This window comes from Misgurnus anguillicaudatus, chromosome 7, assembly GCF_027580225.2.
Source record: "Misgurnus anguillicaudatus chromosome 7, ASM2758022v2, whole genome shotgun sequence".
NCBI lineage: Eukaryota > Metazoa > Chordata > Actinopteri > Cypriniformes > Cobitidae > Misgurnus > Misgurnus anguillicaudatus.
Window position 1 is genome coordinate 35,356,180 of NC_073343.2, and position 144,179 is coordinate 35,500,358.

Genomic DNA, 144,179 nt, shown 5'->3' on the forward strand with positions numbered 1-144,179 from the left:
TATGTAACTTATGGCTTAAATCCAAAAAATAGATGTTGCATCGGTCTTTTTCACGAGTTCCTCTGTTTCGCTAACACTTTCATCCATGTTTATTCGGCTGCAGCTCGTGGCTCTAAAGTTCGCGGGTAAATTGTGTCATCAACACGCATTATCGCGATAGTGCAATAGACTTAAAATCTCTATCGTATGCCAATTTTCTATCGTTTATATTGCATATCGTTTATATTGCCCATCCCTACACTGACAAACATCAATAAACATTGACAAGCATCAATAAACACTGACAAACATCAACAAACACTGACAAACATCAATAAACACTGACAAACACTGACAAACATCAATAAACATTGACAAACATCAATAAACATTGACAAACATCAATAAACACTGACAAACATCAACAAACACTGACAAACATCAAGAAACACTGACAACCATCAATAAACACTGACAAACACTGACAACCATCAATAAACACTGACAAACATCAATAAACACTGACAAACACTGACAAACATCAATAAACACTGACAAACATCAATAAACACTGACAAACATCAATAAACACTGACAAACACTGACAACCATCAATAAACACTGACAATCATCAATAAACACTGACAAACATCAACAAACACTGACAAACATCAATAAACACTGACAAACACTGACAACCATCAATAAACACTGACAAACATCAATAAACACTGACAAACACTGATAAACATCAATAAACACTGACAAACACTGACAAACATCAATAAACAATGACAAACATCAATAAACACTGACAAACACTGACAAACATCAATAAACACTGTCAAACATCAATAAACATTGACAAACATCAATAAACACTGACAAACACCGACAAACATCAACAAACACTGACAAACATCAATAAACACTGACAAACACTGACAAACATCAACAAACATTGACAAACATCAATAAACATTGACAAACATCAATAAACACTGACAAACATCAACAAACACTGACAAACATTGACAAACATCAATAAACACTGACAAACATCAATAAACACTGACAAACATCAATAAACACTGACAAACATTGACAACCATCAATAAACACTGACAAACATCAATAAACACTGACAAACACTGACACACATCAATAAACACTGACAAACATCAATAAACACTGACAAACATCAATAAACACTGACAAACATCAATAAACACTGACAAACACTGACACACATCAAAAACACTGACAAACATCAATAAACACTGACAAACACTGACAACCATCAATAAACACTGATAAACACACACACAAATAAACTGTCCTTGCCAAATGATAACAAACTTGTCATATTTTTAATGTGTGTTTGGAAGGACATGAGCATACAGCTTTTCACCAAGGGGTGCTGGCCGACTTCATATTATTGAAGGCAGGATGAATGTAGAAATGTACCGGAACATTCTGGATAAAAATCTGCTGCCATCTACCAGGAAGCTGAAAATTAAAAGAGGGTGGACAAACACAAGGCCAAGGAAACAATGAAGTGGTTTCAAAGAAAGAAAATCAAGTTGCTTGAATGGCTCAGTCAATCACCTGACCTAAATCTCATAGAAAATCTATAAAGAGAACTGAAAATCAAAGTTCATAAAAGAGGCCCAAGGAACCTTCAAGATTTAAAGGACATTTTTGTGAAAGAATGGGCCAGAATCACTCCTGAGCAATGCAGACGACTGGTCTCTCCATACAAGAGGCGTCTAGAAGCTGTATTCACCAACAAAGGCTTTTCTACAAAGTATTAAATAAATTGTGTTCAATACTTATTCCCTGTGTCATTTCACTTTATTTATTATGAATCAACTTGTATACTTAAATGTTCTGATTTCTTGATGGCTACATCTGGTGGAAATTTAGTGTCAATAGCCCACTTCCTGATCCCCTTACTGATAAAAATGCTGATGTGTCAAATACTTATTTTCCCTGCTGTAAGTGAATCATGACAAATGTGCATTTTTGGTTGAACTATTATAGTTAAGAGAATATTATTCTATTTGAACCCTCAAAAATCATTAAGAGTCTCTACTGCTGACCTGAAACATGAATATTTTATTATTAATGAAAAGCACACACAATGCAAGATATATCGGTAAAATCCTTTTACATGCAGTATTGTATTTTCTTCTTTTCTGAAATAAATCTTTTCATATTTTACAGCTTAATGATGCAAATGCACACCTGTTTAACATAAATTAAACTAACTCTTCATGAGATACTCAACAGAGGAACTGTAACAGACAAATCCACATTAAAATACCAATCATAAATGTTTCTTCATTTCAGAACCATGAACTAAACTTAAAACACCACACATTGGTGGTATAAAAAGCAAACATACCCAATTAAAATAAACTTAACAAACAAACAAACAAACAAACATTATTCAGTAAGCTTATTATATTGACAACAGTACATAAACACTATTGATCTCTCTGCTCACTGTACTTTAGATGACAATGAAAACTCCACACCTGTCTTTGCTAAAATATAAAATATGACATTTCTAGAAGCAAACTCCTCTACTGTGAACTTCACACATACTGTTAAAAACATCACTACTACATCTACAGAGCTTTTGTCAGAACTCAGAAGAAGTGCTCTTTACATTGTTGTGTCAAAATATTCTGTTCGCAATAATTTTGTATTTGCTGTATGTCCCTTTGTTTGGATATAAGGACTATATAGAAAATATGACAAACAGTTAATGCCCTTTAATTCAAATGAATAATCATAAGAACTGTATTAAGGGAAACTGTTGACAAGAATCATTATTGTGTAGTCAGTCTCAACATATGCAAATGCTTTCTGAATCAAAACACTTTTTAAAATGAAAAGAAATGATTCTTAAATTAAAATGAAATTGTCTCTCTCTGTCTACATGTATGAAGGAGACTTGAAATCCTCAGGAACATCACTGTCTAGTTTACAGATGACTTTGTAGATGGCTTTTTTCCATGAAGGATCGGAGTCTTTGGACAGAGAAATGGCACTGTAAAACTCCTGAAGTGTGATTTCAGCAACCTCCAAAAATCTGTCTGGAACCTGGTGGACAAACAATTCAAAATCATTACAAACAATCCCTAAAGTGATTCAAGTGATGTTTACAAGTGAAGAGTTTCGTTGCAAAACGATATAAATCCATTTTTTAACATTTTTGTCAAAACATGTTTATTATTATGTTATCATGTTATTATTTTGTTTTATGGTGCTACTTAGCTGGATTTTTTAAGTTATGAAGGTTTATATCAAAACAAACCAACTGCAGTTGAATTGATATTAATTGGAATGCACAAACAAAAAATGAGATTTCTGAACAATTGAAAAAACGGTGGTTATCTCGTTTTGCAACAAAACTCTTTAAGTGCATCTGAATCAACACTAAACTCATCCTGCAAGTCTATGCATTAAAGCTATGTGCTCACTGTTGCAATAAACCAAATTCAGTGTCAGAATCATTAGGTGACTGACATAGACGGACGCTTTCATTTCTTTTACGGTTCGTTGCTCAAAATCCAGCAATGAAGTTCGTTGCTCGGTTCTCATGGCAGGAATTCAGCCACGGCTTCACATCACTTTGAAGGACTTGTGGGAAGAAAGTGGATCTAGAGCAGCAGCAGCTATACTCACTGGTGTCTGTTTTTATTCTCGTGCATCTCTAGACACAAAAGCTTGTCCTGGGAAAGGAATGTCTTGGTCCTGAGGTAAAGACAACTGTCTCTGTTCGTTCCCAATCGCTCTCGGGATTTCTGGCTTCTTTCGCATCAGTAGCAATCCAAACAGCGCTCAGGCGTGTTCAGGACATAATCTCAAGTTGTTTTAGTAGATTCTGTGGCTTCCTCTTCCCACAGTTTGATGCGGCGCGGTGTTGACCGCTGGGAGACGGGCAGGTGCACACCACCCTCACCATAACGCTGATGCGTATGCCGGAAAAATTAAAACTCACTTTCTGATTTGAGGTAAACCAGCTAGTAATAATTGATAACCTACAGAACGACAGCAGCTAATTCCTCAGTCTTATTATAAATCTAACATTACTTGTATTTTTCTCTTGTTTTCAGTAAAAATATCTAAACATTCTTACACTAAGATGCTTTTTCTTGATGAGCAAAACGACCCAAAGAAATAAGTCTAGTTTTTAGACAAAAAATATCAAATTTAGGTGATTTTGTGCATAAAACAAGCAAACAAATCTGCCAATGGGGAAAGCAAAAAAATCTTGAACATTTTTCTTAAACACTAAATTCAAGAAAATTTCAAGACAAATTAGCTTACCCTATTGGCAGATTTTTTTGCTTGTTTTATGCACAAAATCACTTAAATTTGATATTTTTAGGCTAAAAACTAGCATCTTAATTTAAGAATTTTTTGATATTTTTACTGAAAACAAGACAAAAATACTAAGAATTGTTTTCTTGAAAATCATTTTTTCAAGTGTGGACTTTTAGTTTTTTACTTTGTATTTTTGTCTTGTTTTCAATACAAATATCTAAAAAGTCTTAAATAAAGATACATTTTCTTGATGAGCAAAATGACCTAAAAAAAGAAGTCAATTTTTTAAACATAAACATAAAATATAAGTAAATTTATACTTAAAACAAGCAAAAAAAATCTGCCAATGGGTTAAGATTTTTTTTCTTAAACACTTAATTCAAGAAACATGTTCTTACCCCATTGGCAGATATTTTGCCTGTTTTAAGCACAAATTCACTTAATTTGTGTTTGATTTTGTCTAAAAACTAGACTTATTTTCTAGGTCATTTTGCTCATCAAGAAAATACATCTTAATTTAAGAATTTTTTGATATTTCTACTGAAAACAATTTTTTTTGAGATTAGTGATAGGTCTTTTAGGCATTAAATACACACATCCATCAACCATCATCCGTATATCATGTGCTATAGGACATTCAGCATCGACCATATATAATAATAATAATAATAATAATTAATTGTATTTATAGGCGCCTTTAATGACACTTACAGATAATCTTAAAACATTACAAATACAGTAAACATCTAAAATGTATACTAAGATATAATAACAATAAAACATCAATTAACACATGTGCTATCATAAATATGCCTTCCAAAATAATTACGTTTTGACTCGAGATTTAAAAACATGAAGACTGATGATATTTCAGATGTTTTGGGGAGATCATTCCACAGGAAAAGGGCGTATAGCTAAAAGCCCTTGATCCCATACTGATCAAATAAACACGTGGTTGAACTAACAAAGAAGAAGAAGATCTGAGGGTACATGAAGGAATGTAATGTTGTAGAAGGTCAGACAGGTAAGATGGGGATAAATTATTAAGAGCCTATTGGTGAAAAGCAAAATTTTGAAATGGATTCGGTATTTAACAGGAAGCCAATGAAGATGGTAGAAAACAGGAGTGATGTGCTCCATTGAAGGAGATCTGGAAATGATTGGTCCAATTTATGGTTTTGATTTTGGAAGGAAGACTAAACACAATTATTTCAACTCATTTCTACAGATCCTCAATAACAGCACACTGAAAGAAACTAGTAGACATGTCCTCCATGATATCAGCTGAGATAGAATATACGTGAACTTGTAGATGAACGTGTACATACCTGGAAGTCATTGGCTTTATTGTAGTGCATGTTGAGGGCACGGAAGAGTTCAGATTCTCTGTTGACGGTTATATCCTTCACATCATTAACACCATCAGTGATGGCCTGACGCGCAAACTTCTCCATCTGGATGTAGTAAAACTCCCGAAAGTTACTGAACCACTTGATCAGCTGAGATGTGATGCAGCGGTTAAACTACAAACAAAACACACAACATTTCCATTTTATAGCCATTAAAACAACAAATCCATAACTCCATAAGCAGCATTCTGCACAGTTTACTGACATGAAAAATCTCTTTAGATTTACCCTGAAGGAGGAGATGGAGACTTATCCTCACTAGAGCATCATAAACACTCGAGGATGAAAACTTTTGACTTGGGTAAGCAAGCACAACTAATTTCACAGCACCCATCTGTCCATTCTGGGTTGTCACGGAAAACAGCAAGCCTTAGTCAGGTTTTACAACACTTCTGATCTTATAACTAAAAATACCCAGAGGGTGAAACTTCATCAAAGACGCTCACTTCTCTCAGCTCTGTGTTCAAACTACAGTGCTCGTGGTGTCAGAAGGAAAGTTTTCCTCTTGGATAAGTTCAGTGAGTGTTGACAGGGATGGAATCAGACACTGGGATTAACTCCGGCATTGTCTGCTGTGTCTTCCCACAGAAGTGTTGATCAGGAACAGATGAGAGTCCTCAGTCACACACTTACACTTCACTTTAACCGCTCCTGGTCACCCGCATCACCTTTCATTGATTTTTGTTTACTTTTCTTTCATGTCTGTAAGTTTCTTATACAGTACAGAAATAACACTGATCTGAAATCAAATGAAAGTGATGTAATGTGACTCAAATTGTCTTTTAAGTGTGAATGCAAAAGATTTATTTAAAATAAAACAAAAAAAGCTTGAATATGAAATGTTTTTTAGTTTATTCTATCTAGTTACTATTCTACATTACTTTCTTAATGTTGTTTAATCTTATGTTGGTCTTTGAATGCTGATGAGTCTCTAATGGTCTCTATTTTAAGGTTTTTATTAACGTCACAAGAGTGTTGTGAAACAGTTCATTTCCACTGTCTGTGTATGGTTTAAACCACCTGCTAAATCTGTTTCTAGTCCGATGAAGTTAGTCAGGCCATCGAGAACACAACTATTTAATGAACCATCTTTATTATTACATCACTTTGTCTCCTGCCTGCTGTTTTCTCATTCATCTCTCACATCAGAGTAATTTTTCCCTTACATGAGAGAGATGTAGTGAGCTGGATCTAAAGTTGGATCTGTGGTATCTAATCATTTTAGACGTATAGCCATAGTTGGATCTATCAGGCCACTACTAGATTTCAGAATTCAGATTTACTCAATCTTATGTTGTTACAAACGTTTTTTTTTTGTTTTTTTTTTTAAACCCCATTGACTTCCATAGTATTTTTTCCTACTATAAAAGTCAATAGGGTTCAAAAATGGTTTGGTTACAAACATTTCTCAAAATATTTTTCTTTGTGGTCAGCAGAAGAAATAAATTCATACAGGTTTGTAAGAACACGAGAGTGAGAAAATGATGACAGAATTTTCATTTTTTGATGAACTATCCCTTTAAAAGTTTATAAGGAATTACAAAAGTTGATCAAATAATGCAGATATTTACAACTTATGTGTTTGGTAAACAATGAAACATTTTAACTGTACTGGGGTTCATACAGAACTCTTTTTAAAGATAAATGTCATCATGAATTACGATTTATTACCAGCTCTATTCAAAAATCTGTATTGTATGGCTAGTAAAAATCATTTCCTAAGTTTAATGGGATTGGATCTGTTCTAGCATTAAACTGTGTGTGTGTGTGTGTGTATATATGTTAGTCTGTTAATAGTCTGACAGGAGCTGCAGTGAAATCTTTCTTCAGTTTTTGTGTTGACTCATCACAACACTCTGCTCATCTATTGTTAACTCATGAAAGCTGGTGAGCCGAAGGGTTAAAGTTGAATAGAAGAGCTTGTTTTTCTCTTCGTCAAGCCTTTTGTCTTCTTTTGCTGACTTGAGAAACTTTGTCAAAGTTAAACCAGCAATTCAGGATTCACTTCCCCAACATTCAGGAACATGTGCTCATCGCTCAAGCATCTCATTTTGTGTTGATTTTTCTAAAGCAACTGTAAGCACTTCTTTTATATGATTTAAAGTGCAGTGAATTCTAGAATTAAACTAGTTAGGTGCAATGAGATCACTCCAATCATTTATTCATTCATTTCTTTAGTTGAACACAAATTTTCTCCAATTGATGAAAGAGTAAATGTGTGTACCTTGACATCAGGGAAGAAGTTCTTGAGTAAGTTTGAGCTTGGATAGCGCGTGTAGAAGAACATGAGTTTGGCTTTCTTCAGGTGATTTGGGGTCAGACCCTCCTGAATGTATAGAAAGTTAAGGCTTGAAAATCAACAACGATAATTTCACTCTCAATTATCTTATAGACAAAAACTCATATGCAGTTCTTTAGGAACAAACGCAGCATTAATTCCTCTCCAAAAGTACACTGACATCTGCTTTTCATTCTTTCAAACGAATGACATCGGACAGCTCTGTATTGACCAGAGAGTCGATTAAGACACGACAACATGTGTTAACTAGAAAAAGAGCCACACAAATTAGATTTAGGACTCGAATTAGAGACCTTCAGTCTGAGCCGCTCGCCTCCTATCTGCCAATGGTAATTGCTTTGTTGTGAAACACTGAGTGTTAATATAATAAAGAAATGAAATTTTCTCCAGGAGGATGCTGGTATCACTTTACCTCCTTTAACATTTAAGCAGCACTTAAAATGTGAAAAACGTCAAATTCGGTTTGCTTTCTAAAAGAAATTGTGTTTTACGTGACCCAGTCACAAAGAATATCAGAAAGCTTTTCTTGAATCTGACCAATCTGTTTCTATTTATTCAAAGTCAAAAACCATTGATTCCAATGAGAGAGTCATACACAGAAAGGACATAAATAATCTCACTTTTAAAAGTGCATTATAGAAATCGAATGATGTTAAAAGCAAAGCATTCTGTAAACTGAAATACGACATTGATGATGGCGTATAATGATAGCTGAGAGTCTGCTTTTTACAAACAGGCAAAAGTGACCTCTCTCTCATCCACTCCAATCACATTGAGAGTGCAGGAACACATTCTGCACCTTTTCAAGTCAAAATCAGAGAATTTCCAGAAGAGAAACTGTTGCTTTTTCTGCCTTTGAAAATTGGCTTTTGTTCCTAACAATTCTTATCAAAGCCGTGTATTCCTTTTTATTTGTCTTTTCCTGGACTTAAAGTCATTACTGAGCCCAGATTAAAGAAGATGCTACAATTTTCTTTGGGGTTACCGAGATCAAAGCAGAAATTCTCCTTGAAGTCTGCGTGAGCACAACTGCACACGGCTGCACTCAATTCAACGATTGTTCGTCGAGTCTGAGAGCCGGTAGTTTGTTCAGCAATATCTCCATGTTAACTATTATTCAATAAAAACAGTCAACATAACAAAGAAGACTACAGCTAAACAAAGAGCTGAATCTATAGAAGTCCACCGTCTATCACTCGTAAAAACAGTTTGCCATTGAAGAATTGATGTTTTAAACACACTTGTGTTTTAGGCTAAATAAAAATACATTTCACACATAAGGAAGATCTTTCTTTTAACTTCCTGACAGCATTGGGGTTAAAATGAGAGTAATCTACACCCAGCAAGCGATCTTGCGTTGAAAAAAACCTCTAACACCATAGCCCAAAAATAAATAAAAGCAAACACCTGATGATAATCACTCTTCACTGCTCACATGATGGGACATCTCAAGTTATTTTGGCAAAAACCACATGTAACCAAATTCAAGTTTATTTTGGCTAAACGTGGGTTACTCAAAGCCTAGGTTAGATCCGGTCTGTAGTTAACCTAGACAGTGAAATGACGGCTATTGCTTGCTGGGCAATGTCATCCTTACTGTGCAGTTTCAGAATCTCAGTAAGATCTCAAAAGATTTAGGTGTTATAAAATGATATTATATATGCTATGTACTCTTTTTTACATGCTATATAAAATGTATAATGATTTTAGGAGATTATAAAGGATATATTGAGTGAGATGAAAGAGCTTCTCTCCGCCATACTCTGAAGATCGCCACACTCCATTTTAACATGCGGCAGGCAAAGCGTATCTACCGCCACAAGTCCAGGAGGTCCGGGCCGATGGTGCGAAGTCAAATGACCAGAGGTTACCTTAGATCTCATGGTGACGCTTTCCCAGGTATGATCCATGGTGTCTGGTGATGACCTTTCCAATGATGGAGGCAGACAGGGGAGTGTAGAGAAGGTCGAATGAGGTCCATATTTCAAAAGGTGCTCCAGGATCTGGCTGTCATGAAAAGGAGCATTGTAGCCAAACTGGAAAGGAGTCTGGTGGAGCGGGTAGGGTCTCTTTATACCCTGGCTGACTGAGTTGAACTGATTCAGGGAAGGTTTGCGAACCACTAGGGACAGAGCTTCGGTTTGGTGTTCGGGGCTGTTGACAGGTGTGCTTTCGAAGCGCTCTGCGGTCATTTCGTCAGAGTCTGAGATCTCCGGAGGCGAATCTCCATGAGTTTGCTTCTCCGTTTCCGAGTGCGCTGGACTCTGGCATGGCTGTGATGACTGTGTTAGTAAGGCCATCGAGTGTTTTCTGAAGACCATGTCGATGGTTTCACTTACAGTCCTGGTCAGCTCACATTTCAGAGTCTCCTGAAGGTTCTTTACCTCCCTGTCTGATGTAAAACCGCTATCGTGCACGTTCAGTTTGTCTCTGTCGCTACCTGCGATGGTGCCGAGACTTTTGTTGAGTTTTCCTATGACGCTCAAACTCAGAGATTCCCGGATGTCACGTTCATCTTCCCTTTCCTCATTCCTGCAGTAATTCTGGTCATAGACGTGAGAGATCTTCTCCTGAAGCTGATGAAGGAGACGCTGCATGCTCTGGAGCTGCTCCTTCAGTTTGTGACACTCCTCGTCTTTGCTCGTCTTAGCACCGTTGTTTTTGATGCTTGGTTGCCCATTGATCTGACTGGGTTCCTGGTGTTGGGGAAGTCTCTGTTTGCGCTTGTTTTCCTTCAGAGCTTCTCGTCTACAGCGCATGGCTTCGCATTCATCTCCTTCTTCGTGTGACCTGGAATTGGGTGAGCCAGCCATGCCTCGTATAATGTTCTCCACCCGTGCACGCTTCGCTTGGAGGTGCTCGGTCAACGGGCACTCGACGTCTGTACCCAAGTTCTGACTTCCACAGGACAGGTCATCATTTCTGTCTTTGAAGGACATGCAACTCTGAGTGTCTTGAGAAAAATCTGTCACGCTGGATTCAGAATCGACCATGCTGGTACCAGAAACGTTAGCCGTCGGCAAGTAAAGGAGGTTGCTGTCGAGGGCTGTCAGTTTATTGTGAATAGTTTTACGCAGTAGGTGAGATATAATGGAGCCGTTGTGGTAAGACGTGAGGGTTTCATCATATGGGTTTCTACGAAAACAGGGGGCTAGTAGATCGGCTTTATTGACTTCCGTGCAGTCCTCGCTCGGTTTGTGCATGCTTTGTTCAGATGGACTCAGATTCATGTCTCTTGGTTGCGGCGGCTGCTGTATGCAGTCATAAGCTGTAAAACTGTGGGAGAAAAAATCATTAAATGCATAAAGGAAATATCTAAATTACATTATGCACTGATATGCCAAAAACAGCTTGAATTGGGTTTTTTTAGGACTTTGATGAACCAAACATTATAACATCTGCTGAAGCTAAGTTCCATTCCAAATAGTTCATATTTAATGCAATTCATCATATTGTAAATGTCTATGATATATTAAAATAACAGTTTAGAACCTTTTGAGCGTTACACCTGTTATTGCTCATCTACAAACAAATAAAAAAAATATTCCAAGACCAAATAATAACTATATTTAGTGTGCATTTCATTTTAGACACATTTCTTTTCTATTGAACCTTTCAGTTATTCATCCACAGATTTTTTTGTTCATTTTTTTTATTCTCCATAAATCTATATACACATTTCTACAAAGATTACACATTATTGGAAAGTAAAATGTATATAAGAGGAAAACACTTAAAGCTTTGTTGTAAATGTTCAATGTAAACACTAAAACACATTTTTGAGTTAAAAATTATTAGTAATTAGTTATTTTTACTATTATATAACTATTTAAAAAGATTTGCGTTGTTTAAATCATAAAGTTGAACAGAAAGTAGAGCTGATAAAAAAAGCATCTAATGTTAAGCACATGATGAGAGGAGAGGCGCGCGCTTACCTGTTGCTCTGGAGACGCTTGACTGACAGCAGTGTCTGCTGCGCTCGCGCTCTACTCTCGCTCCAGTCATGTGGGTGTGGCCAAACCCGGCCTTTAATCAACACAAAAGCCAATCAGAAACAGTGTAGAATCTAATGCAGTATGTGAATATCAGTAAAAATAATAAAACGTCTTTACTGGTATTTTCATCTTCAGAGAAGTACTTGTTTTGAAGTCATTTCAAATTTTCATCAAATTAAAGTCAATTTGGCAAAACCATGTTACATTTATCATTTATTTTGTTTATTCAGTTATACACAATATTTCCATTAAGTCGACTATTTTACATGCTAGATTAGCCAATTAAAATTCTAATAGGTGACAATTTTTGCACATGAGTATGTGTGCTGTATTTTCTTTTAGTTTGATATGTTTTATTTATTTTCTTTCTTTTTTATTATTTTATTGTAAAGCACATTGGTCAACTTGTGTTGTTTTAATTGTGCGATATAAATAAAGTTGCTATTACCAAAGTTGCCATTGCAATAAACATTTTATCTTCTTTATGTACAAGTGACAAGAAATGGTTCCGTCCACTCCTCCCTCAGCTGACGTTGGTTCGTCCCGCGCTGCTTCCGCTCTGTGACGGTGCTTCCGGCGGAGCTGTGAGAGCTGCAGTGCGCGAGGTTCACACCGACGATATGTTGTCTCGTTCCCGCTGTCTCACCCGGAGCCTCGGGCGCTCCATTAACGCCATTCGACAGGTACGTGTGTTCCGAACCCGTCCCGCGTTTCTCCGTGCGATGTGAGCGCGCTTAAACTCGACATATTAACGAGAGTAGGGTGGAGGACAGCGGCAGGCCGCGCGCAGGCCCAAGGACAGCAGGACAAATACAATCACAAATCAATAAAACATCACACGAGCGCGTGTTTACATCGCTGTCATCATATTAAAACATGCGCTTTGTGTTAATGTGTTAACGTAAACATACACAAGGATCAAATAAACACCAGAGATGAGTGAGGTCATCATTTGCTGTCACAGTCCAGGCGCGCATGTGTCAGGGTGTTTGATATTGTTTTGAAGATTGTTAGAGATTTCACATAATCTGTGAGTTTATTTATTCCATCATCTGTATATTCACTTAATGTTTTCATCATAATGATCAATGACAGTGCACGTGCAGAAGAGAAGTGTCCTCTAATCTACTGAACTGTGTCTTCATGTGCTGTGTTATGTTCTTGACTTTGATTTAATTCTTTTCTTAACTACCTTAATGAAGCTTATATTCTGTTAACTAAACGTTATTTTATTATATTGTTAAAAATGATTGATTACGTCTGGTTGGCTGGAATGTTATGGCCATTTTGAACATTATTTACATGCTGTGGCTTGGCACTTTAGTTTAACAAAAATGTTGTTTTCAAATTTTAATTTATTTAATAATTGTATTATTTCCTCAGTCATCCTCTGTGTATCATTTCATGATGTTTGTTTAGTCATTCTGGGCACTTTAGTCATTCTATAGTTCTTGTTGACCGTATAGATTCAGTAAATCACATGGCTGACATCTGTGCCTGACTGTCACTACACACTTCACACACTGCTGCTGATGTCTCTTTAGTTTTATAATCACAGATGTCAATCACACAATGTTTGTTGTACCGAAGCTAGACGTGTTTAAAACAAAGCTTTGGGGCTATCCACTAGGGATGTGCATTTATGTCATTTTTTCATTTCGATTAATCCATAAATCAGAAGAACGAGTACTCGATTAATTGGGGCGGGGCAATCAAAAGGGGCGGGGCGTACACGTCATGGTGAAAATGATTTTTTTTTTATTAAAAACTTTTTTATTAATTTTTTTTATCAATTTTGAAGAAACTATGAACGAACAATAAACACATAGCCTACTAGATTATTAATGAATTAAATGTTTTTAACAAAAACCTTTTACAGGAATGGCTGAGTGATGAAGTGAAACTAAAGGGTTAAACGCAAACCGAATCGCTTTCTATATGACGCACTCTACGTAATATTAAGCCTTTATACACCATAAATGTACAACGTTACATTAACTCGACATTAACTCGACACAACGTCAAACACGCATCTCCAGACCCAGTCTTTACTACCACATGCGCGTGTAATGCTAACCAGACATCCAAATGCCGCCATAACCACAATAAATAAATAAACCCACATGATCATCGTTTTCGTCATTGATCATCGATGCCACGTTCGAGTACTTGAGCAATCGAGTACTCGTGCCCGTCCCTACTATCCACACACATTTCTTCATTTTCAACACGTGAATTGCTTTGGGATAGACTCTGTAATTGACTTGTATGCATTCGTGTTTTTGTTGTGTAATGGCAGCATGTCATTGTGTTTGTGTTTATGTACAGAATCTCTATGTTCTTCTCTGTCATAAGTCAGAATCATGATGTCAAATAACTCTTTGGTGCCCCCAGAGTACATATGTGAAGTTTTAGCTCAAAATACCCCACAGATCATTTATTATAAGATGTCAAAATTGACACTTTGTAGGTGTAAGCAAAAATGTGCAGTTTTGGGGTGTGTCCTTTAAAATGCAAATGAGCTGATCTCTGCACTTAATGTCAGTGCCGTGGTTGGATAGTACAGAGGGTGGTATTATTATAATAAGATCCCCTTCTGACATCACAAGGGGAGACACATTTTTAATGACTTATTTTTTCACATGCGTGCCGAGAATGGTTTACCAAAATTAAGTTACTAATTGGTTTGATCTTTTTCACATTTTCTAGGCTGATAGAAGCACTGGGGACCCAATTATAGCACTTAAACATGGAAAAATTCAGATTTGCATAATACGTCCCCTTTAAGTGAGGAAGTTGTTCTTTTTTGGTGTGCTGATGTTTGTCTCTTGTCTTTTAGGGTAATAGTGTTCTCGCTAGACGGGCCACATCAGGTGAGTTACGGCTCTGTTGGGCTGATTGTATTAAAGTATAAAGTCTAATATAGCTTTTTATTGGCACTGTCTGAAATAAGAAAGCAAACATAAATGTGTGTGTTTTTCCTACAGGTATATCAGCTAGTCAGTGTGTCACCTTTAGGAACAGTCTGTAAGTATAAGAGACACTTCATTTGTCTTATTGGACAGAATAATTTGGGAAAGCATTTGATGGTGTTCCTTACAGCCTCACAGTTCAATGTGTCGTATTGAGATGATTTTTGTTGTTACTTTTCTCAGGACATGTGAGACCAGGTCAAGTGTCTATCAGATTAGATACTTCAACACAACTCCAGCTAACAGTATGTATTCAATTCACAACACAATATTAGGGGTGCACCGAAATTTCGGTCGCCGAAAATTTCGGCCGAAAATGGCATTATCGGTTTCGGGCTGAAATAAAAAATCCAGCCGAAAATGTAAACCGAAAATGAATGTCAACCGCGCCCCTTTCATCTGTGCGCTAGCGCTTCACTCAGCCTCACGGTGATCAGTCGTCTCCCACCCCTCCCCTTCGTGCTCAAGCAGGTTTCACTCAGGGTCCAGCTGTTTGCACGCGTCTGCAAAGATTGAGAATGTCTTGATGTGTAAACTTTAGAGAGAGTCGCGCTATGTGTCTCTTACTGTAATCCATTAACGTACATTTGGCGAATAAAGCAATGAAACACAACGTAACGTTTTTATGTGGAGCGACTGTTGCGCTGTTTGGGATTCACCATCAGTCTCTGTATATGCATGCGTTTAAGTGCCCTTAAAGCCGAAAGTATACTAGGGACGTCCGCGTATGCGCGCCATCATTTTCGTCATCAGGAGGGTCCGCGGCCGGCCGCGCGGACCGTCCGCGTGCAGCCCAAAATTTGAGACCGCACGGACAGTGCGCGTACGGTCCGCGTACAACATCGCATGCGCGTGAAAATATTTAGACAGGACACTCCACTACAAACAATTATACAAACGAAATAGACAGCATTTGCACACATACTATCGTTTTTCTTCTTTAATTTTATTTCATCCATAAACAGAAAGCTGTGGAGCATGTTTGTTACCATATTGTTTGATTCCTGTTCTTTGTTGTCTTCTTGTTTTTTCTAAACTGTGTTTGCAATGGTGGATCGGTTTCTTTTCTTCACCTATCCTAATGTTTTAATGTACTGTAAATGTCTCCAAATCAGTGCTGCACTAGAGTAATAATTTGAATAGAGACGCGTTTAAAAAAAAACAAGCAAACATAAAATCTCTCTGTTATTGACAGGGCACATATAAACAAAATTCTCTCCACAGTATTCTTTTTCTAATAAAAACATTTGTTTATGTCTGTATAGATTACAGTCAGATTAACCTACTGAAGTCTGTGTCCTTAATGTTGATCAAACAATCCATGACAAAGAGACAAATAGCTCTAAAAAATAATAATATATATAATTTATTGTGTTATGATTGATTTAATTTGATTTCTGTACCTAATGCTAATTTCAGACCTTATTAATGTACAACGTTGTTCTCTTTTATAAATGTTTGCAATTTCTTTATTGTTTATTAGATTTTTCCCACCTGCTTTTTGCTGATCCGAAAAATAATCTGATCTGTGCCTCAAAAACTGTAATGTGATCGGAACTGTGAGTTTTTTTATCCGTCACACACCCCTAGTAAAGTTAGCACACAGTGATAGCCATAAATGCAATTGTACTAATAATTGGCATAATAATTTATTTCGGTGTTTCGGTTTCGGTTTTTCGGCCTTGGTTTCCTTTTTTCGGTTTTCGGTTTCGGCCAAGAATTTTCATTTCGGTGCATCACTACACAATATACTTTCAGTGTGTGTAGTCAGTTTTCTAGCATGTGTAATATTGCTAAGTGCTTACATATAAACAAATAAATATATTAAAAACAAACAATTAAAAGAAAACAACATTTATTTTTTGAATTATGATTACATTCACAGTTTATATTAAATCCATCACTTATCTTGTGTGGCTGACTGTGCAAGACTAAAATGCAATGTTGAAATGTCTTCTGATTGAATTACAGGAATGAAGTAATAACGGTAAAAACTCCAGCGTTTGCCGAGTCTGTCACAGAGGGAGATGTGAGGTGGGAGAAGGGTAAGACGTCAGTTCTAGATTTGTGTTTAAGCACATCTCATCTGTTTCTGTCACATTCACTAAACTTTCATCTCTTTCTAGCTGTTGGAGACACAGTCTCTGAGGATGAGGTCGTCTGTGAAATTGAAACTGATAAGGTAAGTGCCAAAAAAATGTAGTTTCTATCTATTTAGCAGTAAAATAAATACTTGTTTTGAATGTGATTCTGTGATGTCACATTTATTAAGACTGTGTTACTTTACCATTTGTGTAATTTGATAAGACCTTGAATTTGGTTTGAGAACTAAAACTAAATTTGAGATGATCAGCACTGACAGATAACTGTTTATATCCAAGTTTCAAATTAGAAACCCTTTCTCTCATTACATCCTATAAATGCACCAAGATTAAAATACTTGACAAGATAATGCAGATAAGAAGATCCAGGTTATTCATTGCATTGGTGGCATCTTTCTTCTGTAACTAAAATTAAACTTGAATTGTTTCATGTGCACACTGCTGCATCTCATAATTGCCCCATTTTCTCTAAAAACTAAAAAATAATGTTTTATCCCATTTTCGTGTGTGTGCGTATGTATGTGCATTAGGCTTTGAGAAGCTGTTTTCAGTAAAGCACAAGTGTTGTGTTTTAGTGAATGTGTCAGTACACAGATAACAGGATTGTCCTTCATTATTACACAGACATCGGTTCAGGTTCCCTCTCCTGCCGCAGGAGTCATCGAGGAGTTACTGGTTCCTGATGGGGGTAAAGTGGAAGGAGGGACTCCTCTATTCAGACTGAAGAAAGGAGGTGAGTCACATGATCCCTGTGAATACATTTTACCATTTCTTGTTTCTAATATATTACTAGCTGTAATGATTAGGGCTGTCACTTTTGTGAAAAAATCATTTTCGATTTTTAATATATAAGTGTTCATTGAATCGATTGTACAATCGATTTTCCATGTCTAAAAAAGACGTTTCCATTTAACGCCAAATAACAGACAAATGCAAAGAGAGCGCCTGAAACGCACAAGTCAGCAATATTTCTTATTCATTGTCATTAAGTTTCGTGCAGAATAAAAAACAGCAACAGTAGTGCAACATTCTCTAAAAAAATATGCAGAGTGGACTGCTGCCATAAATGAAAAACGTTACTGCAGGTTCAACCGGCTGCTTTTATGATTTAGGCAATTCAAAAATTATTTTAAATAATGATTCGATCCATTTCAAACAACTGTTCAAAAATGAAACTTTAAATAGACTTACTTGAAGTTGAGGACATGCTGTGGATTTTTTTATTAAACGTACCCGACACTTAGGCGGCACTAGGCAGGCATAATGAAATGCGCAAAAAGACTAGGGCCATTACAAAGTATTGGTCAGGAAAACAAGTCGATCAACATTTTAGGGGTCAAGAGCAGAGCGCTTTTCATTCACTATGTCCATCTGTTGAGAAGACGCACTCCGACCGCACTGATGTCCCAGGGAAACTCGGGTACTTCGTTCGTTGCCAGCTGCGTATTTCGTACTGCCAATCTTCCATCTCAACAGCTCGCAAGGGTGGCTCCTTGTCATAACTCATCATCTCCTGTAAGTTCACCATTTCGACGCTGTCTCGTGTTGCACAGGTTTATTGACGTTGTCCTCCATTTTCTTTGCAAAACACTAGATGCAGCTATTGAAAGCGTGAAACTATAGGTGCGTAAAATTGCTGGGTATTTTCTGTCTAGCTTTCGCACACCTACTGCACTTTCGGGATTCTTTATTTTCTTTTTCTGCTTGTTTGTGAGTTTTGTTCCATCTATATTTTAACTGTTTAATTCTTTTAAAATTAATAGTGTACATATTTGGTTAAAATCGATTGCCTATTTTCGTTTTCGAAACGTTTTTTGGTTGGTCCGATCGATTGTGCAATCGATTTTCGAACGGAAAGTGACAGCCCTAGTAATGATGGGTGATATGACCAAGATCTTATAGCACCACATGAGTAAATGTATATCATGGTCATAATAAAACAGTCAGACACTTTTTAATTTCACCTCCTGTTCTGTATTTTAGCATTTATGTTTTATCATGACTATAACATGTCAAAAGTTCAACATATCATCATGATCTAATTGATGTAGAAAAGTGATAGAGAGATATTATCAGCACACTATCTGTGTGTTTCATGTAGGAAATGAAATCATTCAAGGATAAATGCATCTTAAGATCTATAGATTACACACCTGTGATGTTCTCTCATTTACTACCGAAGATTATTTGATTTAATAAAAACAAGAAAGACACCCGTATACAGCAAGTGTGGTTAATGGATCAGTTGTACTGTGGGGTTAAAATGCAGAGTTCTGGTGCTCATAAACGTATATCAGTAATAATGTGTGTTTTATGACCTGCTGTGACTATTTTTATATGTGGGTGATCTTCTGGTTATACATTACTGGCACACTTCCTGTAAATACTCGGTGTAAACATCTCCTGTCTGCTGTAAATATACCATCTATACTGCTATTAACATGTCGTGACATGGATTTGGATTGGACATGTGCCGATATTTACTAGTGCTGGATAATGCTATATTGTGGACACTAGAAAATATACATTAGAAACCGTTAGACAAATAGTTTTAGTTTAGCTTTAATAAACAGTTTAGTGTAAATGATGCCTGTATGTCCTATCGGACTGTACTGTATATGAGAGGAGTATGTTGAAGGATGAAGACTTCTGACTTATATTGTGTCTCTACCTCTGCTCTTATTATATATAAACATGCAGATTCATTATAAAGTGAAGATCTTTCACAGATCTGCTATCTGGAGTCAACTCGTAACGCTTTGTTATATTTGTTGATCATCAACATTCTGTTATTGTTCAGATTTAAGATATAATATAGGTTATGTAAGGTTATGTAATTTAAAAAATAAGCACCGACAGTGTGATCAAGGTATCAGTGGAGGGTCTTGTATCACACTGAAGGGGTTTATTTCGTGATGATAACCTGCTGCCTGTACATAATCCCACTTATTATACCGCTATTTACCTCATAAGTAAGGTAAGGAACATTAGATATTGATTTGAAATATTTAATTTGCTCATTTTAAACGAATGCAGACCTTCCATGAGGAAAACACGTTTACTTTCAGTTTTAAGATAAGACAAGATGTTCATGTGTCAGAAACACACTATTTGGTTTAATCTATTGTAAATAAAATGCCTAATATCATGATATACAGTCTTGTTCAAAATAATAGCAGTACAATGCGACTAACCAGAATAATCAAGGTTTTTAGTATATTTTTTATTGCTACGTGGCAAACAAGTTACCAGTAGGTTCAGTAGATTCTCAGAAAACAAATGAGACCCAGCATTCATGATATGCACGCTCTTAAGGCTGTGCAATTGGGCAATTAGTTGAATTAGTTGAAAGGGGTGTGTTCAAAAAAATAGCAGTGTGGCATTCAATCACTGAGGTCATCAATTTTGTGAAGAAACAGGTGTGAATCAGGTGGCCCCTATTTAAGGGTGAAGCCAACACTTGTTGAACATGCATTTGAAAGCTGAGGAAAATGGGTCGTTCAAGACATTGTTTAGAAGAACAGCGTACTTTGATTAAAAAGTTGATTGGAGAGGGGAAAACCTATAAAGAGGTGCAAAAAATGATAGACTGTTCCGCTAAAATGATCTCCAATGCCTTAAAATGGAGAGCAAAACCAGAGAGATGTGGAAGAAAACGGAAGACAACCATCAAAATGGATAGAAGAATAACCAGAATGGCAAAGGCTCAGCCAATGATCACCTCCAGGATGATCAAAGACAGTCTGGAGTTACCTGTAAGTACTGTGACAGTTAGAAGACGTCTGTGTGAAGCTAATCTATTTTCAAGAATCCCCCGCAAAGTCCCTCTGTTAAAAAAAAGGCATGTGAAGAAGAGTTTACAATTAGCCAAAGAACACATCAACTGGCCTAAAGAGAAATGTAGGAACATTTAGTGGACTGATGAGAGTCAAATTGTTCTTTTTGTGTCAATGGGCCACAGGCAGTTTGTGAGACGACCCCCAAACTCTAAATTCAAGCCACAGTACTCAGTGAAGACAGTGAAGCATGGAGGTTCAAGCATCATGATATGGGCATGTTTCTCCTACTATGGTGTTGGGCCTATTTATCGCATACCAGGGATCATGGATCAGTTTGCATATGTTAAAATACTTGAAGAGGTCATGTTGCCCTATGCTGAAGAGGACATGCCCTTGAAATGGTTGTTTCAACAAGACAGTGACCCAAAACACACTAGTAAACGGGTTCCAAACCAACAAAATTAATGTTATGGAGTGGCCAGCCCAATCTCCAGACCTTAATCAAATTGAGAACTTGTGGGGTGATATCAAAAATGCTGTTTCTGAAGCAAAACCAAGAAATGTGAATGAATTGTGGAATGTTGTTAAAGAATCATGGAGTGGAATAACAGCTGAGAGGTGCCACAAGTTGGTTGACTCCATGCCACACAGATGTCAAGCAGTTTTAAAAAACTGTGGTCATACAACTAAATATTAATTTAGTGATTCACAGGATTGCTAAATCCCCCCCCCAAAAAAGTTTGTACAAAATAGTTTTGAGTTTGTACAGTCAAAGGTAGACACTGCTATTTTTTTGAACACACCCCTTTCAACTAATTGCCCAATTGCACAGCCTTAAGAGCGTGCATATCATGAATGCTGGGTCTTGTTTGTTTTCTGAGAATCTACTGAACCTACTGGTAACTTGTTTGATACATAGCAATAAAAAATATACTAAAAACCTTGATTATTCTGGTTAGTCACATTGTACTGCTATTATTTTGAACAATATTGTATAAACCTAATACTGGCACATGTCTAGATAATCTAGATTTTATAGAGTGTCAACAGTGTCATGCTAACACATATAATGTACATACAGCAGTTAAAGAAAAGTGGTTGTTGTTGTTGTTGTTAAGATGTAGAAGTGTGTGTGAATTGAATGTCCTGTCTTGAGAGAGAGGATGTGGTTATTATTATAAATAAATGACACTGTGAGTGTGTGGTTTAATCTTATAGCTGGAGCTGGTACGACTGCAGCTGCGCCTCCTCCTGCAGCAGAGCCTCCTGCGGCCACCACTGCTCCTCCTCCTTCTCCTCCTCCTTCTGCTGCGGGGCCAATCCCCACCACAATGCCCCCTGTGCCTCCTCTGCCTGGTCAACCCATCCAGTCTAAACCAGGTTAGTTACTGTCAAGAGTCATGGTTTGCACACATTCATTCCCATTAATAATAAACCTTAGTGTTGTGTACTCCCTGTGAGCGTGAGGTCTTGTTCACTTCTCTCAATATCTACTTCTCAAAAACAACCGGCTGCCTTCACTTTGTACCTTATGTACCTCATAATTAAGGTAAAAAATAAATGAAATATTTGATTAGCTCATATTTAACAAATGCAGGCCTTCCGTGAGGAAAACACGTATACTTGGCTGTCTTATTTTAAAACAATGTGTAATAAATTGACTTTCACTTGTCTATACAGCAACTTACTCAAGATGGTTTTCAAGATCCAGTCGATTAGCTGTATATTTTTTGCTTCTCCTTTGTGTTACATTTACACAATTGAACTGTTTGGACATATATACTTAAAGGTGCTTTAAGCGAATCTGTGTAACGTCACTTCTTGTTGACGTTCAAAGTGTTTTCAAACAAAACGGAGCGTAGCTAACTCCTCCCCTTCCTCTCCCTTCCGTGCTTTCTGAACGAGTCATGAACGCGCCCAACCTCCACTCCCAAATCCTTCTTGTCGTTTATTGGCTGGAACACTTTGTTATGTTTCTTGGTGGTAGGTTTGACCACTTTGTTTTTGTTTCAGTTTGTGAAGCCTGGGCAGTCTACAGAGACCACGTTTATTTTACAGTGTGTTCAGAGGACAGGCAGCTAGCAGATAGTGAGGAGATGTTTACTGTATGAAACAAAAAATGTTTTATGGCCAAAAACGTGTGAATTCACTTAGAGCACCTTTAAACACAGTTTGTCTGTAAATGTACACATTTGTTTGTTAGTCAGACCGAAGCTGTGCATTTTGAGGTCATATAGCTTAAATCGTGGCATAGCTCCTTTTTTTTAAACATAGATGTATGTTGATTTTGTCAGGTGCCATCACGTTTATAAATGAAGATTTAAGCAGTTCAATGTCAGTGCATCTAGCAAAGAGGTCCAAACCCACTGGTTTTATAAAATCCTGTCATATTGTGTGTAGTATAATGATAAATCTCTTTCTTGTAGTTTCAGCCATTAAAGCCAGCGCTGCTCCTCCTTCATCTGCTGTTGATACTGAAGCTAAAGCTGCTCGATCAGAACACAGGGTACAACATCTCTTCACTTGTGTAGAAGAAACATGAATGCATTTCTTAAATTACTAAATGCAGAAATGTTCATTTCAAATGTATTATTTTTTAACCCAATTTGTTTATAATCTTAAAAAGTTTTGGCTCTCTTTATTCATCTTTTCTACATTTTTGACTGTTCATTTCTGATGTTTTTAAGTTGGATATAAACATTCTGCTTAATGCCTAAATCTAAAAAAAAGATATTTATCAGCATGTACCTCTAGATTTATAATAGTTAGATTTGTAAGAGTTTTCTTGTCTGTTAGATGTTGTGTCAGTGCCCTGATAACATCAGATTGTGTTTATGATCAGGTGAAGATGAACCGCATGAGACTGAGGATCGCTCAGAGGCTTAAAGAAGCACAAAACACGTGTGCCATGTTAACCACCTTTAATGAAGTGGACATGAGGTTTGTACCTTCAACAGAAAACTCAAACCAGTCCTTCTCTGCTCAATATTACAGCACTAGTAGCTACGTTTACACGAACACATTTTAGCTTCATCGGAATTAAATCTTTCTGATTGATGAATCCTATCATAGCATTTACATGAACTGATCGGATTAATGTGTGTGTTTATATGGCACAAGCATCAAATCAGATTTGATCATTTGACATGCACACATTGCACAAATATGAGTTGCAGAAATACTCATACAAGCCATCCTCCTAAAATCGCTGTGCATCTATTTCAGGTCATAATTAATAAACGACAAGCACACTGAGCTTTGTGTCATATTTATCAAGCAGAAACACTCATTCACATGTGCCCAAAAAGTGTGTTTGACTTCATGTGGTTCTGCAGAGACGTCCACGAGAATGAGTCTAAAGCCCAACAGTTTTCCCGTGTACGGAGCTGCACAACACCATGTGAAGTTAAACACGCGCGTTTGTAAATTAGAGTATAAATCCTGGACTGAACGGACAACGCTGTCTCGTATTACTTTACAGAAGATTGGAAGGAGATTTAGATTAGGTCTTAAAATTTAAGAACGACAAGACTTCATGTGCCTTCCTTCAACAACACAAGCTCGCCTTTTTGCGTCATTACAGCAATTCTACGTCATTGCACATGCGCATGCGCTCCACACTCCAGTTCAATAGGTGGCGTAAATGCACCTTTAAGTGGGTTTGCCAACCTCAATTAATAAAGTAAAGAAGAAAAAGATTCAACCTTGTCAATCCAGTCTAGTGTCATTTTGAGGGATTACAAAAGGTATAAACCACTCCTCTCAAACCCATTCGATTTTTAACCGGTTTGGCTCTTTTTATTCTGATTAAGGTGTTTACATGAAGCAGTTTCATTTGGATTGAACCATTTAAATTGTCCATGTAAACGCAGCTACTGTCAGCTCAGCTCAGTTTGTTTCTGCAGATGTTTCCACTGAATCTAATCTAATGTACCCGTGCTGGAAGAGAAATCCAGAAAAACTATATGATTATTACTGTCAAAAGTTTAGAACATAGCGTATTTAGAGTCACATTTGTCCTAGAAGTGATAGATCTCATAATGTAGGTCATCTACTCTGCACTTTATATACGTTTGTGAATAAAGTAATATTAAAATAATTCAGTATTTCAATATTTAGCAGCACTGAATCAAATCAAATAAATACAGATTCAGACTTTATGAGAAATGAGATTTGGCGAATCTGGATCTTTGTAACCCCTAAACTTTTTACATTGATAGGATTTATAGTTGGTCAGAACAAAGACTAATTTCAAATATGTGTTATTTATCTTAGACGCGGCGGCGTGTTGAGAATTTCCTTTCAGAGCCGCACTAAAACCGCTTTATTTTTAATACAATGTAGTGCCTGCTGATGGCCCTGTAAAAATTTCACTTATTGCCCAAATCTGATTAGAAGCTGCGCAATGTCCATCCAAATGGTTATAGATTGGAATCTGGCGTACAGGAAGAGATTTCTGAAACAAAATCCCCACTTAAAGCCTGGAATGTAAATATTTGCTCCTAATGTTGGTAAAAACAAAGATAAGAAGGGTAAAAAGCGCTTTATTAATTTACAAGGAAACGTTAATGTCCACAGTCTCCCTCCCTGACCCCTGAAGAGGACTCTTTGACGATTTCTCATCCGTGTAAATGGCCGTATTGCCTTTCAGCTGCCGCGGGTTCGTGTTCTCACATTAATCTCATTGACATCGATGGGATGGTGGAAGACTCCGGCGGGCGGGGCCGGTCTGTAGACCAAGAAGAGCTCGCGCGGCGGCGGCCCGCTAGCATCTGCCCCGACGTCCCTCGAGATCGCCCTTCCGAGGGAGCGCGCGAGACGCCCGCGACGTTATGGGCTATTATGACGAGCCAATAAGATTTGAAGGATCGGGAAAGTGAAGATTTTTATCACGTCTTCTCTTCTTTCTCTGAGAGCGTGTGTCTTGGGACGGCCTTAATTCTGTTAGCGGAGAAACACGAGACGCTAAACGGGGTTAGAGACAGGAAAATAGAGAATTACAAAGAGCTTCAGCCGGCCTTTTTCATCCATACTTTAAAAACACGACCAGACGTTGTCCACAGCAAACATTTGTGTTTAAAAACGAAAGTTTACCTGCAATTTCACAGGCATGAAACCATAAAAACTCTTTTATTATGTCATGTTTTTAATGTGAATACTTGTTTGTGTCACATTTCTAAATTCAATAGCAGCACACGTGATGAGCGTTTGTCCTTTTAAAGCTCAACGGTTATAAAGATTTGATTTCATTAATTTCATGTTACAATAGTTCTGTTTACATGCAACCAAATAAAAATAAAAGTTTGTAATTGTATTGATGGCTCAATCATATTGAAAAGCCTTCATGTAAACACTTTAATAAATACGATTGAATTCGATCAGATGCAGATTTTGATCGTATTGAAAGGGGCTGTATAGTCTGATCTGTGATCCGATCATCAAGAGAAAAGTTTGCATGTAAACACATGAAAGTATTTTCCAATTGGATGCTAAAATAGTTTGTGCACATGCGCAGAAGAATTGTGCTTAAGTTCACTTCTTATATGTATCCTTTTATTTGCATCAGGATTCTCCTCACAGAAACATGCAATAGCAAGGCAATGGCAACATGCATTATTAATGTAATGGGGTCATGTGCTGTACAATCTGCAGCGTTCATGTCTTTCATAACATTACATAAAGAAATAAAGCAGTGTCGTGCCTTTTGAAAGTGTGTTTATTGACCATATCTGAAAACATCTTAAGAACAACTTTCTCCAACTCAACTTTGACTTTTATCCAGAAATAAAGACTGAACTCGGCGAGAGATGCTGTGTGCTGCGTTGCCAAGTCCTCTGCTTTTCTGTGGACTTGCAATGTTTAGGGTGCATGTAAAGTGTACTGTCGTAACCTGCAATCAGATTCAATTCAGTTGGATTGACAAAATGTTGTGCCTGTAAACATAGCCGTCGGAAAGAAGTTGTACTGGATTATGAAGGACTTGAGTGTTTGTCTGACATGTTTTTATTTCTTTGACAGCAACATCACAGAGATGAGGAAACAGTATAAAGATGCTTTCCTGAAGAAACATGGTGTCAAACTGGGCTTCATGTCAGCATTTGTGAAAGCGGCGGCGTACGCTCTTTCAGATCAACCTGCTGTTAATGCAGGTACACAAACACGCACACACGTAAACACACACACACGCTTGAGCCTTGCTCTAGTTCAGGTCTTCACTTCAGATAGCACCGCTGGCATATGTATGCGGTTCTGTGGTCGTCTGTTCTGTGTCTAAAGAAACATGTTCAACCCCCCTTCTGTTTCCTTCCAAAGCCTCAGTGGTTTGGCCTACATTAAATCCAGCGTTAAACATGCTTTCATCAGGCCAGCGTGTGTCTATATGAGTCCAACTGCAGCCATCTTCATCCTACATGTATATATGTGTGCGTGTTTGTGTGTGTGCGCTCACTCGCTTTCTTAAATTCTTGTCTTCAACTTTACAGTGATTGATGACACAACCAAAGAGATTGTGTACCGGGATTATGTGGACATCAGTGTGGCTGTTGCTACACCAAAGGTAACTTTTACACATCTGCCCTCTTATAGATCTCACAGATGAATCTCATGTCAGTTTTCAACTTAAAGTCAACGCACATTATATGTACAAGTACAGAGTACAATGTAAGGGCCTAATATTGGCTATATTATGATGATGATATTAAATTGAGTCGAAACGAGCTAATTTTCTTTTATAGTTATTTATATTTTGACATTCTCTATTAAAAAGTCAAGTTTTTAGAAAAATCCAGTTAAAGATTTGTTTAAAGGTTTTGTGTGTGTCCTTCAAAATGCAAACGAGTTGATCTCTGCACTAATTGTCAGTGCCATGATTGGATAGTGCAGATTAAGGGGCGGTATTATTATAATAAGATCCTGTTATGACATCACAAGGGGAGCCAAATTTCAATGAGCTATTTTTTCACATGCTTGCACAGAATGGTTTACCAAAACTAAGTTACTGGGTTGATCTTTATCACATTTTCTAGGTTGATAGAAGCACTGGAGACCCAATTATAGCACATGGAAAAAGTCTGATTATGTCCCCTTTAAGTAAAATGTACTCCTCTTTTACGTACCAAAATCAAATAAAATCTACTTAATAATGCATGAAAACATTTTTTAAATGAGTAAATGTCAATTAATTATTTATATTTTAGAAGTTAGATTTATTTTAATCGTTTAGGTAAAGTGTAATACTTTTTTGAATATTGAAGCATTACTGTCCTAAAAATATGAAATAAATCTTATTTACTGTTGTGTGGTAGATTTAATTTTGTTACTGACTTTAAGTCATTCATTAAATAAACTTTTTTGTGGATTCTCCACAGAAACATTCATTATCAGTACTGTAAAGAGAAATGCAATAAAATGTGCTGAACAGGGTTTATGTAAGGACACTGATTACCATGAATGGTGACTTCACAAAATTATCTTTTACAACAAAACAACATCAATAATATAAGAGCGTCAACCTTTATGACATTGTATTAACAAATATTAAAGTAGTAAAAGTTCTTATCAGTTCTTTTTCTTTAAAAAAATCCAAATATTCAGGCACAAAGGATTGTGGGTACATTTCACTTGAATGTTTAAGTTTAATGGATTTTATACGCTTAAGTTAAATAAACTCAGATTTTTGACTTAAACGCGCTAAAGTTTTTGATTAAAATTATTTTAGGACTATGTGCAGCGACTATAAAACAAAAAGAAAATATCTAATATGACTTACTATTCCCACACAGCTCATTTTGTACATGAATTAGTTGTGTATTTATCATCATTTTACTTAGGAAAATCTAGTTTTCAATAAATGTTAAAATTACTATGTAGAAATATTGTAAATAAAAGGCATAAACCAGAAGCAATAATACCCAACAAATGGAGAAGAGGCGAGCGGCTCTTCAAACAACATTTCATATTTATCTTATTTTAATTTTCATGTGCATATTTGAGGAAGAAACGTTATGGATGTGACAATTCTGAAAGCTCCACTTAATGTTTTAAAACTTATATGGAGACCCTCACATTGGTATTTAAGCCACCAAATATTGAATATCCAGATGATAAAAACTGAATTTTTATGGTAAGGTTGATATTTGCATGGCATTGCTCAACTTAAAGTAACAAATAATGATTATCTGTCATGTTACATCATGAAGTAAACTCAGTGAGATGAGATTTGTTAAGTAAAGATTAAATAACTCGTCTTATATTAGTGAGATTAAACTGGTTGTGTAGTGTCAGTATTGTGTAGTGTATGACTGTTAAAGATGTGCTCTGATCTGACACAGGGTCTGGTGGTTCCTGTCATCCGAGGCGTGGAGGGAATGAACTTCACAGACATTGAAAAAACTATTAATGAGTTGGGAGAGAAGGTGAGAAGTCCTTCAGTGTTTCTCACAGAGAGAAATGGGACGCGACTGCTTTTGCGTGCTTCAACACTGAGCAAATAAGTTCAGCTGCTGTCTGGTGATCAGGCGGTTATTTAGTTGGAAAATGGAACAACTAACCATCATCTTTATTTAGCTTAATATGTTACATGACCTAAATAAACAGCAGATGAACGAGAAAAAGATCAAACTGTGTAATTTCTGAAAAAGGTTGCGGTTTAATCGGTGTCTTTATAAAATCTGAGTGAAATCTTTCTGCTTGTATGTTTACTAAATGAGATGTATTTGTGTTATTTTACACACGTTTGTTTTGTGTCTCTTCTGCTAAAGGCTCGTAAGAATGAGCTGGCGGTGGAGGACATGGACGGAGGCACATTCACCATCAGCAACGGAGGCGTTTTTGGGTCCATGTTTGGGACACCGATCATCAACCCTCCACAGTCTGCTATCTTGGGCATGCACGGCATCTTCGATCGGCCCGTAGCTATTAATGGGAAGGTTGAGATGTGATGATATAACGTTACACAATATAGACTGCAATTTTTCTGACAATTGATTTGATCACTTCATAAAAACATAAGATTTAGATCAATCTCGTGCTGTTTTTGATTTGTGTTCAGGTTGAGATCAGACCTATGATGTATGTAGCTCTGACATACGACCACCGTTTGATTGACGGCAGAGAGGCGGTCACTTTCCTCAGGAAGATCAAATCAGTGGTGGAGGATCCTCGCGTGCTCTTGTTGGACATGTGAGCGAGCTCCAATCGCCAGCCATCCCTTCTGAACACAGAAACGTGTCGTCATCATCATCACGCAGAATCTGTGTCACCATAAATTAATGGACACAGACGCGTTACTCTTAGAATAATACATGGAGCGGGTGATCGGATTGGGATTTACATTGATTAGCTTCATGTTATGTTGTTTTACTCTATTATCTGCTGGCTATTAAGAGTTTCTTGCCCTGCAGGAAGATGTTTCCCGCTCTCCTTTCTCCTTAATTGTATGTACAATTGGGCGCATAAAAAGCAATCTGTGCAATTATTTGTTCTTGAAATGGAAAAAATTATTATAGTTATATACAGTATGTCATATTTAATCTTTTCCGTGTAAAAATAACCTCTATCAAAAGAACAACAATCCAGAAACACTATGTCTCGGCGTGTTCAAGAAACCTCTTTTTGTACGCACAATAGTTCCCACACGACTCCAAAGGAACAGAATCTGTCAACCAAAACTATATGAGGAAGAAAAAAGATTTTAAACAATAAAAGAAATGAAACACAAAGACTTTCTTCTGTTTTGATCATTTCAGGAGTCTGATTCAGATCACATTAACTCGTATGATCCTGTAGACACAACAGAAGACAGATATGTGGATATCTCAACCTACAGTTAAACCTCATCTTCAGATGAACTCAACTGTAATGAATGTTAAGAGAGAGAGAGAGATGATTTTGTGTCTCAGATTAATAGATACCACAATTTGATCTACAGTTGTTCATAATCAGTGAGTGACGTGTTGGCATTCTTCTATGATTTATGTAAGGAATTGACAACAGGCAGTTTGCACACCCAATGTGGCAATAAAGCGGAGTGCATTATTTTAAAATAATTCAAAGGACTGGAGTCAATTATTCCTCTTATACCACGGTTACCAGACATTGCTCTGGTGGTTATTTTTAACACATGACAAGATAGGTGTGCGATTATCGACAAATAATCCATACCCATAGAACATTTCTCAACCAATCAGAATACAGAATTCAACAGACCCGTCAATTAAATTACACAGCTTATATGTGCATATTTGAACCTTAACATTATGTCCTAATCAGTGTTGTAAGTAATTAGTTACTGTAATTTACTTACTTTTTCCTTGAAAAAGTGAAGTAAGGGATTCCTCAGTCATTTAATGACAATAAATCTGTAGATCAATGATATAATACAATAGTGGCTGTTTTATGTATCTTTCTCACTTTAAATAGTTTGGTGAGTTAATAAGAATAATGGGAACACACTTGTGTAGTTTACAATCCTCACTATTAACTGGTTGGTAATTAGCATTAATATTACTTAGATATTGTCCGTTTATTAATACTTATAAAGCACATATTAATGCTTTATTCTGCAAAACCTTACTCTACATCTGTACCAATAATTAAACCTAACCACTACTTTACTAAGTATTAATAAGCAGTAATTAGGAGTATATTGAGGCAAAAGTAGTTAAAAGTGAGAATTGGACCTTAAAAAACATGAAAAAAATAATTGATGTACTTTTAAATCAAGCTGTTTCAAGCCTACCTTTGTATTATTTACTAAATAGGATTTTACTAATAAGTAATTCAATACTTTTTGAAGAGAGTCATTAGTACAGTAATGTAATTACATGATTGAAGATGTCATTAGTAACTAGTAATTCATTACTTACTTTGTGTAACTTACCCAACACTGGTCCTAATACACTGGATCAATTTATAACATTAAAGATCTGCTGAATGCCTAAAACAAGGGAGTGGTTTTCCGGACAGGGATTATCTTAAGCCAGGACTAGGCATTACTAAAAACATTACCTGTGTGCATTTTGAGGCAAAACAAAGATTACTGATGTATTTTAAGATATGTCAGTGCAGGTTGTTTTCAGTTTGGACAGCTCTTACATTTTTTTTAAGTCTAGGACTGGTCTAATCCCTGTCTGGAAAACCACTCCAAGATCATATAAAAAAGTTAATTTATAGATTTTTACTAATAGAAGTCAATTCATTGTTAGTGACGACGACAAAAAACATTTGTGAATAACGGCATTAGATTGAATAAACTCTGTGATGTTTTGTGGTAACTGTCCAGAAATCAGTAGAAAAACTCTTCTCTCGTGTCTGATTAATCTGGGCCATTCCTGAAGATGTCTCTTGTATTTCAAGTTTATTTTTAAGTACTTTATGAACACAGACGTGTGTGAACACAGATGTGTTGAGAGGTTGAAGACATCAGACAAGGTTTCTTCTTGTGTGGTTGAGTTTAACACGCACACGAGTTTCAGGAGAACATTACAGTCGATCGTATCTTCAGCTAAACGTCAGGATGTGGTGACAGAACTAATAGTTTGGTCATATACTAAAGATGGTTTTGTGGTCACTTGGTTTGTTATTCTCACGATTTAAATGATTACAAACCAAATAGGATGAGATGATTAGTTGATAAGTGGTTATATTTAATCTGTATATAGGACATATACTAGCAATCTAGCAATTTTGGGCCCTATGAAAGAATAAAGAGGTTGGGCTCTCTACCACACCCATGATGTTACTACTAATAAAAGTGATATCTGAGGGCCCTTAATAGTGCATAGGCCCTTAACACCCCCTCCTCCCGATGACGTCCCTGGCTGCGCCACATCATGGGTTTTAGGTATGTCGGGTTACTTTGTCATTGCTGATGGAAATAGTGGAAAGTTTAAACAAATTTGCTCTGTCAAGATCTTGAAAGATTCCCATTTGGTCTCTTTATCAGTACAACCAACTCAACAACTCATCCAGCTTCAAATTCTAAGTCGTCTATCAGCTCCGCTCGTCTTATTCAAATGAACCGGACACTGAGAAGTTCAACTAATGGGGTTGGTTTCCCAGACAGGTATTAGACTAATCCTAGACTAAAATAAATGTAAAAGCTGTCCAAACTTGCACTGACATATCTTAAAATACCCAAGTGCCTTTGTTTTTTCCTCAAAATGCACACAAGTAATGTTTTTAGTAAGGCATGTTTGTTAAAACTAGTTATATTCCTAATTAAACTAAGGCCTAGTCCTGGTTTAAGAAACCACCCAATGGTGTCTAAATGTGATGGTCTTACAGTATATACTCTTCAGTATATACTCTTCAGTTCTGTTCATCTTCAATTTAAAACCACAGACAGAATCAACAACAGCTCAGCAGCAGCCTGTGCAATAAATGAGTACAAATGAATGATTTTAATAATTGCAGTCACATTTAAACATAAACAATGTTAAAAAATAAAACTCAGTTTGGAACACATTTGGTTTCAGTAATATTGCAGTAAAATGAAGTTTTAATGCCCTTAAATGAAAGACTGATAAACTCTCAGCATCTTCATGCATGAATCATTACTGCCGTTCCCTTCATTTCACTGCATTGTGCTGTTTATACCAGCAGATGGAGGTCAAGTACAACAATAAGAGATTCTCTTACATCTGATGAGCTTTACGAATAGAAATGACAAACTGAAACAGACTTTAAAGTTTCAGCCTTGTTTCCTTTAAACAGCCAACACTTGCTGTGGTGTTTTGTTTATCTTAAGGGTCACACTAAGTTTGTTGGTTTATTTGTTCTATTGCTATATATTCATATCAGGAACTGGTTAACCCAAACACTATTTGATCCACACACAAGTTGGCTTTCCCAATTCACCTAACCTGCATGTTTTTTGGCCTGTAGGAGATAACCGGAATAAACACTAACACGGGGACTCCACACAGAAAGGCCACCTGACCTAGCCGCGGCTCAAACTGAGGACTTTCTTGCTGTGAGGCAACAGTGCTTCACACTGAGCCACACTTGGTCACACTTAATTACATATAAAGATTTAGTCATCTGGAGAAGCTGAAAAACAAGGAACTGTTAACATCTCATCAAACGCAGCAGGATTCAGTGTTTCCAAACATCTACACATTCATCTGTGTGCTCATGTCTTTTGGCTAATGTGATCTCACCCACAGTTTACCATCTTTACATTCATGCCACAGAATTCTGCTTTAATCAAATCAGCACAGAAAACCTGAGACAAGTTCACAGGGCAGCTGTCCGAATCTCAACAGGTGAAAAATAAATCTCACAGTCAAAGGTTTTCTTTAAGTGTGAAAAGTGTTTGAATCCACAAAGAGAGAGAGAGAGAGATGAAAACATTCAGAAGGCACCGCCGGTGGTTTAACCGCTGAGTCTACGCCAAGGGACGGAGTTAAAGAACGGATGACATTTAATGTCCATCACACCTCCTCCTCCAGAGCCCAGACGATAACACGCATCAAACTGCAGCAACTACAAAAGACAAAAAAACATCCGGAACATCAATTCAGTCACACCACATCACTGCGAAATCATCATTAATCATACTGTCAGGATCCTGCCCAAGATTCTTGTTATATATTTATGTCTTGTCATGGTGGCAGGGTTCTGACAGTCCCATGTTCTATGTGAAGGCTCATGCCCTTGTGAATTGGGTCAATGTCTCATCTCTTGTCTCCGCCCCCTTCTTCTCCCAGTTCATCATTTAATCATGAGTTCATTACCCTCACCTGATTTACTCTTGTTATCCTGTTTAGTCTTTCCTATTTACTGCCCTTTTGTTCTTAGTCCTGTGCATGTTCGTTTTGTATTTGTCTTGAAATGTCAAGAAGTCTAGTCCAGTTATCTGCCTAGCTGTTTGTGAAGTTTAATATTAAGTCTTAGTTTATGTATCTTGTTGATGTGTTTTGCCCCCACGTGGGCGATTGTTTTGTCTAGTGTATGTAATAAAGCGTTCACTGTTAACTCTCCGACATTGTCTCACTTCGGTTCTCTCCAGTATTCCTGACACATACACACTATATATACAATATATATTCAAAGTTTTGAAACACTCACTTGTTCTTTATTTATAGATTTTACAGAAAAATAATAGTCATGGAAACTGTGGCATACCACAAATGTAACTGTGAGATGATGTTGGTGACTAAAAGCCTACAAAATAAATCAAAACTCTGTTATATTTAATCATCTGAAGTGCGGTCATCCTTTGTCTAGTACTGTACTCGTGTCATTTGATCAAAAAGCTTCTTGAAGTTTCACCTTGGGATGATTTTTAAAGAATATTTCAGATAGGAGTTCACATTTAATCTGAGCTCTTATTGGCTGCCTCTTCCTTTAATTTTCAGTCTAAGTCATCTATTTCAATTTTATTTGACTAATAACAGAAATTAATCTCTTTGGCACACAGCTATATTTATGTCTACAAACGTAATTTCAAGCATTTAATTACACACCTTCAGATGAACATCATAGTTCACATTTCAGTCAAGTGTTTAAAAAGATGTATATATTTATATATATGCCATGAAAACAAATGTAATCTAATACAAACCTCAGTGAGAAGAGACGCAGCCGCAGTGCTCAGGGTGTCAGGGATGTAAAGAGGAGTGTGAGGATGAATACCTGACGGATGACAGCGCCACAGAGCCTACACAAACACAAACACACACTCATTTACTTTTATACACAGCAAAACATTAACAGAGAGATTGTGCTTTGTTGTTCATTCTCATCTCAGTGTAAATGAGAGATTAAAGAAGTTTACTCACCAATCCACTAAGAAGTTCATACAGTACAGCTCCAAAACTCCACCAATCACACGCCTCCGTGATTTTAGACACGCCTCCAATTTCTATTGCAAACAATTAAAAACAATACATTTGTTCTCATTTTGTAGCGTGTTATATTATAAATGCATGTCATGTGTTATATGTGAATATGAAATGCTTTGACCTGGAGCACAGTACATCTGATCCACTGCTGTCGGGCAAATTTCAGTCTGAACCTCCGTCCACTGACCAAAGTATGTCAGACACGCCTCACCTAAAAGAGCAAGATTCACATCAATCTACAATACTCAAACTTACTCAAATACTACATCACTCATATATGATGTTGGGCAGAATGATGCTCGTTTCTTCTGTACAACGAAAGCAGACGGTGATTTATATTGTCAAGATTAAAAAATATGAGCGCTATAAAACTAATCAAAGTCATCTATACTGTACTACTGTATGTGTGGGATTTATTGAAATCCCCGCGGATTGACTATAGAAATATCGTAAAGGTGCTGCTGTCGAATATAAAACTGTATTTATTGTAGTCATAGATGATTAATAAGAGTTGTGTACATGGTAAAGTACACGATTGTTTCCTCCATCTTATGTAAACCTCATGCATGTAAAAGAGCACTGGAAAGCAGACCAATCTCAACATAACACCAACTGTGACGTACACACAAACACTGAATTAAGTACAATGTTGTTACAATGATAAAAATGATCAAAACAAATATGATTTTTTTCTTTGTGCTGGTGGAAAATGATGACAATCGCTTTCATTAAATAAGAAAGAGGAACTCTGGAGGACATTCTGTTTATAGAAAGAAAGAAACTCCTGTATGGTCAGAATCATCATCTGTCAGAGATTCAATAACACATGACTGAAACTACAGCTACAAACCTCTATCACAAATACACTTTTAATGTCAACCAACAGAGATTCATGTTTGTATATTGGCCATTCAAATGAGTGGACTAAACTCCCTACAGCCTTCATGTAAGAAATGAAATATTGTGCCTGTTATAATGCTTGGCAATGTATAGTAGATATATATGAAGAGTTGTACCGTTGTCACGCAGGAGAATGTTTCGTGGGTTCAGGTCCTGACAGATGATTCCCTGTTCATGAAGACTCTCCAAAGCCAAAAGAATCTGAGCTCCCCACAATCGAACCTTTTCTTCTGGAAGACCACATCCATCTCGCTTTGATTCGGCACTGAAGTTTCTGCTCAAACCGTCCACAACATCTCTATCAGGACTCATCTCAGTCAAAAGAGATTCTGGTGATTTATATGCCAGGTTCATCTTTGTGATATCTAAAGAGATTCCTTCATGCTTTGGAGAATTAACGACACTTAATTCAGCCACAAACTGTGAAGCGTGTCCGTTTCCACAAGGTGTAGTGTGATGGACAGATCGCTCGTGGCTTTGTGAAGGTAAATGGGAAGCGTTGGGAACGATCCTCACTCTCTGTGGAAGAACATCAACGGTGCTGCAGAGCGTCACTTGTGCGCCTTCACCAAATAAAGAAGCCGGAGTGATCCGAGCTGCCACGTCAATTCCCAAAACAGACCCTGAAACCGTGAAGTTCCTCAGATCCTGAGCCGGTTCCAAATCGTTCCACGCTCCGTTCAGATCTATGCTAGAGTCCATCCGCTCAATGCGGACGTCGTTTCCTAAAAGGTCAGAAGTGACATCGAGTGGATCCCGAGTATCCACGATCACACAGGGATGAACGGGAAGAGGAAGGTTATCCTGAGTTAAAGACGTTGCACGCTGACCGACAGAGACGAGAGGTTCTTGTGTCCTCAACGCATACAAACACTGAGAAACTTTACTGTAGGAATGAAGACATTGATGATTCAGGCTGTTCTCCTTCAGGTCATCCTTCTGGCTGAGGTTAGGAAGCGTGTAGCTGTTCTTCATGTGAATCTTGTGTTGGTTGGAATTAAAGCAGTCTGGATTCTCTGTGACAGCTTTTATTCTGACCTTATGTAGTCTGGTAAAGAGTCTTCCACCTGCACAGAGAGAGAGAGAGAAAGTGACATCACAGACTCAAAAACACGACATTAAATATAAATAATCACAGTATTATCATATCATGATGTCATCCCACAATTCATCACATCTGAAAGCTTTAGACAGATCCTAAAGTAGTAATAAATCATTCATAAGCAGTTCCTATAGAGTATTGCAGTGACCTCTGTCTGTAAGACACATAATAAGAAAAATATTTAATTCAAAAGGATTTCTACAGCACGTTTCATAATATGCATTGCTGCAAAACCACATAACGCAAAGGAAACATAAACTCCTTTTCACACAGTCTGTTGATCCCAGAAAATTAAACTAAAATTGCTAGCATGCCTTCTGTGTGAATGCAAACACATCCTGGAATTGTTATCTTGGATCGCTTTCGTTAAGGGAACCTAATAATATCGCCGTAATATTTCAGGAATGTGTCCGGTGTAAAAAAATGTCAGGACGCGGTGTGTTGCATTGATGACGTGTGGATGTGTGGATGATATGTAAACGCATGCACAGATTCTGGAAAATCATTGGCAGTGTAAATGAACTAAAATCAAACATCCTCTGATAAATCCTGGATATTTTCATAATCTGTGTGTGAAAAGGGTTATGGAAAAAAACGCAGTCAGGTCATATAAATAATACAAATAAAATTCACATTTAATGGGTTAAATATTCAATGCACTGTATGCTGTAAAATTCCAGTTCAAATTGTTTTATTTTTTAATGTGAAGGAAAGATTTGAGCAGTGCTTTTCAAACTGGGCCCAGTTTTATGACATTTTATTAAAAACATTAATTTATCATAAATTCTGTGAAATTAAACCTTAGAAAAATAAGGCTACTAACCAACCACACTAAACTGTATAATTTCATGTTTTTTTTTAACTGAAATGTTCAGTTTTACAATGTTTTAGGTCATATATTTTCTTTGGGGGGCACGAATGGATGCACCATACACAAGGGGGCACATCTGACTCTAAATCTTGTGTGATGTTTCTATAATCTTCTGTGTTATAGTTTGTCCATAAAGAGTTTAAACATGAAATGATGGTCATCTTTTTTGTCATCATTGTCTTCTTTGTAGATCATGATGTGTAATGTGTCTGACTCACCTTGAACATGTTCTAGATGAAGAAACACAGAGTCTTCACTGATGTAATACTTGTGTAACTTCACCATGAACGGGACACCCTGAGGAATAATGGTTGATCTGTCACGACTCTCCCAGCTGGATTTGGCTAAACTCTGTGGAAAAATCAAAGTAAAATCCTTCATTTACTGTACCATCATCATGATGTTCTTCTGACCAGAGTATATCATACATTATACCACGGGTCTGTTGAATGCTTTATTCTGATTGGTTAAGAAATGTTCCACGGGTGTTGATTATTTTTCTGTAAAATGCACACCTGACCTTGTTCTTAAAAAATATCTTAAAATAACCACCAGATCAATGTCTGTAGTAATCATGGTATAATTGACTACATTCCTTTGAATTATTTGAAAATAACGCACTCCGCTACACGTCGTTTTCCATTACCACCTTGGGTGTCTATTTTTTACGAATAATTCAACGGCATGTCGGCAATTATTCCTTACGTACACTACATGAGACTTTGAATCAGTGTAAATTAAAGACACTACAACTTTTTACTATGATATATACATTGTGTAATGTTCATGTACATGTTTTTATTGTTACAGATCTGAAATAATCAATCTGAGAACGTCAGAAGATCTGAGAAAGACTGAAGCTTCAGTACCTTCACGATGAACGTCTCTCTGCTTATCAAACTTTCAACCATCAGCACCTGACACAGAAAGACACAGATGTTTGACTGTTTCATGTTTCACTTCTGTATTTCTGAAGAAGAGCGTTCAGCTGCTGAGACACTGAAGAGTGATGTCGTCCATACATCAGATATATTTTATACTCACTTTATCAATGACACCGATTACTCTACACATGGCCAGATTCTCCACCGGTGAACTCAGATGTCTGATGGATCTGAACCTTAAACTGCTGTAACCCTGAAACAACAAAACAAACCTCGATAATTCACAGAACAAACAGACAAAAGTAATAGAAGAATCTGATGATTTTGTGTGTTAGTACAAACTGAATATCCCAAATATTCATCAAATGAACCACACATCATATAAACACAGATGTCATTGTGAACACTGTACTCACTCCTAAGTGACTTGATCCCTTTGAGATGTTGTCCTGTAGGTAAGAGATGAAAATCTCCTCGGCTCTCTTCAGATATTGAGTCGTCTTACGCTTCACAGCCTCACGTCTCTCCTTGTTTGGATCCACTGGAGACATGAAAAACTCAGCTATGATTGACCGATCCCAGTTTAACAAGCATTGCTATCCATCATATCAGATAAGGTCTTATTTGTCTGGATAGTTTTAAGCCATAATACTTCATAAATACTGTACAATGTTATTGCTGGATCATTTATGCACTTGGTATTGTTTTCCTATATTATCACATACTGGATGTAATAATAAATATAAACATGAAATGACTTGATATTTTTAAGATATAAAGCACCTTGAACTCCATTCATCAGCAGATCGACTCCGTTCTTATAGTAGCTGAACGCCGCTTCATAATCTTCATTAACTTCTCTATCCAGAGCCATGCGGATCTGCTGAGCGGCGTCTAACAGATAATCTCGCATTGCCATATTTGTCTATCAGAATGATAAACGTCCACAGGAACCTGATCAAGGATCTGTAAATATATGTTAGTTTGCATTAAGTTCAGTTCCAAATAAAAAGAGAAGAAACTCAAATAAAATGATGTATATTTCATATGTCATGCATTTTATTGACTGGATTATTCAAAAAACTATAAAAAAGCAGATAAACTGTTAAGTGTCACCAACATCTCATATTTAAGAAGTTTCAAGCTGAACACAATTTAATGTGTACATTAACAATCATTATTAAGACAAACAGGCAAATAATAAACAAACTACAGTATACGCTCATCATCTATCCTTGAAGTCACCTTTGACCCTGAGTTATGTCACATGATGTCACATCCATGTCACTCAGTGTTTCCATCGAACCATCGTCTCTCATGGACTTGCAGTCTGAATGAAATCATCACAAGAAGAAAACCATGAAGATTATAATACAACACCACCAACACATCAGATCAATAAAGTGAGAACAAATAATGACAAAAATCTGCTCTTAACAGACCTGCTCAAGCTGTTTAGACACAAACTGTGATGAGGACTTTATATACATCACAAAAATAAAACATTGAACAAAACCTTCTCACGCTGTTTAAGGACATTACATATATTATAAGTAACAACAACAAAAATCAAAGAACCTTTAATAGTGTAAACTGTGTTTACCACAGTAATCATTTGTAAGGTCTCGGTAGTTAAGTGTATGTGAATCAGAAAACACACAATGTTGCTGAACCAAAACATAAAGAATGAAATTAGTTCAATAAATGAATTAAAGAAGCGTCGTGAGGGCGCGTTGCGGTGTCGCTCTTGACGTCACGCCGCAGAATCGCGAGCATTTCCTCAGCGGCTCAGCCCATATAGTAATGATGATGACATTATGCGCATTCATATACACAAACAACACAAGACAAACAAACACAACTTCTGACAAAAACAAACCTTGTGCGAGCGTCGCGTCGCGTCCTCCGCAGCATCAGCACCAGGCGCTTGTCTTCCTGCAAAGCGTCCTGACACGAGACCAGAAGCGCTCCTATTGGTTGATCATTATGCCACGCGGCGACGTCACAACACCGCACGCGCACTGTCCCATTTCTATTTTCATATTTAAAAAAAAAAAAAATCTATTTTCATATTCTTGGGTTTGAATAAACTGCAATAATATAAATATAACCAAGACTATTTCATTTAAAGTTTAAGTATTTTATTTCTTGCGGATTAAATATTTTATATAACCTTGCTTAATTAATAGTTTTTTTATTACAGAATTATTGGTAGCATATCTGACAGAGGAAAAATAAAATTTAAATACTCGTTATGTGATATAACAATTAAAAGACAATCATTTCTATTTTGTGATGTTGAATCAATTTTATAATCATAATGTGAATAATATTGCAGAAGTACTAGTTGATTCTGATTGGTCAGTCGTGTTATTCTGATGTTATACCCTGATAACAACCTCTAAAACTATTAACTAAGAGTCATATCCATCACTACTACTAACATGTTTAATGTACTATTTTGACTCTTTTCTCATGTCAACTTTGAATTTTTTAACTTATATTTAGTGGCCAATGATTCACTCATGTGGCAAGTATAAGTATAGGATAATGTTCATCCCATATGACACACAAATATGTTTATATATATATATATATATATATATATATATATATATATATATATATATATATATATATATATATATATATATATATATATATATATATACCAAAAATGGCCAAAATATATTTTATAAATATGTTATTTTAAAAATATTTTTCACCAATATAATTTTTGGCCAATTTTTATAAAACAAGGAAATAATGTTCATGTCACATTGGAACAAAAACGATGTTTATGTTACAAACCTGTAAACATAACAGGTTTTAAAAGGTTAACATTAAATATATTTTTAACTTCACAAAAGTGTGTGCGTGTGTGTGTTTGCTCTTTAATACATTTTGAAATATATTTAGTTGTAACCTTCATATCAACATATATTTCCAAATTCAAAAATGTATTTAGCATATATTTAAAACATATTTTTGGCCAGAGAAATAGATTTTTGCCGTATGGGATGCATTGGGTTGTTATTATCACAGAATAAACCCAGACAGGCTGATCAGGACTCTGATGCAAAACATAAGTGTATACATATAAGACATGAATGAGAAGTGAAAGAGATCTGACAATATTGTGATGCTTGTGTAGAGTTTATTACAGTTCATTTCATATATTAATTTAATCAGATGAAAATATTGCTGAAGCAGGAGATTCACTAAGCATCCCTGAACTTCACATTATAATACACATAGTAACCATTGTTGTACATGTAAAGTTTCTGATCTGCAGGATTGTAGTCTAGATACACATAAAAATCCTGAAACTTCTCAAACTGAATGCTGACATAAGTCTCTTTATCAGTGTTTGTGTCGTATGTATAAAATATCTCATCTGTCAGAGTATCTACGGATCGAGTTGCATACAGTACACCACAGATCATGAATGCATTTGTGACCGACTGTTTAAAAACACTCGTCTTCCAAACCTTTTGTAGTTCAAGTGAGTTTTCGTCAATCTTTCCCAACACCAGTTTACCATTGGAAGCCTCTGTAGCGTAAGTGACCCACAGTCCGGTCTCATCGGCCGCAAAGTCCAGATTCTGGTTTGGAGAGTAGTGATAGGAGAATCTGGTGGTGGCTTCCGGAAGGACTTTGGTCTCGACCGTGGCGCTGGTCAGGTTAAACTTTGCCATTCTGAACGGGTTATTGTATTGGTAGTAAACAGCATTGGAGCGCACGATGTAATTATTACCACTGCCTCTCCAGTCATATTTATTATAAACGTAAAGTTGATTTGTTTGAAAGGCTTGTCTGATGATGAGTTTATAATAGTCAGAGTAAAGTGTGACTGTAGTGAACAGCGTGTCAGCAGCACCAGCGTACCAGTACATATTCTCTGAACCTGACACTGGACTCGAGTCTTTACCCCAACCTCCGTACTTATAACCTGAATTCAGATTGGCATTCAGCTGACTGACGATTGGCTTTCCCATCCGGAGAATACCTCCGTGCTTACAGGAGCCTAAGAAATGACAATAATGTTTGCGTAAAATTTCATGATCACTTTCACAACAACTTCACATTTGTGATGGGTTCAAATCATCACCCACCTATCTGTGAATTGGAGACGTCCTCTCTATCATCCTGACATTTCTCCAGTTTCTTCTGAAGTTTGGCAAACTCAATGCGAATCACTTCCAGGTTGCTCTTGTCATAGCTTTCCAATTGGTCAACGATCAAACTCATATTACGAATCTGTAAAGAAACAAAAACTACATGTCAGTCAGTACAACATGAATACTATGATGAGATGTTTTGTGTAGAAGACACAGCTGTACCTCTGCATAGAGACTCTCAATGGCCGGTGAAGAGAAGTTCAGAGATAACTTCAGCTGTGTGACCAAAGCTTCAAAGTCTCTGAGCTCAATTCTTAGAAGTTCAAACTCCAGTTTGATGTATTTGTCAGGTCCACTTTCCAGAACCTCCAGACGAACAGTCAGGTTTGAGAGCTCGCTCAGAAGAACAGACAGCTGACCCTTCAGACTGATCACCTGAATATAAATAAAACATCAAACATATTACAATACACTGAATGATCAGCATCTTCAGTTTAGAGCAGTGAATCGCACATCTTTTCTGACCGAAAAAACTTTGGTTTGACCAAAGTTTTTTATTTGTTAATATCAAATAAGAAAAATTCTGTTGAAGATGTCAAAGAATGCATTGAAATTGTTCTCTGATAGAAGGTTTGTGTCTTTATTAAGTGCAAAAATGATCCAGAGTCAGTTTTTCATGTCCATTTACAAGCCTAGGATTTGTCTTTAGAATGAAATGGTCTATTATTATCTTATTTGAAAGGGTCATGAATAATAATGTTGAGCTCTGCTCTGATTGGCTGTTTCTCCTTCAGTAGCTCTGTGTGTGTGTAAACAGATCTTATGTTTGAGTCTGTATCAGATGAAGATTTTGAGGAATAATCAATTGTTTTGAGATTGTTAATGGACGTTTCTGAGTGATAAATGTGTGTTTTTTTTTTCAGTATGGACCTGCAAAATGTAACTGTAACATCAATAGTAGAACTTCAGACTAAACGTTAGCATATAGCATTAACTAGCATAAAGCATTTACTAGCATATAGCACTAACTCAGCAATCACATCTTTGTTTTTATCATTGTACAACATTGTAATTTAATGTTGAGGGAATACATCTGGACTGTAACGTCACAGTTGGTGTTATGTTATGATTGGTCTGTTTTCCAGCCGTCTTTTGCATACACAAGGTTTACATAAGGAGGAAATAATTGTGTTTGAGGCTCATGATATCTCATTACCATGCCCTGCTAAAAAAAACAATAGACACCATCACAGAAATTCTATTGGATTTATTGGTTTTAATGGGACTTTTATTGGTTGTATTGGAAACTATAATGGTCTCTATAGGTCTCTGTTGGTCTCTACTGGTATGTGTTGGGTTCTACTGGTGGGGCCATTAAATCCAAAACACACTACAAAAATGAATTTTGTAGTGGTTTAAATGGTAAAAACGAATGGTTCTTATTGGTATTTTAATGGAAACCATTAGAAATTTCTGTAATGGTTATATAGTTTTTTCAGCAGGTTGTACAGAGAGCTCTTATTATTCATCTATGCCTACATAAATACAGTTTTAAAGGGGCCATGGCATGAAAATCTGACTTTTTCCATGGTTAAGTGCGTCCTCAGTGCTTCTATCAACATAGAAAATGTGAAAAGATCAACCCAGTAACTTAGTTTTGGTAAACTATTCTCTACAAGCATATGAAAAAATAGGTCATTGAAATTTGGCTCTCCTTATGATGTCATAAGGAGCTCTTATTATAATAATATCGCCCCTTAATCTGCACTATCCAACTACGGCACTGTCATTTAGTGCAGAGAAAAGCACAATTGAGTTTTAATTGCAACAAACCACCATCATTGTGATCAGTGTTTGAATTTCATCAGCTCATTTGCATTTTAAAGGACACACCCAAAACGGTACATTTTTGCTCACACCTACAAAGTGGCAATTTAAACATGCTTTAATAAATTATTTATATGGTGTTTTGAGCTAAAACTTTACATATGTGCTCTGGGAACACCAAAGATTTATTTGACATCTTAAAAAAGTCTTGTGCCATTGCCCCTTTAAATTCTACTACACCAAACCATTTAAAACTGCATATGAGGAGCTTAACCGCTAAACCACTAAACGCCACCTCCCTAAAAAAATGAGTTAATGATATTCCATCAAATACTTTTGCTTCAAATCTGCTTAATCCCAGCCTCACGCCATTCAGAAATATTGGTTTGTTGGGAAGAATCATTTAAGAGTTTTATAAACAAAATGCTAATTTACAAGAAAACATATCAGACGCACTTTAGATGGTTTTGCATCTGAACACTTGATACAGTATGTTATTAATTAAAGCATGATGGCTTTATCTACAAAAAACATCAACAAAATAACATCTAAACATACAGTATATATACAGTGACTGCAACAACTATAAATATGAAACTGTTGAATTTCAGTGGAATTGTAAAAACCAAACACTGAATTATACATCAAACTTCTGCTGTGCACTACTTGTTTAGACTAATGTTAAACTAATGTTAACTATATTTATGTTTACTTTTGTGCTGTTTTGACCACATGATGTTCAGTGTAAACTCTGAAAAATTTTGAATCAGCTGTACCTTGTTGATCTGGAGCTTGACCTCTATAGAGAGATCATTTGATGATGTCTGCATGCTCTCCATACGGTCGACTGGGAATGAAGTATCCGGCAGGAAAACATTACAAACGCACTGTCCAAACTCTCCAACAGATCCTTCAACACTGCCTGAGCCCCAGTCCTCTAAAGACTGCAGGAGAAGATCAGAATCACTCTCAATATTTTATTCTTCATTTAATAGAAGTCATTTATGAAAACTCTTACCAGCCAGGCGTGAGCAGGACCGACCAGCAGCAGCAGCAGCAGCAGAAACATCATGATGAAGCCGTCTGTAATGTATGTGTCAGATATCAACACAACTGTGACTTTATATACAATAACTTATCAGAGTTCACATCAAACATATGGACTTTTCCCATCATCGTTGCGTGTTATTGTATAATAGATAAACAATGAATTGCCCACAGTTAATATTTACTTATGATGTCGTACATATTTTATTGGTGGGCTGAAGGAGATTGTGGATTATTGTAACTTAAAGGACCTGAGAAAAAAGCGTATTTATAAAACTTGGTCAATTTGTCTTGAAGCCTCTTTATAATAGTCATGTGACCTGTAGGTTGTAAAATTGGATCATAACGGTCAAGCCTCGGTCATATATGTGTCGGTCCGTCCCTCCATAAATGAGGATCAATAGTTTTAGTTGTCAGTTTAAAGCGTATTGCCTTCAGTTAGTGTGGATATAAAGATATCTTGTGTGTTTGATGAGTGTAACAGTTTATATCTCATATATTGGGCATGTTGACCCCCCCCCACACACACACACACACACACATACACACACTGCACTGTATGTCAGGTGTTTTCCTATATATACCTGAGTTACTAATAATCCCTAAAAAAACGCCTCTAGATGAATGTGAAAAGTTTTATATGCATGTAACATACAGTAAGTTTTTATTTTATGCCATCTTTATATTCAAAATCACTTTGTAATGATTTTATAATTTATTAATTAAATAATGTATCGATTCATTAAAAAAATGCAATAATTTGTTGAAGATTGTCTTCAGATGGTGAATTCTTTCACTGGTATAATATTAGTCTGGTCTAGTCAGTAATAAGTAGGGGTGTCACGATTTCGATTTTAAATCGAAATCGATCGAAATTAAATCACAGCTTCGAACTTCGAATTAAAAAATGGGATCGTCGATGCTGCCACGCCCCCGTTTCACGTCCGGTCGGCTTGCCAAGCGAGGAAAAAAACTCTCAGAGATGCCTTTAAAAACATCTGTCCAGCGGAACGCGATCATATTTTAAAGACGAGGGATGCTACAACTCCTTGAAATGCATATCATAAACAGGATTACCAGTGATCTGACTTTGGACAGAGCGCAGCTCACTGCACGTGCGCGATAGCGAGGGAGGCGCAAAGATGCAGCGGGTTATATTAAACAAAAGGATAGTTTGCCTCAGCTTGCATGAAACGCATAAAACTGAACAAATACGTAAGGGTTACTACTTTAGTTTATGTTCAGACGTCGGACAGATGCGAGCACGTGCACGCGAGACAGAGAGAAGCGCAGCTGCTTATTATGCTGGATTTATTTCAGATGCTATGAGTCCAAGACACACGCATTAAGTCCATGTTAGAGATGCGCAGATGGACTATTATTTCATAGCCTGCACTGGTGTCATCCTGATTTACCACGTTGTAAAACTTATTCCAGGCAACCCTTTCTGACATTCTATTTCCTTTGTTTTTAATTCTCATTTTTTGAGTTTGTCACGTAACGTTACCCTTCGCCGGCGTTGATAAGAGCTGTGTCAAAATGCGTCCTCATTTCTCCACGCTGTTAATGATAGACCGAATGGATCCTTAACAGCCGAGGATATCCCAAACAATTAAAAGCTTTATTAAATAAAAGTGTGTATTTATTAGAAAACTTTTTCTTGTCACTGTTTTAGTATTATAAGTTATGTTTTGTGTTAATATTATTCTGTTTATGTTGCGTATATTTCTAGGTTGATTATTTGATATGCTGTTAAATAGATTAATCTACATCAATGTGTCATATGTTCTGAAATAAATTTATATTTTTCTGATTACATATTTATTTTAATAAGTCAGAAATGTCTCCGCTGTTTTCTGCTGACAGGCGCGGTGGGCGCTACTGGGGGCGTGTGCAGCAGGTGACGCAAATTTTGGGTCCTCAGAAGGCTAGACCGTCTCATTTCAGTTCTCTTCTTGAACTTCTGAGGCTGCCACTATGAAAGACAGAGATGTCGCATGCTTAGAAGGACAGAGCTAATAACAAGCAGTCGATCCGGCACCCGCCCGAATTTAATTAAAATATTATTTTTCGTCACGTCATCCGCCCGATCCATGTAACTGCCAACCGCGCATAGTCATGTGCGTGCAAGAAGGAATCCTCTCTCTACAAGCTCTCGCGTTAAGTGAAGCCCACAAACCCCCATGCGAGTTTTGCAATGTGCATGTTAATGTTAAAGTATTATAATAATTATAATAATAATAATAATAATAATAAATAATGGCATATAATTTTTGTCTAAATTATATGCCATATAAAAAATATGTAAAAATCGAGAATCGGATCGAATCGTGACCTTAGAATCGAAAATGTAATCGAATCGAGGATTTGGAGAATCGTGACACCCCTAGTAATAAGTGTAACACTGTTTAAAGTGAGAGATAATTCACACAGACATCGTAAGAAATAATGTTAAATGTCCAATATGACTCACACACACTGTTAACATTTTTTTGCTGCCTTAAGTTTTTTTGTTGAATGAACTCAGATTTATCAGTCATTTGAACCTACTATTATTGATCTTGAATAGAGATGAGTTGTTGTTAAACTTATAAAATATAGTTGAAAGAAGTCAACTTCATTTTATAAGTTATAACAACTCATCTCTATTTGAGATAAATAATAGTAAGTTGACATGACTTGTAAATCCAAGTTGATTCAACAAAAAACATATAGGCAGCAAAAATGTTTTACAGTGCAGGAATATTTAAACATCTTAGGACAGATAGATATTTATTAGGGCTGGGAAAAGATTAATCGCGATTAATCTCATACAAAATAAAAGTGATTTTTGGCATAATATATGAGTGTGTGCTGTGTGTAATTATTATGTACATATAAATACACATTTATGTATGTATTTAAGAAACATTTACATAAATATGTGTGTATACATATACATATACACATATACATATATATATATATATATATATATATATATATATATATATATATATATAGATATATATAGATATATATATTATATTTTTAAAAAATTATATATAAAGTTAAAAAATCTGACATGTATATATGTATGTTTGTGTTTTTGAGTGTACACGGTAATTTCACGCAGTACACACACATATATTATGCAGAAAATAACTTTTATTTTGTATGCGATTGATCACGATGAATCTTTTTCCAGCCCTAATATTTATATTAAGACTGTAAAATATTCTTTGCTGCCTTAATATTTTTTTGTTCAATCAACTCAGATTTACAAGTCATACCAACTGCTATTACTATTATTTATCTTGACACAAGAGATGAGTTGTTATAAAATGAAGTTGACTTTTTCAACTATATTTATAAGTTATAATAACTCATCTTTAGTTATAACAGCTCATCTCTAGTCAAGATAAATAACAGAAAGTTTAAATAACTTGTAAATCTGAGTTGATTCAACAACAAAAAAATAAGGCAGCAAAAAAAAGTATTTTTACAATGAAGTTGCATCAATAAATGTCTACATTTTATTAATTATCTTGGTTAAGCTAGACAGACTTAAATCATATAACATCATCACATGACATTTAAGACTGGATGTGTGATTATTTATCTCTGGACTTTCTCTGCACTGTATGAAAAAGCGCAGCATGAAGTTAAAACAACTTGGTTTTGCAAATCAATTCAACCAAAACTATTTTAAGTTTTGACTTGTGAATTAAATGTTTTCAATTAAATTCTATGCATTAAAGCTTGTGGACAAATAACTTATAGAAGAGAGAATTATGTAATTATTTTAGGCAGATTTTTCTGAAGTGTCATGTTGGTTGAAGTGATTTATTAGAGCTAATCTACACCTATCAAAATATAGATACAGTATTATAAATATTACTGATTTTGCCAACATATAAAATTGTGCAAATTGTGTCTGTCTCTGTGTTATGAGACATACAGTATAGATTCTTATGTGTGCATGTAAGGGTTCTGGTCTTGTTGGTTATTGAATGTATATGCTGTCTTTATGTCATGCAACGGTTACTCTTGTTCATGTTTCTGATTTTTGTCCTTGTCTTTCATGCCATGGATTACTTTACTATCTGCACTTATAGATCCTGCTTTTGTTTTATGTCTGGACGACGCATTACAGTGCATGCCAAAAACTGTTGGTATAAATCAAATATAAGCCTAAAAAATAAGCCTATAAATTGTGCCCCAAATGATCTTTTTCATATTCCTTGAAAATAAGAATTTCATGACATGAGATGTATTTTAAATATATTTATTTTTAAAGAGAAACATAACCAGTGAAGCAGGATGACAAATGACCCTCACATTATTTATTGCTGTGGAGATATATATGCATGTTTCTCAGTATTTAATTATGTGTGAATGAAGTTTATTTGACAAATTCAACATGAACTGATATAATAGGAATGACTCTGACTCGAGAATGCTTGAAAGAGTTTATTAGAGAAACAGAATACAAAACATTCAGTCCAGCCCTGTATTTACCAGAAGAGCTGAATGTAAAAATATTCATCATTCAGATTAGTTTTCATGGTTTAGTTTAGGAGTATCATTCTGGTTGAACCAAACATGATAGTTGACATAGTAACCATTGTTGTACATGTAAAGTTTCTGATCGGTGGGGTTGTAGTCCAAGTAAACGTAGGAGTCCTGAAACTTCTCAAACTGAATACTAACATAAGTCTCCCGTCTGGTGTGAGTGTTAAAGGTGTAAAAGATCTCTTCAGTTTTAGAGTCGACGGATCGAGTGGCATACAGTACACCGCAGACCATGAACACATTACCTACAGACGGTTTAAAAACACTCGTCTGCCAAACCTCCCGTAGTTCAAGTGAGTTTTCGTCGATCTTTCCCAACACCAGTTTACCATTGGAAGCCTCTGTAGCGTAAGTGACCCACAGTCCGGTCTCATCGGCAGCAAAGTCCAGATTCTGGTTTGGAGAGTAGTGATAGGAGAATCTGGTGGTGGCTTCCGGTAGGACTTTGGTCTCAACCGTGGCGCTGGTCAGGTTAAACTTTGCCATTCTGAACGGGTTATTGTATTGGTAGTAAACAGCATTGGAGCGCACAATGTAATTATTACCACTGCCTCTCCAGTCATATTTATTATAAACGTAAAGTTGATTTGTTTGAAAGGCTTGTCTGATGATGAGTTTATAATAGTCAGAGTAAAGTGTGACTGTAGTGAACAGCGTGTCAGCAGCACCAGCGTACCAGTACATATTCTCTGAACCTGACACTGGACTCGAGTCTTTACCCCAACCTCCGTACTTATAACCTGAATTCAGATTGGCATTCAGCTGACTGATGATCGGTTTACTGATTCGATTAATTCCACCGTGACTGCAGACTCCTGCAATAAACATCAACATGACATGAGTTATAAAGAAATCGAGGTTAGTTAGACTGGAATGGTTCAGGGAAACTCACCGATGTTGGGGTTAAAGATTTCATTGTGGCGTCTCTCACACTCCAGCAGTTTCTGTTGAAGAATGATGTACTGTCGACGTGTGACCAGAACAAGGTTTCTGTCGTATGTGATCTCCAGACGAGTCAGCGCAGAGATCATAACATCAATCTGTTTCCATCAAAACAACATCTGGATCATCTTTTACATACACACATTAACATTCATTGTTCATTTAATTTTTATGAATGCTTGTGTAGACTGTTTGACAAAGAAAAACACAAAGACATAAATCTACAAACCAGATAGTATAATGATGCTGGTTAGATTGATTGATGAAGTTGTGTTGGTGTTACCTGTTCACGTATAGTTATGAGAACAGCAGATGTTATTTGTAAAGACGTCTGTAGCTCCACGATTAAAGCCTCCACCTGTTTGATCTTGATCTTCACCTCCTCTATGTGAAGTTCATTGTATGAATCCGGGTCGGCCTCCATCGACTCTATTAACACCGTCAGATTCACAATCTTTGCTATGTAGACCTTTATCTGAACCTCATACATCTCCACCTGTACAAGCACAACAAAAGACCCATTACACTTTTTATATATGCATTAGACGTTAACATAACTTTAGTTCTCGATGTAAACCTTGCTGATCTCGATCTCCAGTTTGCGGTTGATCTCGATCGATGTGCTCTCCAGTAAAATCAGCTCTCCGTTTGGAAAAGTGCCGTTGGGCAGGAATGCCTCACAAACACATTCTTCAGTGGTGCCGTTGGTCCAGGTGTCCAATGCCTACACAACATAAAGACATAATAATCAACAAATACATATATTGTATTAACCTTTAAGATGTTTTGTGTGTGATGGTGCAGATGTCTTACTGCCTGGACAGCAGTGTTGAGTAAAAGACAAGACAACAGTGTGAAGATCATGATGTCTCTGATGTACTACAGTCATGAGACTCGCTGCCTTTTAAACATCTTCACATATCTCAACATCTGCATGGAGCTTTCTTATCATCGCTCTTCAAACATCCTTCATCTAACAGTGTTATCATGTATTGACACGTCAGGTCAGGTGTGTTTCACCTCAAACATGTCTTTATTTGTTCAGTGTTAAACTTCACCATATGCTGCAATTGAGATAAACTAAATGATGTTGTCTGTTTCATCATAGGATCTCTGGTTTATTAGTTTGTAGAGTATAACACACCTGTGAAATAATGATTTTCTTCAGACCAACCTAACTGCTTCTGTTGAACACCCAACATTTTAAACATCATAGTTATTGGATAAAATGTGATGACTGAAAGTTGCTTTATGTTTTATTTACATTACATAAAATTAATGTATGATATTATTTGGACTTCTACAGCAAAAATAAATTTTGTTATACAGTTTTCCCCCTTTGTTTTCACTTTAGCTGCAGCATTTAATTGTACTAGTCAACCCTGTTACCAATAATCATTTCAGTATTACTTTAGTATAATAAATATCAAATATGCATCATAATATCAAATATATCTATCTGGTTTATAGCTGAGAGATTATGTCATGTTATGTCACAGAGCTGTTGAATGCTTTATTTTTGAAAATAATATGCACACTCGGGTGTGCTTTATTTTAAATAATTCTACAGGTAAAACTTATTACAGTAGCTTCTCTTTTTAATAATTTAATTTTTTGCTATTTATAGAGGTCTAAGTGAATATTAGGATATCTAGCATATCATTTAAACTGTATCACTGTATATTGTCATAACACATTTTATGTCTACCTTTAATAGTTTGAACATTTTTGTAATATCATTTTTCTGAAAATTTTTCAACAGTATATACAGTAGTTTGTAGTTTGCACATTTTCTGTATGCATTTAATATACAAATGATTCAATCACCTGCCCAAATATGCTGCATGCAACAGTGTCCTCTCTGCATCCCACAATGCAATACAATACAATTATCATTTCATTTATTATTTCCAGTTCTGTCAACACTTAACACAGCGTGTAAGAAGATAATTAGCATTCAATCTGATTCAGTTTTAGGAAAAGCTGCGCAGCTATTTCACAAACTATTCTTTAAAACAGTTGATATTATAGAGTTTATATTGAGTATTGTAGTGAGCAAGTAGTAATTGTAACTACTATTATGGCTACTTGACATATTTCTACTGGACCAAGCCGAATCTGTGCTTTTGGTCTTTTTCTCTTACAGTGTGAATTCGTGAAAAGTTTGATAAGTTTTCATTAATATATTGAACAAAGAGTGTTTAGGAGGCATGAAAGTAAATTTCTTTATGTTATGTTTTTTTTTTCAATTTCTGAGTTGTGTGTGTGTAAGTCACCAAATCCAACCTTATATTGTTTTAATCACTAAAACAAAACACCATTTTAAAAGATGTCAACAACTCCTAGTAACTGATTGCTGGGATTAAAAACATTTTTACACAGCGGGGTTAGTTGTCACACAGTCTCACAATAAAGTCTCAGGTATACAATGATGATGAAATGAAAACAATGTAAATATTATTCATCAAAATGATAACTGCTAATACAATATCAGGGGAAATAACTCACTATTATTAGTTTTTGTCCTATTAAAAAATGTATTTCTATGCATTCATGCTTAATTCAAGAATGGTTATATAAAGGATGATGGATGAATGAATGTGTAGATATCTATCTATTGTAGGCAGATATAGAAACAATATCCACCTTTAGTATATAGACAGAATTTGATTGAATTATTTGTGTTTAAACTAAATTTTCTAGCAGGTGTAACAACAAACTCTCTGTTTGTTACAATGAACCCCATTTGCACTCCTGTCACTTTAGGTGTAATTGTACGATAACGATAGATCCCACAAACAAACTTTAAGTGTTCATTTGTAGCAGAGATGTGTGTGTTTATTGTGTAAAAAATGATTCATCTAACTTTAATATTTTTAATGATATAGAGCTAAAGCCATAAAGTGTTAGTTTGTGCCCAACTCTTCCCCACTTCATACTGAACACAGCCTTTATAGTTTCAGATGATGTTTGGACTTTTTTACTTTCCTTTTCTCTGTCTTCTTTTCTTGTTTTTCTCTCCTGCTTTAGGAGTTGGTTTTGTGTTTAATGCAGGTCTGGATCTGGTCAGGTTAGCTGTTGGAGTCATGGGGTTAGATGTTGAATCATGTATTCCCTGAGCCGATGCTGGTTTACTGTTGGGAGGTTTGTGCCCGCTGGTGGAGATGTTGGGTTGGGAATACGAGCGTACGCTCAATGGTTTGTAAGACGTTGCCCCTGCTATGACAGGCAGGTGAATGTGTTCACTGCTCATGTTATTAACAGAGAAACGACTGCTGTTAGACATGACGATATGATGCCAGGAGCTGAGCGGTGTAGCAGAGAAGTGCTGCGGTCCGCTCCATTCCTCCCGAACACCGCTGGCTGATATTAACATAGAGCTGTGAGGAGTCACCGCCTCCACCGCGCTCTCGAAAGTCTTCAGGATCCTGTCGCTCTTTTGTTTCTCCTTCTTCTGCCGAGATTCCACTTTCCTCAGCTGACGGCGGTGATCTCGCATCATCTGCTTACGTGTGTCCGCCAGGCCTCTGGAATTCAGAAGAAACATACCGTGGTTTTAATCTACATTCACATTCACAACTACAAACCCAGAAGATGTTTTAGATGTGTTCCTGATATTCAAAAGCAAGACAGAAACTGTATGCATGCTTCTGGTCATGATGTAATAATTATACAAGACTCCTTCAGATCAATGAGAGAGTCAGACAGTCTGATCATTTTCTGGTCTATTTTAAAAACAGTTTGCCCAAGATGATGGACGGCTGAAAGAAAAGCAGATTTTAAATACACCATGTTTAATTTTCTGCAGATCTCCAGCAATAAAACAAAAAAGACAAAATCATAAATGCTCCCTCATTTGTATTAAATCATCACCCTACTGAAAAATCCAGCTAAGACCAGCATAAGCTTCCATAAGCTTTGGTTTTAGCTGGTATTGCTGGTGTGGCAAGCTGTGTTTGGTCACTTTTTAAGATGGTCTAGCTGGACTTAGTTGGTCAGGCTGGAAGACCAGCTGACCCACCAGCTTGACCAGCTTTGCCAGGCTTGGAGGACCAGCTACTGCCACCTTAAACCAGCTAAAACCAGCTACCAGCTTATGCTTGTCTTAGCTGAATTTTTCAGTAGGGTAATTAAATGAATAAACGTAAATGTCAAACTTACAGCATTACGTGTGAATGTGGTAATATAATATAATGTGTTCTGTGTGTGCGAGTCAGGTGTAGACAATACATTAGTTTAAGATGTATAGCCGCATCATAAATCTTTATGAGTTAGTTTAGCTGAGAACGGTCCATATGTCCTTCTATACAGTATAGTAATGTCAATAATCTGTCATGTGAGTAAGAGAGATCAGACCTGTAATCCACCATCCCTGTCCCGTCTCTGTCCAGTCTCTGAATCAGTTCTTCAATCTGAAATCTCTCCAATGGGATGCTGGATTGCTGGAGTGTCACAGAAAACATTCAAATAATATGGATGAGGGTTCATCTATACCCACACACTATACCTGAGAAAGATTTATTATAGAGTTTTCCGTTTCAAATGTTTGAGATTGAAGAAAATAAATGAGAAACAGTTTGGTTTAAACTCTCTAAAGATGAGAATAATAATGATGAATAGAGTAAATGCACTACTATTGTATTGTATTGTATTGTATTGTATTTGTATTGTATTGTATTGTATTGTATTGTATTGTATTGTATTGTATTGTATTGTATTGTATTGTTTTGTATTGCTATTATACCTGAACAGCTTTTCTGAAGTCCACGACTGAAACATGCATCGTACCGTCCTTGTCAATATTACGGAAGAAATCCCACAGGCGAAGTTTGCGCTGGTCAAGATAATCCTTCAAAAGACAATTCAACAAAACCCATGATATAACAAAGATCACAAAATATTTTTGCATTATTGCATTTGCTAAATAATAATGCAAAAATGTTTGCAAATGAAAGTTCATGAGGTTTTGTTATTGTGAAGTCCAGACCTGAATGATCTTCATTGGGTCAATGCGCTTCCGGGGCTTTTTGGCAATGAATCCCCCGACCCCTCCATACTGCACCTGTAGACTGGGATTCTCCTGACAGGTCAACTCTAACAGCTGAACAAAGTTCTCATTCACCAGCACATTCTACACAAAACAATCAGACACTTTACACTTTATTCTGATAATACAAGACAAAAATATTCATGCATAGTCAGTTATTAATGATAATCTTTTGTTGTTGCCATCAAAGGTCCAGTCAGCTTTTGGACTAAATGATATTTATATGTTTACCAGACACTTTTAGTTATTCAAAGTGACTTAGAGTCCATTACAAGGTATATATTTGATCAGTATGTGTGTTTCCTGGGGATCAAACCCACAACCTTTAACACATCTAATGCAATACTCATACATTAAATAAAAAAACACTTAACCACAGTGTGCATGTAGTAGTGAATAAAGTAAAACTGAATTAAATGAATTTGACATGTAAATGACTTACAGATATGTTGATCTCCTCTATGGCAGTTTTAGGTGTATTCCTGATGACATTGATCAGAGTTAAAGCTCCCTCTACTGTCAATGAGTTATATGCCAACTAAAAACACACAAAACAAACAAACTTAATACTGTACATATACACCTCAGCTTTATCAACCCAGAACATATTTCATATTGACGTGATATGAGTCCTGCTTATCACCTTCAGTATTCTCAGTGTGTCATTGGCCTCCAGGCCCTTACAGAGCATACTCGCACCCTCGTCTGTGATGCGGTTGTTGTTCAGATTCAGATCTATTAATGTGTTGTTGAACTTGAGAGCTTCACCTAAAGCCAAAGCTCCTTCATTCCCGAAGCCGTTCCATGACAGGTCCAAATGTTTGAGAGTACTGTTGACCTGACCCAAGAATATAATGCTGGATTATTAACAACACCATCATTCAATAACATCATCATGTGGGACTGCCTCAGAACACAAACATGTCATTGAACTGAATTAATTGTATTATTCAGGCTCTCGTGAAGACTCGTTCTGATTGACCAATTGTGTTGAATTGTCAAATGAAATTTAAAAAAGAAATGTTTTATAACTAATTTCAGTAAACTATACTCTGTTATTATTGCACAAAAAATAACAACAAAAAACTCTTCTGTTCTCTTTCACCAAGGTTCAGTGAGATTGAGCTTTCAATGAGGCCTGTCGACCACTAGTGGACAAATGATGAACTGCATTTCCATTCAAGACTTGACATGGTATCATTGAAACACATATATTGTATCATTGAAACGCCTTTTTATACGCTGTAAAAACTTTGCTAAGACCGTAATTTCATATCAGTGGTGTCATGTGTTTAATGTGAGATTGTGTTATGTAATTGTGTTTGTGTGATGGCACCTTTAGACCTGCACAGAAAGCTACGGCTCCCTTCATTCGCAGATGATTCCAGCTGAGATCAAGAACCTCTAAACCGTCATTGTTTGCTGTATAAAGATGACTCTAACTTATTTGACGCTTTTCTTTGTATTGTAAAGTTTGTCACAGATGTGTTATGGATATCATACTGACCTATCATCTGACCGAGATGCTCCCCACCTCGACCACAGAAGCGATTGTGACTCAAATCCAACTCTTTGACTCTGTAGTTGCTCTGAAAACACACAGTTTATTCTGTCACAATAACAGCTGATGTGTCTGTATTTCATCTGTCTATTAACTCACCGATAAAGCATCTGCAAACCATCTGGCATCATCTTCACCAAATTGATTCCCTGTTATAATAAACACTGTCAGATTAAACTCAATGTCAGAGCAGATGGTGCACTAAGATGCAAAAATACCTGAAAGTTTTAATGATATGATGGAAATATTTTCCAGGAGCATTTTAGCCACATATTCAGCGCCTGCAGACTGCAAGTGATTGTTGGACAGATTCTACAAGAAGATGAAAAGTTGATTTTGCTTCCCTCTAGTGGACAGATTTAATGCAGTATGTCATGATATAAAATATCATGAATAAAACCATAGAGACACTCACAAGATGTTGGATAGTCAGATTGGTCCTCAGCATCTCCATGAGATATTTTGCTCCTTCAGCCAATAGAAAGTTATCTGCTAACTGCAGGGTTGTGGTGTGAACATCTGTCTGTACACACAGAATAACACACGGCTCATGTTAACAACATCAGCACCGCTTACAGGCACAGAAAACACCTCATCTCTTACCACAAACGCGATGGCCAGGGCTTTTCCTCCCAGTGGACCCAATCCATGATGGTTCATATTAATCATGTCAGAACCCAGATTTCTGAGAAAATATCTGACCGGCACAACACCCACCAGTTTACACGCCTGTAGGTATATTTCTCCAGTAGACAACAAATCATTTGTCTTCACCTCTGATAGAAAAACACAAGTGCACTTTATGTGTTAAAATTCTTTATAAATGTAAGAGGATTTGATGAATATGTCCACCTTACCCTGAGCGTCCAGCTCTGTTTCAGATTCATCATCCAGGATCTTGACATGATCTGAATCTTCTTGCTCAATCAAACTGAGTGAATCCAGTGAGAGATGGTTAACATTCATATCATCACTTCTCATCTTCTACATGCACGTCAATCTTCTTTCTTTCTGATGTATTATGGTTCGGCAGTGTGTTCTGGTCTGTATTAGGCTGGTTAATCTCTTAGCAACAGGTGTACATGTGATATCTGAGCTGTCATTAAACATGTATGTCAGTCACACACAGTCAGCTGCTCAAATTCCTGAAGTCTCTTCAGACATTTTATATTGCTTACCCATGGTAACCATAGCTAGGGTTAAAATAACTCATGTCTTGGTTTTATCATAACTATAGCAAGGCCTCAACTATGGCAAAAAAAAAATATTTTTTCAAATGATCTAATTTTGAAAATCTACAAAAAAATGGCCAAAAAATATATGTACTGAAACATATTTTGAAATTTTCACAAAAATATTTTTGGCAATTTTTTGTATATTTTAAAATATACATTACAAATATACAAATATACAATTTATATTACACAAACAAAAGCATTTATATTCACGTCATATTGGAAGAAAAACTTTGTGTAAACATAACAGGTTTGAAAGGGTTATAATTATACTTATAATTTTACATTTTATACAGACTTATACGTTGAATTCTAAACTTTCAAAATTTTATGCAAACTCTTATATTTTGTCCAGGAAAAATATATATTTTGCCATATGGGTTGTAAAATTAGGAATGTATTTGTTGCCCCTGAAATACTTCTTTAAAATATATGTTGACATATGAAGAGTAAAACTAAATTCAAAAATATATTTAATTAAGCTTTACTTTCTAAAAAACGTATTTAGCATTTATTTAAAACATATTTTTGGCCATATTTTTTTTTTCATTTCAATTGGACCACGCCCATTCTGTCAACATCTCGGTTCCCGGTGTTGTGTCGAAGTCTGTTCCCCCTATGTTCCCCCTATTTTTCCCTTCAGTGACAGTGTAGTGTTTTTATTGCGTTTTTATCATGTTATAGGTTTTATTATTTATATATTTAAAGTTTTAATGGCTACTGAGATGTATATGTGTGCATTTCTGTAATGTATCTGTATTATTCTTAATGGTAAGTCAATTATTTTTACAGTATGAATCATATTATATGTATAATATTTATTTAATTATGTATGCAAACATTACATTTTTAAAACAACCAGTAAAGGAAAAAAAGAAAAAGACAGGCTATATTTTAAAAGACATACCCTAATAGAAAACTGTCAAATGTATGAAATATTTAATAAATTGTATTATAAAATACATGATATTATGCCTTTTTAGTATAACCAATTCAAATCTTTAATCTTTCTAAATGTAACGTGATGAAAACGCTATGGGATACAGCATCGCGAGATGTTGTGTTAGATTAGGATAAAACCTACCTCTTAAATCCCATGAAACGTTACGGGAGAGGTTACTGCGGTCAAGCCAGCCGCCACTCCGAAAAAGACGGTCAAACTAGCCCCCCGTTTTTTTTCTGTGTGCACATAAATTAGACATTACGGTAAATGCACGAGAGGAATGATTTCAAAATAAAAGTTTCTCACTTAATCTGTTGATATTTCTGTTGCATTATGTGTCTGTTTTAAGTCATTGCTAGGGTATTATGGGTGGTTGCTAGGCTGTTTCTCTTGCATTCAGTGTGGTTGCTAGGGTTCTATAATTAGTTGCTAGGCTGTTTCTGTTGCATTCTGTGTGGTTGCTAGGCTGTTTCTTTTGCATTATGTGTCTGTTGTCATTGCTAGGGTATTATGGGTGGTTGCTAGGCTGTTTCTCTTGCATTCAGTGTGGTTGCTAGGGTTCTATAATTAGTTGCTAGGCTGTTTCTGTTGCATTCTGTGTGGTTGCTAGGCTGTTTCTTTTGCATTATGTGTCTGTTGTCATTGCTAGGGTATTATGGGTGGTTGCTAGGCTGTTTCTCTTGCATTCAGTGTGGTTGCTAGGGTTCTATAATTAGTTGCTAGGCTGTTTCTGTTGCATTCTGTGTGGTTGCTAGGCTGTTTCTTTTGCATTATGTGTCTGTTGTCATTGCTAGGGTATTATGGGTGGTTGCTAGGCTGTTTCTCTTGCATTCAGTGTGGTTGCTAGGGTTCTATAATTAGTTGCTAGGCTGTTTCTGTTGCATTCTGTTTGGTTGCTAGTCTGTTTCTGTTGCATTATGTGTCTGTTGTCATTGCTAGGGTATTATGGGTGGTTGCTAGGCTGTTTCTCTTGCATTCAGTGTGGTTGCTAGGGTTCTATAATTAGTTGCTAGGCTGTTTCTGTTGCATTCTGTTTGGTTGCTAGGCTGTTTCTGTTGCATTATGTGTCTGTTGTCATTGCTAGGGTATTATGGGTGGTTGCTAGGCTGTTTCTCTTGCATTCTGTGTGGTTGCTAGGGTTATATAAGTGGTTGCTAGGCTGTTTCTGTTGCATTCTGTTTGGTTGCTAGGCTGTTTCTGTTGCATTTTGTGTCTGTTTTAAGTCATTGCTATGGTATTATGGGTGGTTGCTAGGCGGTCTCTCTTGCATTCTGTGTGGTTGCTAGGCTGTTGCTAGGGTTCTTTAAGTTGTTGCTATGGTATTATGGGTGGTTGCTAGGCGGTCTCTCTTGCATTCTGTGTGGTTGCTAGGCTGTTGCTAGGGTTCTTTAAGTTGTTGCTAGGGTATTATGGGTGGTTGCTAGGTTGTTTCTCTTGCATTCTGTGTGGTTGCTAGGCTGTTACTAGGGTTTTATCCGTGGTTGCTAGGTTGTTTGTGTTGCATTCTGGTTGCTTGCTATGCTATTGCTAGGGCTTTTTAAGTGGTTGCTAGGGTATAGCTTTGGTTTTCTGTGATTGCTAGACTGTTGCTAGGGTTTATGGGTGGTTGCTAGTCTGTTTCTGTTGCATTCTGTGTCTGTTTAAGTCGTTGCTAGGGTATTATTGGTGGCTGATAGGCTGTTTCTATTGCATTCTGTCTGTTAAAAGTCATTGCTAGGGTATTATGGGTGGTTGCTAGGCTGTTTCTCTTGCATTCAGTGTGGTTGCTAGGGTTCTATAAGTGGTTGCTAGGCTGTTTCTGTTGCATTCTGTTTGGTTGCTAGGCTGTTTCTGTTGCATTATGTGTCTGTTGTCATTGCTAGGGTATTATGGGTGGTTGCTAGGCTGTTTCTCTTGCATTCTATGTGGTTGCTAGGGTTATATAAGTGGTTGCTAGGCTGTTTCTGTTGCATTCTGTTTGGTTGCTAGGCTGTTTCTGTTGCATTTTGTGTCTGTTTTAAGTCATTGCTATGGTATTATGGGTGGTTGCTAGGGGGTCTCTCTTGCATTCTGTGTGGTTGCTAGGCTGTTGCTAGGGTTCTTTAAGTTGTTGCTATGGTATTATGGGTGGTTGCTAGGCGGTCTCTCTTGCATTCTGTGTGGTTGCTAGGCTGTTGCTAGGGTTCTTTAAGTTGTTGCTAGGGTATTATGGGTGGTTGCTAGGTTGTTTCTCTTGCATTCTGTGTGGTTGCTAGGCTGTTACTAGGGTTTTATGCGTGGTTGCTAGGTTGTTTGTGTTGCATTCTGGTTGCTTGCTATGCTATTGCTAGGGCTTTTTAAGTGGTTGCTAGGGTATAGCTTTGGTTTTCTGTGATTGCTAGACTGTTGCTAGGGTTTATGTGTGGTTGCTATGGTCTGTTTCTGTTGCATTCTGTGTCTGTTTAAGTCGTTGTTAGGGTATTATTGGTGGCTGATAGGCTGTTTCTATTGCATTCCGTCTGTTAAAAGTAATTGCTAGGGTATCATGGGTGGCCGCTAGGCTGTTTCTGTTGCATTCTGCATGGTTGCTAGGCTGTTTCTATTGCATTCTATGTCTGTTTTAATTCATTGCTAGGGTATTATGGGTGATTGCTAGGCTATTTCTGTTGCAGTATGTGTCTGTTTAAGTCGTTGCTAGGGTATTATGGGGGGTTGCTATGATGTTTCTGTTGCATTCTGTGTCTGTTTTAAATCATTGCTAGGGTATTGTGGGTGGTTGCTAGGCTATTTCTATTGCATTCTAAGTCGTTGCTAGGGTATTGTAGGTGGTTGCTAGGCTATTTCTATTGCATTCTGTGTCAGTTTAAAGTCATTGCTAGGGTATTATGGGTGGTTGCTAGGCTGTTTCTGTTGCATTCTGTGTCTGTTTTAAATCATTGTTAAGGTATTGTCGTTGTTTGCTAGGCTATTTCTATTGCATTATGTGTGGTTGCTAGGCTGTTACATTTTTTTTTTAAATGGTAGCTAGGGTATAGCTTTGGTTTTCTCTGTGATTGCTAAACTGTTGCTAGGCTATATGGGTGGTTGCTAGGCTGTTGATCTGGCGTTCTTTGTGGTTGCTAGGGAATTATGGCGGTTGCTAGGCTGTTGCTCTGGGGTTCTGTGTGGTTGCTAGGATGTTGTTGTGGAATTCTGGTTGGTTGCTATGCTATTGCTCTTGTTTTCTGGGTGACCGCCAGACTGTTGATAGGGTTTTATTGGTTATTGCTAGGCTTTTGTTGAGATATTACGGTGGATTACTATGAAGTTGCTAGCATATTAAGGGTGGTCGCTAGGCTGTTGCTGTGACACTCTATGTGATTGCTGGGCTGTTGCTAGGCTACGGTATTTAAATTGGTTGCTAGGATATTTCCTGCAAGTAAGCCTACGAAGGCCCTGTATAGGCATAGCCTAAAGGCCCAGTGCAGGTTTGCTATTTCTATAAGATCAAATACATGTTTATTTCTATAAGATCAAAGAGGTGCTTAAAGGAAACGACCTGTTTGCACAGAATAATTTCATCTGAGAGTGACAGTATCCAACCTCAAGGTGTCACTCACACCATACCAGGCCAATCTGATATGGATTTTGTAAAATACAGCTCTCCAAAATATAAGTAATACTTGATTGTTTCTATAAGATCAAATAGGTGCTTAAAGGAAACTACCTGTTTGCAGAGAATGATTTTACCTCAGATTGACAGTATACCATCTGAGGGTGTCACTTACACCGTATTAGGCCAATCTGATATGGAATTTGTAAAATATAGCTCTCCAAAATAACCTAAATACACGTCTATTTCTATAAAATCAAATAGATCTTAAAAGGAAACTACCTGTTTGCACAGAATGATTTTACCTAAGAGTGAGAGTATACCACCTCAAGGTGTCACTCACACAATATCAAGTCAATCTGATATGGAGTTTGTAAAATACAGCTCTCCACAATATCATGAATACTTGGTTGTTTCTATAAGATCAAATAGTTTTTTTAAGATCAAATAGATGTTTAAAGGAAACTACCTGTTTGCACAGAGTGATTTTGCCTCGCAGTGGCAGTGTCCCACCTCAGGGTGTCACTCACAACATGTCGGGCCGGTCTGGTATGGAGTTTGTAAAATACAGCTTTTCAAAATAACCTAAATACATGTTTATTTCTATAAGATCAAATAGGTGCTTAAAGGAAACTACCTGTTTGCACAGAATGATTTTACCTCAGAGTGACAGTTTACCACCTCAAGGTGTCACTCACAACATATCAGGTCAATCTGATATGGAGTTAATAAATTACAGCTCTCCAAAATAACCTAAATACATGTTTATTTTATAAGATCAAATAGATGTTAAAAGGAAACTACCTGTTTGCACAGAATGATTTTACCTAAGAGTGACAGTATACCACCTCAAGGTGTCACTCACAACATATCAGGCCAATCTGATATGGAGTTTGTAAAATACAGCTCTCCAAAATAACCTAAATACATGTTTATTTCTATAAGATCAAATAGGTGCTTAAAGGAAACTACTTGTTTGCACAGAATGATTTTACCTCAGAGTGACAGTATACCACCTCAATGTGTCACTCACACTGTATCAGGCCAATCTGATATGGAGTTTGTAAAATACCGCTCTCCAAAATAACCTAAATAGATGTTTATTTCTATAAGATCAAATAGGTGCTTAAAGGAAACTACCTGTTTGCACAGAATGATTTTACCTCAGAGTGACAGTATACCACCTCAATTTGTCACCCACACAACATCAAGCCAATCTGACACGAAGCCTGCAAAACACAGCCCTCCAAAATATCATAAATACTTGATTGTTTCTATGAGATCAAATAGTTTTTTTTTAAGATCAAATGGATGTTTGGAGGAAGCTACCTGTTTGCACAGAGTGGTTTTGCCTCAGAGTGACAGCACCCCACCTCAAGGCGTCACTCACAAAACACCAGGTCAATCTGACATGGAGCCTGCAAACCACAGCTCTCCAAAATAACCTAAACACATGTCTATTTCCATAAGATCAAATAGATGCCAAAAGGAAACTACCTGTTTGCACAGAATGATTTTACCTAAGAGTGACAGTATACCACCTCAAGATGTCACTCACAACATATCAGGCCAATCTGATATGGAGTTTGTAAAATACAGCTCTCCAAAATAACCTAAATACATGTTTATTTCTATAAGATCAAATAGGTGCTTAAAGGAAACTACCTGTTTGCACAGAATGATTTTACCTCAGAGTGACAGTATACCACCTCAATTTGTCACTCACACAATATCAAGGCAATCTGATATGAAGTTTGTAAAATACAGCCCTCCAAAATATCATAAATACTTGATTGTTTCTATAAGATCAAATAGTTTTTTTTTTAAGATCAAATAGATGTTTAAAGGAAACTACCTGTTTGCACAGAATGATTTTACCTCAGAGTGACAGTATCCCACCTCAAGGTGTCACTCACAACATATCAGGTCAATCTGATATGGAGTTTGTAAATTACAGCTCTCCAAAATAACCTAAATACATGTTTATTTTTATAAGATAAAATAGATGTTAAAAGGAAACTACCTGTTTGCACAGAATGATTTTACCTAAGAGTGACAGTATACCACCTCAAGGTGTCACTCACACAATATCAAGTCAATCTGATATGGAGATTGGAAAATACAGCTCTCCAAAATATCATAAATACTTGATTGTTTCTATAAGATCAAATAGTTTTTTTTAAGATCAAATAGATGTTTAAAGGAAACTACCTGTTTGCACAGAATGATTTTACCTCAGAGTGACAGTATCCCACCTCAAGGTGTCACTCACAACATATCAGGTCAATCTGATATGGAGTTTGTAAATTACAGCTCTCCAAAATAACCTAAATACATGTTTATTTTTATAAGATCAAATAGATGTTAAAAGGAAACTACCTGTTTGCACAGAATGATTTTACCTAAGAGTGACAGTATACCACCTCAAGGTGTCACTCACAACATACCAGGCCAATCTGATATGGAGTTTGTAAAATACAGCTCTCCAAAATAACCTAAATACATGTTTATTTCTATAAGATCAAATAGGTGCTTAAAGGAAACTACCTGTTTGCACAGAATGATTTTACCTCAGAGTGACAGTATACCACCTCAATGTGTCACTCACGCTGTATCGGGCCAGTCTGATGTGGAGTTTGTAAAATACAGCTCTCCAAAACAACCCAAATAGATGTTTATTTCTATAAGATCAAATAGGTGCTTAAAGGAAACTACCTGTTTGCACAGAATGATTTTACCTCAGAGTGACAGTATACCACCTCAATTTGTCACTCACACAATATCAATTCAATTTGATATGAAGTTTGTAAAATACAGCCCTCCAAAATATCATAAATACTTGATTGTTTCTATAAGATCAAATAGTTTTTTTTAAGATCAAATAGATGTTTAAAGGAAACTACCTGTTTGAACAGAATGATTTTACCTCAGAGTGACAGTATCCCACCTCAAGGTGTCACTCACAAAATATCAGGTCAATCTGATATGGAGTTTGTAATTTACAGCTCTCCAAAATAACCTAAATACGTGTTTATTTCTATAAGATCAAATACATGTGCAAAGAAAACTACCTGTTTGCACAGAATGATTTTACCTCAGAGTGACAGTATACCACCTCAAGGTGTCACTCACAACATATCAGGCCAATCTGATATGGAGTTTGTAAAATACAGCTCTCCAAAATAACATAAACACTCAATTACTTCTATAAAATCAAACACATGGTTAAAGGAAACTACCTGTTTGCACAAAACAACTTCACTTCAGAGTGACAGGATATCATCTGAAGGTGTCACTCACACAAAATCAGGCCAACCTGACATGGAGCCTGCAAAACACAGCTCTCCAAAATAACCCAAACACATGTCTATTTCCACAAGATCAAATAGACCCCCAAAGGAAACTACCTGCTTGCACAGAACAATTTCAACTCAGACTGACAGCATACTACCTCAAGGCGTCACCCACACAACATAAAGCCAATCTGATACAGAGTTTGCAAAATAAAATGTGTATTTAAATTCTTTTGAAGAGCTGTATTTGACAAATTCCATATCAGATTGTCCTGATATGTTGTGAGTGATATCCTGAGATGGGATACTGTCCATATGAAGTTACATTATTCTATGCAAACAGGTAGTTTCCTTTAAGCATCTATTTGATCTTATAGAAATAATTGAGTATTTATGATATTTTGGAGAGCTGTGTTTTACAAACTCCATATCAGATTGGCCTGATTTTGTGTGAGTGACACCTTCAGATGATATACTGTCACTCTGAGGTAAAATCATTCTGTGCAGACAGGTAGTTTCCTTTGGGCACCTATTTGATCTTTTAGAGGCGGTCAGGTATTTATGATATTTTGGAGGGCTGTGGTTTGCAAACTACGTATCGGATTGGCTTGATGTTGTGTGGGTGACGCCTTGGGGTGGTGTACTGTCGGTCTGGGGTGGGGTTGTTCTGTGCAAACAGGTAGTTTCCTTTGGACATCTCTTTGATTTTGGAGAAGTAATTGAGTTTTCATGCTATTTTGGAGAGCTGTATTTTACAAACTCCATATCATATTGACTTGATATTGTGTGAGTGACACCTTGAGGTGGTATACTGTCACTCTGAGGTAAAATCATTCTGTGCAAACAGGTAGTTTCCTTTAAGCACCTATTTGATCTTATAGAAATAAACATGTATTTAGGTTATTTTGAAGAGCTGTATTTTACAAACTCCATATCATATTGACTTGATATTGTGTGAGTGACACCTTGAGGTGGTATACTGTCAATCTGAGGTGAAATTATTCTGTGCAAACAGGTAGTTTCCTTTAAACATCTATTTGATTTTATAGAAACAAACATGTATTTAGGTTATTTTGGAGAGCTGTATTTTACAAACTCCATATCAGATTGGCCTGATACGATGTAAGTGACACCCTCAGATGGTATACTGTCACTCTGAAGTGAAATTACTTTGTGCAAACAGGCAGTTTCCTTTAAACATGTATTTGATCTTATAGAAATAACATGTATTTAGGTTATTTTGGAGAGCTGTATTTTACAAACTCCATATCAGATTGGCCTGATACGGTGTGAGTGACACCCTGAGATGGTATACTGTCACTCTGACGTAAAATCATTCTGTGCAAACAGGTAGTTTCCTTTAAGCACCTATTTGATCTTATAGAAACAATCAAGTATTTATGATATTTTGGAGAGCTGTATTTAACAAACTCCATATCAGATTGGCCTGATATGGTTTGAGTGACACGTTGAGGTGGTATACTGTCAATCTGAGGTGAAATTATTCTCTGCAGACACGTAGTTTCCTTTAAACATGTATTTGATCTTATAAAATAACATGTATTTAGGTTATTTTGGAGAGCTGTATTTTACAAACTCCACATCACACTGACCTGATACTGTGTGAGTGACACCCTGAGGTGGTACACCGTCAATCTGATGCGAAATTACTCTGTGCAAACAGGCAGTTTCATTTAAACATGTATTTGATCTTATAGAAATAACATGTATTTGGGTTATTTTGGAGAGCTGTGTTTTGCAGGCTCCATGTCGGATTGGCCTGGTGCGGTGTGAGTGACACCCTCAGATGGTATACTGTCACTCCGAGGCAAAATCACTCTGTGCAAACAGGTAGTGTCCTCCAAGCACCTATTTGATCACATAGAAACAATCATGTATTTATGACATTTTGGAGAGCTGCACTTCACAAACTCCATATCAGACTGGCCCGATATTGCGTGAGTGACACCTTGAGGTGGTATACCGCCAATCTGAGGTGAAATTATTCTGTGCAAACAGGTAGTTTCCTTTAAACATGTATTTGATCTTATAAAATAACATGTATTTAGGTTATTTTGGAGAGCTGTATTTTACAAACTCCATATCAGATTGGCCTGATACGGTGTGAGTGACACCCTGAGATGGTATACTGTCACTCTGACGTAAAATCATTCTGTGCAAACAGGTAGTTTCCTTTAAGCACCTATTTGATCTTATAGAAACAATCAAGTATTTATGATATTTTGGAGAGCTGTATTTAACAAACTCCATATCAGATTGGCCTGATATGGTTTGAGTGCCACGTTGAGGTGGTATACTGTCAATCTGAGGTGAAATTATTCTGTGCAAACAGGTAGTTTCCTTTAAACATGTATTTGATCTTATAAAATAACATGTATTTAGGTTATTTTGGAGAGCTGTATTTTACAAACTCCATATTAGATTGGCCTGATACGGTGTGAGTGACACCCTGAGATGGTATACTGTCACTCTGAGGTAAAATCATTCTGTGCAAACAGGCAGTCTCCTTCAAGCACCCACTCGATCACACAGAAACAATCATGCATTCATGATATCTTGGAGAGCTGCATTCCACAAACTCCACATCAGACTGGCCTGATATGGTTTGAGTGACACATTGAGGTGGTATACTATCACTCTGTGGTAAAATCATTCTGTGCAAACAGGTAGTTTCCTTTAAACATCTACCTGATTCTAGAGAAACAATTGAGCCTTCATGCTATTCTGGAGAGCTGTATTTTACAAACTCCACATCAGACTGACCCGATACTGTGTGAGTGACACCCCGAGGTGGTACACCGCCAATCTGATGTGAAGTTATTCTGTGCAGGCGGGTAGTTTCCTTTAAACATGTATTTGATCTTATAGAAATAACATGTGTTTGGGTTATTTTGGAGAGCTGTATTTTGCAGGCTCCGTGTCGGATTGACTTGATGTTGTGTGAGTGACACATTGAGGTGGTATATTGTCACTTTGAGGTGGAGTCGTTCTGTGCAGACGGGTAGTTTCCTTTAGGCATCTATTGGATTTTATAGAGGTAATTGAGTATTCATGCTATTTTGGAGAGCTGTGTTTTGCAGACTCCATGTCGGATTGGCCTGATGTGTTGTGGGTGGCACCCTCAGATGGTATGCTGTCACTCTGAAGTGAAGTTGTTTTGTGCAGACAGGCGGTTTCCTTTAAACATGTATTTGATCTTATAGAAATAACATGTATTTAGGTTATTTTGGAGAGCTGTGTTTTGCAGGCTCCATGTCAGATTGGCCTGATACGGTGTGAGTGACACCCTGAGATGATACACTGTCACTCTGGGGTAAAATCATTCTGTGCAAACAGGTAGTTTCCTTTAAGCACCTATTTGATCTTATAGAAACAATCAAGTATTTATGATATTTTGGAGAGCTGTATTTTACAAACTCCATATCAGATTGGCCTGATATGGTTTGAGTGACACATTGAGGTGGTATACTGTCAATCTGAGGTGAAATTATTCTGTGCAAACAGGTAGTTTCCTTTAAACATGTATTTGATCTTATAAAATAACATGTAATTAGGTTATTTTGGAGAGCTGTATTTTACAAACTCTATATCAGATTGGCCTGATACGGTGTGAGTGACACCCTGAGATGGTATACTGTCACTCTGAGGTAAAATCATTCTGTGCAAACAGGTAGTTTCCTTTAAGCACCTATTTGATCTTATAGAAACAATCAAGTATTTATGATATTTTGGAGGGCTGTATTTTACAAACTCCATAACAGATTGACTTGATATTGTGTGAGTGACACATTGAGGTGGTATATTGTCACTTTGAGGTAAAATCATTCTGTGCAAACAGGTAGTTTCCATTAAACATCTATTTGATTTTATAGAAATAATTGAGTATTCATGCTATTTTGGAGAGCTGTATTTTACAAACTCCATATCATATTGACTTGATATTGTGTGAGTGACACCTTGAGGTGGTACATTGTCAATCTGAGGTGAAATTATTCTGTGCAAACAGGTAGTTTCCTTTAAACATCTATTTGATTTTATAGAAATAAACGTGTATTTAGGTTATTTTGGAGAGCTATATTTTACAAACTCCATATCAGATTGGCCTGATATGATGTAAGTGACACCCTCAGATGGCACACTGCCACTCTGAAGCGAAACCACCCCGTGCAAACAGGCAGTTTCCTCCAAACATGTATCCGATCCCATAGAAACAACATGTATTTAGGTTATTTTGGAAAGCTGTATTTTACAAACTCCATATCAGACTGACCCGATACTGTGTGAGTGACATACTGAGTCGGTACACTGCCACTCTGAGGCAAAATCATTCTGTGCAAACAGGTAGTTTCCTTTAAGCACCTATTTGATCTTATAGAAACAATTAAGTGTTTATGATATTTTGGAGAGCTGTATTTTACAAACTCCATATCAGATTGGCCTGATGTGATTTGAGTGACACATTGAGGTGGTATACTGTCACTCTGAGGTAAAATCATTCTGTGCAAACAGGTAGTTTTCTTTAAACATCTATTTGATCTTAAAAAAAACTATTTTATCTTATAGAAACAATCAAGTATTTATGACATTTTGGAGAGCGGTATTTTCCAATCTCCATATCAGATTGACTTGATATTGTGTGAGTGACACCTTGAGGTGGTATACTGTCACTCTGAAGTGAAATCATTCTGTGCAAACAGGTAGTTTCCTTTAAGCACCTATTTGATCTTATAGAAATAAACATGTATTTAGGTTATTTTGGAGAGCTGCATTTTACAAACTCCATATCAGATTAGGCTGATACAGTGTGAGTGACACATTGAGGTGGTATACTGTCATTCTGAGGTGAAATTATTCTGCGCAAACAGGTAGTTTTCTTTGCACATGTATTTGATCTTATAGAAATAAACATGTATTTGATCTTATAAATATGTATTTAGGTTATTTTGGAAAGCTGTACTTTACAACAGCCCAACAACCACCCCAATACGCCAGCAACTTCACAGCAATCCACCACAACATCTCAACAACAGCCCAGCAACAACCAACAAAACCCCATCAACAGTCCAGCAATCACCCAGAAAACAAGAGCAACAGCACAGCAACCAACCAGAACTCCACAACAACAACCCAGCAACCACACAGAACCCCAGAGCAACAGCCCAGCAACCGCCACAACTCCCCAGCAACCACAAAGAACGCCAGAACAACAGCCCAGCAACCACCCACACAGCCCAGCAACAGTCCAGCAACCACAGAGAAAACCAAAGCCATAACCCAGCTACCATTCAAAATAAAAAAAAACTTAGTATCAGCCTAGCAACCACACAATGCAACAGAAACAGCCTAGCAAACAACGACAATACCTTAGCAATGATTTAAAACAGACACAGAATGCAACAGAAACAGCCTAGCAACCACCCATAATACCCTGGCAACCACCCATAGATCCCTGGCTGCGATTTGGAGCGGACACGGAGTGCAATAGGGGCGGCCTAGCGACCGCCCATAATACCCTAGCAACCACCCATAGTGCCCTAGCGGTGACTTTAAACTGACACAGAATGTAATAGAAACAGCCTAGCAAGCACCCACAATACCCTAGCCACGACTTAAACAGACACAGAATGCAATAGAAACAGCCTAGCAACCACACAGAATGCTACGGGAACGGCCTGGCAACCGCCCATAATACCCTAGCAATGACTTTAAACAGACACAGAATGCAATACAAACAGCGCAGCAGCCACCAACAATACCCTAGCAACGACCCAAACAGACACAGCATGCAACAGAAACAGCCCAGCAACCACCCACAATACCCTAGCAATGATTCAAAACAGACACAGAATGCAACAGAAACATCATAGCAACCACCCATAATACCCTAGCAACAACTTAAACAGACACATAATGCAACAGAAGTAGCCTAGCAACCACCCATAATACCCTAGCAATGATTTTTAACAGACATAGAATGCAAAAGAAACAGCCTAGCAGCCACCAATAATAACCTAGCAACGACTTAAACAGACACAGAATGCACCCATATACCCTAGCAACAGTCTAGCAATTACATAGAAAACCAAATCTATACCCTAGCAACCACTTAAAAAGCCCTAGCAATAGCCTAGGAAGCAACCAGAATGCAACAAAAACAACATAGCAACCACGCATAAAACCCTAGTAACAGCCTAGCAACCACACAGAATGCAAATTAAACACCCTAGCAACCACCCAAAATACCCTAGCAACGACTTGCAGTGTGCAACAGAAACAGCCTAGCAACAGCATGCAAAAGAAACAGCCTAGCAACCACACAGAATGCATCATAAACCGCCTAGCAACCACCCATAATACCTTAGCAATGACTTAAAGAACCCTAGCAACAGCCTAGCAACCACACAGAATGCAAGAGAAACCGCCTAGCAACCACCCATAATACCATAGCAATGACTTAAAACAGACACATAATGCAAAAGAAACAGCCTAGCAACCACACAGAATGCATCATAAACCGCCTAGCAACCACCCATAATACCTTAGCAATGACTTAAAGAACCCTAGCAACAGCCTAGCAACAACGCAGAGTGCAGGAGGGGCCGCCTAGCAGCCACCCATAGTACCCTAGCAACCACGCATAAAACCCCGAGTAACAGCCTAGCAACCACACAGGAAGCAAAGAAAACAGCCTAGAAACCACCCATAATACCCTTGCAACGACTTGCAGTGTGCAACAGAAACAGCCTAGCAACAGTATGCAAAAGAAACAGCCTAGCAACCACACAGAATGCATCATAAACCGCCTAGCAACCACCCATAATACCTTAGCAATGACTTAAAGAACCCTAGCAACAGCCTAGCAACCACACAGAATGAAAGAGAAACCGCCTAGCAACCACCCACAATACCCTAGCAACAACTTAAAGAACCCTAGCAACAGCCTAGCAACCACACAGAATGCAAGAGAAACCGCCTAGCAACCACCCAGAATACCATAGCAATGACTTAAAACAGACACATAATGCCACAGAAACCGCCTAGCAACCAAACAGAATGCAACAGAAACAGCCTAGCAACCACTTATAGAACCCTAGCAACCACACAGAATGCAAGAGAAACAGCCTAGCAACCACCCATAATACCCTAGCAATGACTTAAAACAGACACATAATGCAACAGAAATATCAACAGATTAAGTGAGAAACTTTTATTTTGAAATCATTCCTCTCGTGGGTTTACCGTAATGTCTAATTTATGTACACACAGAAAAAAAACGGGGGGCTAGTTTGACCGTCTTTTTCGGAGTGGCGGCTGGCTTGACCGCAATAGGATGAAATAAACAGCGCTCATCCGGCGAGATTTCACGAGATTGTGGCCATAGCTGTGTCCCTTCTAGCCACAACTCCATATCCCCGTCCTCCAAAAAAACGCAGCCAACCTGATGGCTTGAACCTTCAACGCGCCGAATGATTGATACGTGGAGAGACTTTCTGTGAGTTTATAGTGATACGTGTGATATAAAAAATCGATTATAGCACGGGTTTAACTATATCTAACTAAAATAATCAATAATGTGGGTTCCCCTCTTGTCTAGGTACGACTGACGTCATCCCGTTGGACGCTTTGCACGTGTGTCGTCACGCTGATGACGTCACCTCAAACGTAGCGTTACGAATAAAGTAAAGCATGATCGCCAGTCTGATTTATTACGCGTTATATCCACTGACAAGGTTCATCAACAGCGCCTCAGGTAAAGCTCATGACGTCACGTGTGAAGTTTAAAGTGCTACTCTTGATAAGTTACACCTGTCGAGACTGTGATATTATTTGGGTTAACCTGCAGAGTAACGTCTCCGGCAAACTCAACCACAGCGCGTGGACGTGGAAACACAAGCCGAAGTTTTATTTTCATTAGTTAACGTTATCTGACCGTGTAAAAATGTACCTTTAATATACTGAAATGACAGCCAATGTCGCTGGTAACCATTGAAAAGAATCATAAAGCTGCTACAGCTGCACATTAACCTAAGATCAGTAATAATAAATCACAATGTCGTTAAATTCTCTTTTATGATGCTTAGAGGTGTTGTTGTGTACACAGATCATCATGTTTATAAGGTTCCATGCACCTGTCTTTTGATCTTCAAGTAATGTTTGTATGTTGTGTTGTTGTTTTTTTAAACATGAATGTCAACATCACACAGTCACTTTTAGAAAGAGCTCAAATCTGCAGAAGATGCTGGAAACTCTTTCTTCTTGTTCTTGTTATGTAGGGGAGAGTGGGGCACAAACTAACACTTTGGCTTTAGCTCTATATCATTAAAAAAATATTTAAGTTAGATGAATCATTTTTTTACACACACATCTCTGCTACAAATAAACACTTAAAGTTTGTTTGTGTGATCTACAGTTATCATACAATTACACAGAAAGTGACAGGAGTGCAAACGTTACTCCATAGGTGGAGTTCATCGTAACAAACAGAGGATTTTTTGTAACACCTGATAGAAAATTTTGTTTAAACACAAATAATTCAATCAAATAATTCTGTCTTTAAGGTGGATATTGTTTATATATCTGCTTATATTAGATAGATATCATCTTTCATCCAACCAACCATCTGTCTATTATGCAGCAGTGCATATCAATAGATTTTTCATGAAAATCCTAATAGTGAGTTATTTTCCCTGATATTGTATTAACAGTTATCATTTTGATGAATAGTATTTATTTACATTGTTTTCATTTCATTATCATTGTATACCTGAGGTTGTGTGACAACTAACCCCACTGTGTATTTTTCTTTTCAAACCCACCTATCAGTTACTAGGAGTTGTTGACATGTTTTAAAATGATGTGTTTTAGGTAACAAGACAGCGATTAAAATAATATAAGGTTGGATTTGGTGACTTACACACACAACTCAGAAATAAAAACATAAGATGAAGAAATGTACTTTTATGCCTCCAAAATACTCTTTGTTCAATATCTTCACCAAAACACATCAAAACTTTTCACAGATTGACAGGAGATCTTCTGACTGTAAGAGAAAAGACCAAAAGCACAGATTGCTCGGCCCTGTAGAAATATGTCAAGTAGCCGTGTTACAATTAACCCCGCGTTAGTTTCTTGATTGTATTTATCTTTAATAATTCTGATTGTTTGCCTTCTTAACTGTTTCAGGTGATTTGACTGCTTAAATAAAGATAAACATGAGAGGCAGTGTTTATTTATGGTCGATCATACATATTGTACATTCATATTAAATACTACTGTACTTACAGGCAATCATTTTAAATGGTTAATGTTGTATTATTGCCATATCCATAAAAGTAGCACTGTGTTGTGTACCTGTACTTTCTCTACTGTTAACAGGTCTTAAGAAAATATTTGTTTTGTTTTTCTTTCTACAGAATTGTGGCAGAGGACACCGATTGCTTACATTAATGGAAGAGGAGGTTGTGGAGATCCTTCCAGACAGAGGATCCTTCCAGAGCTTCAGATGGATCTGTTACAGCACTACAAAAACACAACACGCATCATTTCTACCCCAGAAGACACAACGAGTCAGGGAACGGTGCAGGGACAGATCAGAGAGACAACAGATGAAACACAGAGGAGGCGACAGGAGGAGCTGAATGAGGAGGTGATGACACTCAGTTATGAAACATCTGTGACAGAAGAAAACACGGCAGCGCTCACCCATCACACAGAATGGACGGAGGCTTTGATCGAGGACGTGACAAATGTAAAGCTCTCAACATCAGTCAATGAATGTTCAGATAAAAACAGCGAATGTGCTCTTCTGGTCAGTGAGGCTGAAAGTCACTTAAATGTAGACGTCATGTCCACCACATTTGTCCAAGAGCTTCAGGTTAATCCTGATGACACAACCGATTCTGAATGTGCTGATGTAAGCCGCATATCTTCAGATCTCACAGCAGAACTTCATAGATGTGTTGAAGAAGATGATACACCTGCTAAAGGCTCACACATACGTGATGATGATGATGATGATGATGTAAAGGAGTCAGATACACACCTCAGTGCATGTTGCTCTGATATCTTACTGGGTTTGGATTCTGATGGAAGTGAAGCTTTATTCACCAGCAGCTGCCCTGTCTTTGATTTAAGGGCTTTGCTTTCAGACGCTCACTGTGTTCAGCTTCCAGCCGAGCCCATCGGTTGGCATTTTCCAGTAGGTCTCGGTCTGTCAGACGTGTGCTATTGCCCTTACGTTCAGTTTCCAGCTGTCAGCTACTATCCTGCCTATCAGGCCAATGACAATATCGAAGGTGAGATTATCAAAACAAACAACACTAGCGACTAGAATGTTTAAAACCTTTTCATTTTAAGGTTAAATGCTTGACATTAGTTTTGCATGCAAACATTTGTTTACAAAATGTGTAACTTGCAATGCAAGTTGTGTAGTTTCATCATTTATTTTGTCTTTTCAGTGATGTGGAGAGTATGGGAGGACCTGAGTGAAGCCTGCGGTGAGCCGTGTGCAGACCCTGTCTTTGAGTTCAGCGTCATGTCTTACAACATCTTAGCTCAGGATCTCCTGGAGTCTCATCCACAGCTATATAAACACTGTAGAGAGGAGGTGTTAGCGTGGGACCATCGGCTGCTTCTCATCCTGCAGGAGCTGCGTATCTGGGAGCCTGACGTAAGTTAACACAAACTCACACACAGGCACGTGAAATCACTATGAGATGTACAGGAGACGTAAAATAGAGCCAGAGTTTTGCTGTTGTATCTTTAAGACATTAATGAGCGTAGGGTTTATTTTATGGTACAGCATTTAAAGGTGCAGTGTGTAGATTTTAGCGGCATCTAGCAGTGAGATTGTGAATTGCATCTAACGGCTCAGTCCACCATTCACCAAAACGCATAGAGAAACTACGGTAGCCGCCAAAGGACAAACATGTTGTTGTACAGTAGTGATAAAACTCGCTCTGTGCAGCTTTTTGTCCGTTTAGGGCTACTCTAGAAACATGGCGGCACCAAATGGTGACTTCCATGTAAGGAGACCCACAGTGTATGTAGATAAAAACGTAGATATAAACACATAACAGTTCATTATGTAAGGTCTTTATACACCACTGATAATATACTTGTGTATATTATATTGGATTTCTGTCTTTAGATCCTTCTAAAAGTTACACACTGCACCTTTAACAGTTTTTATTCAACACATTATGTTACATTGTGAGAGATTCATTCAACAGTGCCACTCAGACTGTTCATGTGATTCATTTATCCAAACATAACAACCAATCCTACTTGACATTGTGATGGTCAAAAGTTTAGAAACACAACATTACAGAATAATAATAAACTCATGAAAACTGTGGCATAACACAACTGTGGGAATGATGTTGGTGACTAAAATTATCCAAAATAAATCAAAACTCTGTTATATTTTATAATCTGAAGTGCAGTCATTCTTTGCCTAGAAACTGCAAAACAGTACTCATGTCATTTGATCAAAAAGCTTCTTGAAGTTTCACTTTAGGATGAGTTTTAAAGAATATTGAAGGAGTTCACATTTAATCTGGGCTGCAAAGTCATTTTTTTCAAAAATAATATTTTAAAATAATTTTTGTCTAATCTGTTTGGCACAGCTAGATTTTTGTATACGAAAGAAATTTTAAGCATTTAACCACACACCTCAGATGAAAAGATTTCTAAGATCATAGTTAACATTTCAGTCTTTTGACCACTAGTGTATATGAATAAAATCTCCTCTTCGTCTGTACAGATTGTTTGTCTTCAAGAGGTTCAGGAAGATCACTTCTTAGAGCAGATATATCCCGTCCTGACTGAAATGGGTGAGATGATGCCACAAAACTCTGGATCAAAAGAAATGTTCCAAATTTGTTCAAGAAATGTTCCAAAACAAGTTTGACTAAGTTAACAATATTTGTGTCAATGTCATTTACCTAAGAAATAAACCTCTTAAAGGTGCAGTGTGTAAATTTTAGCGGCATCTAGTGGTGAGGTTGCGCATTGCAACCAACGGCTCAGTCGACTGCTCACGCCTCACTTTTGAAACACATAAAGAAGCTACGTTAGCCGCCACCGGACAAACATGTCATAGTCTGAGACAATTTAGTAAAAAAAGTTTGTCCTTTAAGGGCTTCTGTAGAAAAATGGCAGCACAAAATGGTGACTTCCATGTAAGGGGACCCTCTGTGTATGTAGATAAAAACGTCTCATTCTAAGGTAATAAAAACATTATACACCCCTGATCATATAGTTTTGTATATTATTTTGCATTTCTGTCAAGAGATCTTTCAAAAAATGACACACTGCACCTTTAATGAAATAAATGACCATACGTCAATCACAGTGCAATAGACTACAGCTGTGTTTCTCATGTGAAGAGTTATTTTTACTTGTTTTTTTAGGATACACCTGCATCTACAAGCGGCGCACAGGCAACAGAACGGACGGCTGTGCTGTGTGTTATTACAGCGAGCGCTTTACTCAACTCTCTGTTAAACTGCTGGAGTTTCACCGACCCGACTGTGAGCTGTTAGATCGTGACAACGTGGGCATTGTGCTTCTCCTTCAGCCAATCACAGAACGGCTCGAAGCTCTCAGCCCTGTCTGTGTGGCTAACACACATCTGGTGTTTAACCCTAGGAGAGGTGATGTGAAACTAGCACAGCTGGCCATCATGTTGGCCGAGATTGACCTCATGATCAAGAGCTGTGAGAGTCGAGGTAAAAGCTGTGAGGTGATTCCGTGTGGAGACTTTAACGCCTTACCCAACACACCGCTGGTAAAGTTCATCACCGGTGGCCAACTCGATTACCACGGTTTACCTGCCTGGATGGTCAGTCAGTTACACTTACATCAGACAAAAACTAGTCTTATGATCAGACTCATTTTCAATAGTTATTGCCGTGTTTGTGCTTTGTTTGTGTTGACAGGTTTCAGGTCAGGTGGATCTGTCGAGTAACCTCCATCACAGAAGACTTTTCACCCCACTGTGGCCCACCAGCCTCGGTATCAATGATGGTTGTCAGTACGAGGTTCATGCTGAAGGTCAAGTCAAAGGTCATCATGAGATCTTAGATGTTACCTGAATCTCTATGTGTGCTGTTGCTTGCTTCCTTTAGCACGATATTACACATGATGATATTCATTTAAAGATCTTTTTTCTTGAATGTCTGCTTTCTTTCTCAGATTTGAACACTGATAAGGTTTGCTGTACCACTGCTAAAGGTAAAGCTCTATGAAACAAAACTAGTGAGACATTTTAAACTAAAGTGATCTTTATGCTGTTTTAAGACTTCAGTTAGATAAGAGCTAAAAGTCTGTTGACGTGACCCAGATCAATGTTTCTCAGTTCCAGTCCTCAGTTAGGAAACACTCATGTAAAGAAGTACATTTATAAAGATTTTAGACATTTATGTTGGTGCATTAAAGTATTTATTTCCGTAGAGAAACTGCAGTACAGTCATGATTTTCTCCGTCAGCTGCGATACTGTCCGTCGTCTTGTGTGCGGCCACCAGATCTGGACTTTATACCTGGAGTCACAGACAACACGCCAGGTCATTTAATATCTCATGCAGTCCTGTCTGGTTCTTTACAAGAGTCCTTCTTAAACCTGTCCTTTTCTCTCTAGATCCTAAAGACATCCAGATGTTCAATCTAAGGTGAGATTACTCTACGTCTACAACACTTATGCACTTTTATAACAGGGGCACACTTTCATACTGTAATTATAATTATTAATATCCCTTAATAGAATACATTAAACACTATTTTATAGGCCATACACAGACAAAAAAGGTAAGAAGCGTTTAGAAGTTCATTTTTAATTGCTATTTTACACATTAATGGAAAACTGAGTGAAAAAATCTCTTTAACAATGATTTAAATGTTACATTGATGTGCTGTAATGATCAACACTTCAAAATCAGGAAATAAAAAGAAATCTTTGATGAAAGGAAGTAGATCTTAATGTAATGCTGTAAGTTTTCATTTATTTTCACATTTCAATTTAATTGCATTGAAAACATGCAACTTTAAAAATCTGAATCTAGATATAAACATTATGAAATGAACGTTTATCTTTATATACAGGGTAAAGCGAACATTGCATTAGCTGCTGCGTTTTGAAAGTCTTACAAGCATTTGATCAGATAAAAAATGTAGCACCAGTAGCAACGTGTACGTGAGCATGCACAATGATGGCACCTGCACTGTTCTTTTGCTTCTGGATTTGTATTATTCATTAAATTTATTGTGTCCAGATTATAACATGCGATTAAAACAGTGAACATCTCAGAGTAAAGCGCAGAACTGCTCATATTTTGGCTATTAAACAAAAGTAACATGAAAAAAATGCTTCATTGATTTTATGGTTGCATGCAAAATCCACATGGCTCAAAATGATTCAATGAGCATGACGCATCTGTTTCATGAAACACATTTTTGGTCTTATTGTGAGTGATTAATCAGTTCACATTTATTTATAGAAAAAAATGTTTTCAAACGTGAGAAAATGTCTGTCTCTTCTCCTTTCAACCACCTCACATATAAAGACAAACTAATGGATTTGATGTTTATTACGAGTTGAATGGGAAATGGGTTTTCTTTTGACAGGTTTGGAGCGAGTTTATTTCACCGTCTGAATCTGACATCAGCTTACCCTGACATCCAATCAAACACTGAGAACTGTGTGCTGCTGACTACACTGAACTCAGAGGGAGGAGCTATGGTGGATTACATCTTTTACTCTCATCACATCAAACGTAATGCAAACACACACACACACACTACTCACATTAAAGTCTGTCAGACAATCACAAATAAATCACTCAATTATAATTGACTCAATATTTCAATACATGAATGTTTTGTTTTGTCTTTCCAGAAAGAGACGGTGGTTTGAAGCTGATGGGTCGTCTGTCTTTACTGTCTGAAGCAGATCTCTGGTCACTTCCCAATGAAACGTTTCCTTCAGATCACCTCAGCCTGCTCGTCAGATTTCAGCTCGCTTGAGTTTCTTTACTCGTCTCTTGATTATTTCTCAGCATAGCATTGAAGATGAAGCACAGGCACTGTTATCCTCTACATCACACATTTGACAAAACTATGTTCATGTTGTCATGTCTGATTCATGTTTCCTTCTCCTAACTACTCATTTATATCACTAGATTACCGCAGTTGAAGTTCGTTTTATGTTTAATACTAAAAAAGGTTTTTGCTTGTCAAGCTGACCATGTCTTTAATTCTTTTGTTTATTTTTATCAGAACAAGTGTTGATGATACACATGCTTTATTGGGATTTCATTTGTTAGACACCTTTGTTTTAGTTTGAATAGAGCAAAAAACTACGCTGACAAATTATATATATAAAAAATGAATAAAGATGTCAGATGTGTCTGGAGCTCAGAATTCATTTCTAAATCATTAAAAATAACAAGCAGTTGGACTTTATGGATTGATTGACTGATAATGATGACGACGTTTTATTATCTTTTCTCTAAAACTTTGAAAAACATTCGACTGCTTAAATCATCTCTCTCAGAAATTGTGTGTGAATATTTATGATGACACTTGACAGATTCTTATGAAGCAAAAAGCCTTGACTGTATTCATTACAACTCCTCCTCTATTCATTATAAAGACTGACACGACGCACATACAGAGTTTACGATAAATAATAACACAAATGTCTTTGGATGTTTTGCCCCAACTGTCAGTTTTCTCACTTCGGTGTTATATAATCAATATGAGAAACACATTTGAGCTTTATTTACAAACAACTTCATTTCAATATAGTGTCACAAATCAATACGTTACAGTACGGTGACATCAACTCTATATTACTACAGTTTGTGTACATTATGTGTGTGTATGTGTATGTGTGTGTGTTTGTAATGATTGATAAGTGATTCATGTGACACACTCATTTAACAGCACCAATATTTGAAGAGATTTACACACGTAGTGAGCACTTGATAGGGTTTGTGTGTCTACGATCTACTACATCTCAGTGTTTAGTGTATTATATATCAAAATCTTTTCTCTAGTAGTCTAATATTAAAATGTAATTATTAAACAAATCATCTATTGTCCAAATTCCATATCTACTATAGATCAGCAAATCCTTAATAAATCGTCTTGACTTTAGTCAACATGCAAATCAGTCTGTATATGAGAGGAGAAACATTCATACTTATTCAATCAATCAATCAATCAAACTTTGAATGATGATCAATTCATTTTGGCTTTGGAATAATGTGCTCAGATAACTTGAGCAAGATATATGTATTTAAAAAAAAATCAATAATAAAGTGTACATTTTAATGTATATATTGGCATTAAATACAGATGTGTATAACATCTAATAAAGCTAAATGTGTGTTAAAAATCACATAGAAATGTGTCTAAACGCTGCGTTGATGGTGTATCATTACTAAACCCTGTTTCTATCGATCAGTAAAACCCTGCTGCTCACACCAAACATTGATTCAGACTTCTACACTTCACACATAAACATTTGGTCTATCATAGTTCAGATTCAGATCATTGATGAAACCTGATGATGATGATGATGATGACAAATCAATCCTGTCTGACTTTCTAAGTGCAAATAATTCAGTGTGTTGAGGAAGATGAACAGCTTCATCAGATCACCAGGAAAATACAATTTATACAAAGGCACCCAATAAATGAACTTCAAACTAGTCTCTACATATAGTAAGTGGTTAGTTGAGTTAAAGGTTAAAAAGCTCAGGCTGAATATAAATAGGACGTGTTGATAAAAGTGTTGCTATTCTACAGAAAAAGTTTTAGTAATGAACATTCTTAAGTGTGTACGCTTATAAAGGCTTTTCATTTACAGAAGATTTCCTCCTCATTATCAGGTCTGAGGATTGTTGTTGATGTTGTTGTGTTTGACTCTCTGTGAATCTTCTCAAACCCTGATCTGATATCCATTAACATCTGCTGTAGCTCCAGACTTCTTCTCCATTGATGACCTGTAAAATACAGCACAGCATCACTAAACACTTGAGCTTATGAGCACTGAATGAGTCAACAGATCAAATTATAGGAATTATTGTACTAATAAGATCACTGCTTTACATTTACTGTACAGAGAGTAAAGTCTTCAGGAATATTTTAAGACAATTATTGTTTCTGCTTTAGCATTAAGTAATGAGATTAAACTGATATTATCTATTGTAGGCCTGCTGTCTGTCTTTAAAATGATTATAAATAATATAAAAGGTAAAATAACTGCTTGTTTTCAAAGTCACTGAGTAATTATGTTAAATAACTGGGATTATAACTTTTACAAAAATAATCAAGATTGACTTTACCAAAGATTATGAGTTGTACCAAAATAACCGGGATTAAGATTGTTACCAAAATAACCGGGATTATGACTTTTACCAAAATAATTGGGATTATGAGTTTACCAAAATAATTGGTATCATGACTTGCACTAAAATAACTGTGATTAAGATTTTTACCAAAATAACCGGGATTATGACATTTACCAAAATAATCGGTATCATGACTTGTACTAAATTAACTGTGATTAAGATTTTTACCAAAATAACCAGGATTATGACTTTTACCAAAGATTGTGACCTGTACCAAAATAATCCTGATTAAGATTTTTACCAAAATAACCGGGATTATGACATTTACCAAAATAATCGGTATCCAGACTTGCACAAAAATAACTGTGATTAAGATTTTTACCAAAATTACCGGGATTATGACTTTTACCAAAGATTATGACCTGTACCAAAATAATCCTGATTAAGATTTCTACCAAAATAACTGGGATTATGACTTTTATTTAAATAATCGGTATCATGACTTGTACTAAAATAACTGTGATTATGACTTTTACCAAATTAATCCTGATTAAGGTTTTTACCAAAATAACCGGGATTATGACATTTACCAAAATAATCGGTATCATGACTTGTACTAAATTAACTGCGATTAAGATTTTTACCAAAATAACCGGGATTATGACTTTTACCAAAGATTATGACCTGTACCAAAATAATCCTGATTAAGATTTTTACCAAAATAACCGGGATTGTGACTTTTACCAACATAATCGGCATCATGACTTGTACTAAAATAACTGTGATTATGACTTTTACCAAAATAATCCTGATTAAGGTTTTTACCAAAATAACCGGGATTATGACCTGTACCAAAATAATCCTGATTAAGATTTTTACCAAAATAACCGGGATTGTGACTTTTACCAAAATAATCGGTATCATGACTTGTACTAAAATAACTGTGATTATGACTTTTACCAAAATAATCCTGATTAAGGTTTTTACCAAAATAACCGGGATTATGACTTTTACCAAAGATTATGACCTGTACCAAAATAATCCTGATTAAGATTTTTACCAAAATAACCGGGATTGTGACTTTTACCAAAATAATCGGTATCATGACTTGTACTAAATTAACTGTGATTAAGATTTTTACCAAAATAACCAGGATTATGACTTTTACCAAAGATTATGACCTGTACCAAAATAATCCTGATTAAGATTTTTACCAAAATAACCGGGATTGTGACTTTTACCAAAATAATCGGTATCATGACTTGTACTAAAATAACTGTGATTATGACTTTTACCAAATTAATCCTGATTAAGGTTTTTACCAAAATAACCGGGATTATGACATTTACCAAAATAATCGGTATCATGACTTGTACTAAATTAACTGCGATTAAGATTTTTACCAAAATAACCGGGATTATGACTTTTACCAAAGATTATGACCTGTACCAAAATAATCCTGATTAAGATTTTTACCAAAATAACCGGGATTGTGACTTTTACCAACATAATCGGTATCATGACTTGTACTAAAATAACTGTGATTATGACTTTTACCAAAATAATCCTGATTAAGGTTTTTACCAAAATAACCGGGATTATGACCTGTACCAAAATAATCCTGATTAAGATTTTTACCAAAATAACCGGGATTGTGACTTTTACCAAAATAATCGGTATCATGACTTGTACTAAAATAACTGTGATTATGACTTTTACCAAAATAATCCTGATTAAGGTTTTTACCAAAATAACCGGGATTATGACTTTTACCAAAGATTATGACCTGTACCAAAATAATCCTGATTAAGATTTTTACCAAAATAACCGGGATTGTGACTTTTACCAACATAATCGGTATCATGACTTGTACTAAAATAACTGTGATTATGACTTTTACCAAAATAATCCTGATTAAGGTTTTTACCAAAATAACCGGGATTATGACCTGTACCAAAATAATCCTGATTAAGATTTTTACCAAAATAACCGGGATTGTGACTTTTACCAAAATAATCGGTATCATGACTTGTACTAAAATAACTGTGATTATGACTTTTACCAAAATAATCCTGATTAAGGTTTTTACCAAAATAACCGGGATTATGACTTTTACCAAAGATTATGACCTGTACCAAAATAATCCTGATTAAGATTTTTACCAAAATAACCGGGATTGTGACTTTTACCAAAATAATCGGTATCATGACTTGTACTAAATTAACTGTGATTAAGATTTTTACCAAAATAACCAGGATTATGACTTTTACCAAAGATTATGACCTGTACCAAAATAATCCTGATTAAGATTTTTACCAAAATAACCGGGATTGTGACTTTTACCAAAATAATCGGTATCATGACTTGTACTAAAATAACTGTGATTATGACTTTTACCAAATTAATCCTGATTAAGGTTTTTACCAAAATAACCGGGATTATGACATTTACCAAAATAATCGGTATCATGACTTGTACTAAATTAACTGCGATTAAGATTTTTACCAAAATAACCGGGATTATGACTTTTACCAAAGATTATGACCTGTACCAAAATAATCCTGATTAAGATTTTTACCAAAATAACCGGGATTGTGACTTTTACCAACATAATCGGTATCATGACTTGTACTAAAATAACTGTGATTATGACTTTTACCAAAATAATCCTGATTAAGGTTTTTACCAAAATAACCGGGATTATGACCTGTACCAAAATAATCCTGATTAAGATTTTTACCAAAATAACCGGGATTGTGACTTTTACCAAAATAATCGGTATCATGACTTGTACTAAAATAACTGTGATTATGACTTTTACCAAAATAATCCTGATTAAGGTTTTTACCAAAATAACCGGGATTATGACTTTTACCAAAGATTATGACCTGTACCAAAATAATCCTGATTAAGATTTTTACCAAAATAACCGGGATTGTGACTTTTACCAAAATAATCGGTATCATGACTTGTACTAAATTAACTGTGATTAAGATTTTTACCAAAATAACCAGGATTATGACTTTTACCAAAGATTATGACCTGTACCAAAATAATCCTGATTAAGATTTTTACCAAAATAACCGGGATTGTGACTTTTACCAACATAATCGGTATCATGACTTGTACTAAAATAACTGTGATTATGACTTTTACCAAAATAATCCTGATTAAGGTTTTTACCAAAATAACCGGGATTATGACCTGTACCAAAATAATCCTGATTAAGATTTTTACCAAAATAACCGGGATTGTGACTTTTACCAACATAATCGGTATCATGACTTGTACTAAAATAACTGTGATTATGACTTTTACCAAAATAATCCTGATTAAGGTTTTTACCAAAATAACCGGGATTATGACCTGTACCAAAATAATCCTGATTAAGATTTTTACCAAAATAACCGGGATTATGACCTGTACCAAAATAATCCTGATTAAGATTTTTACCAAAATAACCGGGATTATGACTTTTACCAAAGATTATGACCTGTACCAAAATAATCCTGATTAAGATTTTTACCAAAATAACCGGGATTGTGACTTTTACCAAAATAATCGGTATCATGACTTGTACTAAAATAATCGTGATTAAGCTTTTACCAGAATAATCAGGTCAGGATTATGACTTTACCAAAATAACCGGGATTATGAGGTTTACCCAAATAACTGGGATTTTTACCAAAATAATCAGGATTATGGCTTTAAAAAAATTGGGATTATGACTTTTACCAAAATAATTGGGATTATGACTTAAAAAAATAATTGTGGTTATGCTTTTTCCATAATCAAGCAGCCCTAAAGTAGACTATATGAAAAAGAAGTCCTCCAGATAGTTTTATCCATTGTGGTAGCCTTGCTCACAAAAAGGTTAGAGATCCCTGCTTTAGAGTTATAAATGCATTAGTGGAGTCTAACACACGGGTTTATTATTAATTCCCGGGATGACCGTCTGTCACTTTGGCTGTTTTTCCGCATGGGGCTGCCTGGATTCCGTAGAGGAGATCCCACATCTTTCTTTCTGTCTTTAGTGGGCGATGACTGGGCAGCTTTTCCAATCTGAAACAAACATCTTATATCATATGTCTATAAAATGAAAAAGCTTGATGTTATACATTTGAAAAGTGAAGGATACTGATGTGTACTGTATTCAGAACAGACAGACGGATGGACGAACGGACAGATTTAGTCACTGAATGCACCTGAAATCAATTGTGTAAGTGACAGCCTGATATTCTGTTTAATGGCTTTAGTGTTGATCATTTCTTTGTTTTCATTGGGATTCAGGCATCTATCCTGACTGACATCTACAGCAGCTTCAGTCAAACGCTGTTAATGAAGGAAAAGTCAAAACTCCAGCAGCAGATTGATATCGCTGGATAGACTTTTTTTTATCCCCTAACACCGCCACCCTCTCAGGAAACTTTCTGCTTTTAACATTTCAATGAAAAATTTATTAATAAGGGCACAGCTGTGATGCCTCATAGACACAGAGAGGTGTTGAGGATCGATCCAGCCCAACACTAAACACCTCCTGTCTTGGTATGAGCAAACACAAGTGCTTAAAATGATTGACAGATTGAGCTTTGCTCTATGACGACGTCTGTGAACATCACCCGGCCGACGGTTGCGCACCTCTCTACTGTTTTACTTGACACTGTGACAGATCTCAAATCTACGATATAAGTCAGCCAATAGGAAGTAGTTTCTGGTTTGGTTAGTATTAATTTCACTGTACTGCATGTGTCTGACCTTCAGCCTCATATCACGCGTATGTCTGTCCAACTCTTTCTTCAGCTCTTCTCTGGTCAGCTTGTCCACGTCCAAAACCGAATGTTTCCACTCCACCTGCTCCACACTGTGAGGGTCATGTGACACGTAATGGCCGATCTTCACCTTGCACAGCGTGTGCCAATAGCCCCGATACGCCACCTGGAACTCCTGCACGAGGTCGGCGAGTGTTTTATACTCCAACGGTTTGTACATCAGGTCCTGGCGGCGGCTGATGCCGAGTGCGCCGAAGCGTCCGCCGCTGTGGACCCCCAGCACGATGTGACGGAAGTGACTCCCTGAGAAACGCGTCTTAAAGCTGAGAGGAAAGCGCTCCACGCTCGGCATGCAGTTGGTGAGGTAACTGAACCGTCGCCAAGGTCAAGTATAATACAGACAAAAGTGTGCACATTTTATATAATTCAAGTTATTTATGGCTTTAATCTGGACTTTTAAGAGGTGAGAAGAAAACATCTCGGTGGAAACAGATTTGCTTACGCTGATGCTGATGAAGTATGAAAGCTTGTTACTGCTACAATACACTGCAGTGAACATTCAAGAGATGAGTAAAGTACTAAAATACCGCCTACAGCACGCTAACTAGACTATTTAAATGTAGAAGAAGAAGAATGAACTAAATAAGGGGTGGAACAGCAGCACACGGGAATCTGAATGAGATAAAGGATACATGCTGAGGATCACAGCTTCCAAACATTTGATTGGTAGAGACTCTCGTGTCATTTCCTTGGCAATGTCCATTAATCTGTGAAAGACGTTAGAAGATTAAAAAGCAGTTAGTAAATGAAGAGTCTGATAATGACATATTAAGTCCTCTTACACACACACTGATGGATTAGTTACAGTAAGAAACTGCTGCAGTCATCTTATAACTGTGGGTTACACATTTGTGTTTGTACGATGGCTTCAAAATGTAAAGTTAAATGATGAAACTACAATATAAGATGATGTGTCGATGTCTTACGCCGTGAGCGGACGGCTCTTCTTTATCTCAAAAAACTGTGTTCCAGTGTGATTGTATCTGAAAGACACTGTTAAGTACAAAATAATGTCAAGACAGTTAACACAATATACTACAAAAACTCAATCAACTACACAACACTTAAATATATACACTATTAGGCATAATTGTACACACACAATATTCTTCATACAAAGTTGATTTACTGTAGCTCAGATCTAAATTTCATCTCCCTATCCAGACATAGCAGTATCTTTACAATGTGAAAGTCAGTCGAGTGTTTCTACATGAAATAGACCAAGAATTCATGTTTTTAACCTTTTCAGGCAATGGTTTAAATGTCACAACAACTGTCCTCTGGTGGGATTTTTATTTATTTATTAAGCTTCATGTGGTCCAACAGTCAGCAGCATCTTTATCATTCAACACATTGCAAGTTATTTAAACAAACCATAATGAACATATTAAACTATTACATGTATTCAGTACTCTTTTAGTTTTATTGGCTTATTTTAAAATTATTAACATTTTCATTTTAAAAAACATATCTGTTATAAACATTAACTAATAAACAGTTTATGTCATATATGGGTGATTCTCACGAAACCATTGAAACAGCACGGCACTAATGATTTTAGCTTTAAAATGTGTAATATAGTAACATTAAAAAGCATCAGAATTAACACAATACTGTGTTCTACCTTGCACAATGTGTGATTTCAACATAAGAATTTATAATTGTAAATTTTATCTCATTTTCTGCTGAAATTCTCATTACCGCAATGTGTCCGGCTGTGTTTGAATATGCGTTATGTTGTAATTTAATCAAATTAACACAAAAATATTAAGAAAAAAATTAATGGATGTTTTGCTAGACTACTTTAGATGACAAAAAAAATATTTACTGAATATTCATGTATAATAATAATGAAGAAAAATTAGGAAAATTATGTGTCCATGCCTGATGTTCTCATCCTCCGCAACACTTTTTGAGAACAGTTTAAGCACACATACAGAATTTTAATAAAGTTTGATTTTGAGTGACCAAGTACATGGACCAGTTACTTCAAGATGGCTACCAGGTAAGATCATTTTTTTACAGTTAATTTGAAATATTGTTTTGTCAGAATGCTTACACGACATTTTGATTATCATTACCGCAACAGATGCTTATTAAATGTTAATTTAATTAATAGAAGCATAATACTTTGATTTTAAATGCATGTGCAGAATCTCCAAATTATGTTCTTTCAGGTTTGTCATGTCATTTTGAAAATATGTCAGTGTTGATGTTTTCTGACTGTTGCGGTAATGAGATTTTTTAGGACAAATTTTTTAAATTATGTTACAAAAAGTGTTAAATGATAAGTAAAAGTTTTTAAATTAATGTTCCCATTTACTCCAGACTTTGTTTTTCAATGTCTGGTGGGAAAAAAAAGTCAATTTAAGCAATTTTTAAATTTTCATGCTTGACATTTTTAAAACCAAGTTTTTGTGAGAATCACCCATATATTCTGTATCTCATTTTGTAATAATATATAGTAGCAGAATAAATAAATCTGTATATTTTTATTAGCATAATATTAGTTGTTTTTGAACAACTATTGCATTTTTTGTTCACTGGTAGTTTCTATGAAAGGTTTTACTGGATCGATGTGTGGATTAAGATCATGGGTGCTCTTGCACCACATATACATTTGGCTCTTGTGTGTGTATTTTGGTTAAAATAAATGTTTTTAAGAGGTTTACTGAGTTTGTACCAGCAATTATTGCAACCCCTAACTGCACAAATGATGCCGGTCTTCCTGAATTTCATAATAAACATTAAAAAGCCAGTCATAATGGCAAAAAACTCATGCCCCTCGCAATACGACTACCATTAGCTTTAGTGGCTCACCAGAAGTTTTACACTACAGAGCTTTAAGACAGCGCCGCTCACATTTACAGCAAAAGATGGATCAGAGAAGCAAACAAAATGTGATTGTTTTTGTTGTTAATCAAGCTGTCATTTGAAAGCTCTCTGAGAAGACAATAAACTCTTTACTGATATGTTATTATGCTCATATGGGATAAAGTGAATGACATGAGATGAGATGTTACAGCACAGTATATATATGAAGACACGAGTAGAAAAGGATACTGCAGATCCCTGATGTATCTCTGTATGGCTTCCAGACGCTGGGGAATGCTGCTGTTTGACTGGAATGTAGGCACACTTGGTATTGAAATCTAAAGAGAGAGATTTGGGATACTGTTAGTGAATGACATTTCCATTTTGACACCAACATAAAGACTATACATCATTTCTGAAGTATAATAAAAGTCAATATAAAGTCAATGCTTTTTTACAGGAACTTTTCCCTTTGCTGCAATTTTGGATTGAAATATAGAGCCTAAACATGACGACACATAGGAGTGAAATGACCTAAGTGTTAATAAATAAAGACAGAATTGACATTATTGGGGTGAACTACATTTATATTAATATAATACAGATTGGGATTTTCCGGACCATGACTGTCACCTTGGGAAGGTCGCTGGTCGCCCGGATCCTCTTCGCCACTGCCTCTCCATCCGGGTGGATCCGGGCGACGTGCCTCCACATCATCTCCCAGGTCTCCTCGTTTATGGGTAGACCACCCCTGTTAATAATGAAGGGAATCCCACCATCTCTTTGATCTTCTCCTTCATCCTCCTGCTCCTCATCTCTCTCCTCACCTCCCCCCAAACTTTGAGCTGTCCGGATCATAGTGAGCCTGTCTGGTGAGGTGCTGGCACACGGCTGGCTCACGCAAGTCCTGAATCCTGACTTCTGGATGAAGCTCCTTGGAGAGGAGCAGTGATGAAGAGAACCACAGCAGGAAACAGGCATGGACGGATCAACACAAACACACACTGTATGTACTGTAGGGTGGCTGGGTGTCTGACACACTCGGACCCCCAGCCAAAACTCTGTCAACACATACTAACCAGCATACTAGTTTGACAGTATGTCACTTTTTGCTCAGCACAAATTTAATCTTAAATCTAAAGCAGATTGTTCATATTATAACCGATCATTACACACTCATTCAGATCTATAAGTTACACGGACAAAATAGCTTTCATCTTCCGTTACACATTTACAAGCGATATCAGCTCACGAACAATGGATCATCTGCGGAACAACCCAAACCATTTACAGTAAAGACAAACGCGCCTTTGACGTCATCACACCGCCGACACACGCGCAACGCTACTCTCATTCAGCTAACACAAACCAATACAACAATTGTCCATAATATTCAACTTCATTGTGTTGATTGATGTCGATGTGAGCCATCGCCCAGTCGCATCTCACACCCGTTATGTGACGCTGAAATGATGTTCGAATCTTAGAAGAGCCGTTTGGTTTAACTGAATCTTTTGAGTGTGGAACCGAATCGCAGAATCGCGACACTCCACTGTTGGGCTTTAGGAGCAAAACTGTGACATACAGCTAACGAGACATATTGATAGCAAGAAATTATTAATATTTTCGGAATCGATCATTATTAATATTAATATATCAATATTGATTGATTATTATAAGTGTGAACACCTTTAATGCCCTTAACAGTTATTAACAATGCCGAAACAACGAACAACATAATATTTACCGCAGTATATACTTTATGTCTAAACAGTGATTTACAACAAAAATTCAATGCGTGGACGATTACAGTGATGTGTCGGATGTTAGTTATGAATTGTGTTATTGAAACGAATCGTTCGAACGAACCGATTGGCAAAAATGATTCCGATTTGGGCGCTCACAAATCCTGCTTTTTTGCGCATGCGCACAGTAATCGGATTAGCGTGTTGGGCGAGGATATTTATATCTAATTAAAGTTTACACAGAAATGGCCACATTACTGTACTCGTGCTCCTCGTAGTTTCAAATAAATAAAATAACTGTCTTGTAGCATAATGTAAACATTATTGAGTGAATGTTTAAATTATTATTATTATTAAAGTGCAAAATAACATACTGTAGTAGAAATATCAAACCACCGTAGTTACTAATGTTTAATATAAAATACGAGTAAAAAACGTCATGGCCAGGATGTGATCTTTTGCCCACAATCTGACATTTTTATTTAAAAAATATCAACATTAGTCTGATATATGTGTATAAAGCATAATCTCATTTTAAGAGCCAATCTCATTATTATATTTGTAAAAAAAGCCTAAAACCTCAAATAAAACTTAGTGTAAACCGTAAACACACACACACACGTTTTTACTTTAAAAACATGCATATTATAATCTAATATCTTTGGATGTAGTATGGTTAAATATGCTGGCAATAAACATACAGAAGATGACAGTTTGATGGTCATCTGTTTAAAAGAAAGAGAATAATGGAGAAAATCAGTAGTTTAAACACATCATCATGATTGTAATGTATGACTGTCTGTTCTTTAGGTTACACGACGTGAGATGTGTTTATGAAGAACAGTACTGCTGTACTATAGTAAAACACCATCAGAGAGATCACACCTACATGATGTTTGCTTAAAAACCCTTTAACTACAATACAGCCGTCGCATTAAAGCAGTTTACAGATCGAACCTGTGAAAAAAACACTGTAAACATGTCATTAATACTGATGCTGAAGATAAATATAGACAGACTTTAGTCAATTTCAGCTTCAACATTTAAAAATATGTTTTAATATTTAAAGATGAATAAATGAGCTGTTGACAGGGACATTCTGATCAATCCTGCAGAAGATTTATGATCTGTTATGACACTTTGACCTCATTTATGCTGGAGATTTTCATATTAAATCTGTATTTATTTACTGATGTCTCCAACGCTCATCTCAGCCGACGTCCTGTACATCTCAACAGACTGAGCTTAAACGTGCTGTACATCATGATAATACGACACTAAAGGATACCAGCAACACTTTGGCTTAACGTTAGCAGCATGAAACTTAACAGTCTTTGGTTGATATTAAAAGGCACAGAGTGATTTTGGCGACGGACACGTCTTGTTTGGCTATAAGAGTTTCTCTCACTGGATTCAGAGATCTACTGCTGATCATACAAACATATACACTGAATTCTGATCTGCTTTTCTGTATTTCTGTAACGCCATTCTGTGTGACTACAGAGAGCTGAAGATATCGTTGATCTTTTACTCTTCTTCATGTCCACAATGATTGTGATTGATGTTCTCCTGATGTTCAGCAGAAGCTCGGAGGTTCTGGATGGCTTTCCAAAGTCTCTCGTTCTCTTTCAGCTGATCGGTGTACTGCAGCCACAAAGACAAAAATACTTCATCACAAATTATAACATTTCATCAAAGCACATCACTTCTGTATGATGTTTATACTCAGGATGCGATTTGTGAATAATGAATAATTAACCACCCCACATCCCACCTTGTTTATACTGGTTATTATAAATAATACCACTAAACTGATTGATATTGACAATGTGCGGCTGTGATAATTAGTTTTAGGTAAAGGACACAAACTGTATCTGTTCTTACCAAACATATCAAAAGAGCCCAAATCATTATGATATTCTGGTCTGTCCTATAAATCTGTGGGATTTTTTTAATTGACTCTAAAGTCTAAAGCTTCATTAAGATTTAAAGCTCCTGCTAGTTTCAACTCACCTGCTTCTGTAAAAGCTGAATCTGTGCATCTTGACGGTTTACGGTTTCTCTGAGCTGTAAAAAACAAACAGAACTTTGTAACGAGCAATATTACAGGAAAATGACGACATGATGATGATGATTTGAAGCGTACTTGTGCCAGCTCTACACTCGCCCCACAGCAACTCTGCCCCGAGTGTCCCGACTCCACCCCGTTCACCCGATCATCATCCGCACACGCTGTCGACTGCAACACAAACACACCACCATTCAAAATTAAAGCTGAGGATAAAAAAAAACAATACTGAACGTATTTATTTATCACATCAGAATATTGTGCATGCGTATATTTATAGTTTTATAAAGGCAGTCAATATAAAAGTACCAGAAGATTCTTCCCTCCGGCGGCCGCAGCCGCTGCTTTCAGTTGGTCGAGTTCCTCGTAGGGAAGCGTTGCGCTCTCTGTGTACGAGGACGTCAGCGGATTGATGGAGTCGCTGGAATCGACCGGCATCGGGATAAATTCAGCATCTTGCATCTCCTGAAGAAGTCACACAGAAGAAAGCTGGTAAAGAAAAATCTACATCTGGTTCCTGAGAAGATGATGGCAGATCTTAATGTTAGATTGACCTTTCGTAGCCATGAAGGGCAGGAGCTCTCGTTGGTCTTACTGTCCATGGAGAAGATGGGAGTCTGCAGACCTCTGTCGTCCATATCGGCCTCCACGGTTCCTCCCAGCATCCCTTCACGCAGCTCAGAGTCTGTCGCCGAGTCCGTCTCCAGACCTAAAGATGAGGTCGAGGACTGACCTGTAGATCAGACTCATGATGAGTTACAACAATATCTCATCTTCTGAAAATACAGTGTAAGTAGCTCTTAATAGCAGGTAGACATCATGTTGAGAAACATGAAAACTTTGTCAACAATGTGAAAAATATCTGTTCTCACCGCTTGCAATAGACAGTCCACTGCTGTTTGAACGAAACGTTTTAGAGTTTAGAACTTTTTCTGTAAAGAGACATTACAAGTTTATGTTTAAATGCAAACACTTGATGAATGTTAATATCAGCCAAGAACCATACAGACATTTATGCTACTAACCCATGATGATAATCGTGTGCCAGCCCCTGCACGAGAGATCAGGCACATGATGTAAAGACCCAAAGATTGGACGAGGAAGAGCTGGACAGACCTCCGAACCGAAACCTTTATCAGGAGGCATACCCAGACGACCGTTCCCTGCATTACCCCAGGCAAAAATCTGATTATCTGATGAAGAGAAACATCAGTTAGATCCACACACATCCAGCCTCACGACGAGCGTATGAAACATAAATAGCACAAGTTTCCCAAATGCTCCTCTCTTCTCACCCTCGGTGGCGGCGATAGTGAAACCGTCACCGCAAGAAACCTTTGTGACATTTTTTCCACCGAAGGCTCCTACGAGGAGCTGCACGCCCTTATGTTTCTTAAAGTCCTTCACGCCCAGCTGTCCGAATTTATTACAGCCAAAAGTCATCACACGACCTCGGTCTGCAGACACGCACACACATATCAACTGTTTACGAGAGCTGAAGTCCAATGACATGACAATGATGAGCAGAACTACTGAAATTCACCATCAATAGCGGCGGTGTGGGTCTTTCCAGCCGAGATGAACTGGATCTTAAAGCGAGAGAGCAGTTTGACCAGCGTGAGTGTTGTGGTGTATGGTACGCCCTGATAACCCTACAGGAGATACAAAACATTGTAAGGCATCATCCTGAACATGCTCTCCAGCGTAGACAGTACTGAACACAGCTCATCATGAATATAATTTTTCTTATTAATCTTATACTGTACGCACCTCCCCTGGATGGTTTTTGATTCCTGTGATGCCCTGATTGAGACCCAGTTTGTTCATTTCATTATTACCACATGCTAAAACTTTCCCCGCCTCTGTGATGAAGAACGTCCCATCTGCTCCACAGTAAACACAGTCAATGATGGCTCCTACAGGACCTGTCACCTGCAAACAAACACATAAATTCAACAGGAGAAATTTGAGCTTTTAAGCTTTTACTATGGCAGTACTCACTGTACTAAAAAATCATTTGGTCACTTAAAACTTTTAGCCCAGTTTAAAAAGAACATTTCAAGGGACTGTACTAAAGACGCACAAGATGTGAATATAAATGAAGAAGGAATCTCAGGAACTGTACCGTGAGTTTGAAAGCTGATTCGCCTACACATGACATCAACATTTACAACATTATTTATGCATTTGTCAGAAACTTTTATACAAAGTGACTTAGAGTACATCAAAGGTATTCATATTTATCCGTATGTGTGTTCAAACCCATGACATTTTGTGATGATGATGAAGTTTCACTCACTTGCATTGGAGAAGAGAAATCATCCTCACAGTCCAAACCGAGTCGACCTGCGGAGAGAAGCATCTTCACCAGGTGAGATTCAGTATGATTTCTCCATCATCACAGGAAATAAGAGCAGTCACGTGTGGCTTTGCTTACCGTGTTCTCCACAACCCCAAGAGTAAATGTCTCCGCTATGAGTCAAGACCACCACATGATTATCTCCACAGGAGACCTGCTTCACCGGCCGCTCCTCGAAGAACGTCAGAAGAACCGGCTCCAGAACCTCCATACCCAACTCGTTCTCCACACCGATGCAGCCGTAATAGTCTGATCCGAACATGTACATCTGATCCTCATCTGCCATCAGGATAAACCACATCAGGATGTTACTTACAAATGAACCACGTTACAGTGTGCATGGCGAACTCAACAGTCCATTATCTCTGATCATATTAATCATGGCCCATCACTCATCAGTGACACAGGCGGTGAAATCGGCCCCACAGGCCACCTGCCTGATGGCTTTACCCTGAAGACGCTCCACTTTCTTCGGCTGTCGGTACGAGGCCTGGTCCCCGTGACCCAACTGACCCACCATCTTTGCTCCTCCCTGAACGCTCTACACACAAACACATCACGTATTGTATGACATCATCATCAGACTAATGACAGAGCTTACATGTCATTCTTTTGTTTTCATATCTATTTTCATACGTTTGCATGTAAATGTTTATGTACATTAATTAGATGACCGTCTGGAATACTTGATTCCGGTTGGTCAATCTTTGCACGTATGTGATCTCTAAACTGTACCGACTCAACAAATTTCCTACTCTGTGCTAGTTTTATGTAACTTCTCATCATTTTTTCTTCTTCTGAAATAATAAAATGAAGTATTTTCTTTGGATATTGGATATTGCATGCTTACAGCCCACGTGTACAGCTCTTTCTCTACAGTAACAACAGCAAAATGTGTTTCTCCGGCACACACGTGCTGCGCGCTGTTGCCACCCTTAAACATGTCGAGCTTCTGCGGGGTAAACTTCCCTCCACCCCAAAAATACGCCTCCCTCGAACGAGTGGTCACCACTGCAACCGAAGTCTCTGTCACTGAGTTCAACCTGAAACGCACAGAAGAAGAAGAAAGATTCAAACCCAGAGCTGAGCTTCAGTTCAGAGAGATGCTGTGAACTGATGAAGATTCACTCACTTGGGTTTCTTGATGGCTGAATTCAGAGCTGCTACTCTCTCCTCCAGCTCTCTAAACACATCATCATCATCATCATCATCATCATCATCATCATCGCTTACTGTAACTGTACAACTCAAACATCACATGTGGTTCTCTTATGTCAGTGCTGTCTGTATGCACATTCATATTAGCCAAATATAGTGTTTGAGAAGCGTTTAAATTCACAGCCAGATAAAAATTTTCATGAAAAACAAAACACAATCTTTTCCTTTAAGAATTTGTTCTTCATGTGCAGTAAATACAGTATATTGACTTACGGTCTGACGGAGGAGATGATGGGCTGCTCTAATATCTGCTCCGCGGTCGGCCTCTTCTCAGGATCCTTTAATATCAACACACATGACATCATCATGACTGACAGCTACAGTAGCTTCATTTATAAGGCTCGTGTTCTGTACCTGATCTAAACACTCGTACACCAGCTTGATGAGATCAGACGAATAAACATCTGAATTGATCTCCATGGTCCAGTTGCCCTGGACGATCTTCACACACAGGTTAAGAGGATTCTGGGAGGAGATCAGACAGACATCTCAAACTAAACACACTTCAGCTTATCTGATGATTTGATCTGAATCAGACCTGTAGTTCTCGGTCTAAACCAGTGCTTCTCAAAGGTTTTACTCTTGTGTTGGGTTCATCTCTTTGTAGCCCCACAAAGAAAATGAATGAAACACGACAATCTCAAACTTAGAATTAAAAATAAGAGGAATATCAGTTCTGATGGTTTCCAGTCTTATTTCTCAGATGTTGATTACAAAAATGTAAGATCAATGTAAATATTTCAGCAAATGTTTGAGAAGCACTGGTCTGAACAGACTGATGATGTTGTGTAATGTTTGTGTAAAGAGATTTACTGTAGCATCAAAGGTCCTGGTGAGAGCCAGAACTTCAAATAAAACACATCCCATTGCCCAGATATCAGACTTGAAGTTATATTTCACTCCTTGACAAAGTTCAGGAGACATGTAGTACGGGGTACCGACACACTAGGACAAATAAAACATCACTGTCATAACCATTTTGAATAAAAAAATGTATTTTCATGACAAGTAAGCAGATTATTTTCGTAAAGTGAAGGAGAATAGGTGCATGACCAACTCTCTGATGTCATTTCAGACATACTAGCCAACCAGACAACATTTCTGATTATACCACAATTGATTTCTACTCTAGTGAATTTTATTTCCACAGAAATGCATCTCATTATAAGACAAATGTGATGTTTTTGTCATTGTGTGTGAAGAACTCACCGTTTCAGCCATTGAAAACTGAGAGTCCAGCTTCTTAGCCAGCCCATAATCTCCCAGCTTTATCAGATTGGTTTTGGTGAGGAAGATATTTAAGGTTTTAATGTCCCTTGAAGGAAAAGCAAACACTATTAACAGTTTGTCATAATAGGAGACTTTTTTTGGAATTTTGATGACTAGATTATAATGTTATCACCTGAGGTAACTTACCTGTGTAGGATCCCTGCCTTATGAATGTGAGCAACCGCAGCAGCGATCTGATATAAGTACCATACAACAACCTATGCAAAAACAACTAGTTATTATCTGGTAATCTCTGGAATACACACATCTGATTGTACAGTAGTTGTGTAATAACAATATTAATAATTCACTTTACCAGTAAACCTGATTTATTGATTATGTCTGATAGATTACTGTACCTTCTCTTCAAAGAGTTGTCCTTTCTGCTGGTTGATTTTGTCATACAGATTTCCACCTGTACACAAACAGTCCTGTCGGTCTTAACATTCATCCTTATATTAGTATTTAAATGTTAAACAGTTGTGTGATAGATTTCACGTGTGTACCGTTACAGTATTCCAGCTCAATCAACAGCGTGTTTTTGTCCATGAAATGGTTAAAGTAGGCGATGATGTTGTTATGATGAAGGATGGAGAGGATGCTGATCTCATTCATGACATCTTTACGCTTCTTGTCTGAGAGACAGTTCAAGTCGATCTCCTTCCACACCACCAGAGAATTATCCTGCACAGAAGATAATCATACAGATGCATGTCATTTTCTACATATGCAAGAGGTTCGGACAGCTAGAAAAATTATTTACTACCGGCGAGTATCCAAATTATTCAAGACAATGATGGATTTGACCAATTCTCTAACTGACACTTAAGGAACTTTAAACACTAAGGGGCCGTGCACACCAAAGTGTTTAAACACGGCTGAAAATGCCAGGCAGACGCCGACTGTAGGCGCTTGCCAGCTTTTATCAGCTGAGTGCTTTGGTTGCTATGATACTTTTGCTTTGTGGAAAGCTCAAAATGTCACTCTCTCAGCCGTCCAATCACAGTGGAGGAGGGGCTGGAAAAACAACAACCAACCGGCGCATCGTTCAACGACTGATAAACAAAGCAAAAGTATAATTTATCAGTTCTAAACATGATCAGTTCTTTATATATTGTGTAACAGCACACAGCCAAACAAATAGACTTTTGCTTTTGTGTTTTAATTCATGCATCAGTGACGAAAGTAAAGTGTGACGTCAATTTCCACCTATGAAGTTAGGGTGGACATATATGAGAGGCTCCTCCCCATTTTAAAATAACAAATCATGTTTAGCTTTCCTCACAGGGAGAAGCTGAAGTGATGTCACAAAAAGTTTGATCCGTATTGGTGGAGCAGAGACTGTACATTTTGAATGCTTATATCTTCTAAATATGAATGTTGTCAATGTTTAGAAACATTTGCATATGCGTAAGCCTGACATATTCATATTAAAAGCCAAAAAACTTCAACTCCCTCTTCATGAAACTCAACCGATCTAATAGCTCTGATTGACTGTCAGGCGCTTTAATCGATAGCCCCATTAGCGAATGGGCGTGGCTGACACACCCCAACCCACCAATCAGAGGGGCCAACAGACCTTTGAGATTTGTTGATGTATGAGTGCAGATGAAAACTGACCTCAGTGCGTCTGTAGAGAGTCGCTTCTCCAAAAGCTCCTTTCCCCAGCACGCGAATGGGAATGTAATGTAATCTCTCTTCTTCTCCAGTGAAAGTTGATGTTGACGATCTGCTGCTCACTGATTCACCTGCATCTGAGTTTAAAGAGGCGTAATGCCTCTCATACTCCTCCAGAGACATGATACTCCTGATACACAACACTTAATCAACTTTGGTTTTGCTGCTTGGCCTCCTTCAGTCCAGCGCTCGTTCACTTCATCAGACGGGACAGGAATTTGACGACCGTCCCTGGCTGTCACCTCAAATCGTAAGCATCTGCGATACGAAAGTGTCTATCTGTCCAAATAAACGACTTTTGGCCCTTTTAATGACATAACGCTGCTTTTGATGAGCTCTGTTTCTGTCCTGCAATTGAACTACAAGACGAACTTGGTGTTGTGGTTCATTTCCGACAGGGAATCGGTTCTCTCACTGTTTTGAACACTTGAATCTAAATGGGCTACACTTCAACGAGTGAATCAAATCTTTGAGAGTCGACTCGGTGTTGACTGCTGTATTCGGACGCAAACAAGAGCGACACAGGAACCGGAAGGACTCGTTTTAAGGAGCTATATTTCAAAATAAAGTTAAATAAATTATTTTAAACATATAATACTAATGTATAACAAAAAAAGTTATTAAAATCATTTGATTAGGACCGAATTGTTATTAATTGGTTCATAAAAAATAAAAAATGGTATACATTGTTTTATGGATAATATTTGGTGTTATGTGTAGCATAACTTTATTTAATTATTTATAAAATTATAAGTTTTACCCAATAACTTTACTACTTCTGTGTGTAGTACACGTATACCACCTAAACAAACCTACCTGTTATGCAAAATAAAGCAGGATTTGTATGAACTGTGAAAATTGGTAGGTGTACAAAATAATAATAATAATAATTGTAATAATTTATAATATTGTGACTACTTTTTTACCGCCATGTGACTGGTAAAAAAAACCTCAGAGTATTAGACACTGTACATTATACAAACCTGAACATTACACATGATATCAATACAGCAGTTATCTACAGTAGCCTACAGTCTGAATCCATCTGAAAAATCAGGCTAGAGAAGAGATCAATTTCTTTAGTTGGCCTGAAATTGATTTTGAATGACATGACAGTATTCATAAAGAAAGTGTTGATAGGAGTTACACACACACTGGAATATATTACAGATGCTCACTGTGCATTTCTTTGGTTGATTTATGAGTGTTTGAAGTGCTGGTGAAAGTGGAATAATGAATACAACAGACATAAGTTTAACTGAATGAGATGAACGTTATCAGATGGTCAAATAACAATACGAGAAACTTTATAACTTCAAACTACCTGAGACATCTCTTGCACAGATGTACCTCTAAAAACAGCAGCCTTTCAAACCGGATAAACCAGACTATTAAAGGTTAAATTCTCAAATCTGACCACTTCAAAGGTTTTCAAAAATCCAGATGATCATCAGGACTTAAATCGGCTAAATGCAGTCCGGTTACATTCATGACTTACAGCACATTTAATCTATAGATCTGATCAGTAACCTATTTTTTTAACCCATGACATTTGTGCTGCTAATGCACTGCTATACTGTCTATACAAGCACAGTCTGTACAAAAAAACTTGAAGAAGTCTATTTTTATAAAGGTCTATATTCATTTAAAACTGCTTATTGTTACTGTTTTCAGTATATTAAATAGGACATTTCACAAGACATCAAATAAATCTTTAGTGTCCCTAGAGTACATATGTGAAGTTTTAGCTTAAAATACCCCACAGATCATTTATTATAACATCTTAAAATTCCTTTGAAATGCAAATGAGCTGATCTCTGTACTAAATGGCAGTGCCGTGGTTGGATAGTGTAGATTAAGGGGTGGTATTATTATAATAAGATCCCCTTTTGACATCACAAGGGAAGCTAAATTTTTAAAGACCTATTTTTCACATGCTTGCAGAGGATGGTTTACCAAGTTACTGGGTTGATCTTTTTCACATTTTCTAGGTTGATAGAAGCACTGGGGACCCAATTATAGCACTTAAACATGGATAAAGTCCGATTTTCATGTTGTGTTAAGTGCATTCGCCAAAGTATACACTTGTACCTATTGCTTTCATCAAAAATCATATAAATATTATTACATTTGGCTGTGATGTCTACTCATGACACAACTGCTTATGTCTGTGGTGTTAACAGGAAAACCAGATAGACTATCTGCGGATCCACCCCGGAGTATATTACTATCTGAGAAGAAAGCACACATCCCAGGTAAGACAGAAACACCAGAATCCAGATTTTCTAGACTGGTTCAGGAATCATTTCAAGACAGCACGTACCACGGTAAAGAATGCATTATGTTTGTCCTGACTGCATGATTTCTGCAGAGCTCTCCTGATTTGTGACCACTATAGTATCAGCTGATGTCCACACACACACACCTGTGACTTTAGTTTAATTCATATTTGATCATGTTGTAGAGCACACCGAGAAAATCTCTTGAAGTTATGTTAACCACAAGACTTATTTTACTTTTATATTGAAAACTGCTGTGTCCATTATAAATGACCAAAGGGGACCTGTGGAGAAATGAGTGAACTGCTCTATTCATCATTCACTTTCAGCTCTTAAATACATAGCAGACCTTTTCATCTTTAAACCCTTTAAACATTTACAGTCATACTAAGACTTTTATTCTATTGCCATCAGTTAAAAGACATTTGTTAAGATGAGTTCATTAAGATCACATCAAATATCTGTTACTTCCCAAACCATACCTTAAAATATCATGATGTAGCTCAAATGTGTTCCTATACACACCTTACAAGTCTTCAATAATCCTCCGGATGGCGCTGTCGGTTTAATTTTCAATCATGTATTTTCTACACATTGTGTATTATAGCTGTAAGACATTGTGCTGGGATCAGTGAGTCTTCTTAAACATATAAACATTAATACTTCTATGTTCAAATCTTTTAAAGAAAATGAATTTGTTTTGTACATGATGGTGAAATGTGTGAGCGGGATAAAACATTAGTGATTATAAACCTGTGATGATTAATGACTGTTATTGGCTTTTCCTCATGATATTTGATGTTAGGCTCATTCTTTAAAGCTGACATCAGTTCATACAGGGTGGAAGGAAAAGCTGGAAACAAAACAGAAAATATTTACTTATTTATTTAGAAGATTTGATATTGTTCAAAAGACAGAATTTCTCATTTTGCTAATATAATCGCACATATGTACCCCTTTACTTTCATATATTTATTTTGTGTAAATATACAATTATATTTATTTTGGGAAGAATATTATTTTGTGTTACATATAGGCTATATATGTTAACATAAATAATAAATTAGAATGTCACATTTATGTTTAAAATGTAATACAACATTTTCCTTAAGGACAAAAGAAAACAGATTATGGACAATTTTCATTAAAATTTATGTCTGTGTGCTACCTTGATCGATTACAGATTTAATATTTCAAAATACAGAAATATTTCAAAGGAGAATGTGAGAAGGGATAGCTCACCCAAAAATGAAAATTCTGTCATAATCTTCTCATATTCGTGAGGTTTTTTTTATTTTATTTTGATGAACATGAAAGAAGATATTTTAATAAATGATGGTAAGCACACAGCTTATTGTAACTTGAATTCCATCATGTTTGCTTTTCCTACTATGGAAATCAATGGTTACCATCAGCTGTGTGTTTACAATCATAATACGTTTATACAAGTTTAGAACAACATGAGAATGAGAAAATAATAACAGAATTTTCATTTTTGGCATTATAGATGTGCAGTTCCTGATGGATCCTGTGGGTGTCGCTGTCTGACTGCGGTCCACATTCACATCAATACTAATGCAGCCCGAATGCAACAAACACACACACGTGCAGAAAGTCAAATCAATGTGGCTGCAGGCCACAGACTTTCACACCTCACATTACAATTACACAAAAACACACAACAGACGGACACACAGAGAGACGTTACAAGGTAAGTGGATTCCTTATTTCATCGTCCACGTTATCGAATTAATGAGTTTTTATTTTTCTGTGATACACAGTAAAGGTTCAGGTGTTAGCTGTACATGGAGACTCCAGTAGTTTTCTGTGTGTTTATTCACTGAATGTAACGTCACCGCGTCGCATTGTTTCATGATGAGGTTCCATTGTGCTCGTGCCCTTCTCCGTACCTGTCCGACGTGCCTGCCGGAGCAGGTGTATGCCGCGCGCTTTGTTTTCACGCCCGACGTGTCATTAATCATTTCTAAAGCCACACTTCAGCCAGTAATAATGCTCGGTGGCTGCCGCGCGGGGGCCGACGCACAATTGCCTTTCTTTGCGCGCCTGCCAAATTGGAGGTGAACGTCCGTAGCCAGACATCGCTCCCACATCCCCCGACTGTCTCATCATTTAGCTATTTATCCATCTCGGCCTCGTACGCGCCCGTCTCTGCGCTTTCCCAGGAGGCCGCGGATTGTGCGGTCTTTGGGGGGTCGGAGGATCAGATTTGTTGCTCGGGGTTTTCGGCTTTGATTGTGTGCCTATAAATTTGGGATTAAAGACAAATTTCCCACAGGGCAGCGCGGGATTTGCCACTGTTTAACTGGTTAACCTGGCTTACTCTTGTACGAGGGGGTGGGTCGGTCAACAGGCCCTCTGAGACCCGGGTGGGCTGAACCGGAGCCAGTCGGCGTCGATGAGATCGGGCCACGTGGGCTATCGGATCAACCCCGCCAAAATGTGGTGAGAGTTTGTGCACTGTAACAAAATGCAGCATTTTTGTCAACCACATTTTTGTTACTTCAACGTAAAAAATTAAGTTAAACCACTTCAAGTTATCAACTTATCACAGGTAAAAAAACTTAAAATAGTAGGTTGAATGTACAAAGTTGTTCTAAGTTCATGCTGCATTTTGATTTTACAGTGTGGGCGACATGAAAAACAGCACGCGTCCCTGGAGACAACCAGGTTTGATACGGTTGCATTTTTACGTCAAGTTGAGCTGGTTATTTTCCACAATTATATGATTAAAAAAAGTTTTCCAGTATCTACAGCATTACAGGACTCAAACTGACAGATTTCTTTAGTCTCTGGAGATGAAACTTAAACACATGACAGCAATATTAACATACTGAAACTTTACTGAAAACAATTAACAGACTTGATTAATCCTGGTGAGGTGATAAACCAAATGATGTGTCTCAGTTTGGAAAGCAGCTTCTCGCTTCGGGGAGGTGTGATGGGGTGGTGGCTTTCAGAAACAGCAGGTGTCTCTCTGTCCTGTTAGAGACTGTCCGAGCGCATTACACCGATCTGAGAGCAGTTTAACAGCCTGCAGTTGTGAGTTCTCTGGCTTCATAAACACAAGAGCCTCAGGTGTGTTACTGGAGAGCGGCCAGGGCTTTGATGGCAACCCTGCGCTCCTCCTCGTTCTCCTGAGACAGCTGCACTTTCGGCAGATGTGCCACATGATGTAAGGTGCTCCGTCCACACACAGTAAGCATGTTATTGCTAGTATGGAAATGCTTTGATATGATCAACAAAGGCGCAATGTGCTGAACATTAATTTAACTCTGTGATTCACATACACTCCTTTACTATGCCATTGATCAGGGGTGCTAAAAATGAAACCTGACTGAGGGCCGTGGGCTGAAAGTAAATGTTGCTATGTTATATTAAAATTAAACTTGCCCTGATTCTTCTAATTTACAATTTTCTAATATTTAAAAAATAAATAAGCAAACATTACTCCGTTTATTCTTAACTAATGCAGTTTTATTTTCAAAGGTAACTGTTGTAAAAAGAAATCATTTTGCCAATCATTTTTAAATGTCCTTTTGTTTCTGTGCCACTGCCTCCACCTCTCCATTATTAGCCTATAGTACCTAGAGTTTCATGACACATATTATACACCAAGTATGCATGTACAGTAAAAAAATTCACTTTAATTTTTTGCATTTAATTTCAATTTAAATTTTTGTAATGTACAAATAAAACAAAAAAATTACATTTTAGAAAATGTTTGATCCAGAAATATGAATATGAAACATCTGCCACAATGACATTTATCTTTTTTCCTTATCTCACGTGGCATGAAGGGCCAAATTAAAGGACATTGTGAGCGGTTTTGGCACCTCTGCCATAGAAGAACAATTTTTTGCTAAACGGTTCCATAAAGGACAAAGAAAGTCTTAAAGGTGCCGTAGAATGTAAAACTGTATTTATGTAGGCGTAGATGAATACTAAGAGTTGTGTTCATGGTAATGACATATCTTGAGCATCAAACATGATTGTTTCCTCCTACGTATATATAAACCTTGTGCACCAATCTAAACATAACACCAACTGTGACGTTACAGTCAAGATCTACCATCAACATTAAAATACACATTGAGTACTATGTTGTTACAATGATAAAAACAAAGTTCTGACTGATGAGTTTGTGCTATATGCTAGTTAACGCTGTATATGCTAGTTAACGCTGTATATGCTAGTTACCGCTATATGCTAGCGTTTAGGCTGAAGTACTACTTTTGACGTTACAGTTATGTTTTGCTGGTCCATATTAAAGAAAACACAAACTTTGCACTTAGAAACGTCCATTAACAATCTCCAAACAATTGATTATTCCTCAAAATCTGATACAGACTCAAACATAAGATCTGTTTACACACACACAGAGCTACTGAAGGAGAAACAGCCAATCAGAGCAGAGCTCAACATTATTATTCATGACCCTTTCAAATAAGGGAACAAACCATTTCAATCTAAAGGTAAATCCTAGGGTTGTAAATGGACATTTTTGTACTTAATAAAACTACAAACCTTCTGTGTAGATATCAGAGAATAATTTAACAGATTATTACAATGCATTCTTTGCTCTTTTAACTCAAAACAGCACTCACATATCTTAAAATATACCAATAGCACTGTTTTGCCTAAAGATGCACACTAGCAATGTGTAGTTTATGTAAGGTCTGCTTGTAAAAACTACTTAAATGTCCTAATAGAACTAAAGTCTAGTCCTGGATTAATCGAAACCCTATCTGGGAAACCACCCCAGTGTGTGTGTGTGTGTGTGTGTGTGTGTGTGTGTGTGTTTGTGTGTGTGTGTCAGTGACACTTGCTATTCTACAAAGTATCAGTAATGTTAGACCACCGCTCATCCAATCACATCAGAGGATGGTATGTAAGTGTTAGTATTTAATAGAAAAGATCTGCTGAACATTGAGAGACAGTGAATTTCTCCTGAGAGTCCTTCAGTCCTCACAGCAGCATCACTGAAGAGAGAGCAAAACAGTATTGATCTTTAATTAAATCCTCTCTTAACTTCAGCCGAGAAGATGAGAGTTAATTCATGAACTAGTAATAATATTTGTGCTCTGCATGAGGAGGTACATAAAAAGTTATCTATTGTATGAGCAGTTTATCAGCACAATGATGGCGCAGCGTTCCACGGCACGCTGGGGGCTTACGAGCTTCAGCCCATAACTCAATGTTATGGGTCAATTTAAAAGCAGCCCCACTGACTGTGGCTTTCAGATGGCCGCGGTCGGGTGAACGATACCGCAGGAATGCGGTGGCTGCGGTGAACGTGCCGCTCGTCGTGCAGGTGTATTCAGGATTCTGCGGCAGATTCCTCAGACCTAACAGAACAATGCAGAACAATACAGGAACATAAAGAGAGAGAGAGAGAGAGAGAAAGATTCCTCCAGGCGTCCAGATACTCTGATATCACCCTTTATAGTCGTATTGATTTCTTCACAGGATGCAGCTATTAACATTGAGTGTGTGTTTCAGAGTAGCTGGCGGCAGGTATTCAGACTCTGTGAGACGCGTGCTTTTATAATTAAGGTCAGCTGGGATGCATTAAAGCATTTGGAGGTGTTAAAATTGGCGCTCCTCAGAGAGCAAGTTGGCATCGCTCACGCTCATAAATTAGCCGTGCGCTTCGGTCTCGGAAAATGAGGGCGGTGTTACGGGCGTGGGGGGAGCTGAACGTCTGATGTCTTTTTTACATCGTCATACAGTAGGTTTGAACCATCAGACTACCACATAAAACACGAGACCTCGAACCTGATTATAACTACACTGTATCCACTAAAATAATGTTTAATGTGCAAACATACAGTCAGCTGGTGAATATTCACAAAATAAACTTGACATGATGATCAGGTGCCTGATGCCAATCTGAAGCTACTTACTGAATATAAATAAATGAAATATTGAGAGTTATTCAGGCAGTTTAGTGTCTCAGTTTGATTCATGTTGAAGTTCAGACAGATCAACCTAACAGTGTTTGTTTTATAAACACAATAGTTAACATTAGTAAGGAATAATTGACGACGGGCCATTGAATTATAAGAAAATAATGCACACCAAGGTGGTAATGCGGCACGACGCGAAGCGGTTACCACAAACATTGCTCTGGTGTCTATTTTTAAGACATTTGAAAAGATAGGTGTGCGGTTTACAGAAAAATAATCAACACCCATAGAACATTTCTCAGCCAATCAGAATGCAGCATTCAACAGACCCATGGTATAATGTACAATAAACAATTGTTTGCTTTTATGAATCTTAATTAATGTTAGCTTCTCTATATACTATTTACTGTAAAATATAAATCAAACCTGAGAGGATCAGTATCATAGATTCACAAAATAACACACAACATTGAAATATGTAATATTTAGTCTAGGGATGCATATCAATTAATCGCGATTAATCTATAGCAGAATAAAAGTTTTTGTTTACATCATATATGTGTGTGAACTGTGTATAATAATTATGTATATATAAATATGCACACATGCATGTATAATTTTAAGAAAAAAAATATTTATATATTAAGTATTTATATTTATATATAATATAAATAATACATAAATATACAAATGTATATACACATGTAAACATTGCTTAAATATATACATGCATGTGTGTGCATTTAACTATACAAAGTTATTATATACAGTACACACACATATATGATGTAAACAAAAACTTTTATTCTGCTATAGATTAATCGCGATTAATTGATATGCATCCCTAATTTAGTCAAATAGTCTATCATCTTTCAAGCAGATAAAGTTTAACTTGCATGGCTAGAAGCAGCTGACTGAGACGTTGGCTAAAATGGCCGCAGAGTGTAATGCTTCCAAAAATAAAAAATGATTGAGTTATATATGAAATATTTGAATCAGAATTGTATTTATCTAGCGCTGTGAAAGGCATTTCTTAGCAAAGTTCTCTGTGTTTTTCAGATCCCATGAACAGATGTTATAGTGTCACTCAGAAAATATCACAATAATAATATTTGTCAAACAGTATCTCACATCTACAGAGAAACCCTTAAAAGCGTCATCAACAAGTGTCAGATCCTGCTGGATAGAGTCCAGAGCTATAGGACATTATTTTCACATTTTTACTTATTTTTATGAAGTTCGCATATATCTTGTAGCTGTTATTAGCGAAGGATCTGAGTTTCTTTAAAACCTAAAACCTATGTGTGAATGTATTATCTGAGAAGCCATATATAGAAATCATAGGCCTGCTTTTCTATAAAGAAAGAATAAATGTGATAGGGCTGCCTGATATTAAATAACAGTGTGATAAGTTGCCAAACATTGTATGTGATATACATTATGATAATGCTTTAAGGTTAGTAAACATGTGAACTAACTAGGACATTCTCACTCCATCTGCACTGACCTAATCTTTGACTATATGTAGCTTGTTTAAGTATTTAAATCATTCAGTTATTGCAAATCATTGTGATGTTTTTTATCTGCCCATTTTAATAATTTCAGTATATTGTGCAGCGCTAAAATGTAACATCCATTAAAAAGAAAATGGATAAAGTGAAACTCTTGCCAATTATATACTGATTCACCCTGTTAGTATGGCTGAGATGAGTGGACTGCAACAGGGTGGACACATTAATTTGTCATTATATGCACTGTGAATGATTATTTTAATAGAATTAAAAACAGATTTTTCTTTATAATACCTTAACAGTGTGCTTGACTTAAATCATTAAACAAATAAAAACAGACCCAGCAGATCTTCACACTGACTGTCCTCTATGATGGCACATACTGTGAGGCGGTATAATGACATTACATAACTTAATAGACACAAAATAACGTCTCTTACTGTTATTCAAATTACAATATTACTAGAAAATATAGTTCTTAGGATAGTGTAATCATCGTCATTTAAATATGAGGAGTTTTTCCACTTGTGTGTGAAGATGAGTTTTATAATAAAGCCCTGGGGACATTAGGAAGCCCATTAAATAAAAACTCTTACAATTTATCAAATTTCACTTTTAAGTGGATAAAAAATAGCTAGCCTAATAAATAATAAATGATCCTTACTCATTTTAGATTTTAAATTGAAATTAAACATTTAATATTCGATTCTTAATATTGTAACTGGGGCCTTTAAACTTACAGGTTTGTTGTAATGATCGGTCATATGAGCTTGTATGCTTTTAGATATGTTCGTATATGTCTGTATTCGTGCAACCTCCGGTCTATTATTTTATTGATAATTAATTGTTATGATACTGTGTAAATCGATCATATACTGTATGTCAATTCAAACCTTTGAGAAGCTTGTGCACAAAATAAAACCGTGTGTTTGTAGTCATTAATAGAGAAATGGCTGAAATGCTGTAAAAACTTCAGTCAAAAATATGCTAATGGTCTAAATGTTGTGTTTTTAACAGCAGTATTTATTTGGCTATTATGTTAAATTGTTCTCATAAAGCTTCACGTGGCAGCAGCATGGTGCTGATGGTCTTCTGTGAAGCTCATAAGTGGACCGCAGGGACAGAGGTCCAATCTTACTGCTTTACTAAACTAATAATCATCACACAGAGACCACTCATAAACTTTAGATGAGCTGTGCTGTTTGTGCAACCCCTAACCCAACATTTAGGACAATTCTTAAATAAATGCACCTTGAACAAACACATACAACACAACACAACAACACACAATCAGTGTTACAAGCAAAATATCACATTCATTCATTAATTACTATTATACCAAACATTAAAGACTACAATTTAAATGTTTTTTGATGTCTAATGAAGAATTAAACTTACTAAATTTCAACTCAAGATGTCCTTAAATGTATTTTGATTTGTATCTCAGTTAAGCAATTGGTAAGAATAACATTATTTGATTATTGTATCGTAGTTTTACTGTCTTTTACTTTTTGTTTGATGGACACGTCATTGACTTAAAACATCAAATGTTTTCAATTCTTTCTTATTGTAAGCTTCTTGTTAAAATAGTTTTTAGAAATAGGAAACTTCATTTGGATATAATATAATGTTAAATCCAATGTATGAAGAAATGCAGGTGCTATGACTTAAAGTGTATTAGTAAAGTGACAGGCTTATATACAGAAGTGTTAAGACACACATGTGAGTCAGTCCCCACAAACTAAATAAATCCAGTAATGCTCAGGCCGATCTGTTAAGACCACCGTTATTCAACGGCTTGAACTAAATGACAGCCGGAAAATCACAACAGCAGGATTGTGTATGGTGTATTACAGCTCCTCCACAGCGCCGCTACTGTAAAGACCCAACAAACTGAAGAACGCTGTTATAAAGAGAGGATTCACGTCACCACAACACAAACAAAACTCCCAATCTGTTCTTATACAAGCTCTTTTGATATTTTACACACATTTCAGTCAGAAATATGATTTCATTCTTTTGTTTCTACTGCAAAATGAGATCAAATCATTTAGATGTGTCTCACAATAAAATTTTGTTATTGTAAAGTGGGCAATACTGTAAATATTGTTAAAAATGTAGACATTATGTGACAACATTATAGTCACCACAGGTTAAAAGTGCAGTTGTGTAGTATAGTTCTGGTCTTCATTGTGTAACATTGAATAAAGTTTTATCAATACTAACCCCATAACTAAAACATACAAACGGTTTAACATATTTCTGCATAATCACACATTACTGATCGAACTTGTATGACATAAACTACAATGATCGCTTCACAAATATAATCATATAGCACAACTTTATGAAATGATCTCAATATGTTTCATCTTCCATATTTAAGCTCTCACACAAAGAGCCCTTCAGGAAAGCACACAATTTCTGTAGACTTAAGCGTCTTCATAAAGAGAGAAAGAGAGAGCGAGCATTTCTAACAGTAATTTACACCTATACAATTACAGTGCTCCAGAGAAGATGTGTCGCTCCTTCCTATTTAACAGAGCGACCCTCTGCCCTCTGAAACTCAAGCACTATTTCTCTGATTAATGCTGATCGAGAGACAGAGAGAGAGAGAGAGAGAGAGAGAGAGAGGTGGGCTGCTCTCAGCCTCTTTATGGAAATTAACCACAAAACACAGCCAATTAGAAGTGTGTTATTTAGAACGACTTTCCCCCCTCTTCATTTGGCTGAATAATGACACGGTGTGATATCCAAATCCTCTGTGACAAATTAATGTGATGTTCGGTCTTTGCCAAAGGAAAGTTCCTCGCATACCGCAGTCTCTGACGGAGAACCGACTCGGATCGGACGAGATTCACACAAGGTGCTAATGAAGGCAAAGTAATGAAATCGAGAGCTCTTCTGTTCATCACTAAATAAGGAATAACTACTGATAATAGTGTACGCATGTTCCCTCATGAGAAAAATAAACTAGAGATTACATGAACACTATCATAGATAAACTCTAAATGGCATTCACAACTATTATTATCATTAGAGTTTTTCACAAGATACGCAAATGAAATTTTCTTTTTAGTGGATTTTAATGATATGCTCACGTGAAAAAATGCGATTCATCATTTGGTGGCATCTCGTGGAACTTGCAGTGAAGGACCGTGAATGTGGAAGTTTCAAAGGGCAGCGTGAGTCTCTAGGAAATCTACTTTATCTTTGGAAAAATGTCACAGGAGAGATGCGAGATTGGCACCACAAAGGGCCCAAAATAGCGCGGCTGCTACGCATTGTCAGACGAGATTTAAACTGAGGGACTGACTTTTGTTCTGTGAAGTCCTGGGCCCTGAAAAGGAGATTGGAGGTGTAGAAATTGCAAATGATCTTTTCCTCCTCTGTTTGGTCTTGCTCACGGTCAGAAAGCAGCACCAAATGCAATCGGAGTCCCAATATTCGAAGGTCGGTGCGAGACGCGAGGGTCCGGTCGTGAGATCAGAGCTCATAATTCCCAGAGAGCCCTTCTGCTATCAGTGCCACCCAGCATCACAGAAACCCTGTATACTTAATGCAAGTTCTCCCGTGGGCCACATAATAGGATTAGACGTCTTTTATTTTTTACAAATTTACAAAAACAAATCACATGGCAGGGCTTAGAAACCGCTAATAATTTTTCCGTAGTTGATAGATCAAAGGCGGGAGGGGGAGTGACCCCGATCGGGTGTTTTTAATGGAAGGGTTAATCTTCTCAAAGGTGAGCATTCAGGAGCGGGACTGTGACCAAATGAAGAATTCGGCTCGGAGATAATCGACGGCGTAACGCTCCGAGGAGCCTCTGGGACGCTGTTTCGCCGCTGTTTGAGTTACTCTTTCGATCGCACCTGCACAACAAGACCTCAGGAAATGAACGATGACCGAGCCGCTTCAGATAACGATGCTGAGTTTAAACTTTCTCCCGTGTAAATGTAAGCACCCGTGCTGCGTTTGAGTAATGTCGGCTGAACACCTTCCAGAAGTGCGAGTGTGAGGAAACGGCATATGAGCCCTGACCGGATCGGCGGGTTTGGCCGTATAATCGTGCCAAGCAGAAAAGCGGCCTCCCTGTAATTAAGAATAAATGAAATCGCTTATCAATTAGTAAGCGACTGCATACACCATTTGGCTGCGCTCTCAAGGATTAATCAGGGAACCATTGACTTTACATTGTTCCATAATTATCATTCATACGTTTTATGGTAATTGGTGAATTTTTCATGGAGGAATTACAATGTCTCGGAAACACCAGACAATATTAAATGCTCTCAAATATAAACATTAATTAATTTCAGAGCAAAAGAGCAAGTGATTGATTGTTGGCATGGAAATGGAAACGTGTTGATTCTCAAACATTGACTGTAAACAATATTAATGAACTGAAGCCATGATGAGAGAATATTCATCACGCTGATAACTGATAATAAACAGACACGCATGCAGAGAAACACTGAAGCTAACGTCAGATGAGAAGATCAGAATAATAAAACCATATTAATGCGTGATTCAACCTGGTAGACACAACTAAAGTGTTTCAGTCCAAAAATAGTCTACATGATATGGAAGGTTTTCCATGTATGATCATCTTTATTTTGCAAACAAACGTGTCAGTTATACACAAAGATTGAAATGCTTAAGTTTGGTAAATCCCTAAAATTAAAAGTGCGCGGAGCTAATCCTCAGAGCCTTTAAAGTCTACGGTCAGTGGATGTGAGGGTCAACAGATCTGAGTCACAGCACTCCAGTGAGGATGGACATGAGGTTTAATGAGGTAATTAGTCAAAGGCCACATTGACCGGAGAGGCTAATACCTGTGAACTTTTACCTCGGCTCCTAACACACACACACACGGACGCACAGCCCCGGGGAGATTCTGTACCACACATTACAAAGATCACCACAGACACCTGAGGGCTGAGCTGTCGCATTTCATCAGGGTTAGAAACACGGCTGACATCCTGACCATCATAATTAACTCTTTAACTACAAGTGACGTCAGAGATTTTCTGTTTTTAATCTAAACATGTTTTTTATTCTGGATGTGACTCGGTGAAGCTGCCCAGAGACGATAGAGATTGTAAAGAGTCAGTGTCATCAAATAGAGAAGGACAGAATTAACCCTCGCAGCTTCCTTACATTGATCCGAAGCTTCTCTCTCTCTCTCGTCCCCGGAGCGCTGCAGACAATTACACATATTATTACATCTACATTGATTTCTTTAACAGGGGCCTGCGTCTCAAAGCAATTTAAAAAAAATTACAGTTCGGAAGTGAGCCAATTAAAATGCCCTTGAGCCCAGTGAGGACGAGGAGGAGGAGGAGAGGGGGTCTCAATGCCCCTCACCACTGTCAGAATATTCTCACCTGAAGCATAAACACACAATTATGTTTTCTGTTCTTAAAAACAGCAGGCTGCTTACAGACACAACGCTTGTAAGCTCTTCACGCTCCATACACACATAATACATATTAAAGCTTTAATGTCTGCTCACTTTAAACTGTCCTGAGCTCTAATATTACTTTAAAATTACTATGCAGACTTCATATTAAAATACAACATTTTCACATTTTTTAATATCTTACTATATATAGTTATGTTTCAAAGTCCCAACAGAATAACTTTTCTCTCAGATTATCACACACAGTACAGCACTTTACAGAATAAATTGAGATAAAGTTTCATCAAAATAACTTGAAGTGGCATTTTTAAAAACATTCTTTGTCTTCGGGCATCTCATCCGGAGCTGAGTTTCCTCCCTTTGGTTTCTTTGTGAATTTCACAGGAAGAAAATGCTAATTGCTGGCATGAAACCTTCAGGAATGAGAACAGATAAGAGTTCAGACGAAACGCTCGTATCAGTCACAGACAGAACATCAACACTGTGACTTCATTGTAAAGAACCACACAAACATCATGACGTATCAACTTCCTGCATTTATACTGTATGCGTCAATACAGTAAACGGATCGCTATTGAATAGAGACGTCCATATCGTGACTGAAATGTATGCAAAATATGCATTATCACACCTCATGTGTATTTGTTTATGAGAAACGTTTCATTAATCCTTTAAGCCTGTAAATAAGTTTACTTTTCCTGGATTAAATATCCACATAACAAATACAAACCTAAACAACCCAACAAAAGATGAAGGTTTAAGCTGCTTACAATGCGTTTGTTCAGAGTTTATATTTCTCTGTTTTTGTGCTGATAAATAGACAAAATATTTCTTCATCCTGGATTTCAGCGTTCCAGTGGCAGCTTTGTAATGTGTCACTTTTGAGCAGGATGAGTTTTCAACACAGGAACACAATCCAAAGTCTGATTAAAGAGAAGAAAAACTGTCAGAAAAATGGATGGAAAAGTTGGATTTGCATTAAACATTCAGCCGAGGTTTATCAGCTGCTTTCATCACCGTTCACAATATAACACAATACATAAACTCACTTGAATTTATTTAAGGAAAAAAATAAAACTTCTGTCATTATTTACACACATAAAACACATTTACAGTCAGAATTCAGAGACATTAATCTGCTATGATGATGCATTTGTTCAATTCAGATCACTGATGTATTATAAGATGGGAAGATTATATGAATGAATAATAAGACTGATGTTATTTTCATCCTCACATGATAACTTTTGTGATACTCTTTATTTGTCCCTTCTTAAGCATTTGTCTTTAATAACCTGATTTTCATAGTGTTCCTCTAAAAATATATCCTTTTAATGCAAAGTTGAAGTTTTTGTCTGTATTACCTAAAAGTCTGATGGATGACATGCAGGATATTGAATTTGTTTGATTAAAACTAATTGAAATTGATTGGTAAAATATTAGCTGACAGTATTGGTCAGAGGATGATGTCAGGTCAGATTTGTAAACACCCCGTGGAAGGTGAAGATGACACGTTTGATATATAAGCACAGAGGAAGAGGAAGCCTTATTGTTTATGGGTCAGGGGGCGTGACGGGGGCCGTGACAGGTGACTGTGATGATGCTCATGATTGGCTGCTGGACACAGCGTGTTACATGCATTAAAGGAGACTGTTGTGTTATGAGTGTAAATGAGACTTATGTTACCAGATTCATACTACTGATTATCTGTTTATTAAAAATGAAACAGACTGACATCAAATGAAAAATAAATGAAAATATTTCTGTTTCCTTATTAAAGGTGAAATGTGTGATTTCTGCACCATAACTGTGTGTCAACATACAAACATCCACAAAATTAAAAGCATTAAATTAAACACTTGCAGATCAGACAAACTTTTGATCCACCAAATCAAATCACTGATATCAAACGCTTTGTTATTTGTTGTAGTTTAGTTTCTCGTTGAATGTGTCAGAAGTCTTGTGCATGAGACGTTTGCTGAAGATTTAAGTTAAATGTTTTTAATACAATAGTATTCGTATTCCTCGTCAAATCATAATAAAATGACATAAAGACAGAAAAAACCCTCTTTACTTTAAAGACATTTACAGCCGTCACATTTTTAATGCAAGGCCAAAACCGGATCATAACTATAATCTGGTGTCTACATGGAAAATATCAAACTTCTGTCTGTCTGTCTACTGTGCGACACTGTTTTTAAGTGCAGTCATTTGCATTTTCCTCCACTTTTCTGCTCGACTGCACGAGGGCCGGCGTTTATTTCACCGAGTGAGAAATGAAGGGAAGAGCGCGGATAAAAGTAGATCGACGTAGCGAGAAAAACGCAGCCCTGCCGCCCCACACCGCCGTTCTCATTGAAAAGGAAATGACACCATGACAAGCTTCATCCAGCTCCCGGCTCACAAATGGATCTTTCTTAGTGCTATTTGGCCGTGCCGTGATTGGCAGCTTTCCCCTTCTCTCCGCTATCAGAAAGCCCAGAGTCCGGCCTCTATTAAACACCAGAGCAGAATAATTGCCCTCGGGGTCGCGGCGGCACGCTAAGACTTATATTTTCTACAGAAAAGACGGGACGCCCTTTTTGCGCCTGTTAAAATGTGTATATTTACACGGGCGGCATAACTAGTGGCTACGGGAAGGGACGACATTAGAGGAACCAAAGAGAGACGCCTCACACTTTGCCTTCACACACCACTGGAGCAAAGCAAATTGGTTCTTGTTCACATGCAGGGAGACGCTCTCCGACCCTGAGAGAGAGAGAGAGAGAGACACAGAGAGAGAGAGAGACACAGAGAGAGAGAGAGAAAGCGAGAGAGAGAGACAGAGAGAAAGAGAGACAGAGAGAGAGAGAGAGAAAGAGAGACAGAGAGAAAGAGAGAGAGAGACAGAGAGAGAGAGAGAGAGAAACAGAAAGAGAGAGAGCGAGAGTGAGAGAGAGAGAACAAGAGAGAGAGCGAGAGAAACAGAGAGAGAGAGAGAGAGAGAGAGAGAGAGAGAGAGAGAGAGAGAGAGAGAGAGAGAGAGAGAGAGACAGGTCTGGGATTAGAGTCTGTGTTTAATCTCCTCAAAGGGTTAAAGAACATCTGAATATCACAGACGCACTGCAACAAAACACACTGGAAAATATGTCACTCTTTAAAAAGATATTTTGTCATTAATAATTCACATTTTCCTATAAACAGCATAATAGAGGACACACGTTTATAACTTATTGTAAAGAAGTCTGTGTGAGGAGCGAGTCTACAATAACACAATTCAAAGCAAGCTGATATAACATCTCAACACTTTTTAAATAAAGCAAAGTGATTATTCAAACAAAAGTATAAAGATATTAAAATCTTTGACAGATAAACTTCAGCAGATTCATAACAATGACAACCTAACATGCCTTTAGATTGAATAAAAATGCTAAATAATGATAATAACAACACTCATCTTTATTCTAACTGTATGACGTCACCTGAGAGTAAAATCTGATCAATTATTACTCTTTCTCTTCATTGTTATATTACTTTAGATGTGTTTGATGCATTAATAGTGAACACTATTGTTGTACTGTAGAGATACATTATGTTGTACACTGATAAAAATGTATTACTGTCGGCTGTTTACCAGTAACTTACTGTAGATTTAAATTGATGTTATTTACTAGCTACAGTTAAATGAACATTAAACATTAACAAGTCTTTATCTTTACAGAATAAAATGATAAAATATCAGCCTTATGCAAAGCATTCTGGGAACTAGAAATCCAAATCAGGATTTTTTCTTCTTCAGATTTTTTTTCCCAGAATGCTTTGCATGAGGCTGATATTTTATTCTGTAAAGATAAAGACTTGTTAATGTTTAATGTTCATTTAACTGTTGGCAGTAAATAACATCAATTTCAATCTACAGTAAGTTACTGGCAAACAGCTGTAATTTATACATTGACATTTTAAACAGTGTATGTCAACATCAAAGCACAATAACGGATGCAAATAATGTTGATAATTTGCCTGTTGTCTGTGAATATCTGACTGTGCTATATGGAGGTTTATAAAAAGACATTGTTAAAGGGGGGCTGTGTATGAGCGAGCGAGCAGGTTGTCATAGCTGTCTATCCATCACTGTATGTATGACAGCTCGACTCCTGTCACCTCTAACAGCACAGACGACACTAACAACGGCCATTTCTCCTCTTAGCCTCACATTCAGCCCAACCAATTGGCCACATTTCTTTCTTTGACACGTCCACGCTGAGCCTCCTGGAGCTCGGGAGCTGACGCCTGCAAATAAAGTGCAGCTTTATAAAAGCCGGGAAAAATAGCAGGGTGGCTAAAAGCCGTCGTTTCCCTCTTCCACGCGTTTCTTTCCTTCTCATCAATTCTTTTTATATCGTCGACTGACACAAATCCCGCACGGCTACTTTTGTTTAACGGAGAGCATTAATGAAGAGCTCTCGTGCTAAATACATCTTTATTCTGCTATTAAAGGCGTCGTGTGAAGGAGGCCGTCCGAAACCCTTCAAACCCGCCGCGTTTAGAGGCACTTTCCATCAATCAGGCCTTGTGTCCAGTAAGTGCCTCTTACATTTACATGAAATATTCATAAAGCATTCACGTGAGCTTTCCAGCGCCGTAATCACGCTTTTCAAACACCTCCAGCCCCTGAAATGTCTACAATCATGTCGGGGAGGGCGAGGGGAATTATGGGATGCGTCGTCTTCATTGAGCGGAGGTTCTCGCGCCAACGGCTCGGTTTGTTCTAATAGAAAACGCTTGGGGAAATGTCAAAGGTCACGTGATGTTTCCACACCGCACATGGATGTTAAGCTGAAGGACAGTGTCGTCCAATACGAAGTGATTATTGAGAGAATCGAAAATAAACAATTACTTCAACTCATAGCCTAGTTGGTCTGAACAATTCAACAAATCTGTTTCTATAATTAGGAGAGCAAAATAAAATGTTCAAAAGAGCTGAAGATATAAGTTTGTTTTTTTCATGTCTCTTGTCGTCGTGCCTAGTCAGGTCATAATACATTTTCGTTTGCATTTTAAAACAAGTGTTAAAGCACATAAACTCCCATAACCAGATTCCCCATTTAAAATGATACAGTTCTTCAGAAGAGTACATCTGTTGAGACTTTAATATCTGGGCTGGTATTTAAATATGAGCCGTGTTTGTACAACGGCTGAAAGTCTGAACACACTCGCCCTCATTTGCAATTCTTATTGCGCTGAAAGTTAATCTATCCCCAGCAATAAATCAGCGGCCGTTCAGCTTAAGAGAACGTCCTGCCGCAGTCTGCCGTCTCAAACGTGAGACGTTGCGGGACGATTTTCCAAACACAACTGAGCTAACATAGATTTATTACCTCCGTTTATACAACTCGTATTAGGAATTCATGGACCTGGCAAAAGGGATTAGAGCGTTTATTTCAGGCAGGGAGATGATCCTGTCATTAACAGTCGATACTTTCATCATCGTGTCGAATTCGCCCGGTGACGAGTCGCGGCGGACATATCAGGACGGTGCAGCTGTATTCGTTATCTGCGGACGAGACGCTCGGCTCGCGCGTGCGGACCGCGACCCATCAAACGTGGATTAGGCTGTCAGTCAGGGGACGGCACGTATTCTCTGCTACGCTTTTGCTCAAATGTCACTAAGATCAGAGTCATTTCTTGGCTAATTGCATCTCGTTCGCCCCTAATGCGGCTGCTTTAATGGTTTTGTTACACCGTCTGACAAGACTTTCCTTTTCCTCAGAGATGATAGAAGAGTTCAGGACCCGTTCCACCTTATGTTTCCCCTACACAGCATCCATTTAATCCGTCGGCCGTTTATTCTCGCTATAGTGGGCAATTTAGAGGTGAAGGTTTTGAGGATAACTTCATCCTCCTTTTCAAACTCAGTCAGTTGTTATTACGGTGTAAACTCCAGACAAATCCGAGTTAAGCCGAAAAATTCATTTGATTGAAATTCACACAAGCGATTGAGAATGGTGACAGATAAATGTTCCACATCTCAACCTTTCATATCAATGCAGTTTTACGCTGGATTACAGACACATTATTTCTACAATTAATATAAGAATTAAACCTCATTAACAAGCACAATATAAAGGCAGCAATATGCGTATCCACCCGCTCCGCTTCAAATAAAAGCACTGACACTGAAACAGATGTACAATCCATTCAGCGCTTTATTAATGTAGCTCTTATCTGATGTCCAGGTGCTGTGTTGAAGGGAAAATACTTCATTATTACTCCAGATGTACTGTACACACACACACACACACACACACACACACAAACAACACACGCATACTGTATAGGGTTGCAAAGGGGCTGAGTGGTTTCCGGTAAATTTCTGAAAACTTTCCATGGGAACTTAATCTGGGGAATTTAGGAAATATTCAAAATTGGAAACTTAACATAAATTTATGAAAATATGGACATTTTGGGGAAATGTATGTAAAGTTTATCATAAGCAGACATGCATTCAAGAAATCCTGATACATGCGCTCATCAAGCCTGGATTTATTTGATCGGAAATCATTCTAATATGAACACACAGCAAGGAAGTTTTAAACAAATGTATGTCATTTACGTAAATACATGCAAAGATGGACATTTTAACATTATTTTTATTTAAGAAATGCATGTTATGAAAGAGGGGGTTTGGCCTCATTGGCCCTTCAGAAAAGCAGTGCTGCATGTGACTGAAGAATGTGCACGGTAGAAATTCAACTGAAATTGCATTAAATCATCTTGATTTAAGTTCCCTGTTATAGGCAACTATGCAATTTCTTCAAATTCCCAGTTTATTACCATTAATTCCCATATATTCCTGTTAATTCCCATGGAAAGTTTCCAGCCTTGAAAATTCCTGGAATTTTGCAAATAACTGTACATGTACACACACACACACACACACACACGCACACGCACGCACGCACGCACGGACTGACAGCTTGAAAGCATGTTTGGCTGAAAGTGTTTGTGTGTTTCTGTGAGGATCTTTCACTAAAGTCATTTCATGTAGGAATACCATCAAGAGTACAAACACAGATCGACATAATGACACCCTGTCAACACAACTATCACTGTGAATCATGCTGATCACTTCTGATGTTTTCTTTTGATATTCTCGTGGTAAATGATTCACTGACAGTCAGATTTGCTTTGCAGGAATCATGTAAGAATTATTTTCAATTATTTGTACATATAAATTGTCAGGTTCAGCATGTTTTTGATTTACAGTAATGACCGGGTTACCGTAAGAGCAGACAATAGACATTTAAAAGCGCATTAAAGCCGGTCTCTGATGATGGTGACACAGAAGCACATGATTTGTCCATCTTAGTCGGTCTGGTGTTATGAAGACAGTTATGGGCCCATTTAGGCCAAATAGTTTCAGCATGATTAGGCAAAACTGAAAGTGATTAAACTGAGATGAGGTTATACTGAGATCTCTCTGAAGAGATTCATACTCGCTCTTATTCTTGTCTTTGAGGATCAATGTCACTCGTTGAGGTGTTCCTCATGACCACCAGCTATGATGACATAACCATATTAACCAGAACCCGCATACCAGCACAAACCATAGAGACTAGTATGATTGTTTACAGTGGTATAAGTTAGTATTTAAACAGGGACAGGTTAGTCTTTGTAAACATGTATGCCTGTAGTCTAAATTATAAGACACAAACTTAATGTTTTGTTAATTGTGTATATCTATCATGATAACTTTCATCGTGACATTTTCTGACTGCACGTAAGATATGAAAGTGGTTATAATGGGATTGTGTAAATAAACGCTGTTATTTACTGTATAATCTCAGGAAGTTTAATTGGGATTGTTACAGAAATTTCTGGTATGTTAGTCAGAGTCTGTAAATAGTGAAACACATTGATGTCTTTCAACTGAACGTCTGTGACAAAACACAGCTCTTCTCATATCAACCAACAATCATCAAAAGACTGAAAGATTATAAAATCACCACGCCTTGATCATCTTTTCTATTATCTATTTTTAGTACATTCACTGAATTCCTATTTCGTTAACTTTAGAAAGTCATTTCAATTATAATAAAAAGCTGTGTATTTGTATAAAATGTGTAACCTAAAATAATGTGATGTTAAGTTTTTTAGTTCCAAACACTTTGAGATTAAATTTGCAATCCCGTTTTTTGAAACCCTGTTACCAGTTCTGGTGTACATTTATTTAAATGTATTTCCTTTAAATGTTGCAAAAATCACAAACTTCACTTAAAATAAATTGAACATTAAACAGATTTACTTTAAGATCCTGAGGTGGATCATACATTTTTTCAGAAGGTTAAAATTAAAAGAGAAGTTTTGAGGATCTGTTTTGTCTGCTGTATCAGATCTTTGTCTTTGTCTCCTTATGTAAAAACTGCAGGAGAAAGTTTTCATTAATGAATTCTGATAATACAATGATTTAAAAACACAAAATCCCCTTTTACATTATTGCTGCTGTGTGTAACTTGAATGATTTCTGGTTATAAAGTCAAACAATAGCAGCGCTCTCACAATCCAGAACTTGTGCTTTAACTTAGAGGTCACCTGAGAGCGATGTGGCTTTGATCGACCGACTGTTACTAAGAGGTTTAAAAGACTTTAGATGTTTAAAACGCACAGAAGAAATGAAGAAGAGTTTTAAAGACTGTTAAACAAGATTCCCACATCATTTACATCCAATCATTGCTGCTGAGAAAGAGCTTCATGTCAACTTTCTGAGGATCTGTGCTGAAAAACACCTTTCTTTTAAAAATGCTGTCAAATTCAACACGGTTAGCCGAGTTTAAAAGACGTCTGAGAAGAAATTATATTTCTGTGAAACAAAATCATTAGTAATTTATTTTAGTTGAAGTGTAATTATAGAAGATGAATACATACAGTACAGTGCATATAGTTGTTTTTCTTCATGGTGTTATCTGCGTGTAATTGTGTGAGAAGTAATGCTTGTTTATCTGTCTGTGAGCAGAAATCATTCCGAGCGTTTGACTGGGTGAAGCCCCTGTAATTACAGTAAGACGTTTATACCTGTAAATGAAGCATTATAATGAGAGAGAGGTCAGCAGAAACCAACCAAGCATTTTTAATTGAATAGAGATTTAAATTGAGTTAATTAAACTCTCAGTAATAGACAAGAGCTCTGGACATATCAGCTTCATTGTGTGGAAAAACCTCAGCTGCTCTCATAACTAACTTACACTATACTGAAAAAGAATGAATAAGTTGGGCTGTGTTTATATTTGAAGTATCTATGAGATTTGTTAAAGGGTAAATAATGAATTTAATAATAAAGTTTTATAATATTTGTACATTTATAATATATAGAAAGTGTTTTTATAAAGACTTGTATTTATAATCCAGATATTTAAACCGAAAGCGTGCATTAATGTCAGACTACAGACAGTGAGATGAATTTAAAGATGATGTTTTGTATTGTCACACACTTATTCTGTACCTAACTGAACCTGCTGTGTCTGAAGTATGTGAAGATGACATTATAATGATGAAGATGATGATGATGAAGATTTCAGTGAAGGGATGGTCAGGTACAGGTGTGATAACAGTCATTATGAATCCTGCGAGCTCTTTATTAAACAGCAAACACACATCTTGTAAAGGTGCTATGATAAAATGAAAATATGCTTTCCCTTTATTCAGATTATATGTGGATGTGTTATGAATGCATTGCAAGGTTTTTTGGTATAATCATTTTATTTTCACCTGTATGATCAGCTGTACATGCGTGGAGTCCTAAAAAGAAAAAATATAAACTGCAATCCAACCCTAATAGAGTTACATTGATATTTATTTTATATTATAATATAATATTATATTATATTGATATTTCTTAATTCTTTATAATGTATGGTAAGGAAAAATTACTGCAGTGTTCGTTTTAAATAAAAAAAAACTCAATTGAGTAGAAAGCCACATCACATTTCTCTGTATGTGTCATTCAGTTTCTGAAAGTAAATCCACACACAGCGCTGATCATATCTCACATCCTGCGTGTCTTTCATATTCAACATCACAAACATTAACTTTAGTCTGTGTTGTGTTGTGTTGTGTTGTGTTTGAGTTGACACATATACTAATACTCTTATTTCTGTGTGTTGGTGATAATGTGATCACATCTACGAGAGGAGGAGAAGAGATACGGGTGTGAAGAGTGCAATAGTCATTATCATTTCACGGCTTTTCTCAATGTAAACAGAAAACACTTTATTTCAAACAGAGCTCGTGAGAAAGTGTCTTACAATCTGTGATAGACATTTTACAATGTGTGTGTGTGTGTGTGTGTGTGTGTGTGTGTGTGTGTGTGTGTGTGTGTGTGTGTGTGTCAGAAAGAGTGAGATCACTGAATCAAAATTCACCCATCTTAATTTTACACTCCCTGTAACACCTGTTATGTCTGAATTAAACACTGAGTATTAAAGTGAATATATTAAACTCTATAAAATCAATTAAAATCAGCATTTGTCAAGGCAGCAGAACACAAACTGTGTTCACTAAATTAAGATATAAATGTTGTCTAATATGTATTTAACTGTGATTATATATTTATGTATGTATGGATGTAAAGGTTCATAAGAATAAGATCTGAAGCAGTGTGAGCACGTTTCATAGAGAAAGATCTCATATCCATATGTGCTGTCGGGGTTTAATGATAAAATACCTTTATATTTATACGTACAACTAGAAATCTTGAATCAATTATTTTAACAGTTTGAAATGTAAATGAAAATGATCCAGTTGATGTTTTAAACTCTAACCAGTAAATATTTAATTTTTTTAACAATGCACATAGTACAGTAGTGAAAAGTGCAAAACTAATGAAAGTGATTCATGTGAGAGACAACAGAAGTGTTATCTTATACTTGTATCTGTACTGATGAACAAACAAATACATTTAGCATAAACACTCTGACATTATTCCTTCATTTACAGCTTATGGCCTCAGCTAGAGATTAGACGCCTTTTATTGCACCAACAGTTTTTAATATAGTGTGAATTACCCACTGCGTGTTTCTGCCACCCGTTACAGGACGAGAGAGAGAGAGAGAGAGAGAGGGGGGGGTGTGTGATGGTGGTAAACACAGAAAGCTTTAAACCCAATAGACAGAATCTTGACATTATATCTGTCTGGTAATATGCAGTGAACGTGTCCTGTAGTTTGGAGACGTCAGTGTTCTGCTTATGAGAGAGCAATTCGCCCTCCCGCTGCGAGACCCTCAGCCCCCAATTCACTCACGATTGCAATTTAGAAATTACAGCGCAACCAACTTTCAAGCGAGCTTTCCTCTTAACAAGCCCTGGTAAATCCAAGATTATTATGAATGCACCCCAGCCGAGCGTCCTCTCCATCACAAAGCACTTTAACAGCCGCACGCACGGCTCTGCAGACGGGATAATTTCATGCACAGACACATAATGTGAATGTAAATGAACTGATAGTAGAAGCTTTTTTTACTCTTTTTGCCCGGCTGAGTGTGTTTGGTTAATATTACTGTTGACTCCTCTGGGTCGTATCAAGGGTTGGAGACGTTCAGCAATAAAAGCTGCTCTTATGAGAGATCCACAGACAATATTCAGCACACACTTTATGGATGCTCCTATAATCCACACCATTATTTACCATTGCACAACATGTCAAGTCTATAGTGATGCGTTTTAACCGCTGTCTGATGTGTTTGATGGAGGAACAAGGGCACGTATTTCTGTCTGTCCAACAGATCAATGAAGATGTGTTTACCTGCCCGAAGACACGGCGTTTACTGTGTAATAATGGATCTTAAATGTCTCATGGAGGCTTTTGTTTAGCGAGCACATTTTTATCTATTAGCTGGTGTCTAATTCGGGCTATGCAGGTCACACGTGTTACTGAAAAACCTGAAACGTTTATTATCAATAAGATCAAGTAGAACGCTTTACCAAACCTTTCTGTTAACACCAGCACATAGAGTACACGTGAGAAGCAAACGCAAATCCAAACGTTGAGAACGTACATACTGTACCTGCAAGAGCAGTAAACACAGCGTTCTCGTCACCTGGACTCCTTCATAGTCTCATCTATATACGAGAAGAGAGTCTTTTATTAGCTCTGAACTGCTCCCAGCGGCGGCTGTAATAACCCACCTATGCTTGGCTTATCATATTCAAGCCTCCCACAATTAAATGCAACCCTTGTCATTTGGGCACTTGGGGAAATCTAGCAGATACTTCTACAGAGAGGCAGTAGATTAAAAAGGCCGGGTTTGTTTTACATAAAGGCAGAGCTTCTGTCAGGACTCAGCAGGGCGGAGCGCCGCTGTAAATCACAACTGTAAAGCATTCGCTGGGACTTCTGCTGACTACACGCTTTTCTGCTTTAATATCTGACCTGTTTCAGAGACTCTCGTGCACACAATGCTGCTGGATATTCATTCACTTATAGGAAGAAATCACAGATCAAAATCATCCTGGTTTTAGTGTAGTTTATCCAGAAGAAATGTACATATTTTACGAGTTAGGTCATTTATATCAATTCATACAAAGTTAATTGTGCAAAATCGTACGATTCTCGTAAAAAAACAAAAAAACGAAACCGAACCCCTAACCCCAATGCCACAGGCAAATCGGACCAAAACTTACAAATGTGGTCGTATGAATTAATATGAATAGCCAATTCGTAAAATATGTACAAATTCTCATGAGATAGCGTTGAGTTGATCACACTTTCATTTATTACATATTATTTATGTTAGACTTAATTTCTACAGTTACTTACCACAAAATGTCCAGTAAAATACCATCATTTTCTTTTCTAGTTCATTACTGTAATATGCATTGCCTTATTGGTATTAACATTTAATTTACAGTGATTTACTTTATGTTTTGAATTTGCGGTAGACTGCTGTAAAACAACAGCAGTACTGCTACTGTAGTTGAATAAAACAGTGTTATAAAAGCATATAAAATGGAAAAATAAAATATATCTATGAAATGAAATACATTTTATTTGTTATGCTTTTAGCAGTGAAGCAAATTTCAAAATGTGAATTGTTTTTCAGCAGTGTAAATAATTTATTGAGAATTGTAGATTTAAATTTGACCTCAAGACTTCAAAACACTAGTGACCCCAAGATATCGCTCCTTATCCGAGGCTACTTAAGGAGTGTAGCGAGTAACTTTCATCAAGTGACTCTTTGGCACTGTGGTAGTGTTATGGACCTACGACACGGGTGACCTGGGTTTGATTCCCTTTCAAGGCAATATTTTTTTTTTTTAAACTAGGTTACAGTAAGGGTATTATACTGTAAAATGGAACAGCGGTAAAGGCATCATACTGTAAAAAAACATGTACAGTTATGGTAGCCTACTGTAATGGGGCAGTTAAACTTTGCCAGTGAGTTACCGCATATATACAATAAAAAGTCTAGCAGTATTATATTTTCTTTAAAACCTCTGAACTTGGACTGAACTACAGGGCATCTCAGAGACCCATAACTAATGTGATCTTATAAACTCTGAGACATTAAATGTAAGTCACTGTGAGGTCTCAGCTACAAAAATACAATAACTCTTTAGAAATCTCTTGTGTAAGAGTTGCCTGTTTACGGTTGTGGAAGTCTTGAAAAAACTTGTGGTCCTAAAAAGAGTTGACGGCAGCAGATGGAGACCAAAGAGATCTCATAAGACCCACATCTCAGCTCTAAATTCAAAATTATAAAAAAAAAATGTATTGTCTGTGTTTTGTGTATAGCTGCTTTGCAACTGCGTAAACTGTGAATAGCGCAATAGACTTGAATTAAATAACATAAATACATGGAAAAATGCAGAAAGGAACCAATGCTGCCAAACCTAAAGTTACAGCGGAGCGGATCAGGTGAAGATGCAGATGAATAGTGAAGTATAAGATGAGAGTTTATGAATGCTTTCTGTTATATAATCTGACACAAGCATAACCAAACCCGAATGAGAGGCAGATAGAAAGGCAGATATCTTAACTCTATCATGTCGTTTCAAGATCTATATCTGATCAATTGGTCATAATGTGGACACTGAAGATATAATTATGGTTTTCATTATGAAATAATCACTGTGGTCAGAGAAGGTCATCTTCTCAGCAACACATTGATGGTGATCCTCTCAGCAGATGTTTTCATCAAGATTTAACCAGTGGTGTCAAAAGTATTCATATTCATTACTCAAGTAGAAGTATAGATACTAGGGTTTAAAAAGACTTTTGTAGAAGTTGAAGTATCAACTCAAGCTTTTTACTCAAGTAAAAGTGAAAAAGTACTGGTTTCAAAACTACTTAAAGTATAAAAGTAAAAGTAATGTAAGGAAAAAAATGTCATTAGAGAAAAAAGCCTAAGCCGCACCACAGGGGCCTTTTGGGCACTACCCTATCTTCTCTAAAAAATGTTTCTAAAGGCCATAATAACTATAGTGTTATTAAAATGTTAATGTTAAAAAATGTGGGATGCACTAGGGCCAGGGGTAGGCAACGTCAGTCCTGGAGTGTCGATGTCCTGCAGATTAGCTCCAACCCTTATAAAACCTTGGTTACCTGTAGTTTCAGGTGACTTTAACCTTTATTAGTTTGTTCAGGTCTGCTTGATTAGACCTGGAGCTAAACACAGGACATCGGCACTCCATGTTGCCTACCCCTGCACTAGGCTATCTGTTTCAACCACATAACGGTATATGCCCATTAAAAATGAACGCATTTCAATACAATGCAAACAAATACATTAAAGCAGTGGTTCTCAAACTGGATGTCGCCAGATGGTGCCAGGGGCCCCAGTTTTATAATATTTTATGAAATACATTACTTTATTATAAATTCTGTGTAATTAAACCTCAGAAAAATAAGGCTACTAAACAAAAGCAATAAATTGTATAATTTAAAAAGTTTTGTTTAATTCAAATTTTAAGTTTTAGAATGTTTATGTGAATCCACTGTACACAAGGGAGGCCGCAAAAAAGGTTTGATAACTACTGCATTAAAGAACCATATATGTGTACTACTGAGCATTAACATGTGTTTCATAGAGAGGAAGATATGATGACTAGTTGCCTATAAATATTGTAATGGTGCAAAAAGTCAAACTTCAGAGCAGGGCCGCTGGTGGCCAAACTTTTACAATGGTGCCCTCTTTAGTTAAAAAACAACAAAATCACACACAACTATAGTATGTGTGAGAATAGAAATATGCTATTGTTATCATTTATATATGTATTTTGACAGCAACACAAACTACAAATATGCAATTATATATTATAGCCTATATTTCTGCATCTGTACTTGTTTAGCTAATGGACTTTTGTATACTTTAGTCAGTATAAATCCAAGCAATTTTGGAGAATTACTAAATGTCTTTATTGTAAGTAAATTAAAAGTCAGGTTTAAGGAAACAGCTGATGCCTATTAACAAAAGCAAAAGTTTGTATGTATGATTATTTGTTTGATTGATTTAACACTCATGCATTCAGCTAAGTAGGTTTTGTTAATGCAAATAAAATTTAGGGTAGTTATTAGCATATACAAAACAACAATGTCTTTAGCATAGATATCTTTGCCATGCTTCAAAACGCAACGCAGCACAATGTCATTTAAGTTGAACAACTGAAGTTACATGATATAAATTGGTATTGTTACACTATTTAAATCACACAGATGGATTGGTGTCAGCAGCCAGCTATACATTTACACAGGCTTGTGAATGTGAACTTACCTGAAAGTGATGCGCGAGTTTTATTTCGTACTTTTCCATTTGAAGACAGAATGCCGCGTTCTGTTACTGTACAAACAGATGGCGGATGATATCAAAGCATCGCGAGGGGAGACACTCTGCATGCTTTCTAATCGCTCTCGCGGTTCTTTTATGTTTCTCTGTGCAGCGCTATCGAACAAACTTTTGATCATCTGCAGTCAGCTGGGGGGCGGGGATTGCGTACAAACCAATAGGGAGTCGAAATGGTGTACGTTTATACTTCTCATCCAACCACAATCGGATTCATCTGGATGATGCAATTTATCAAGATAGGTTTTTTTAACGATGACAAGCCGAAATGTAAAAAAGAAAACAAGTTGAAATTAATAGAAGTAACGAGGCGATTTTTAAAATGTAAGGAGTAGAAAGTACAGATAATTGCGTGAAAATGTAAGGAGTAGAAGTAAAAAGTCGTCTGAAAAATAATTACTCAAGTAAAGTATAGATACCCAAAATATCTACTTAAGTAATGTAACGAAGTATTTGTACTTCGTTACTTGACACCTCTGGATTTAACCACACATACAGTAATCACGCAGATTTCTATGAATGAGTTTATCCGATTGTCTTCAGGATCACAGCCATGCCGAGAGTCAAATCTGTAGGAGAAACAGCCGAACTGAGGTGTTTAGGTTTCCACCAGATTTTAATGAAGTCCTGCTGGTGGAAGGTGGAGTTGATTATACGACGGTCATCATTAACATACATTCAGAGAGGGAAAGATTTCTTTCTTTGTCTGCCTTCTCCTGCTGTAATTGTGTGTCGAGTGTTAAAAAAATGAGTCTGCCACAATCCTCAGTCTACTAATGATGATGTCCCGTCTGGGAAATAAAATCCCAGAGAAGAAGAGATGGGTGCTGGCCATCTTTAAAAGCCGAGGGAGGCACTGATGTATATTAGTCGTGTTTCTATGGCTCTTTTGTGCTTGCGTGTGTATAACAACATGTTTGTGAACAGCAGCACAGACAGCACCAGACACAAGTTCACAATAAACAAAGGAAATCTTTTCTTATCTTTGTTTTATTGGTCCCCTGTGGGTCGCCGGTGGGATTATCTTGTTTAGCACGCTTCCTAAAATCCTATGTAAACATTTACAATTAATTTGTGCCGCCTGCAAAGCTTCTGCTTTATATCAAGCTGGTCAAATGAAGTTGTTTGCCACATAATTCTGTTGTCTATCCAATTAACAATCCATCGACTGAAACAGAAAAACAGCATAATTTTCACGACCATGCCGAGTATAAAGATATAACTGTGTCCTCTGAATGCAAGCGTGTTACTCGCATGCCACGGATTTCAACCTGCCAGACTGCTTCATGCAACGGCAACAGTCAATGTGATTTGTATTAGAATAATCCTTTAATTACTTCACATCTATAACACATGAAGTCCAGCGGTGGAAGGGAGAGGAGGAGAGATCTTGTTTTGCATAAAGTCTTTAGTTAAATCTGACTTCTCTGTTTTGATATCGGTGTTGGAATAATCCGGCTAGTTAAAAGAGATTTATACAAACGCCGGCCTCAATGAACACATCTGCTGTGCATGTCGACACGCTATGGCAAAAAATGAAGCACAACTATATGACCGACTGATGTCACAAGATGCTTACAAATGTTTGCTTCATATAAAGAATGATGATAATCTTCTATCACTGTATGCATGCTAACATTACTGCAAACAGACCCAACTAGATTTGCTGGATAATATATATTCAATTTAAATGTATTTATATAGTGCTTTTTACAATGTTGCATGAAAATAAAACAGAAAACTGAAAATATCCTTAAATGTATAGAATACATAAAGAACAGAATACAAGATATTATTGCAAAATGTATTTTATTTGAGAAGTGTCGAGATCAGGGAGCTTGTCTCTATCAGCGCTGAAGCTGAGATCATTCACCAGCCTGACAGAACAAAGCATCACACGCTCCTCTTATCATAAACAAACATGCATGTGCATTTTTCCTCCAGAGAGAAATCACAGATATTTACTGGTGCTTGCTGTGGATAAAACTAATTCAAGACCTGAAATACATCACGTGTCTTTACGGGATCTTTATGGTATGTGTGTGAATGCACAAACACATTCTGGAAAAATAGTTGGCAGTGTGAATAAACCAAAAATCAAACCATCCCGGAAAAATCCTGGATGCATTTTCCGTGTATTTTCCATAATATCTGTGCGAAAAGGGCTTTTGTCTCTAATTGACAATATTAAAAAGAAAGTATTTAATCATGTCTGATATTTATTATAGTCTCTGGGGAGCACAAATATCTTCATCCAGACTAAAATTACAGCAGAGTTTTTTCATGTGTCTGTACGTCTGCATAATGAAGCCCAATTAATGTGTTTTTGTGTCATGTTAATGCACTCGTGTCTGCACTAATGCAGTTCTGTCTCTGGAACAGAGGAAAAATCAAATACCAATGTGTCATCTGAATATTCACAAGATCTCCTTTACTACACAAATATGTGCTTCATCACATGCATATAAAGGCCATACAAAAAACACACACACAAATAAAAGAATAATAAATAAATAATTGAGCTGCTTTCAAGCCTTTTCTGAAGTCATACGAGTTGTCATTCAAACAGCTTTTGTTTGTAGTTTTAGAGTTTTGTTAAAGAGAAAGATGGAGGGTTCATCATTCCCTTTAATTTCACAGCATTATAACATATACAGTGAACCCATCCTTCTCTTGATGTAAAGATGTGGACCGCGCGTGTAGAGGACACAATGGATCCAGATCATATTTAGCTTTTAATTGCGCTCACAGTAGACAATAAGAAAGATTCATTTGGTGATTTTTTATTTGCGTCTGCCAAGATCTGTAATGAAATGTTAAATGTTTCATGGGCTAAGAAAAGGGCAGAATTTGTCTTTGTATCGTCTACCGGAGAAAAAGAGAGAGAGAGAGAGTGAGAGAGAGAGACAGGATTGAGAGCGAGCGAGACTATAATGATGATGGCAAAGAGAAGAGAAAGGCAATGGAGACTGATAAGAGACAAGACAGATGAGGAGAAGAGAAAGAGGCAGACGGAGAGGCAGGAGAAGATGGATGAAGATGTGGGAGTGTCCTGTAATATCATCATCCTTCTGTCAGCTCTAATAGGCTTTTCCTGCTGAAGATCCCTCAAAGCAATCCTTCATTACAGTCAGGGATGATGATGATGATGGTGTCGCAGTCACGCTTACAACAGGAGAATCTTTCACATCTCTCTCAGGTCTCTGCCTATATTGTCTTGGTTTCTTGTGGATTATCTGCGCATCTTTGTTAAATATTTGTGCATAATGAGGGCTAAACTATATTGGCTAAATGACTGCTGTAAAATTTCACATTAACCATTTTATTGATAATGTTACTATTCTAACCTTACCCTAATCCCAAACAAATTTTCAAATACGTATTCTGCAACGTAACGGACACAAATGTGTAGGAAAATATAGTAACAATATAGCATTTAAAAGATTATTTAAGCTGCTAATACAATCCTACACCTACCCAAAAAAGGTTTATTAAAATCATGTACCTTTAGAATTAAAATGCATAATATACAGACAAAGTGTAATCATAATAAGTTATTTATTGTGAAGGGCAGAACCAATAGTTAAAATGATGATGTGCTACAGTCACAGTCCTCTCTGGAGTTTATAAAGTACAGAGAAATATTAAAGTTATTAATCGACGAGAACATTAATCCAGCTTCTCTCTGTCGAGGCACGCATTTCAAATTTCAAAAGTACATCCACTGAAAGATGGCAATGTCCCAAATCTGTGATGTAGCACGCAAGTGCCAATGAGCGTTTATCACTGCCGTAAAGCAATGTGTCGTAAAGCTTCATGAGGCGCAATATTTCAATTCAAATTCATAACGAACACGAGATTTGACGTTTATGGTCGCTGATGAGAACTGGGATCAAGATCGCTGGATAAAGAGCTGAATTTGGACCTGTTACTCGCAATCCTATGAATTTTTAAGATGTGGATTACAACGAATGAATACAATGAACATCTCTTGTGAATTTATGTTGTGTTTTGTTGTAATTATTATTGCATAGGAGAAAACAACTTTTGTGTGTCAGGGCAAAGAAACTAAATATTACAAAATGGTTAAATGATTACAGAAATGTTTTTTTTATTTTAAAGGCGGAGTGCATGATCTCTGAAACCCAAAGTTGATATTTGAAATCACCTAAACAAACACGCTCCTACCCCAAAAGAATCTGGATCTTCTTTTGATAGACCCACCCCACGCATACATAACCCAGGCAATGATGTCAGTTAGTAGACACGCCCCTTACTGCTGATTGGCTACAAGTGTGTTTTGGTACTCGGCCCAACTCCCTTTTCCAAAGCGTTTTTCAAAAATCATGCACCCCATCTTTAAGGTTTTCAAGTGTAGTCGTGTTTAATATTGTGTAATTCTCTGAATGTCATGAACAGTAAAGTCATGAAGAGTAAACTGTCTTAAATCAATCAGAAAATATGACTGAAAACACGTCATTAATGTGAGTAAGAAATGCCAATGCCAACAATTTGATCATTTTCCCAATTTTAATATTTCTGAATAGGAATACAGACAAATTTGTAAGTCTATAAAGCTGTTAATACATAAATAATTAGTTTTAGTCTTGTCAAACCGTTGATGTTAAACATTTCAGTATGTAAGGAAATGTAAATATATGTACGTGTGGTACAACCACTTTACGTAAAAATACACACACTGGACACACAAACCTGTAAACAGTATCAGAGTTCATGTTAAACATGATTTGGTCAATTTTTTAACGTAGTCAACACTGTCACTACACTGTAAAAAATACTTTGCTGCCTTAAATTTTTTTCTTGAATCAACTCGGATTTACAAGTCATTTCAACTTACTATTATTTATCTTGAGTAGAGATGAGTTGCTTTAACTACAGGTGAGTTATTATAACTTATAAAATTAAATGGACTTTTCTCAACTTATTTTATAAGTTGTGACAACTCATCTCTGTTGACATGACTTGTAAATCTGAGTTGATTTAACAAAACATTTTAAGGCAGCAAAGTATTTTTTACAGTGTACTGTAGCTAAGCCCGCGCGCACACACACACAGAGTATAAATGCAATAAAGTTCAATAGAAAGTCTGCATCACAATAGAAAAACAAACATCAGGAGCTGCACCTATAGTGTGTCTTTGTTGTATTTAAAGAGGCAGATAAAGTAACACATGCAGCAGGGAACAGAAGTCTGTCATCAGGCTAACATGAAGTCAAAGACAGACAGACACGAGAGAGAGAGAGAGAGAGAGAGAGAGAGAGAGAGAAAACGTCTGGCAGGAAACAAAGTGAACACAGTGTCAACACTATACAAACATCAACATCAGCAGCTGCAACAGCGGCCGTGTTTTGTGTGTTCATTCATTAAATGTGTGTACACCTGAAAACAGTCATCACACACGTGTTGAAAAGAGCCGAGTGCATTCAATAGACGGCCAACAGCTGACGGCTTCAGGTGAGAATGATGAAGACTGAATGGACACTGTATTTAAAAGTCTTATCAGCATTCTGAATGTTATTGCAACAATATCTAACAGCAGACTGCAGGACAATAGACAGAAATAACACAATCTGAATACAGATGTTACGTTACACAATAATATGAGCAGATGCTGATCTTTAAAGCGTCACGGTACACTGAACTCAATCATCAAATCAATACAAAAGATTATTTATCTACTTAACAAACTAATGCAGGACTACAAACACTTTAATGTTTACACAAAAAATGTAGCACATACACTAAAAACATATTTGTGTTTTTATTACTTTCCTCTAGTGAGATTCTTCACTGTTTTCTCTTTGGTCATTTTTTCTTATTTTAAGCTAAATACAATTACATTTAAAGAGAATAAATGACTGACAATAACATCATTAAATCCTAATGATTTCAGGATTCACCCAAAAATACAAATTCTTAAAAAATGAATGTTTTTTTTTTTGCCAAATTCATTGACTAATAACAAGAATATAACATTATTATTTTGTGTGCATGTAAATTGCTGTCATAGTAAGTATGATTGAACATTTCCTGAAAACGAGAGAGTAATAATGTGATTTCTAATGTGACCCGGTCACTGAGACAGACCTTGACCTGTTGAATTATCAAAAAGCAGAAAGATGTTTGAATATCTGAATGTTTCCTCATCTGACCTCCTGCACAAACAAACTCTCTGTCAACGCTTTTCAAACAACACAGACACCAGTGACGAGTGATGTTAACCAACAGTAACCCAACATTTCCTTCAGATGTCCTCTCCATGCTAAACTACTTAACTAGATATCACTGTAGATCAGCTGAACTCCACTAGTTTTGCTGTAATGGATCACTCGCAAATAAAACAAGAATGATGGGTGGAGGATGACGACGAGTCTACAACTACAACTGGTATGCGTACACAAACTCGCACATTTGGACATGTGGGCTGATGCTTGTGGCAAGGTGTGCATTATTTTTATAACTTTGCGTGTTGGGAAACATTGCGGTTTGTGCTTTACTATGTAAAGGTCTGCGACCTATGTGTATAAGAAGTCACTTGCAGATGCAAGAGAGCCGTACACATAATGATGCAAAGTGTACAAAAAAATATTTCCTCATTAGCATTTTTTTTTCCTGTTTTAAGCACAAATTCACTTAAATGTGATATTTTTTGTTAGGGTTTGAGAAATTTCCCTTAATTTCAAATTCCAGTGTCGACAGGTATGGTCTGGCTGGAAACGTCAAGTGTTTATTGTTTAAGTAGTAGGGTTAGGGTAACAAATCTTATATCGAAAGCTAATGGATCAATTTTATTTATTTTTGTTGGTGGAAAAATGTTAGTGTGTTAGTGTGAAACATCTGCCCCTAGGGATCCGGTGGTGCGATAAAGTTTCATTTTTATTATATTTTGAACTTTGTTTTGTCACTTTTCTTGACTTGTGCACCTGCAGATTTGCTTGATTTTGGTTTTTCGGTTGCATTTGATGAAATAAGATTCAATTCATTTTAAATTCAATACAGTCAGTGTTTATACTTTAAAAGTTTCTTACTGGATCTGTAAAATTTGAAATGATCTTTTTATTATCTATAATTGGTTAAGTTTCATACCTAGCAGGATTATCTGAACCAACAGTCGAACAAATCCTTTAGCACTTCATGTCAATACTCACTGCACGAAGGTTTGCTAAGATTAGTGTTCATCAAGAGATCAAATATCAATGAGATTTACTTCTTAATCCAGGAAAATGTACAATGTTTGCTTCATTTCTGTGACAAACTATTGGTCAGAGAATCAGGAGGTGGAAGTTAAAGGAAATCTATGAAAAGCCGATAGCTGTGATCAGAGCTGAAGATGATGGTATATATTTTCTTTCAGTGACCTCTAAGAGTTTATCTGACACGTAAAGAGCGGCGAGTCTGATTGGCAGGTTAATTTCTGATATTCTTGACTCGTCTAATGCTCTTCTCTGCAGATAAGTCTGTGTAATATGAAGAGACTGACATCGTTCATCTTCTCTCTGGAATGAATATGACAGAAAACTCATCAAGAGAAGAGACCGAATGATGAAATGATTAAATCGATGGATGACGTAATAGCTACACGATGATGATGGAGAAACAAACATCTCAAAGATGACTTTTCTGGTATCTTTCTCTTAGTGTTTGTTTTGTATAATTTGAGTGTATACGGTGAGAGATACGTCCGCTTTCACATGACATATTGTCACAGTGCTGTCTGCACAAATTAACACACTCAGTGGTGAACTGGATTCCAATTTAGATCCCGAGCGGAATCTGCAAATTAGGCGTGTTTTTTTAATTAAGCGCATCTCTCGGCATTAGGAAGAGCGCCATTGTTCGGCGTAAGACAGGTGCAAATTTATTCTTTCTGGAAGCCCGGTGATGTCCGACTCACGGCCGCGGTCTAATCAGACCCCAGCGGGGACACCATCACGCTGTGATCCTCTGCTGAGATCGGCCAGAAATTATTCCTCATTTGAGGATCTGCTTTATAACAGTTCCATTAAAAGTTGCCACCATGCAGATGAAGAGTAATCTCACCCACTGGACAACTGACAGACAGTTCAAGTCCATTATTCTGCATTGAAATCTTAATGAGTCAGCCGTCCTGAACAGCAACAGACTATGCTGTCTTTATATATTTTCATACATTTTGTCGATCCTGAGCTGGAAACAAACTAGAGTCCAGTAACTTTGCTTTATAGATCTTACTCAGTATTAAAAGACTTGCTGCAGATGGTCTGAGATGAAGTCAATAATCACATCTCTTATCAATATTTGAAATTACTTTCCAGTTCTCTTCATGTATTGGAACCATCTAATAAAAATGTATTATGACATTTTCAATTCGGTTTATTAAAAGTAATTCATTTGCATACCATATATTCATTTGTGATAAAGTTGTAAACAGGACACACATGTGATTGGTAAAAATGTTTGTCGGGTCATTTGTTTAGGGTGCAGGTGTCACTGCTTCGACTATATCACATGTGATTGTTTCTGTGATTGTAGATTATTTTAATGATCTTTTGAAGTCAGAAAAACCATATAAGGGGCCGATCACACAGAACGCGTTTATGGCAGTGGCAGGCATCTTTTATGATTTTCTAAGGGCAGAGAGTGTTATACGTGCTGTTTATCCGTTTCGAACGGCTCGCATTTTGGCTTCCTCCCATGTCTATTTTTGAAAGAGCGCTCTGACCGGAAAAGTTCCTGACGTCATTCGCGTCTTTCCACTGTCCAATCAAATGAGGGGGTAGGCGGGCCATCTGTTGTGGTGACAGAAGTTTACAGTAATTTGGATCAACCGGTGACTGCATTGACTCACTGTGTGTTTGTGCACCTCTCACCCTCAATCAAGATCAGCGCAAAGCATTTTCTTTTTAAAGTTTCTTCTAATATGACCATTAACAGCAAAAGAGCGCTCACGCTTTAATATTTGATTGACAGGACAGCTGCATCAGTGGTTGCCTAGCAACATAAAAAGCCGCAAGCATGTGTTTAAAAGTAGGGCTGGGTATCGATTCAGATGTTCCAGATCGATTCGATTTCGATTCACAAACTATCAAATCCATTCAATTTTGATTCTCGTTCAATTTACGATTCCGATTCTCGGATCGATTTTTATACTTGATTCTCGATTCAACTCAATGAATTTTGATTTAATACAAATACTATATTCATGAAAAAGAACTGTGAACATACGTTTACAAGTGGGTAATTAATAAAAATAAATGAATAGCCACAAACCTGTATATTAAACTCTTTTATTTTAGGTACACTTGGATACATTAAAACAGAACCCATCTCTAATTTTCAAATGCATATAATTATGTTAAATACAATACAATTTTGATGCAAGATGAAAAATGTATACTGAGGAAAGTCAGAACAGTCGCATTCCTTGATCAAATAGGATCAGGTTATAAAAAAAAAAATAAAATCGATTCATGGCCTTTGAGAATCGATTTTGAATCAACCACGTAAAAAAAAAACAGATTAATCTGAAAATCGATATTTTTTTGCCCAGCCCTATTTAAAACACATTTGGTGTGATCAGCCACCAAAGAAAAGTTTTCTGGTCCTCCACCGCTTTTCCTTTGTAAAACAGGACATTGTATACGTTGGTCACTGAACATCTTGGCTCATACAGGACAGACCAACACCAAACTTTCATCTGGTGAATGGATCAGATTGAGAGAGACACATGACAGGAGACTCTCTGATCGTTTCATATGAAGTCTCTGATGATTTTCACCTCAGAAGAAATCCACATATATGTGTTGTGATGTTGGGTCAGGAAGATCAGAGCTGGGTCTGTGTAATCTATAACTGGCATGCCAGAAGCTTAACAATACCTCATATGTTCAACACAGGCCTGTATTTTATCCTGAAACCCATTTACATCCTGTTAAGCGTTTCTCAGAGCAGATTAGCGGCTGGTGGAACGCAGACTGAATCCCGAGAGAGAGAAGCTTTGCTGCTGATAAGGGCGGTTATAGGAAAGCAGGATTAGTACATCTGACCAGAGCAAAACGCCTCCGATTATTCCTGAAAAACGGCTCTATCCTGTCAGCGGCCGCTTGATTAAACGCGCGGCGAGGACGGTCGGGCGCGGCCACGGGAGATAACTCACATTACTTATGCGTGCCGGTGGATTGTGGGTAGGATTTGTTGAGGGTACAGTACGGCAGAATCACGGGTGGGCAGGCGGGGATGGGGGGGAGTTCAATACCGATCGCATGGACGGCTTCTTT

At 37.0% G+C, this 144,179-nt stretch overlaps 9 protein-coding genes and 1 long non-coding RNA gene across 13 annotated transcripts; 3 read left to right on the plus strand and 7 right to left on the minus strand.

Moving 5' to 3' along the window:
- Positions 1-2,744: 2,744 nt before the first annotated feature.
- Positions 2,745-12,620, minus strand: prox2 (prospero homeobox 2). Its single transcript, XM_055172768.2, has 6 exons — positions 12,469-12,620; positions 11,961-12,051; positions 9,753-11,301; positions 7,951-8,058; positions 5,646-5,840; positions 2,745-3,090 (listed from the first exon to the last, which is right to left on the minus strand). The coding sequence occupies exons 3-6, from the start codon at positions 11,253-11,255 to the stop codon at positions 2,923-2,925; spliced, it is 1,974 nt and encodes a 657-aa protein (XP_055028743.2). The 5' UTR covers positions 11,256-11,301; positions 11,961-12,051; positions 12,469-12,620; the 3' UTR covers positions 2,745-2,922.
- Positions 12,594-30,592, plus strand: dlst (dihydrolipoamide S-succinyltransferase). Its single transcript, XM_073869809.1, has 15 exons — positions 12,594-12,703; positions 14,860-14,893; positions 15,008-15,047; positions 15,176-15,234; positions 16,960-17,037; positions 17,119-17,174; positions 17,719-17,827; positions 22,092-22,253; positions 23,300-23,379; positions 23,716-23,813; positions 26,892-27,022; positions 27,356-27,429; positions 29,204-29,287; positions 29,633-29,800; positions 29,923-30,592. The coding sequence occupies exons 1-15, from the start codon at positions 12,641-12,643 to the stop codon at positions 30,055-30,057; spliced, it is 1,371 nt and encodes a 456-aa protein (XP_073725910.1). The 5' UTR covers positions 12,594-12,640; the 3' UTR covers positions 30,058-30,592.
- A 2,663-nt stretch (positions 30,593-33,255) lies between these two features.
- Positions 33,256-41,485, minus strand: rps6kl1 (ribosomal protein S6 kinase-like 1). Its single transcript, XM_055172762.2, has 12 exons — positions 41,356-41,485; positions 40,722-40,806; positions 40,260-40,442; positions 39,893-40,017; positions 39,637-39,729; positions 39,462-39,509; positions 38,811-38,943; positions 36,736-37,686; positions 35,841-35,930; positions 35,657-35,739; positions 35,440-35,535; positions 33,256-34,358 (listed from the first exon to the last, which is right to left on the minus strand). Exons 3-12 carry the CDS (start codon positions 40,393-40,395, stop codon positions 34,248-34,250), a joined length of 1,866 nt encoding a protein of 621 aa, XP_055028737.2. The 5' UTR covers positions 40,396-40,442; positions 40,722-40,806; positions 41,356-41,485; the 3' UTR covers positions 33,256-34,247.
- A 1,112-nt stretch (positions 41,486-42,597) lies between these two features.
- On the minus strand, positions 42,598-46,552 carry olfm4.2 (olfactomedin 4, tandem duplicate 2). The gene is made up of 5 exons (XM_055172765.2): positions 46,443-46,552; positions 46,201-46,368; positions 43,820-44,032; positions 43,592-43,736; positions 42,598-43,503 (listed from the first exon to the last, which is right to left on the minus strand). Exons 1-5 carry the CDS (start codon positions 46,494-46,496, stop codon positions 42,698-42,700), a joined length of 1,386 nt encoding a protein of 461 aa, XP_055028740.2. The 5' UTR covers positions 46,497-46,552; the 3' UTR covers positions 42,598-42,697.
- Positions 46,553-50,910: 4,358 nt separating this feature from the next.
- On the minus strand, positions 50,911-52,937 carry olfm4.1 (olfactomedin 4, tandem duplicate 1). 2 transcript variants are annotated; one of them, XM_055172763.2, is made up of 5 exons: positions 52,781-52,937; positions 52,545-52,691; positions 52,251-52,463; positions 51,918-52,065; positions 50,911-51,840 (listed from the first exon to the last, which is right to left on the minus strand). In XM_055172763.2, exons 1-5 carry the CDS (start codon positions 52,829-52,831, stop codon positions 51,008-51,010), a joined length of 1,392 nt encoding a protein of 463 aa, XP_055028738.2. In that variant the 5' UTR covers positions 52,832-52,937; the 3' UTR covers positions 50,911-51,007. The 2 variants fall into 2 exon arrangements, with proteins under 2 accessions (XP_055028738.2, XP_055028739.2); XM_055172764.2 differs by having other exon boundaries at positions 52,784-52,894.
- A 1,252-nt stretch (positions 52,938-54,189) lies between these two features.
- lrrc74a (leucine rich repeat containing 74A) lies at positions 54,190-60,923 on the minus strand. Of its 3 annotated transcripts, none has more exons than XM_073869156.1 (14): positions 60,895-60,923; positions 59,433-59,506; positions 59,179-59,351; positions 58,991-59,098; positions 58,794-58,887; positions 58,675-58,724; positions 58,522-58,603; positions 58,351-58,436; positions 57,658-57,852; positions 57,457-57,552; positions 56,955-57,098; positions 56,712-56,816; positions 56,324-56,409; positions 54,190-55,494 (listed from the first exon to the last, which is right to left on the minus strand). In XM_073869156.1, the coding sequence occupies exons 1-14, from the start codon at positions 60,906-60,908 to the stop codon at positions 54,948-54,950; spliced, it is 1,854 nt and encodes a 617-aa protein (XP_073725257.1). In that variant the 5' UTR covers positions 60,909-60,923; the 3' UTR covers positions 54,190-54,947. The 3 variants fall into 3 exon arrangements, with proteins under 3 accessions (XP_073725257.1, XP_073725258.1, XP_073725256.1); XM_073869157.1 differs by having other exon boundaries at positions 59,179-59,272; positions 60,895-60,910; XM_073869155.1 differs by lacking the exon at positions 60,895-60,923 and having other exon boundaries at positions 59,433-59,787.
- Positions 60,924-74,955: 14,032 nt separating this feature from the next.
- Positions 74,956-83,027, plus strand: angel1 (angel homolog 1 (Drosophila)). Its single transcript, XM_073869811.1, has 11 exons — positions 74,956-75,109; positions 75,212-75,367; positions 77,031-77,912; positions 78,075-78,286; positions 79,382-79,451; positions 80,031-80,461; positions 80,559-80,673; positions 81,058-81,183; positions 81,258-81,288; positions 82,241-82,389; positions 82,512-83,027. Exons 2-11 carry the CDS (start codon positions 75,304-75,306, stop codon positions 82,637-82,639), a joined length of 2,208 nt encoding a protein of 735 aa, XP_073725912.1. The 5' UTR covers positions 74,956-75,109; positions 75,212-75,303; the 3' UTR covers positions 82,640-83,027.
- A 364-nt stretch (positions 83,028-83,391) lies between these two features.
- vash1 (vasohibin 1) lies at positions 83,392-94,106 on the minus strand. The gene is made up of 7 exons (XM_055172767.2): positions 93,249-94,106; positions 92,865-92,953; positions 90,728-90,784; positions 90,434-90,508; positions 89,728-90,109; positions 88,925-89,034; positions 83,392-84,624 (listed from the first exon to the last, which is right to left on the minus strand). The coding sequence occupies exons 1-7, from the start codon at positions 93,594-93,596 to the stop codon at positions 84,561-84,563; spliced, it is 1,125 nt and encodes a 374-aa protein (XP_055028742.1). The 5' UTR covers positions 93,597-94,106; the 3' UTR covers positions 83,392-84,560.
- A 703-nt stretch (positions 94,107-94,809) lies between these two features.
- nek9 (NIMA related kinase 9) lies at positions 94,810-103,409 on the minus strand. Its single transcript, XM_073869812.1, has 23 exons — positions 102,895-103,409; positions 101,781-101,958; positions 101,634-101,689; positions 101,422-101,492; positions 101,215-101,320; positions 100,819-100,950; positions 100,360-100,470; positions 100,219-100,283; positions 99,920-99,970; positions 99,638-99,830; positions 99,179-99,328; positions 98,866-99,061; positions 98,728-98,774; positions 98,199-98,360; positions 97,972-98,080; positions 97,724-97,885; positions 97,454-97,621; positions 97,301-97,360; positions 96,983-97,161; positions 96,738-96,893; positions 96,507-96,599; positions 96,374-96,427; positions 94,810-96,004 (listed from the first exon to the last, which is right to left on the minus strand). Exons 1-23 carry the CDS (start codon positions 103,072-103,074, stop codon positions 95,888-95,890), a joined length of 2,796 nt encoding a protein of 931 aa, XP_073725913.1. The 5' UTR covers positions 103,075-103,409; the 3' UTR covers positions 94,810-95,887.
- Positions 103,410-106,741: 3,332 nt separating this feature from the next.
- LOC129418340 (uncharacterized) lies at positions 106,742-109,768 on the plus strand. The gene is made up of 3 exons (XR_008636113.2): positions 106,742-106,941; positions 107,527-107,693; positions 107,875-109,768. It is a non-coding gene; the product is annotated as an uncharacterized lncRNA (long non-coding RNA).
- Positions 109,769-144,179: the final 34,411 nt, after the last annotated feature.

Coding starts and splice junctions, on each gene's coding strand:
- vash1 (XM_055172767.2), bottom strand. CDS start 93,596: ATGCCTGTTTCCTGCTGTGGTTCTCTTCATCACTGCTCCTCTCCAAGG. Junction 92,954..93,248: donor CGACCAGCGACCTTCCCAAG/GTGACAGTCATG, acceptor CTCTCTCTTTAG/ATTTCAATACCAAGTGTGCC. Junction 90,509..90,727: donor AAGAGCCGTCCGCTCACGGC/GTAAGACATCGA, acceptor CGTCTTTCACAG/ATTAATGGACATTGCCAAGG.
- olfm4.1 (XM_055172763.2), bottom strand. CDS start 52,831: ATGATCTTCACACTGTTGTCTTGTCTTTTACTCAACACTGCTGTCCAG. Junction 52,066..52,250: donor TCATAACTATACGTGAACAG/GTAACACCAACA, acceptor TGATGGAAACAG/ATTGATGTTATGATCTCTGC. Junction 51,841..51,917: donor AATCTTTAACCCCAACATCG/GTGAGTTTCCCT, acceptor TGTTTATTGCAG/GAGTCTGCAGTCACGGTGGA.
- dlst (XM_073869809.1), top strand. CDS start 12,641: ATGTTGTCTCGTTCCCGCTGTCTCACCCGGAGCCTCGGGCGCTCCATT. Junction 17,038..17,118: donor AGATGTGAGGTGGGAGAAGG/GTAAGACGTCAG, acceptor ATCTCTTTCTAG/CTGTTGGAGACACAGTCTCT. Junction 22,254..23,299: donor ACCCATCCAGTCTAAACCAG/GTTAGTTACTGT, acceptor TCTTTCTTGTAG/TTTCAGCCATTAAAGCCAGC.
- nek9 (XM_073869812.1), bottom strand. CDS start 103,074: ATGTCTCTGGAGGAGTATGAGAGGCATTACGCCTCTTTAAACTCAGAT. Junction 101,493..101,633: donor GACAACTCTTTGAAGAGAAG/GTACAGTAATCT, acceptor GTTTTTGCATAG/GTTGTTGTATGGTACTTATA. Junction 98,361..98,727: donor ATTTCTCTTCTCCAATGCAA/GTGAGTGAAACT, acceptor GTTTGTTTGCAG/GTGACAGGTCCTGTAGGAGC.
- prox2 (XM_055172768.2), bottom strand. CDS start 11,255: ATGAATCTGAGTCCATCTGAACAAAGCATGCACAAACCGAGCGAGGAC. Junction 5,841..7,950: donor ACTTCTTCCCTGATGTCAAG/GTACACACATTT, acceptor TTTTGTTTGTAG/TTTAACCGCTGCATCACATC. Junction 3,091..5,645: donor ATAAAGCCAATGACTTCCAG/GTATGTACACGT, acceptor TTTGTCCACCAG/GTTCCAGACAGATTTTTGGA.
- olfm4.2 (XM_055172765.2), bottom strand. CDS start 46,496: ATGATGTTTCTGCTGCTGCTGCTGCTGCTGGTCGGTCCTGCTCACGCC. Junction 43,737..43,819: donor TTGAGAGTCTCTATGCAGAG/GTACAGCTGTGT, acceptor GTTTCTTTACAG/ATTCGTAATATGAGTTTGAT. Junction 43,504..43,591: donor CGTCTCCAATTCACAGATAG/GTGGGTGATGAT, acceptor GTCATTTCTTAG/GCTCCTGTAAGCACGGAGGT.
- lrrc74a (XM_073869155.1), bottom strand. CDS start 59,556: ATGAGAAGTGATGATATGAATGTTAACCATCTCTCACTGGATTCACTC. Junction 59,352..59,432: donor AACAGAGCTGGACGCTCAGG/GTAAGGTGGACA, acceptor TTTTTCTATCAG/AGGTGAAGACAAATGATTTG. Junction 58,725..58,793: donor CATATCATTAAAACTTTCAG/GTATTTTTGCAT, acceptor TTATTATAACAG/GGAATCAATTTGGTGAAGAT.
- rps6kl1 (XM_055172762.2), bottom strand. CDS start 40,395: ATGGCAATGCGAGATTATCTGTTAGACGCCGCTCAGCAGATCCGCATG. Junction 38,944..39,461: donor GAGAGACGTTCATCGTGAAG/GTACTGAAGCTT, acceptor ATTTTTCCACAG/AGTTTAGCCAAATCCAGCTG. Junction 35,931..36,735: donor CATTCTCCTGCGTGACAACG/GTACAACTCTTC, acceptor TTGCTCTTTTAG/GTGAGGCGTGTCTGACATAC.
- angel1 (XM_073869811.1), top strand. CDS start 75,304: ATGATCGCCAGTCTGATTTATTACGCGTTATATCCACTGACAAGGTTC. Junction 80,462..80,558: donor ACGGTTTACCTGCCTGGATG/GTCAGTCAGTTA, acceptor TTGTGTTGACAG/GTTTCAGGTCAGGTGGATCT. Junction 81,289..82,240: donor ATCCAGATGTTCAATCTAAG/GTGAGATTACTC, acceptor TTCTTTTGACAG/GTTTGGAGCGAGTTTATTTC.